The 144,179-nt window shown below is 38.5% G+C and overlaps 2 protein-coding genes across 4 annotated transcripts; one reads left to right on the top strand and one right to left on the bottom strand.

Annotated features, from left to right (window-relative positions):
* The first annotated feature begins 19,464 nt into the window (after window positions 1–19,464).
* On the top strand, window positions 19,465–22,514 carry CCN2 (cellular communication network factor 2). Its single transcript, XM_082668952.1, has 5 exons — window positions 19,465–19,587; window positions 19,696–19,918; window positions 20,177–20,428; window positions 20,560–20,771; window positions 21,169–22,514. Exons 1-5 carry the CDS (start codon window positions 19,522–19,524, stop codon window positions 21,463–21,465), a joined length of 1,050 nt encoding a protein of 349 aa, XP_082525078.1. The 5' UTR covers window positions 19,465–19,521; the 3' UTR covers window positions 21,466–22,514.
* Window positions 22,515–63,950: 41,436 nt separating this feature from the next.
* Window positions 63,951–132,205, bottom strand: ENPP1 (ectonucleotide pyrophosphatase/phosphodiesterase 1; the record flags this gene model as incomplete). 3 transcript variants are annotated; one of them, XM_082668541.1, is made up of 25 exons in its annotated part: window positions 63,951–68,011; window positions 69,601–69,763; window positions 71,365–71,497; window positions 72,334–72,414; window positions 73,487–73,616; window positions 75,159–75,313; window positions 76,680–76,731; window positions 77,568–77,737; window positions 79,207–79,294; window positions 80,163–80,232; window positions 81,482–81,609; window positions 82,367–82,398; window positions 84,519–84,650; window positions 85,630–85,738; window positions 86,890–86,962; window positions 87,270–87,335; window positions 88,709–88,818; window positions 90,352–90,471; window positions 91,373–91,452; window positions 93,332–93,429; window positions 95,567–95,627; window positions 96,532–96,657; window positions 97,389–97,505; window positions 99,737–99,809; window positions 132,145–132,205. In XM_082668541.1, 25 exons carry the CDS (start codon window positions 132,193–132,195, stop codon window positions 67,841–67,843), a joined length of 2,589 nt encoding a protein of 862 aa, XP_082524667.1. In that variant the 3' UTR covers window positions 63,951–67,840. The 3 variants fall into 3 exon arrangements, with proteins under 3 accessions (XP_082524667.1, XP_082524666.1, XP_082524668.1); XM_082668540.1 differs by lacking the exon at window positions 132,145–132,205 and adding an exon at window positions 131,625–131,864; XM_082668542.1 differs by lacking the exons at window positions 90,352–90,471; window positions 91,373–91,452; window positions 93,332–93,429; ... (3 more) ...; window positions 99,737–99,809; window positions 132,145–132,205 and having other exon boundaries at window positions 86,890–86,936; window positions 88,709–88,736.
* Between the last annotated feature and the right edge of the window lie 11,974 nt (window positions 132,206–144,179).

Here is a 144,179-nt window from a genome sequence, read left to right as displayed (position 1 = left end):
AGCATTACTAACTCTGAGTTTTGAGACCTCTCTTAATCATTCCTTATAAATCTGCAAGTGTATTCTTAACATTCTCTAAGCCCTAAAAACTATTATAAAGCAATATATATGTTCCAAAGACTAGAGGACTAAAACTAATATATTCAACATTAGAGTAAAAGAAAGAAATTAGGATTGCAGTTCCTGCACTGTAGCCCCTTCCTTAATCCTTCCAGTTTATCCCCATGTTGGCTTACGTCCAAACAGTCCGTCTATTCTCTTCCATATATGTCACAACATTCACAAAGTCAAGACTGTTCACACCATTCCTAAGGTCTGGAATGTCCTTGCTCATCCTTTAACCCAGCTTATATCCGTTAAAAGGTCACGCTGGGTTTTCCACATTGGTAACTTCTCCTTCCTCTTCACTTACAGAACACTTAATGCTATATCCTTCCATGACCACTTAATGACTCACCACTCACCCACTGACACTTGAGAAAGAGCTCTCAAGCCTCATAGCAAATGGTTCTATCATTATCTATACCTCAAAGTTCTTCAAAAGTTCTAATAAACTTTTGGGTCATGAAATATTACATCACACCAATCCTCCAGAGTTTTCAGTGTCGTGTGGTTACCATGTCAGAAAACTGTGAAGATCATGGGTTTACTGCTTAGTCCATGTGTAACTTGCTTCTGCAAATAGATCATAACCTCCTTGTAAGCAAGAACCAGATATCTTTTGATATCCCACTGTGTTTAAAACAATGTTGGAAATATATCAAATGCTCAAAATATTTGTGAATTATTTATTTCACTGAAAGGGAAACAATAACAAATGTCTGATTGAGTTTTAATTTAGAGCATTTGAACAAATTTATTAGCTTGGAAGAATTTTCCACTAATATCTTCTTATGCCTAAGGTTAGGCAATTTTGACAACTGCCTTAATTTTTAGAAAATGTGTCAGCCAGCCAACCAGCAACTTTTCCTACATACCTTGTATCCAATTTTTTAGAGAATTTTTTACTTCAATAAATTATGTCTTGAATGAAATAAACACTGTATTCCCTAGTATTCTGAAAACCACAAACTTACCAGATATGAATACATGAGCCTCAGATATTTTATTTATATGATCAATAAATAAATTGATAGAAGTACGCTATAATATAAATCACCATAGTTCCTAAAACCTTAGTAATTGTGAGTTTTATAGCTAAATATAGCATATTTATAGGCTATTTTAAAGTTCAAGCTAGTTCTCAAACTTTATATAAGGAATTCATTCAATGGCAGATTTGTTTGTACTCGATGCTGTGTGAGAGGTTATTCACAAATACTCAGAAATCAACTTCCAAGAAATACCTTAAATTACCTAAAAACTTTTTTTTTAAGTAGCAATTTTCCAGCAAGCTTCCCTATGATCTTTGATATCTTCAAACCAAAGGAATTTCTATACCTTTGCCATTCCAAAATTTTAGAACTTTTAGAAAGCCTTTGCCCAAAAATGCCATAAAAATATGATCATTTTCTATGTATTCCATTATGTCTTTTTTTTAAAAGGGGTGGGTTAGAAAGCATTGTTATATCCTAATACTATGAAAGAATTAGGAAATGTTATAAGTGATTACATTAGAAAATATAAATGTGAAAGTAAAACTATTCCCTCTCTCACATTAGTGAAGTCTGTATCAGCTAGGACATTTTGGAGTACAATACCCAGAACCCATTAAAAAAAACGGGGCTGGACATAATGGCTCATGAAACTGATAAAACTGATTAAGTACCGAGAACCCGGGTTTTCTCTGCATCTCTACTCTGTATTTCACTTGCACTCCACACATTGGTCTCCCAAAAACTACAGGTGCTCTTTTAATGCTTCCCAAATGTCTACAGCATCCCCAAACCTCACATCCTCACATGACCTTCCACTTCCCTCCAATGCTTATTCAGACAGGCTATCCTGATCAACTGGGATTGCAGCGCTATATCTATATATCTTATTTCTAATGTGTGGGTTCTTTTAGACAGTAAAATAAGCTTAGAGATTGCACGGGTTCTTAGACCCTATTCCAGTGAGTGTGTTGTATGTGTGTGTGTGTGTGTGTGTGTGTGTGTGTGTGTAGGCTTCCCCACATGAACAAACAATTCAGATTGAACAATGAAAGGGCTGTCTCATAAGACTGTCCTCCACTTCAGAGATCAGTTGCAAGGCCAGGCTGTTACCTGTCCTTTTGACTAACTGGTTATAAATCAAAGGTTCCCATGACCCCCTCCTTGCTTTCTATTAATTTGCTTGAACAGCTCTCAGAACTCAAGAGAAATACTTTACTTAACAGCCAGAAGGAAGAGACACATAGGGCAACGTACACGGGAAGGCACGCTGAGCTCCATGCCCTCTCCAGGCACACCACCCCACTCTCCCAAACCTCCATGTGTTCACTAACCCGGAAGCTCTCCGAACCCTGTCCTTTTGTGTTTTTATGGAGGCTTCATCACATAGGCATGGTTGATTAAATCATGGGCCATTAGTAATTGCTTCCACCTCCAGCCCCTCGCAGCTCCCCAGAGGTCTGGTATAATGGGGGCGTGAGGGGGGGAAGTGGACAGAAAGTTCCAACCCTCTAATCTCATGGTTGGTGCCAATGGCAACCAGCTCCATGCTTAGGTGCTTCCAAAAGTCACCTCATTTATATAACAAAAGACACCTTTATCACTCTCAACACTTAGGAAATTTCAAGTGTTCTGAAAGCCGTGAGCCAGAAATGGCACAAAGACTGAGTATATATAAGAAATACATTTTGGTCATCTGAAGGACCAAATGTATTTCTTATAAATCACAGTATCATGGAGGTCAAGATCAGCATTTTTTTTAATGGAATGTAATCGATTTTAAAATACCAAAGCTATCACATATAGTAACGATAAATATTGTTTCCATAAATTTTTTATTCCACTGTGTGTGTATCTGTAAGTATATATGTACTGGAACAAATATAAAACAAGCTCCTACTATAGTCAAAAGTTCATTTGGTGTAAACACACTTTACAGCTCCTCCAAGTGCAGGATATGCAAGATTAGTAAATTATAACGACATGATTAGCATGATGAAACTACTTTACTGAAACTGACTGGAACAAAATAGGAAATAAAAATTTATAAGGGTGGGGTGGTGGGTAGTGATAAATAAGAATGGGGAAGATAGGAACCAGACAAAGGGATTTATCTTGGAAGCAATGGAAACCATGTGAAGGTTTTAAGCAGGTGAGTAAATACTTTGCAGTGATAGATTCTTCATGCAGCAGTGCAGGGAATAAATTGGAAAGGGCAAATAAGGCAGGTCAAAGACCAGTTAATAACAGAAAGACTAATGCAGTAATTCAGACAAAAGATGCCAATGGCATGATATGTTGGGAAGATATCATGAGAAGGTAGAGTCTACAGGGCGTTGGGACTGATTAAATATAAGAGGTGAAAGAGAAAAAAGAATATCAAACAATATACAGGCTTCAATATGGTGGTATGGTGGTTCCAATCACTAAGACTGGGAAACATTAAAGGGAGCAGATTTGGGGGTGGGGGCAATGAGTGTAGCTTTGAGTATGCTTACTTTAAGGTCTGTGTAGGACATTCAGATTAATATCCTGTACATGGCACAAATGTTTCTGGTCGAGATCCAGAGAGCAGGGAACCATCAGCAATGTGGCAATGGAAAAACATGTAAGTAAAAAGAGGACCAGGGACAAAAGACTATGGGGCATCCTCATCAAAGGGGCAGGCAGAGGGAAATAAGACTTCAAGGGAGACCAAAGGAAATGGCCGAAGAGATGGAGAGAGGACAGAACTCAACTACAAAACCCACAGAGAAATCAAGTTATATAAGGACTGCAAAGAATCCATTGGGTTTGGCAATGAGTAGGTTGTTTGGTGGCAATTTGCAGTGCTAGAATCAGAAGCCTTACTGCAGTGGGCTGCCTGGTAAGTATATGGGGACAGTAAATACAGAGGATTTGTGTATGCGTGTGTGTTTGTCATCATGTGCTATGAGTATGTGTGTGTTTCAGGAGCTTCAGAGTATGAAAAAGCACTATATAAAGGGATGTGTAGGACAAAGGGAAGGTTGTTTTATTTTGTTTGGGGATTTTTCTTTTTTTTTTTTGGAGTATTCTTTTTTTTTTTTTACATCTTTATTAGAGTATAATTCCTTTACAATGGTGTGTTAGTTTCTGCTTTATAACAAAGTGAATCAGGGATTTTTCTTTTTTATGTGGGAGAAACTTACATGTCTTTATAGGCCGAGAAGAAGCTGCGAGAAAAAAAAAGAAATTGAAAGATGAGAAACAGTGAAAGCGTTCCACAGTAGACAGGAGAAGGACCAAAAGCACAAGCAGAAGTCTGTCTAAATCAGTACCGTCCAATCAAGCTTTCTGTACGACATTAAGGTTCGCCACTCCAACCAATTCAGTGGCCACTGGCCATATGAACACTTGAAATGCAACTAGAACAACTAACGAAATGGATTTTAAATTCTGATGAATTTAAATTTAAACGGTCATATGTAACCAGAATCTACAGAACTGAACACTGCAGCTTTAAGCTAGAGTGAATATGGGGCTGAGGACCCACCAGTCCTGGGGAGGAAGGCTTGAGTGGCTCATGCCTGATGGTCTCATGTAGGAAGGAGGACTGATGTGCTGGGAGGGAGAGGGCAGGGTAGGAACCTTGAGGGAAGCGGGGAGGTTTGGAAGCGACACCAAGGAGCGGATAGGAAAGGGCTGACCAGAAAGACTAAAAGCACAGCAGAGCAGAACTGAGGGCCTGGCTGAGACTGGAGACCACAAATATATGGCAGGCAGTGTAGGAGCAACTAAGGCAGGGCAGTTGGCTGGAAAAAAGATTGGGAGGCAGAACGCCAGAGGTGCTAGCAAGAGACTGTTGACCTAAAACGTGATGTCATAGAGAAGGAAGCCGTGTGTTTAGAAGAAAAGGAAGGGGGCAAGAGATCCCGGTCTCAATCAGGTCAAAGAATAGACATAAAGGGTAAGTGAGAGAGAGAGAGAGCAGGAGACAGCAGATGGTTTAGGGCCTGAGGGGATGGGGCACTTCTAGGTAATGGCAAGGTTTGGGGCGAGTCTTGGTTGGCTTTAAAGATGCTGGCAACAAGAACTTAGAAGTAAGTTCTGGTGGATACTGGGGTAAACCCATGATGGTGGCAGGAGTTAGGGTTCAATGGAAGAACAGAAGCCAGGTACAAAGCCTTCGACAGCTCAGAAAATCATTAAGTGTGCTAATAAGACACACAGGAAGATCGCTGATAAGAATAAGAATCTTTAGGACAGAGTTTCTTCAAAACTCTACACCAAACTGGAGAGGGGGAAAAGACAGGCAGTGTGGGAAAGGTGGTCTCATCTGTGGCATACCAGGGTCCTGAAGGAGGACTTTAGGGGAGAAGCAGAGAGATAGAAAGAAGGTTGACAAACCACCTGCCAAGGTGACTATTTCCCAACAGGCAAGGGTCACGCTGGTACCATTATCAACCCTACCCAACCTTTAAGTTTCTCTCTTCAGCTTCCCTAACACTTTCGCTGTGCCTCACTTTCTCCAAAGAGACAGAGGAAATACCACATTTCTGACTGTTAGTATCATAAAATTAGGTCACGTCTTTTGTAGCTATTAAATGCAATTGTATCATTCAAAGGGATATTTCATTTTCCACTTGCACAGTTCTCTTTATCTTGGAATTGTATTTTCTAGCAATTGAATTCCATAAAGTTAAATTTTCTCATATGTACAGGGTAGGTTCAGTATCATTCCTGATGTGAGGCTGTGTCATATTATCATAGCCACGCCATTCTCATCCTTGTGTTATACATATCAGCACTTCCTTTCTCTCTTTTCCTCTCTTTCATTTCATGATTTTAATGGCAAAAACTAGAAACTTAAATTTTCTTCCCTCTCTTGCAGTGCCAATATTGCCCATGTGTACACACACACACACACACACACACACACACACACACACATCTCTCCATGTCCTACAGAGACATTTTCCAGGCACTATTTTTGCAACTATCATAAAGTCATTAAATCCAAGATGGATTTAATGACTAATTTATTATTCAGCAGCCTAATTTATTATTCAGCAGCCTAATTTATTATTTTATCATAAATATTTCTACTTTCTCATGGATATTAATATAATCTGCTTAGATGTTTTAGATATGCACACTCAATAATAATTGGTATCAAATTCCTTAACGGTATTCTTTGCTTCTTTCAAGAACTTATACTCCCAACTGTGGCAATTTGATGGCAAAAAGAAAAAAAAAAGAAAATGATGGGATCCTAAGGACAGAATCACAAGTCATAAATCATTCACAAGTGACATAACAATAGTATGGGTTTTGCTAGAAAAAGTCTGTCAACAGAAACTGTTACCACATTCTTTTCTTTCCATGCAATCTGCATAGTGCATGACCCCGAAACCTACTGGGCTAAGGGGCTAATATTTGGTCAATGTGCTAATGTAAAAATATTTAGATATGAATGAAAAGGAAAATTTTACCTTAACGAACGTTTACTGAGGGCTTATTCTGTGACAAACATTGTGCTTGGCACTTTGCAAGATTTGAGGGATTTAATCCTCACAAATTGTCCCAACAGTCTTATAAGGTAGGGTAATATCTCCAAGTTAAGGGGAACCAGCTGAGGCTCAGATATATTAAGCAGTTTGCATGATGTCACACATTTAATAAAACAGCTGACTAATGAAGTAAAGAAGAAAAAGAAAAAAAGGTCTCTCCTGAAATAGTCAAAAAGAGAAATACTAAGTCCAGCAAATTCTATATTCATGTCACTTCTGTATTACCTCTATCAATAGCACATTTGAAATCAAGATAACAAAAGTTGCCCTGGTTAAATCCAAAATGGTGGCTAATCTTAGGAACTGCTTTTCCAATACAGAATTAACCTACTTTAGGTAATAAATGTTCCTACTAGAATACCAAACTAGAACTGTTGAAAATCATCTTTAATTAAATACGAATCAAGTTCACTTTGTAGGCTTTATTCTTGAGATCTTAAAACGTAAACACCAAGGTTTTTTAAAACATGATCTATTGGTTTCTTTGTTTTTTCCTTTGCTTTCCTAGGCTTGACTGAATACTGGGCTGCCTGAAATAGTAGAACAGTAGTATTTCCCTACGATCACCACTGCCAAGAAAAAGAAGGAGCCTAAGCAAATGACCTTCAGCTGTGCTTGTCTAAAGGACGCCAGGTGATGCACTGTCAATGCACTTGGTCACCTGCCCTCAACACACATGGAGTCTGAGAAATCCCCTAGTCTTTGGCAGTTGTAGACAGAAGTCTACAGATCACCATTTCTGCTCAATATAAGGTCATTTTCCCTTCTTGGAAAGTCGAATGTGAAGCGCGAGCAATACAGGAGTTTGGAGCTCCTGAGCCCTCTTTAGATTAAGGCCAGGCTTCCGTGATTAAGAAGAGAACATCAGAGAAGCAGAAGAGGTACCACCACGCTATGGGGGCCCCTCACAGGCAGCTCCTCCAGAAGCTGGCCAGGAGGAATCTGCTGGACTGGTGAGGAAGGGCCTGTGCAGATAGAGTCAAAGCCAACAGGGCTTTGTGCTCAGTTCTACTACAACAGTGCCCAGCCCAACAGCGCCCAGCACAGTACCTAGCACAGTGCCCAACAGAGTGCCCAACACAGCACCCACCACAGTGCCCAGCATAGCACCCAGCACAGCACCCAGCACAGTGCCCAACACAGCACCCAGCACAGCACCCAACACAGCACCCAGCACAGTACCCAGCAGAGCACCCAGCACAGTGCCCAACAGAGGGCCCAACATAGCACCCAGCACAGCACTCAACACAGCACCCAGCACAGTACCCAGCAGAGCACCCAGCACAGCACCCACCACAGTGCCCAACAGAGCACCCAGCACAGCACCCACCACAGTGCCCAACAGAGCACCCAGCACAGCACCCACCACAGTGCCCAGCACAATACCCAGCACAGTGCCCAACACAGTGCCCAAAACAGCACCCAGCACAGTACCCACAACAGTACCCAGCACAGCACCCACCACAGTACCCAGCACAGCACCCACCACAGTGCCCCACCGGGCACAGCACCTAGCAGTGCCTCATCCCACTGCAAAGTAAAGTTGGTTCAAAGTCTCTCTGAAGCTGGGCCAGAAGTTTGCCTGCTTACCTTCAGAGTTGAAAGCAAGCAGTGGGAGTCTCAGGAATCAGCCACATTTGGAAACAGCAGGGCAAAACACATGAGCAAGAAGAATCAACAGAGAGCAGTCAGAGATGATGAAAATGCCAGAAAAGATTCATTTGGACAAAATCAGCTTTCATCATCTATATGTGAGAAATGGCTTAATGGTGAAATATTTCCAGACATGAGCAAGTAAGTCCATGGTTCCGTGAAACTTTATCCTGTAGTTGTTCACTTCCACACACACACATGGGTCCGTACGAATATCCCCACATTACAAACCTGCTTCTCCTAGACAACAGCACTCTCAATCTCTGCCATGTGTAGTGACGACATAGACCTCATTCCGTTAACAACATGAAACTCATCAGGATTCAAATCAAATCATCCCATGGCAAAAGAAGGGGAAAGCTGTAAGCCTGAAATGCACACTGTATTCCGTATGAGGAAAGTGCTTTTTCACTGAAGATGAAGTTCATAAAATAAGCACTATGTTAATAACACACTGAGACATGCCTATTAAGGGATACTTGTGAAAAAATTCTGTCTGTGGTAGATACGGCTTCAATGCCAATGGCCTGTCTGAGAGTCTGCCATGGTATTTATGCACAAGGGTCGCTTATCAGTGAATGATGCAATTATTCAAGAAGACTTTTTTGATGCCTGTGGTTGGTCCGAGTCTCAGCCTAAACAAGACAGCACTGAGTTAGAGACTGCACATTTTCAGTGTGGGCTGCGGCTGATGTCATAGTAGTACACACCCTGATATTAAGCCTCCCAGAGCATACCCGTCATCTTGATTCATGTTTCCTTTTTTAGCTACATCAGTTTCTTAGCGGATAAGAAGCAACACATCTGCCTACACAGCAAAAATCACAAAAATCTTAATCGTGGGGGGGGGCAGAAATCTTTGTCTAAGCCCAAGAGTCTCTCCTAATACAGATCAGTAAACGTTATCTTTCTACTTCATGCTTATCTCAGACTGCAGCATAATACTGACTATACTAATTAGCCCACCGTGTTTTATATGCCTTCTAGGGTTTGTGCTTTAAGAGTTTTAAGAAGCTCTGAGATAACTATCTTAAGAACATATATTGTTCAGAGATCAGTGTATATAGAACGTGAAGAAAAGAAGCAGTGGGGTTTGAAAAGAAGTGTTCCCTTTAGAACCGAATTCAGACTCACATGTCCCTGCTCCACCTCTGCCCAAGCTTATGTAATATTACTTAGCCTTCTTGGACCTCAATTTCCTCACCTGCAAAATGGGGAGAATAATCTCTCACAGGACTGTTATGAAGCTGAAGTGAGATCGTGTATGTGAAAGGCCTTTTGTAAATTTAAAATTTCTACATAAACGGAAGGTGATACAGCCATATACAGTATCCATTTCAGGCACCCTGACAGAGCACTAAGAAGCATTCTTGTTAAATTGATCAGACAAAATTGGCATTGTGAGTTCTAACATCAGATTAAACAATGCATTAGTTCACATTTACTTCAAAACTGATGATGTCAAGAGTTTAAATAGAGTGGCTTTTCTTCCTTTATGGTGTTAAGCTCTGACCTAGAAGCCTGATGCCTTCACAAAAAGCCTTATCCATCTGTTCAGATTTTAATATATGATTCCCATAGGCATAGTTATTTAAAAATTCCCACATAGAGGAATATTTTCGAAAGTCTTTGGACAATTTGAACAACTTAGTTTTGTTTTTCTGGGTTTTTCTGTTTTTTTTTTTTTCTGTATGCGGGCTTCTCGCTGTTGTGGCCTCTCCCATTGCGGAGCACAGGCTCCGGACGCGCAGGCTCAGTGGCCATGGCTCATGGGTCCAGCCGCTCCGCGGCACGTGGAATTTTCCCGGACCGGGGCACGAACCCGTGTCCCCTGCATCGGCAGACGGACTCTCAACCACTGCGCCACCAGGGAAGCTCTGAACAACTTAGTTTTTAACACTTTAGCATGTAGTGGCTACCAGTTTCCATTCAATTTGAAAACTTGCTTGTCACTATCATGGTAGCATAGTTCACATTTAAAAGTAAATGAAGGGCTTCCCTGGTGGCGCAGTGGTTGAGAGACCGTCTGCCGATGCAGGGGACACGGGTTCGTGCTCCGGTCCGGGAAGATCCCACATGCCGCAGAGTGGCTGGGCCCGTGAGCCGTGGCCGCTGAGCCTGCGCATCCAGAGCTTGTGCTCCGCAACGGGAGAGGCCACAACAGTGAGAGGCCCGCGTACTGCAAAAAAAAAAAAAAAAAAAAAAAAAAAGGAAATGAAAGAAGAAAGTCTAATGTAAAGTGTAATATCTCTCTGGCATTATGTTAAGCAAAAAAATACCATCTTGGTTTCTGAGGAATAAATAACCTAAAGAAAACTTCACTGAAACAGGCAATAATAATAAATTTTTAGTTGTCTCTTGAATATTTCCACATGATATTTTTACCTAAAAGTTTCATTTGTTAAATGTCTCTACCAATTCTGAGCACCTAATCTAAAAAATGAAGAAGTCAGATTTGACGTTCTCTAAGCTCTCACGGAATTTTAACACTCAGAAATCCCTGCAAAGATGAATGGTGTTATCAAGTCAGACTGCGATGGGCTTTCTCAAATCAAGGCTTAGTTGGACTTAAGAGGAGGAAGAGCCACTGAAAGACAGAAGAGATGGGTACATTTAAAATCCTCAAAACCCCAAAGTTAGCAGAAGGAAAGAAATCATAAAGATCAGATCAGAAATAAATGAAAAAGAAATGAAGGAAACAATAGCAAAGATCAATAAAACTAAGAGCTGGTTCTTTGAGAAGATAAACAAAATTGATAAACCATTAGCCAGACTCATCAAGAAAAAAAGGGAGAAGACTCAGATCAATAAAATTAGAAATGAAAAAGGAGAAGTAAAAACTGACACTGCAGAAATACAAAAGATCATGAGAGATTACTACAAGCAACTCTATGCCAATAAAATGGACAACCTAGAAGAAATGGACAAATTCTCAGAAATGCACAACCTTCTGAGACTGAACCAGGAAGAAATAGAAAATATGAAAAGACCAATCACAAGCACTGAAATTGAAACTGTAATTTAAAATCTTGCAACAAACAAAAGCCCAGGACCAGATGGCTTCACAGGCGAATTCTATCAAACATTTAGAGAAGAGCTAACACCTATCCTTCTAAAACGCTTTCAAAATATAGCAGAGAGAGGAACACTCCCAAACTCATTCTACAAGGCCACCATCACCCTGATACCAAAACCAGACAAAGATTTCACAAAGAAAGAAAACTACAGGCCAATAACACTGATGAACATAGATGCAAAAATCCTCAACAAAATACTAGCAAACAGAATCCAACAGCACATTAAAAGGATCATACACCATGATCAAGTGGGGTTTATTCCAGGAATGCAAGGATTCTTCAATATATGCAAATCAATCAATGTGATACACCATATAAACAGATTGAAGGAGAAAAACCATATGATCATCTCAATAGATGCAGAGAAAGCTTTCAACAAAATTCAACACCAATTTATGATAAAAACTCTGCAGAAAGTAGGCACAGAGGGAACTTTCCTCAACATAATAAAGGCCATATATGACAAACCCACAGCCAACATCATCCTCAATGGTGAAAAACTGAAACCATTTCCTCTAAGATCAGGAACAAGACAAGGTTTCCCACTCTCACCACTCTTATTCAACATAGATTTGGAAGTTCTAGCCACAGCAATCAGAGAAGAAAAAGAAATGAAAGGAATCCAAACCGGAAAAGAAGAAGTAAAGCTGCCACTGTTTGCAGATGACATGATACTATACATAGAGAATCCTAAACATGCTACCAGAAAACTACTAGAGCTAATCAATGAATTTGGTAGAGTAGCAGGATACAGAATTAATGCACAGAAATCTCTGGCATTCTTATATACACTAAAGATGAAAAATCTGGAAGTGAAATTAAGAAAACACTCCCATTTACCACTGCAACAAAAAAAATAAAATATCTAGGAATAAACCTACCTAAGGAGACAAAAGACATATATGCAGAAAATTATAAGACACTGATGAAAGAAATTAAAGATGATACAAATAGGTGGAGAGATAAACTATGTTCTTGGATTGGAAGAATCAACATTGTGAAAATGACCCTACTACCCAAAGCAATCTACAGATTCAGTGCAATCCCTATCAAACTACCACTGGCATTTTTTACAGAACTAGAACAAAAGATTTCACAATTTGTATGGAAACATAAAAGACCCTGAATAGCCAAAGCAATCTTGAGAACGAGAAATGGAGCTGGAGGAATCAGGCTCCCTGACTTCAATCTATACTACAAATCTACAGTAATCCAGACAGTATGGTACTGGCACAAAAACAGAAATATAGATCAAAGGAACAGGATAGAAAGCCCAGAGATAAACCCACGCACATATGGTCACCTTATCTTTGATAAAGGAGGCAAGAATACACAGGGGAGAAAAGACAGCCTCTTCAATAAGTGGTGCTGGGAAAACTGGACAGCTACATGTAAAAGTATGAACTTAGAACACTCCCTAACACCATACACAAAACTAAACTCAAAATGGATTAAAGACCTAAATTAAGGCCAGACACTATCAAACTCTTAGAGGAAAACATAGGCAGAACACTCTATGACATAAATCACAGCAAGATCCTTTTTGACCCACCTCCTAGAGAAATGGAAATAAAAACAAAAATAAACAAATGGGACCTAATGAAACTTAAAAGCTTTTGCACAGCAAAGGAAACCATAAACAAGACCAAAAGACAACCCTCAGAATGGGAGAAAATATTTGCAAAGGAAGCAACTGACAAAGGATTAATTTCCAAAATTTACAAGCAGCTCATGCAGCTCAATAACAAAAAAACAAACAACCCAATCCAAAAATGGGCAGAAGACCTAAATAGACATTTCTCCAAAGAAGATATACAGATTGCCAACAAACACATGAAAGGATGCTCAACATCACTAATCATTAGAGAAATGCAAATCAAAACTACAATGGGATATTATCTCACACCGGTCAGAAAGGACATCATCAAAAAGTCTAGAAACAATAAATGCTGGAGAGGGTGTGGAGAAAAGGCAACCCTCTTGCACTGTTGGTGGGAATGCAAATTGATACAGCCACTATGGAGAACAACATGGAGGTTCCTTAAAAAACTACAAATAGGGCTTCCCTGGTGGCGCAGTGGTTGAGAGTCCACCTGCCGATGCAGGAGACGCGGGTTTGTGCCCCGGTCCGGGAAGATCCCACATGCCGTGGAGCGGCTAGGCCCGTGAGCCATGGCCGCTGAGCCTGCGCTTCCGGAGCCTGTGCTCTGCAACGGGAAAGGCCACAACAGTGAGAGGCCCGTGGACCGCCAAAAAAAAACAAAAACTGCAAATAGAACTACCATACGACCCAGCAATCCCACTACTGGGCATATACCCTGAGAAAACCAGAATTCAAAAAGAGTCATGTACCACAGTGTTCATTGCAGCACTATTTACAGTAGCCAGGACATGGAAGCAACCTAAGTGTCCATCAACAGATGAATGGATAAAGAAGATGTGGCACATATATATAATGGAATATTACTCAGCCATAAAAAGAAACGAAATTGAGTTATTTGTAATGAGGTGGATAGATCTAGAGTCTGTCATACAGAGTGAAGTATGCCAGAAAGAGAAAAACAAATACCATATGCTAACACATATATATGGAATCTAAGAAAAAAAAAAAAGGTCATGAAGAACCTAGGGGTAAGATGGGAATAAAGACACAGACCTACTAGAGCATGGACTTGCGGATGCGGGGAGTGGGAAGGGTAGGCTGTAACAAGGTGAGAGAGTGGCATGGACATATATACACTACGAAATGTGAAATAGCTAGCTAGTGGGAAGCAGCCGCGTAGCACAGGGAGATTAGCTCCGTGCTTTGTGACCACCTAGAGGGGTGGGATAGGACTGGGGGGAGGGAGGGAGACGCAGGAGGGAAGAGATATGGGAACATGTGTATATGTATAACTGATTCACTGTGTTATAAAGCAGAAACTAACACACCATTGTAAAGCAATTATACTCCAATAAAGATGTCAAAAAAAATCCTCATACATTATCTAAAAGTACTTTCATAAACATGGTCTCCTTGGGCTGGAAAATAACTATGAGCAGGTGGGAAATTGGGGGCTCAGGGAAGATTAGGTCTGACACTGAGCTCCCATGGCAGGTAAATGGCAGGTGTGGAACTCACACCTCCACCCTCCTAGCCGGTTCTCTGGGTCCTACCTAGTGATTTTCAAAAAGTATTCCAGGAAGCCCTGAAGTTGTGAGAAGGGGCTTTCAAAATATTTATCCTTTCATTTACTCCCATTCTTTGAAATAAATTCTCATCTCAATTCTGTCTTCCTCTTAAACCTTTTGATTTGCTTTCCCCAAATCACACATTTGAAAGAATGGTTACCTCCATTCTTTTCATACCTACTCACTTATCTCCGTAAGTATCACCGAGGGGACTCTACCTGTTTAGGTAGAGAAAACAAGGGGTTGTAAATACTCCTGGTTGCTGTGGTAATACGTTTGAGTTGCTAATCTGTCAGGAAAAGTGTTAGAGAGACGCCTCCACGTAGAAGCATCTGTATCCTCCAGCACCATCTCAGACTAATGCAAGCAGACTACAGGCAACACAGGATTCTAACTAAACGAACAGGATAAGTGAGACAAGTAGCAAACTGAAGGAAATAGCATATTTTTAAAAATTCTTTTCCTTCCTCACTCGTCTAAGCCTCAGTTCCATTTACCAGCAAGTAAATGAACAGGCAAACATGAAACAGACCACATGCAACAGTCTTGACTACCTTCTGACAAATAACTTTGCATCAGAAAATATCCTAAGAAAGTCAGAGAACTAATTATAAGGAGGGAAAAACATGAAGGAAATGAATGTAATTTAGATAGTAAACACCCGTGCTTCTTTCCCACCTCTGAACTCCCAGGGAGTACGCCCTCTCTTTAACCTTCGTTTTAAGCAAATACAAGGAAATGTAAGCCAAGCCAGGGTCCCTGAAGATTTTAGGATAATATTTATGACTATTTTTCAAAAAGCCTTCTGGCACACCATGTTTTTTGCTGGAATTCATTTACATGATTGGATTTGAGGCATGTCAGAAATATCGGAAGCCCACTCCCAACTGACCATCACGACAAATCGTTCCCCGTCCAGATGTCCTTATACGGCCAGACTTCCTATAAATCTGATGGCTTAGTGTATGCATTGCGTATGGGTCTTGGCTCTGAGTCACATTCCCTGGGAGCTTTGATTTCCGCTTTGAGGGCTGGCACAGACTCCTGCTTGCTCGTATAAGAAAATGTCTACGACTGAAAGCTGAAATGTGCAAGATTCCTTCTTCAAGTACACAAACACTCCAAGTCTGGCCACTTTCCTGTAGTCCTGCCAGGTTTTCTCTCTGTCTGATACCTGATCAAGTAACCTTTTTTTCAGGGAGAAAAAAAAACAACGAAAAACATAAGAGAAGGAATGTAGTACATTGCAGCTGAACATCTTACAAGCCTTAACCAAACGACCTGTACAAATGATGCCTGAGTAGACACACACGTACCTTATATAGCTCTGTAAATAGGACTCAGTGGCCAGCTCAGTGAATTCCTCATTCTACCAGGAAAAAGAAAAAATGCTCTCTAAAAAGCATTTGCTGGATAAACACTTGCTTACAAGACAAAATTAGTGCATCTTAACCATTTTACACACAAATTCAAAGGACTTTTTCTCCCAATTCTGACCTGCTGTCAATCAAAAGGGTTGGGATAAGTCAGAGCTGGAAGAAGTTATAAGAAGCCACGATCTCCACTTTACTGCCCAGGCACACACAAACATTTGCTGAGTCATTTATAATAGTGCAAGAATTCAAACCCCATGGCATGAGTGAAGGACAGAGTGTCAGCCTTTCCCTTTGAATTTCCTGGCATTTGATGGTCCATATCACAATATAAACATACTTTTGAGTCTATGAATGTCTTGGGTGTATTCATTCTTTCTCTCCCGCCCTCTTTCTGTCACTGTCTTAATAATCTTTCATTTTAAACCTTTCAAAAGAGTTTTGATCATAAAGTCCCAATCTAACCTTACATGCACGGCATATTTTTCTATTCTGAGATTCCATGTTCCGTATATTTCAATATGCTTATTTTCTCTTAGCCAATATTAAAACCATCCAACTGGAGCTAACTATGGACTTTTGAGACTTTGAGGGACCACGTGGATTTTATTAAAACCAAATTCTTTTTATAATACTTCCCGATATTTTTAACAACACAGCAGAATAGGAATACACTTGTTATGCTTGTGGAGAAAGAGAAAATCAAGAAAGATCAAAAAGATTAAATTAAATTAAATTTAAAAATAAACTAAAATAAAAAAGCACCAGTTCTCTGAGAACTGTAGTCTAATTAACTATCATTAAATCATCATTTTATAAACGGAAACTCGGGAATATGACTCCTACTTGTGACTTCCCAAAGATTTGTGAATGGCAGCTCCAAGAATACAACCCAGGTCACCCAGCTGTAACCCAGTCCAGCAATTTAGCCCCTCCATGAATGAGAGTCTCCACTCTGCTGGGCATGAAGTGGTGGCTCTTAGACTCTCCAGAGTATTCAAAAATTCCCAACCAGTTCTCCCATCTACCTCACCCTGCAAGCCACAAGAGCTCATGGCCCAGGCCACATGTCACTTTGGGTGAGGTCCCAGTTTCACATCCCTCCCCTTCTCCATCCACCACACCTTTCCAACCATTAGTGGTAGATATAATTGGGGGGTTAGGTCTTGAAAGATTTCACTGTGGCTTCCCACATATTTTGGACTTTTAAAATCATCCACAGGGGAAGAAAAAGTTGGGGGCCAAGTTGCCTTTAATACACATGTAGCTATTAACGTAACTCGGAATGTTCCTTCTTTAAATAGGAACTTTTAAGGCCTCTTCTCTTTGAGGAATGCTTGGAAAGAACATGAAATAACAATGATGAAAATTCTTCCTGAGCTTCAGAGACCCCCATCGTTGGCTGGCTAATCCCACTGTTGACATGCAACTACACTGTACAACATGTGGACTGCTTAACAAGGTAATTGTGCACAGATGATGTGGTCTGTGCTGAAGTTGGAGTAGTTTTTTTTTTCTTGGCTCTTTTTCAACAGAATGAAATGAAACTTGAAAAAATGTGGCCAGTTTAAACAGGCTATTTTCAAATTATAAATCTATAATGCTTCTGAAAGCTTGCCTTTGCATCTGAAACAGATAGGTTAATTTCAGCCTATACAAGGAAGCATCAGCAACTAAAATGAATCTACTCATGGGTAATACCAGCATCAAAGGATGTGGCATTACAATAGGAAAAAATGGCATAGCCCTGGAATCATTCTCTTTACATAAAGTGGAAACTGGAGTTATTAACAACAACAAAAAAAACTAAACTGGGCTTCCCTGGTGGCGCAGTGGTTGAGAGTCCGCCTGCCGATGCAGGGGACACGGGTTCGTGCCCCGGTCTGGGAAGATCCCGCATGCCGCGGAGCGGCTGGGCCCGTGAGCCATGGCCGCTGAGTCTGCGCGTGCGGAGCCTGTGCTCCGCAACGGGAGAGGCCACAAGAGTGAGAGGCCCGCATACCGCAAAAACAAACAAACAAACAAAAAACTAAACTATAGATTCTAGAGGGAAGCACAGTTAATTAACTGACTTCTTATTGAAGCTAAATAGCAATATTAGGAAAGGGACATATGTTTAGACTTTATTGGCCATATTTGACATCTGCACACAAGCAGAGGGAATAAAACCTATTCTTTCCTTGTCCTGATCTCCCTCCATTAGGCTACAGGCTCCTTGGGTAATAAGAAGTAACAATTACTATTCACAGATGTGTGGAGAGTCACTAAAATATATTACTTACTGACACTCTTAGTTTATAACCAAATATAATGGGGGTACAGTGTTCTCGTTATATAATCAGATTTTTTTTAACTGCAAGACAACTAAATCTTCACATTTGAAGATTATAGGTTTTAGCATAAGAAAAATCACTCATTTCTCAAAGACCCACCAATGTGTTTAAAACTCCCCGAGTGAACCCCAAGCTTCTTGCTGCTCCCCTCCTATATGGTTCCCCTGTCTTCCCACCCCTTTTTCCATCCCAACACCCAGGGCTTCTACCTACCCAACATTATTGCTCTGACATAACAATAGATGGATTTTTCTGGAAGTGTTGATGTCCACTCATCCCTTTTCCCTCTCTATAGCCCCAACGATAAAACTGCTACACATATTAAGAGAAAACAAAGCAAGAGTGGTGGAAATCCCTCCCAGAAAACTGCATCCATACTCAGACCCCTAGCTTTATTCTCCTTTTCGTCTGGCATGGGCATCCAAACCGTTATTCCAAGTGACAAATGATCAAATTCCTGCATCTCCAATGTGGGATTCAGGAATTTGCAGGTATGCTTCTGCTTCTAGGGGATTTCAAGCAGTTAAAAGCAACGAACTCCTTTTCTGCTCTCTGAAGAGTTTCAAAGGCAGACAGCCTCTAAAACTAAAAATCATTACCAAACCAATAAAAAAGGAAACCCTTTCGAATTTTTTAGGAATCCCTGCTATTAGCCTCTTCAGCTACCTACCTCCTACAAAGGATTTATGTCAGTGTGCAGAACAGGCACAGCTATTAGAAACAGAAGTGAGTGGCATAAAAATAATGATAATCACTGCCGATGTGTTTTTTAAATGATATAAATCAGGAGTGATGCGAAGAGGCAAGAGAAAAAAAAATCCTATTTGGTGGCTGGAAATACTGAGCCTTTTTTTTTTTTTTTTTTTTGGTGAGCTGGAGTGTGCCAGCTTTTTCAGACGGGAGGAATGCTGAGTGTCAAGGGGTCAGGATCAATCCGGTGTGAGTTGATGAGGCAGGAAGGTGGGGAGGAATGCGAGGAATGTCCCTGTTTGTGTAGGACTCCATTCAGCTCATTGGCGAGCCGGGGCCGCCCTGAGCGTATAAAAGCCTCGGGCCGCCCGTCCTGGCCTCACACAACAACTCTTCCCCGCCGAGAGGAGGCAGCCAGTACGACTCCCACCGCCGGCGACCCACTGCCTTCAGTTCGACGGCAGCCGCCCAGGCCGACAGCTCCCGAGACAGCAGCCCGGCGCGTCCCGACCCCGCCTCCGGCCCGAACCCGAGCCGCCAGCCCGGCCCGCCGCGCCACGCCCGCCCCGCCGCCTCCCGCCGCCCATAGCGCCCCGACCATGTCCGCCGCTGGCCTGGGCCCCGTCCGCTGCGCCTTCGTGCTCCTGCTCGCCCTCTGCAGCCGGGTAAGCACCGGAGACCCCCCGCGGCGGCCGGGGCCGGGCGGGAGACCGGGAGGGACCCCGGCGGCGCCGTAGGGCGTGCGCCCGGCTGACAGCCGCCTCCCTCCGCAGCCCACCTCCGGCCAGGACTGCGGCGGCCGGTGCCAGTGCGCTGCCGGCCCGGCGCCGCGCTGCCCCGCCGGCGTCAGCCTGGTACTGGACAGCTGCGGCTGCTGCCGCGTGTGCGCCAAGCAGCTGGGCGAGCTGTGCACCGAGCGCGACCCCTGCGACCCGCACAAGGGCCTCTTTTGCGACTTCGGCTCCCCGGCCAACCGCAAGATTGGCGTGTGCACCGGTAAGACCTGCAGCCCCCGTCCCCGCCCCGCGCCACCGCCACCGCCACCGGGGCGCCGGGGGACACTCGATGTCCCACCACCTCTTCCCTCACGCTCACCGTCCCTCCGGAAAAGAAAGCCGCTCGAATTGCGTCCTTTCCTCAGGCTGTTTCCCTGGAGCCCTGCTCCCAGCTCGCATCCCCGACGCGCTTCCTGTTCAGGCTCGAGAACCGATGCTTGACCCCTGCACGTCCCCTTTTTCCCTTCCGCTCCTTCAGCCAAAGATGGTGCCCCCTGCGTCTTCGGAGGGTCGGTGTACCGGAGCGGAGAGTCCTTCCAGAGCAGCTGCAAATACCAGTGCACTTGCCTGGACGGAGCGGTGGGCTGCGTGCCCCTGTGCAGCATGGATGTCCGCCTGCCCAGCCCCGACTGCCCCTTCCCACGAAGGGTCAAGCTGCCCGGGAAATGCTGCGAAGAGTGGGTGTGTGACGAGCCCAAGGACCACACCGTGGTCGGCCCTGCCCTCGCTGGTGAGCTGAGTCTTCCTCTAAGCCAGCCTCGTGATTCTCCCCCCTGGGGCTGAGTCCTGACTTTGCCAAGGGCAGGGGGAAATGTCTTAGCCTGGGGTCTTACCTCGTGTTTGTGTTCCCTGCTCTCACAGCTTACCGACTGGAAGACACGTTTGGCCCAGACCCAACCATGATTCGAGCCAACTGCCTGGTCCAGACCACAGAGTGGAGTGCCTGTTCCAAGACCTGCGGGATGGGCATCTCCACCCGGGTTACCAATGACAACGCCTTCTGCAGGCTGGAGAAGCAGAGCCGCCTCTGCATGGTCAGGCCTTGTGAAGCTGACCTGGAAGAGAACATTAAGGTACGTTTTCTCCTCCAATTAACTCATAATCATGGAACAAGAGTGGACAGGACCAAAGTTAGGACAGGACCAAAGTTAGGTCTCTTACCACCCTTGTTATTATAGGCCTGTCATCTCCAAAAATATCCAACCATTGAACTGTTTTGATGGAATGAAATGTTATGTAATAGGAGCCACCAATTTTCCACTCGGAAATCCTCCACAGTGTTAGTTCATTCAAGACATCCCAGAAGAGGCCATGTCTATTTTTGGAAAACTGGCAAATGAGACTCAACCTTCCCATCCTCAAAATATAAACAGAAGTCAGACAGCCCTAAGGCGAGAACACACAGAGGTTGAAGAAAGCCACACCCCTTGCAGAGTCATTGATTTTTCTCTCCTCCCTTGTCTTCCTCAGAAGGGCAAAAAGTGCATCCGGACCCCCAAAATCTCCAAGCCTGTCAAGTTTGAGCTTTCTGGCTGCACCAGCGTAAAGACATTCCGGGCTAAATTCTGCGGCGTGTGCACCGATGGGCGGTGCTGCACCCCACACAGAACCGCAACCCTTCCCGTGGAGTTCAAGTGTCCTGATGGCGAGGTCATGAAGAAAAGCATGATGTTCATCAAGACCTGTGCCTGCCATTACAACTGCCCCGGAGACAATGACATCTTTGAGTCACTGTACTACAGGAAGATGTATGGAGACATGGCCTAAAGCCAGAGAGAGTGTGAGACATGAACTCTTTAGGCTGTCACTTGAACTGATTCACATCTCATTTTTGTGTAAACATGATTTCAGTAGCACAGGTTATTTAAATTTGTTTTTCTAACTGGGGAAAAGAAAAATTCCCACCAAATTCAAAATCTTGTGCCTTATGACATTCAAACAGTCTGTCAACCCCAGACACTGGTTTGAAGGAAGTAAGACTTGACTGTGGGACTGCATTAGTGCATAGCACCAGCATGTATGCTAGGAGCAGTGGGAGGGGACCAATAGAAAGCCTTGTCATCTTACAGTAGTGATGTCCCTGCTATTTGGAGTGTCACTGGGAAGGAAGACTCACTGACCTGCCTGTAGCTCCAGTGACAGCTAGGATGTGCGTTCATGAGGATGAGTCAAGTTCTTCTCTAGGTCATAACAGCAGATTCAGCTCTGACCTTCTGATTCGGATGACAGTGTTCAGGAATCAGAATCCTGTCTATTAGACTGGACAGCTTGTGGCAAGCTAATTTGCCTGTAACAAGCCAGATTTTTTTTTATTGATATTGTAAATACTGTGTATATATATATAAATATATATATATTTGTACAGTTATCTAAGTTAATTTAAAGTTGTTTGTGCCTTTTTGTTTATGTTTTTAATGCTTTGATATTTCAAATGTTAGCCTCAATTCTGAACACCATAGGTAGGACGTAAAGCTTGTCTGATAACTCAAAGCATGAAATGGATATTCAAATGGAAATTCTGCTCAGTTAGAGCAGCAGTCCATCAAAACAGGATTTTTGCTGAAGGTGAGGCAGCAATGTCCTTGGAAGTCTGATTTGTAGGTTGGAAATGTGGTAGGCTCACTTTTAATGTACAAACGACCTTTATTAAAAAATGAATGGCTCTGTATAGCTGATTGGTTTTTCCACCTGGAAGCATTTGTTTCTACTTTGACTATGACTGTTTTTTTGGACAGTTTATTTGTTGAGAGTGTGACCAAAAGTTACATGTTTGCACCTTTCTAGTTGAAAATAAAGTATATATTTTTTCTACAAAAGGCTTGGTTATTCATTTATTCTCTAAACATTTCTGAGTTTTCTTGAGTAAAAATGGAAAGCTTTTGTTTGTCTTAAAACAATTCACTTATAATTTTCTAGATATCTTTAATCATCTAATCAATTGGTTAATCCCTTCAATAGAACTTTTACATGAATACACATCACACTGAATCAGGTGTCACAAATTTGCAGGCATATACACTGTATTGAGTACACAGGCATTTTTTTGTTATCTTCACAGTATTTTATAAACACTTCAATTCTCTCTAGATTATTTCAGTCTCCACTAACCCCTGTTGTACTACACTTGGTCCTGTTTACATTTAATACCTCTCTGGCCATTGTAGGCATCTAATTTCCAACCTGTCATCACACAATAGCCCATGTGCCTTGCACATAGAAAAATTTTTTGAATTTGTATGCTCTACTGTAGATCACACACTAGCCTATGTGCCTTGCACATAGAAAAATTTTAACTATTTTTTGAATTTGTATGCTCTACTGTAGATCTATTTCTGAACTTTAATATCTTACTGTTAAGTCTGGAAAAGTATAAAATCTCCACTAAAGTGGAACAACTTAATAAGTCTTATTTTGCATAGTTCTGCTTTCAGTTGCCAGAAAACAAATCACAAATACATGATGGCATAAGTAGAAAAAGAAGGATAAGCAAATCTTCCATTCATTTGTATCATAGAAATTTGCCTTAAGTTAAAAGCAACTCCTCCATTTCCCCAAGCTTTTCACTTTATCAGATCTCAAAATCAATAATTTAGCAAATGGTTTGACAAAATGAAATTGTTCAAGAAGCCCTGTGTAGAAATGATATTGGACCTCACCAGGTCTCCACTGAAAAATCAACTGACATAAGTGGCAAACAAAAGAAACACTCCAGGGACAACTAAAAGCCCATTTTTTTCTAGATCAGAATAGCTGTGGATTCTAGGGGAAAAAAAAATAGTTGGAGGCAGAAAAAGCCCTCACAGGGTAATTAGCAATGTTGTAGTGCCAGTGTCATTCTAAGAGACAAAAATACATCCGAAAATAAAGACTAGTTCTACAAACAGTACCCATGCCACAAACCAAAGGGAAAGCTTCCCATGTTCAAAATGTGAAAAGTATTTCTGGTCAAAACATTGGACTTTTAGAATACACCTACATACGTATACAGCAATGCCATCAGTAGCTGCACTCCACTTCCCCAAATAAACCCACATGCAAACACACACACACACAGAGCACACTGTTTGCTTTACATTTCCTTTCTGTCAGTTGACTCCTAGCTGCAAAGATGAAGGGCCATTGTAAATGAGCCTAACTCTTTAAAAAGGAATTTGAGAATTCTGGGAAGATAGTAGTAATAACAGAAGCATAGATTTTAGATTTTCCAAATCTCTACATAAAAACAGAGTAACTAGATTACAAAAGCAAAATACCATGAGACATATTTACAACAAAATTAGATGACAAAGCATCCCTTGCCCCAAGATAAGAGAGGGGGAAAATCATCAACCACCACAAGACCCACACTATGTCAGCATAAATGTGAGAAAAAGCAAAGGCATGCAGCAGAGTATCTGATGCTTCTGAGAAGGGGAGAGCTCCAAAATATCCAACAGTGAAATATAGGAGATCAATCTGAGGATAGCTTATGAAACTGGTAGGAGTTTTGCCCATTCCAACAAAACTTAGAAACCAAGGCTCTCTCCCAAGGGAGGACTCCACATTCTTGGGAGTAAAATAAAAATTAAGCAAGTCAGAGACAGCAAAAACATTGAGAGACAGGGTCCAGGTAAAAATGAGAATAGAAACAGATTCAAAATCTCAGGAAGCAAATGACCATATTTTTAATGCTGCATGAAAACAACCAAAGAGGGAGCTCTACGAAGTCAGAAAAGCTATTTAAACCAAGCCTCCTTCCTAAATAAAGTCCAGGAAAACTAACTTTACCTAAAAAATAGAAAAACAAAATTATCAAAGCCAAATCCATAATGATAAAAATCCTCCAGAAAGTAGGCATACAGAGCACTTACCTCAATATAATAAAGACCATATATGACAAACCCACAGCCAACATCATTCTCAAAGGTGAAAAACTGACACCATTTCCTTTAAGATCAGGAACAAGAAAAGATTGCCCACTCTCACCACTATTATTCAACATAGATTTGGAAGTTCTAGCCACAGCAATCAGAGAAGAAAAAGAAAGAAAAGGAATCCAAATCGGAAAAGAAGAAGTAAAGATGTCACGGTTTGCAGATGACATGATGCTATATATAGAGAATCCTAAAGATGCTACCAGAAAACTACTAGAGCTAATCAATGAATTTGGTAAAGTAGCAGGCTACAAAATTAATGCACAGAAATCTCTTGCATTCCTATACACTAATGATGAAAAATCTGAAAGAGAACTTAAGGAAACACTCCCCTTTACCATTGCAACAAAAAAAATAACATACCTAGGAATAAACCTACCTAAGGAGACAAAAGACCTGTATGCAGAAAACTATAAGATACTGACAAAAGAAGTTAAAGATGACACAAACAGATGGAGAGATATACCATGTTCTCGGATTGGAAGAATCAACATTGTGAAAATGACTATACTACCCAAAGCAATCTACAGATTCAATGCAGTCCCTATCAAACTACCAATGGCATTTTTCACAGAACTAGAACAAAAAATTTCACAATTTGTATGGAAACACAAAAGACCCTGAATAGCAAAAGCAATCTTGAGAAAGAAAACCAGAGCTGGAGGAAACAGGCTCTCAGACTTCAGACTATACTACAAACCTACAGTAATCAAGACGGTATGGTACTGGCACAAAAACATAAATAAAGATCAATGGAACAGGATAGAAAACCCAGAGATAAACCCACGCACATATGGTTACCTTATTTTTGATAAAGGAGGCAAGAATATACAGTGGAGAAAAGACAGCCTCTTCAATAAGTGGTGCTGGGAAAACTGGACAGCTACATGTAAAAGAATGAAATTAGAACACTCCCTAACACCATACACAAAAATAAACTCAAAATGGATTAAAGACCTAAATTAAGGCCAGACACTATCAAACTCTTAGAGGAAAACATAGGCAGGACACTCTGTGACATAAATCACAGCAAGATCCTTTTTGACCCACCTCCTAGAGAAATGGAAATAAAAACAAAAATACATGGGACCTAATGAAACTTCAAAACTTTTGCACAGCAAAGGAAACCATAAACAAGATGAAAAGACAACCCTCAGAATGGGAGAAAATATTTGCAAAGGAAGCAACTGACAAAAGATTAATTTCCAAAATTTACAAGCAGCTCATGCAGCTCAATAACAAAAAAACAAACAACCGAATCCAAAAATGGGCAGAAGACCTAAATAGACATTTCTCCAAAGAAGATATACAGATTGCCAACAAACACATGAAAGGATGCTCAACATCACTAATCATTAGAGAAATGCAAATCAAAACTACAATGAGGTATCACCTCACACCAGTCAGAATGGCCATCACCAAAAAATCTAGAAACAATAAATGCTGGAGAGGGTGTGGAGAAAAGGGAACCCTCTTGCACTGTTGGTGGAAATGTAAAGTGATACAGCCACTCTGGAGAACAGTATGGAGGTTCCTTAAAGAACTAAAAATAGAACTACCATACGACACAGCAATCTCACTACTGGGCATATACCCTGAGAAAACCAGAATTCAAAAAGAGTCATGTAACACAATGTTCATTGCAGCTCTATTTACAATAGCCAGGACATGGAAGCAACCTAAGTGTCCGTTGACAGATGAATGGATAAAGAAGATGTGGCCCATATATACAATGGAATATTACTCAGCCATAAAAAGAAATGAAATTGAGTTATTTGTAGTGAGGTGGTTGGACCTAGAGTTTGTCATACAGAGTGAAGTGAGTCAGAAAGAGAAAAACAAACACCATATGCTAACACATATATATGGAATCTAAAAAAAAGAAAAAAAGGTTCTGAAGAACCTAGGGGTAGGACAGGGATAAAGACACATAATATGTAGAGAATGGACTTGAGGACACAGGGAGTGGGAAGGGTAAGGTGGGATGAAGTGAGAGAGTGGCATGAACATATATACACTACCAAATGTAAAATAGATAGCTAGTGGGAAGCAGCCACATAGCACAGGGAGATCAGCTTGGTGCTTTGTGACCATCTAGAGGGGTGGGATAGGGAGGGTGTGAGGGAGATGCAAGAGGGAGGAGATATGGGAATATATGTATATGTATAGCTAATTCACTTTGTTATACAGCAGAAAGTAACACACCATTGTAAAGCAATTATACTCCAATAAAGATGTTTAAAAAAAAAAGCCAAATGCATACAATGCTTTATATGAAAAAAATAATAAAGGACAGAATAACATATCTACAGATAGTAAAAGCATGCCAGAAATACATGCCCAGAAAACATGTCAAAACTATAACCTACTATTTCAAAAGAACATTAAGAAAATAACACTGGACATAAATGATTAAAAGGTAATGATTAATGACATAAAATAACAACATAAATGAGTTAGTAAAACCTGGAAATATGATGATAAAAACTCAAGAAAGAATTAGAAATTAAAGAAATGTTAGAAAAATAGAAGGAACACAAGAGTGAACAAAGACAACAGTTAATTCCTTAAGAAGAAGAGATAATGGGGAGAGAAATTTTTTTAAATAAAAAAAGAATTAAATGGTTTCAAGAAAAAGTGGTAAATATTACTGATAGGCAAAGAAGGTCCAACATATGAATAGTAGGAGTTCCTGAAGAAGAACAAACCCAAAAACTATAAATCAAGAAAACTGAAATAAAAAGTGATTTGAAAGTGATACTGAAAAAAAGAGAGAAAGAAAGAAAGAAAAAAAGAAAGAGAGAAAGAAAGTGATACTGAAAAAGCATGCCATATACTTAATAAAATCAGCCAACACTAAGACATATTCTAGTAAAATTGCTTCACTATAAAGAAAAAGGAAAAACTTTTGGGACATCTAGGCAAAAGGAACATGAACATTATAAGTAAAAGAAAATTAATTCATTATTCTGATAATGACAGCAACACTTCAAATCAGAAAAATTACAATAACATGTTTAAGATACTGAAGGAAAGAAAATGTAAGCCAAAGAATTTTTACCCTTCAAAACTGATATTCAAGAATAAAGGACACAGCCAAATCATCAAAACCATGTAAGACCTCAGGGCATATTGTTCCTATGAACACTTTCTGAGGAGCCTACCTGAGAAGAAGCTCAAAAAACAAAAATGTCTAAGAGATGTTAACGTAAGGACTGGTGGTGAGCATTAAATATAGCTTATCTTTAGAACTAAGACTAAATAAAGGCTAAAGAGGAAAAAGTATAGTATACAGTGGCTATATACTCTGATAGTGTGGAGTGCAACCATAAAATGTTTGGGGAGAGAATGAAAGTAGCATATGCCACATGCACACACATTTAACTCCTTTTATTGGTGGTGGTGGTGGTGGTATTGTTATTCTTAGACTGTGGGGTGTGTAAGGTGAAATCAAGCAAATTAGCCATTATGGACTTTCTAACACTATCCCAAGTGGTGGTGAGTTCCTAGGATTCTTAGTGAGGAAGTCAGAAAATACAGATGTAATATAAAAGTGATTAAGTTAGATTCTGTAGTCCTGACTTTGAATTAGAAATATCAGTGTAAACTTATGATGTATTTTATCTTTTAAAACACACACATGTATGTACATTTCTTCCTACGTCTGCTCACTGAAAAAGCTTAGCTACAATGACAACTAAAAAGCAATGAGCATCCCTAAGTCCAGATTGTGCTCTTGTTATTTTCCACTAAAAGAACCTAAGGCTTCTTGGAGAATGGCTGACTCCAGAACTGGGGCAGTAAATGTGTAAGATAAATACTTTTATGCAGGGAACACCTTTATATATTGGATAATAGTGAAGCTAACAAGGACCATTAAGATCATACTGAAAGGATTCAGGAGGCAAATTGAAGAGACTCCTACTAAAGATGGGGCAATTTGAGCTTCTATGAGAATAAGAATTGCAGTGTATTAAGCCTATCATCTATCCTTAAATTGATTGGCTCATTATGATAGCTAAAGAAAAAGCCTAATTGACCACCTGAGAATATTAGGAAACCTATTCATTATACACTAAATGTAATACTTCCATGATGACTTTGGTTTCATATCTTTGTTCACATCTTTGTTATTCTACACAGCTCATGGTGCTTCAGAAGAGATTGGTTTAATCTGTACCAACTCCAGACATAATCCAGAGATGACTTTTAAGAGAAATAAATCTCTTAGTAGTATTCATCTCATGATATTCAATTTAAAGTAATTTTATATTCTTTAAAAATAATTTTCTATAATTTTCCAAAATGAACATGCATTATTTTATAATCAGAAAAAGTTTTAAAAAACATTCAGCACCACCAAACCAGCTCTACAACAACTGCTAAAGGAACTTCTCTAGGCAAGAAACACAAAAGAAGGAAAAGACCTACAATAACAAACCCAAAACAATTAAGAAAATGGGAGTGGGAACACACATATCGATAATTACCTTAAATGTAAATGGACTAAATGCTCCCACCAAAAGACACAGATTGGCTGAATGGATACAAAAACAAGACCCATATATTTGCTGTCTACAAGAGACCCGTATGCTAACACATATATATGGAATTTAAGAAAAAAAAAATGTCATGAAAAACCTAGGGGTGAAACAGGAATAAAGACACAGACTTACTAGAGAATGGACTTGAGGCTATGGGGAGGGGGAAGGGTAAACGGTGACAAAGCAATAAAGAGGCATGGACATGTATACAATACCAAACGTAAGGTAGATAGCTAGTGGGAAGCAGCCGCATAGCACAGGGAGATCAGCTCGGTGCTGTGTGACCGCCTGGAGGGGTGGGATAGGGAGGGTGGGAGGGAGGGTGACGCAAGCGGGAAGAGATATGGGAACATATGTATATATATAACTGATTCATTTTGTTGTGAAGCTGAAACTAACATACCATTGTAAAGCAATTATGCTCCAATAAAGATGTTTAAAAAAAAAAAAAAAAAAAAAAGAAAAAGTTTTAAAAAACAAATCTTTTAACTCCTCATTAAAAAAATAGCAAGAATATGCCCAAAAGTGTTAGAGTTTTTCATGATTTCAGATTTGGATAAACAGCTCACGATACATAAACAGATGGCTAAGCCATTCAAGTCACTATTCCTTAATGTGCCAGGTTCCCAGGAGCATGCGCAACACACATATAACCTCTAGGCTACATGTATTCATGTATGTTAAGTGTATTCTCTTACCTCATTTTCCAATTCCATAAATAAATTCATGGAAGATTTTCTTCTGTAAATTTACAATAACTATTCTTTATCTCATGAATCATACTGATTATATTTAGACTGTTGCTAGGACTAAGAATAAAGTAAGCAATGTAAAATGTATTCTTAAAATACTGTCACATTCCAAATCTAAATATAGAATCCAAAACAGTAGATATGGAGATCCTCTTCCATATTAGATATTTAAAAGACAAAGAATAGTAAGAAATGTAGAATGTCACTGATTAATTCAAATTTATGTCTCAAGAATATAAAACATATGTAAGATTTGCATTAGGTCAACAAATTCTAACACAGTTTTTGTCAGCACAGTTAACACAATTGGGTTAATTCAAACTGGGAAACTGAGATCAAAATTTAAATTTATACTTCTACGTTAACTGCTAACAATGTTTATATTCTCCATTTTTCAATCCAATATATATTGATTTATTCTATTTTTGAGATTGAAGTCCTTTAAAATTGAAACCCTTAGCATTAAAAAAAAGACAAACTATTATTATTTTATTCTTTTTTCAAATGTTCTTTTATATCATTCCAGAGGAATTTTTTTTTTAACTAAGCATAGGCTCAACTCTTTATTTTTCTCCCCAATTCTTCCCTTCCTGGATTCTTTCTGATCTGTGGTCAGTATTTGTTGTATCCTCTCTAGTGAGTTATTATGAAATACTGAAAATGACATTAAATCCAAGGGCTTAGGAAATATTTTCTACATGACTGTTTTTTGTTTGTTTGTTTGTTTTTGCATTTTGCTTATTTGCTGGTTTTTAAACTTTACCTATAATTTGGGCTGATGAATCTTAATATGAAAACTATTTCATGTCACTGATAATTTGTAACTCTAGGCAAGTTTCCATGTTTATATTAAGGAGCTCTGAGAAGTCTGAGAAATTCCCAGAACTCCATTTGCATAAACACCTTGAAATAGGGATGTGGTGAGAGACGGGACGTGTGTGGGGCATGAGCCAAACACTAAAATTGCCTAGATTTGAGGAGGGAGTTATGGGATTTATAATGTGACCATTGGGAGATACATTTTAAGGAAGACGGGAGCTTGGCTGGAAGTCTGGGGAAGTCAGTTCATGTGTTCTGCCTTGGTGAACAGCAAAAGAAAGTGGGAAAGACAACTGAAAATGGTGTCCTGTATACAGAATAGTATACATATTCTCAGTTCTCTCATTTCTGGTTTCTGGTGGCTTTCATCCTTTTGGGATTGAGTCTTTGTCAATTTTCTAACTATCTTTTCCAGGTAGTCTTTCTGTTTCTCTGCTCCAAACATGATTGTCTAGTGACCTCCTATACCCAGAGATTGCTCGGCTAACTGGAGTCCATAGAGGACCCCACAATGAGTAAACACCCATCAGTCCTTCAAGCCAGAAGCCCAGCATCTCTGTCTATGGGACTTTCCTACCAGGTATGTAGAGTAACCAATGGAGATATAAAGGACTTTGAAAGAACAGTGTGACATCTTAACTGCCCCTAAAGGGCTTAATAGACAGCCTATTGAGATATGGGCTTGAGGAGTGATGCTGGAAGTCTAATGCTCCCATTAGTCACTGAGGGAAACCAGAAGACCTTTGAGAAGATGTATGGGATTGAGATCCTTTACAATTAAATCTTTTAGAATTTAATGGGCTTCCAAAGATAAGCTGTAAAACTGTTGGCAATCTCTTGGAGGAAGGAAGGAAGACCTGCTGGGATGTGTTGCTGCTGGTTAGCATCTGTGACCATATGGGTGGCCACTGGAAGCTGCTGCTATGGAAATTCTGGCTGACCACTGTTGGAAGTAGTGGCCAAGAAGTGGTCATTGCCAAGAGCAACAGTCAAGAGGCTCTCCTGGGAGATGTTGACTGGAAGCACCCTTGGGTGTTTTTAATAGAGAGCTGGGTCCAGGGATCATCTGCTTGAAGAGCTTTTTGAGGGAGGATGTTGTTTGTTTTGTGTAAATATGCTTAGGTGAATCATCCTTGATGTTAGGGAAAAAAGAGGAATACTATTGGTCTTATTATGCTCCCCACTAAGAGAACATCATAATTTCTCTCAAAATCAACTTCTCCATGTGACTCTGCATTTCTATTAATAGCACTATTACTCTACTTGTTACCCTGGTGGGAACACTCCATTATCATGGAATCCTCCACTTTCCTTTTACTCACACTCAAATATTTTAACTTCAATTTAGAAATTTATTTATAGAGAAAGTAGTCCCAGACCCAGTCATAAGGGCAGTCCCATGCTTTTGTGAATCTTACCTCCAGGAGCTCTGTGAATATCGGAGGAAAATCCCCTCTTGCTTCATGCAGGGGAAAGGGAAAAGTAACCATTTAAAAATACACCAGAGCACTCTGTTCTTCTTAACAAGGCCAGGCCCAAGGAGAAATTATTTTACTAGAGCCTTACCTATTGGGATTTTGTTCGAATCTAACCTACATGGAGGAAGGAAAATACTTAACTTCAGCTCCCTCTAGCTATGTGATCACACCAAAGACAGGGGGGACTGAAAGTACTGTTGATGTTTACAGAGGCACAAGCTCACCAAAAGACTGAGGCCCAATCATAGGACTATAAAATGCTTCCCCTCCCCCAACACCTTACTACTACATTACTAAAGGCCTATTTACTGAAGTTCCTTTCACTCAGTACATCATGTCTACCTTTCAATAAAAAATTACAAAACATACTGAAAGACAAAAAAAAAAAAATAACACAAACAAACAAGGAAAAACAGTTTGAAGAGACTGAACAAACATCAGAACCAGAGTCAGATATGGTAGAAATATTGGAATTATCAGACTAGGAAATGTTTTTAAACTATAATTAATATGCTGAAGAATTTAATGAAAAAAGTAGACAACATGCAAAAACAGATGGACAATGTAAGCAGAGAGATGGAAATTCTAATAAAGAATCAAGATTAAATGTTAGAGATCAAAAAACACTGTAACAGAAATGAAGAATGCTCATCAGTAAACTTGACACAGCTAAAGAAAGAGTTTCTGAGCTTGATATGAAATAGATACATCCAAAACTGAAAGGCAAAGAGAAAAGAGACTGGAAAAAAACCCAGAATATCCAAGGATTGTAGGACAACTACAAAAGATGTAGCATACACATAATGGGAATACCAAAGAGAATAAAGAGAGAAAGGGACAGAATTGATATTTGAAGCAATAATGACTGAGAATTTCCCATAAATTAATGTCAGACGTTAAACCAGAGACCCAGGAAGCTCAGAAAATACCAAGCAGGATAAATACCAAAAGCAAGCAAACAAACAAACAAAAACCCAAAAACTATACTTAGGCATATAATCTTCAAACTTCAGACAATAAAAGATAAAGAAAAATTCTCGGGAGAAGCCAGAGGAAAAAAATACCTTACCTATAAAGGAGCAGGGTTAAGAATTACATCTGATTTCTCCCCAGAAACCATGCAAGCAAGAAGAGAGTAGAGTGAAACAATCGATGTGTTTCCAGCAAAAAGCCCACAAACCTAGACTTCTGTACTTTGTGAAGCTATCTATAAGAAAGAGCATCAAAGAAGAAGTAAGTAAAGTACAATTAAAACTTTTGCTTTTCTTTAGTTGATCTAAAAATAATAATTTGTCAACAATATACTTATGTATGCTTATGTTTATGAACTAAATAACATCAATGATACAAGAGACTGGAGGGAGGAGTTAGGATTATTTTATTATAAAGTACTACCCATGAAATAATATGGTGTTATTTGAAAATGCACTTGGATTATTTTAAATGTATAGTGTACTCTAGGGCAATTACGAAAAAAAGTTTAAAAAGAAGTATAACTGATGTGCTAAGAAAGGAGTGAAAATGGAATCATATAGATAATCACGTTAAAAGTCAGTGTTCCAACCTATTAAAAGACATAGATTATTAGAATGAATCAAAAAACAAGACCCAACTATAAGTTGTCTACAATTAACCTACTTTAACTGTAAACATATATGTAACTTAAAAGTTAAGAGGTGGAGAAAGACAAGCCATGCTAACACTAATCAAACGAAAGCAGGAGTAGGTATATTAATTTCAGACAGAGCAGACTTTAGAACTAGGAAAATAAGGAATACAGAGAGGCATTACATAATGATAAAGAGGTCAGTAGTCCAAGAAGACATAAAAATCTTTAATGTGTATGCACCTAACAACAGAGCATTGATATATGTGAGGCAAAAACTTAATAGAACTATGAAAAGCAATAGATGAATCCACTATTATACTTGGAGACTTTGATACCTCTTTATCAGAAATGGACAGATCCAGCAAGCAGAAGATCAGTAAGGACATAGTTGAACTCCACAGCACCATCAATCAACTGGATATAATTGACATCTATAGGCTACTTCATCCAACGACAGCATATTACACATTCTTCTCAAGCTCACGTGGAACATACACCAGTATAGACCATATTCAGGGCCATAAAATATTCTTTAACAAGTTTAAAAGAATTGAAATCATATCATGTCTGCTCTCAGACTACAATGGAATTAAACTAGAAATCAAGAACAGAAAGATTTTCAATAACACATGGGTCAAAGAAGGACTCTCAAGAGAAATTTTAAAATATTTTGAATTAAATGATTCTCTCAGTAGGGCTTCCTAATGGGGCCCAAGCAGTCACTGGGTAGTTCTACTATTTCTTCCGCTTCTCTAACCTCTCAGATGCTTCAGTGAACAGTGGAAACTACTAAGTCCTCTTTTCCTTCTCTCTGAAATCTTCATAAAACTGTTAATTGGGTTGCAGTTCCCTCCGTCTTATTCCCAGGTGTCAAAATCCCTTCTTACCTTAATGGTGGCAGCTATTACTGCATGCCTACCTTCACAAATCTCTATAGACAAATGGTAGGTACCAATTTCTATTCACATGCCTCCAAACTCAGAAAATTCTAAACCATCTCCAGCTTTCCATTTCTGTCATTCTTATTACAGATTTCACTACTTTTGCCAGCAATATTTGTATGAGTCTGCTAACTAGTTTTCCTGTTCCTCCACAATTCTTCTTAATTACTGCCATCAGATTATCATCTCTGGTCACATAAGTTTTGTGCTCTGAAAAAGATGCAAAAGTTATTATCAAGGTAAATACCATCTTTGCAGGATGGTATTCAAGATCTACAAAATAACATCAAAGCATCTACTCAGAATAAGTTCATATTACTTTGTTTTTTGCTTTTTTTTTTTTGATTGCATTGGGTCTTCCTTGCTGCATGAGGGCTTTCTCTAGTTGCGGCGAGCGTAGGCTACTCTTTGTTGTGGTACACAGGTTTCTCGTTGCGGTGGCTTCTCTTATTGCAGAGCACGGGCACTAGGCATGCGGGCTTCAGTAGTTGTGGCATGTGGGCTCAGTAGTTGTGGCTCGCAGGCTCTAGAGCTCAGGCTTAGTAGTTGTGGCACATGGGCTTAGTTGCTCTGCGGCATGTGGGATCTTCCCAGACCTGGGCTCGAACCCGTGTGCCCTGCATTGGCAGGCGGATTCTTAACCACTGTGCCACCAGGGAAGTCCAAGTTCATATTACTCTTGTACATACTTTTTATGCCAAAACCAAACTGGGCTTACCATATTTTCCAAATAGTTTCCACATTTTGCCTTCATTCAGTCTAGTCCCTCTGCCTGGAAAATTCTTCCCCTGATTCTTCCATAATGTGTATGTGTGTAAATGCATAAATACATTTATATATGTCAACCCTACACATCTTTTAAAACGCTTCCCAGAAGTCACTTGCACAAATCCTTTCCTGGTTCCCTTGACCTATCAGCAGCCATCTTTTCTTTAAAACTATCTAGCAAACATTCTGTTTATATCTGTACTGTGTCACTTATGTCAATTTTACCCATATTCTAGTTCTTTGCTGTCCAATAGACAAATGTGGCTATTAAACGTAAATGAATTAAAATTAAATAAAGTGTAAAATTCAGCTTCTCGCTCACATTAGCATTATTTCAAATGTTCAGAAGCCAGTGGCTTCCAGATCAGACAACGCAGATATCGCAAACATCTTCATCATCACAGAAAGTTATACTTGAAAGCACCATTCTAGTTGTTCATAGATTTACTTTCTCTATCAACTCCAAAGTTTTTGAGCTCAGAAACTCAGCTTCAACATGGAAGATTCTCAATAAACATGGGTTAAATTAAATGGGTTATTTAATTATGCGAGTACATAAATATATGGGTCATATCTTTAAATTAATCAGGTCTCATGTTTATTTGTGAATAATTTTAAAAATTTAAATATCTTTTTAAAGAGTTGATCATTTGCATTTAAATTCCAAAGCTAGAAATGCAAGACAAATCAGGCATAGTATATGTAAATAGCTTATTGAATGGATTGAATTCAGTAGAGTACACTTAGGAAATAGTTTAATTTCTCACCCACCCCCTAACCCCTAGACATTACACATTTTTTATAAGTATCCTGATCCTATTTCTTTATATTTTAGGTAGATCCCAGAGATTTGGTTTATTTTTAGCTATTATACAATTTTTATATTCAGATATTAAAAAAAATCTATTCCAATCTAAATCAAAACTATAATCTGCATCTAATTTAAATATCTTCTCCTTCCAAGTAGGGAGCAAAGTTTGCAGGGGTGGTGAGGAGGGAGGTGGCACTTGTTTTCTCTTTCACTCAACTTGTTCTACTTCATTTTGCCTCATCTTTAATTTGTAGCTTCAAATTAAACTGCTACCAAGGCGCACTCAGTGATTTGCTTACCCTCTTTTAAGTCCTTACTATGGTAGTGCTATGCGTTGTGTTAGGTTCTAGGGGAGATGCATAGGTGAGTAAGATGTGGTTTCTGCTCTCACAGACCTTAAAACCTATGTACAGAGTAGAAATATTTCTCAATTAATCACAAAGTAAGGTAGAACATGTTAAATTTCCCAAGTGTTGCACTGGAAAAAAATCCTATGGGAGACGAAAGGAATGAAAATTCACTTTCTGCTGAGACTTTATGACAAAGGAACCATTTGAGTTGGGTTTTCTAGGAAAGATAAAATGTCTAAGGCATACATTTCTTAATGTCATCTCAATATCAGACAAATCACATATATTATGACCCAGCATGATAACCATTTACATCTATTAGGTTTCTTTCAGTGGCAAATGACCAAAAACTCAGTCTACCCTGGCTTAAGCAAAAAGGGGATTTATTGAAAAAAAAGGGAGTTTAACAGAAAAGTCCTAGGTACACTGGTTTGAGACAGGACTGGATGAAAGAACTCAAAGTACATGACCAGGGTTTGGTTCTCTCTCCCTCTCTCTCTCTCCCCCCACCCCCCTCCTTCTGCACCTCCTCTTCCCCTCTCTCTCCAGAACTCTTATTTTCCATCTTGTATTCTTTTGTTGCCAACAAAAGAGGTACCAGCACTTCTAGACCTACAGCCTTCTGGATTCACAAAAAGCTGTAGTCTTTGACCCAGAATTCCAGGCAAAATTCTGAGTTCTCATAAATTAGACCAGCTGAGGTCAGCGCTCACTCCTGAACTGGTCACTCATGCCAGCGGAAGGGAATGTGGAGAGTGGTTTAACTCAGGCGGACCTTGGAGTCTATGAGTGGAATCAGCGTTACCCAAGGCACCTGGGTTGAAAGCTGGAGGATGATGATTCCACCAGTGCAGGGATCAGCAAACTTTTTCTGTAAAAAGCCCCATAATAAACATTTTAGTCTTTGAGGAACATACAGTCTCTGTCTATTCAACTTTGTCATTTGTAGCTCAGAAGCAGCCATGGACATTATGTCAACAAATGGGGATGGCCTCATACCAATAAAACTTTATTTACAAAATCAGGAGGCAGGCCCTGTACTAGAGAGAAATTGAATACAATTATCAGGATGGAAGTCAGGCAACAAAAAAACAAACAGCAGGTATCTACGACACGCATAGTACAATATAGGTACACCTGCTTCTCTGAGTCTTCAGCCCTGCCCCCTCTTTGTAATGAGAATCTTAACAGATGACTTTCAGGAGGCTGCTTTTCCTTTAAGTCCACTTGGCTTCATATTAAAATAGTCTACTGAGTGTCCAGGTGGCTCTTACAAATACTTGGAACCCAGGAAGAAAGGTGACAGCCTTCATGATAACAAGTACCAGTTCCAGCAACAGATAATATGCCTCTGGATACAACACTTTCATGTGCTAAGATATATAATCTCTCCCCACTGCTCCACACCCAAATAATTTGCTTCTTCCCCAGTCTTTTCCATGCCAGGTAATGCTACTGCCTTTTAGCCAATCATCCAGACCTAAAGCTGAGGTGTCGTCCTTGAATATTTTTCTGCTCACACCCCACAGTCAGCCAGTCAGCAAGATCTACATCCAAAATACATTCTGAATCTGACTCCTTCTTCCTACTGTCACTGCCACAACTCCAGTCCACGTCACATCATCACGGTCCCTCTACTGGATTTCTCTAACCACCTTCCCAGAGGTCTCCCTATGTCCTCTTGCCCTTCTACGCTCCTTTCTCTATTCAGCAGTGGGGTGATCTTTGGAAAATATAAATCCTCCCATGGCTTCCCATTACGCTTGGAAAAAAATCTGGATTTCTTAACATAGTTCACAAGGCTCCCATGATCTAGAGTTTGTCAACTTTCCCAGCCTCATCTCCTAACACTCTCCCCTTTTTAGCTCTATTTCAGCAACATTATCTTCTGGCTATGCCTTAAATGGTCTAAGCTCAACCATGCCTCATGGCTTTTTGACTTTCTATTCCCTCTACTGAGGCAGATCTTTTCCTACGAATTTTCTAACAATGTTAAGTCCAATGGAATAAGATATTGTTTCTCTTGTATATCGGTAGGGTATACAACAGTACTTGACATGTAGTCAATAAATATCTTCTGAATGAATGAATGAGGCAAATGTGGTGAGAAAAATAAGGGCAGACACAGAGACAATGGGATAACGCAGAAATGTTCAGATTAGTGCAAGAATTCCAAGGTTCCACAAGAAGACAGACCATCCCTCTGTATAAAGTTTTACTGTCTGGTCCGAGAGCTACACTAAGAAAAATTAAAAGTAGCATTCACTCAATAAATAAAAGTAAACCAGAAACAACAACCACAAAAAAATAATCTTAGCAGTTGCTACTTTAATTAATGAAAGGTTACGTTCTTCTGAGTCAAGGTACTTTATCTAGAGCTCAGAGAAGAAACAAGATTTTCACCATAAAGAAATAAGTAGTGTGCTAAATTAAGCCTTTGGGAAATGAGTTGATTTAATTAATGCTGATTTTCTAAGTACAGAAAGAACCTTGCAAAGAATTCCTAACACTAGCAAAATTGGCAACAAAAATACTTCACACTTATAATTGAAAAACCTAAAATGCCTACGTCAGTAAATCCCAGAAGATGTCATTAGGGACAAATAAGTAATTTTATTGGAGTTCAAATATCTCTATGACTCCATCCTGACATGGACCCTTGTGGCATGTGACAGGTGGCACAGGGATTATACCTTTAATGTTAATTTACTAATTCTGTTAAAGTGTTAATTACTATAAATTATGCGCAACACTATTCTGGGGAGAGTGAAACATGCTGGTGTTCTTTACTGCTTATTAATGCAAAAATCGTCTTCTTCAAATTAGATCGATAAAAGAACAAGGCGAATAATCCTCTTACTTGGAAGTGTCTACCTCCTAAATGCCTATATTAATCAGCTTTCCTGTGGCGACAAACAAGTCCCAAATCTCAGTGACTTGTAACAACAAATGTTTATTTCTCGCACAGTTCCATGTTAGTAGCTTTGCCTTGGCTGCTGTGGCTTTGCTCCATGTGCCTTATCATGCCAGGAACAGGGCTAAAAGAGCAGCCTCTCTTTGGGACACTACATCATTATTGAGTCCAAGGGGAAAGGGCAAGATGCAGAGCCAAACCACCCAACTGCCCTTAAAGCTATTACTTGGATGTGGCATTTGCATTTCCATTGGCTGAAACAAGCCACATGGCCAAGTTGACATGGGGGCCAAGTGTATTCAGCCCATAGGGTGGCTCTACAAGTCCTGTGGCAATGGGTGAGAATGCATAATTATCCTACAGGGAAGGGGACTGAGTCGTGGGTACAGTGATGCAACTACCACGAGAGTCAATTAACGTAGGTATCTTAAGTGTATCTTTCTCGCAGTAAATGATGCTGAATTTTGTAAAGTTTGTGGTTCTGAAACCTCCTGCAGTTTTTAACTCCTTAGTTAAGTCCTTGATGACGAGTTCAGTTGTATTCCTCTGTTTCTGTTCTGCCATGGGATACAAGGATTTAACCTATCCTCTCTCTTTCTAGACTGTCCTACCAACCTGCTAGATACTGAACTCAATTGTCATCTTATGTAATCCTCCCAGGAATCTCTGAATATTCAAATAAATGAAAGGTCTGAGAGGCTTATGAAGTTGCCAACTTTCTCACTGCTAGAAATTGATTTGTCCAGGATGTGAATTTCATGGACTTTCTAACACATCATGCTGTCTGCTATGTGGACTTGTCTTATCCAGGAACAGGAAAGGCCGGGTATGGGCTGGGTGGAGAGGGGTCTTCAGGGTCATTTTAAGGCCTTGGTAGGCCCTGAGTTCTTTTATTATGGAGGCTTCACACTGCATCACATAAAACATATCAAAACAAATCCGCATCCCACACTAAATATAATTTTCAGCTGTAAATTTTTTTAAAAGGATGCTTATAATTTTACCTTTGAAGTTATTTGGCTACAAATAGCATTTGATTGATGGTTGACTATGATTTGTCAGCTATCACCATGTATACTTAGGAAGTATTTCAAAGTAAGAAATTCCAAATACCAAAATTATATTCAAAGGTAATGAAATTGGTATAAATACTAAATTTGACAATTAATACAGTTGACATGGTGCTATATTTGTAGATTTTAGTTAAACACTTATTACTTTCAATTTTCCAGTCTTCTTATATTATTTGGAGCCATACGTGTTTTTTTCAGGACTCAAATATTTTGCAGGGTGTGGAGGAGAGGTCTCTAAAATGCTTATAGGCTCCAGGATTTGTGCATGCGCCGCCCAGTGGGTTAAATGCTTTATCCTAGAGCTATTCTGGGTGAGGAAAAACACATCCTCAAAACGTGGAGCCCAAAGACAGAGCTTCGAGAAGAAATTAAAAGTCAGATATCATCCAAAGATCAAAGAGTAGAATCTATGTGTGAGACAGCAGGACAAAAGTGAGAAGTTTGAGATTGAACCTGAGGAATATGAGTGAATGGGAGAAGCATGGAAAGAGATGCTATGCAGTGAGATGCTCCGTGGCCTCTGGGGAGGTGGGAGCTGCTGAAAAGCTGGCTTTTAAGTCCAGCACATTTTTGTGGTTGACCCAGGGCAAAAATGTGCCTTGAACTTTCTGGCCCCAAATGACTGCTCCCCCAGACTCCAGAACTCCTGCACTGACACCATTCTCACTCTCTCCATCTTTCCAAGAGATCTCTGTAGCTCCCCCTTCTGGGCTCCTCGCAGGAGGTACTTCTTTTCCTGAGTGGCCCCAAGGGTTTCTCCCTCGGGCATTTGGCTGTCCTGAACTTTCAATAAAGGGTCACTGACTCTGATCCCAGGAAAGCCTAGTTCCTCTTCCTGATTTAACTTGTCCAATGGCAACTGTTCAGTTGTTGAGGCAGATTCCTTCTGTAAGTAAAGCTGCATTTCTGCTCCCAAGATTCAAAGTGATTTCTACATCCCACTCTCACTTTATTACTCTACAGAACTAACTCTACTACTTTTAGAGTCATGGGACCTCAGTAATTAATGGATTTCTCTTACTGTGATGGAGCATCTCAGCCCTCTAGTTTTTTCCATTTCCCATTGAATTCACGTTTCCAGTCTGAAGAAAACACCACTAGGTTTCCTCTTGATTTTGAAGCAGAGCTGATTGATATACCATTAGTAAAACTGTTTCCATAGCTTCTCTTTAATGATAAAATCAGGTGACTCTTCACCTAATTCCAGCAAGAGAACTTCTGGAATCTAATTACTGTTTCACATTTTTTAAAAAATATTTTTTCACCTTGATTGATGAGGACCAAGATTATGAGTCTGACTCCCAGGTCTAATCTCATCCCTTCTTCATCATGGAACATAAGGACATTGTCTCAATCAATTTCTAATCACAGAGCTATTATGGAGGTGTCCGTTCATGTTAAAGAGATCTTCAGAGGAGACGCGGCTGCCTGCCTGGATTCTGGGCAGACTTGGAGGAAAGTTGAGGAGCTGGAGCAGAGCACATCACAAGAGAGATTTGATGGAGGGAAAACCTGGACCTGAGGGTGCTCTGGATGGCCCGCCCACCAGGACGGTCTTTAGGTGAGACTGACCTGCAGCAGCATCAAAGTCCACTAGCAGGGCACTACAGGGCGAGTGGTATCCCCTGGAATTATGCTGCATGCCATCTGTGTAACTGTATACTGTGGGCCTGACAAAGGGAACTGTGTCTGCTAAGAGAGAAATGGCATTGGGAGCAGGCCAAGCTAGCGGAGGGCAGAGCCTCAGCTGTCCTGGGCTTCAGAACAGGAAGACCATCCTCTGCGGTCTGGAAGTGATTATGCAGTCAGAGACTTCATGAAAATAATGTTATTACTGCACCATCCAGAAAGGCAGCCACTAGCCACATGTAGCCATTGAGCACTTGAAGTGTGTCTAGTGTAACTGAAGAACTAATTCTTAAATTTTAATTTTTTTTTTTTTTTTTTTTTGCGGTACGCGGGCCTCTCACTGTTGTGGCCTCTCCCGTTGCGGAGCACAGGCTCCGGACACTCAGGCTCAGCGGCCATGGCTCACGGGCCCAGCCGCTCCGCGGCATGCGGACTCTTCCCGGACCGGGGCACGAACCCGTGTCCCCTGCATCGGCAGGCGGACTCTCAACCACTGCGCCACCAGGGAAGCCCTAAAATTTAATTTTAATTAATTTAACTTTAAAATTGACATTCAACTCAGTTATTGGAAAACTTTTATGTATGACTTATGAAATGGAATAACTCAGTATATGAACCTATTTTTAGCTATAAATTTTATGAAATCTAAACACATCAAATTTAGTGTCCAAATTAAGATGGGTTGTAAATGTAAATATACACCCGATTTCAAAGACTAAGTATGAAAAAATGTAAAGTATATCTCTCTATATATAATTTTATATTGATTTCACATATAAATAAAATCAGTCAATATATCATTAATAATTTTATTATATAAATTAATATATTGTTAAAATATATTATTAATAGAATAAATTAACATATTTAAATATAACATTTATATATTGTGTAAAATATATAATTACATAAATACATACATGTAAAATTAATATAGTTTAGAACATTTAATACATCATTCCGATTAATTTCACCTATTTCTTTTTGCTTTTTAAATGTGACTTCTAGAAACTTTAAAATTATATATGCGACTCATATTTCTATTGAACAGTGCTGCTATATTATGTATTCATGTATATCCTCTAGATTGTTAAATAAACATAATTTTTAATGGCCAAGTACTATGCAAACTTTTTAATAACTTTTTTCCACTTCTCGACGTTAAGAACATTTTGTCATATGAATAGATATTCATCTACAACCTCATCAGGACTAAAATAAATGAGATCCTTGTTTGCTGGGTGAGCTTATTGCGGAGCAAATTATGAGTTGAATCTCCATTCCTTAATTAGACTTTTTCCTAAAATATTGATGGCAGAGAGCTAGTAGGTGGGGGAGTCCTGGACCATTCAGTGAGATGTGTTTTTAGGAAACAGAGTAGAGACTTGGATGAAAGGAGTGTTTGTAAGCTAAACCTTTCATATTACACTTGCCCTAGTTGCAGTAACAATAACAGACTATTGTCTGTCAGTAGTAGCTGTGGGCTATTCTCTTGTACAAGCTTATCATCAAGCAATAATACTATTTTTAGGAGATGACTCTGTAGAGTTGACAAAGCATAAATAGCTACAGACTGCCTCTAAGCAACCATTATAAAACAGATTGATGGGACGTGCTGCATTTAAAGTCTTATAAGAGAATGGGGAATAATAAAGTCTCAAAATAGATTTTCCTATAAGAAACTTTCCCCTTAAATGTCAACTTTTGAAGTTCAATTCAAATATAGCAAATCTGGACTTCTCATACATAAAGAATAATTATTTTGTACATATGCCTACATATACTGGCATAGAAAGGCTTAGTTACTGCACAAATTTCCAGATCCCAAAGCAATAGTAAATGGCAACAATATGCCTTGCACGGTAAAAACTGTCCAGAGACAACATTCACTGTTAATGCTACTTCTCAGAGAAGTAGCATGGTAGTGTGGAAAAATCATGAGTTTCTAGCGTCTAAGACATTTAACTCCTGGATCGACATTTATGGTTGTGTGGCCTTAGAATGTAATTTAACCTTTCTAAACTTCAGTTTTCCCATCCTTAAAAAGTAACAATAGTAAATGCCTCCTTCGTCAATGTGAATATCAAATTTAGTATTGCATTCAATGAATTCTCTCAATCGTCTATTAGGTAGCAGGCACATAGTAGCTGTTATAAGGTAAGAAATCAGTAAATATTCTTTCTTTTTCATCTTATGGTACTTAAACATCTAATGTCATTACATTAGAGAACGCACAGGAAAAAGAGCAGAGATAAGAAGAAAATAGAAATCAAGCATGATACTCTGTCAAAACAGACAAATAGGGCTATATAGTTTGGGTTTTTTTCTCGTTTCATTTGCCTGTAATTATTTAGTTTTGAAAGACATTTTAGTGGGAGTCTACTGCAGCATAGTCATTTGTTCTTTCCTTTAATTACACCAATATTTGTGGTCATCTGAACACATGTCTGGAAATTGACGATTGTCCGTCTGCATATTTAACCTTCATCTGCAGGGATGCCATACGAGGAGTTGAGTCTCTATGTTCAAGAAGTAAATAATGGAACAAGACCAAAGTTACACTTATTTTGACGGTGCACATCATATCAAACGTATTAAAATGCACCCACATTCCTAATTAAACATATAGATAATTATAAGAATTGAGGTTTGGTTGACTGACATATTGTTTTGTGTTGTAGATAGTGACCTATTTATGAATTTTGATTTACAGTTTGGCCTTTTCTTTTTGTGACTTGTAGATGAAACTTTGTTTTTCAAATTACAAACGTTTTTGTAGGCCTTCACAATCTTATGTACCTGGGCAAGCACTGTATCAGAGTATCTAACAGATAAAAGACTGTATGTGTTGTGAGGCGGGGTTTCTCATAAGTTAGTGGAAACAGACTGTTGGTCCCCGCACCTAGAGTTTTTGACTCAGCCCGTCTGGGTAGAATATGAGAATTTGTATTTCCAACAAGTTTCCTGGTGATGTTGATACTATTAGTGTAGCGACCACGCTTTGAGAATCATTAGTGTTGTGTTTGTAACTACTACAATGGAGACAATCTAGAGCAGACCGTTAGTGAGGGGACTGCGCTTAAATAAGCAAACATGTGTGAAGATATACAGGAGATGTTTGATTTGTACTCAAACAGCTTACTGCGTGGCAAGAGTTAGTGTCTGAAAGACGTGACATTGGTGCAGAGAACAGTGGAGTTTCAGTTTTAACAGTAATTGGTAGAATTCTCTTGGAAAAGTCACTTCTTTCTGGGTCCCAGTGCTGCCTGCATAGAGTGGGTTTTGAGTATCAGTAAATTACTAAATAGTAATCACTATATTAAAAAAGTTTTTTTTCTTTTTTAGTATAAGTGAGAAGTGAAAAGAATGGGAGCTTAATATCCTTGAGAAAAATATACAGTCTAAACACTACGGCAAAACAGGAGGGCAAGAATCTGAGTGAGCATAAGCCGGTTGGCACAGTGGTTGGCTGAGGCGAAAAGGCCCTAAGGACCAGCTACTCTGTCACAGCTTTAGAAAACAATTGCTGAAAATCTGAGAGTGAACTAAAAGAGCTGTAACCTTGCCGTCCAAATGAGGCTACCAGCAAGGAAGAAATTTGTAGCAGTAAACAACCGTCCCTGGACCCGGCGGGACTCACGCTCAACAGCGACACCATGTGGCAATGACTGACAATAGCTGTGTTGAGGTACAGGGCAGTTCTCTCCGCCTGGGGCTGGAAGAGGACTGACTCCCTTTGCATTAAATAATCCCTAGGAGTTCTTGAATAATTTGCTGAGAGGGTGAGGCCTCAAAAGAGAGATATTGGACTTTTTCAATAAAGGCAGTTGGATTTAAAGTGATTCCACAGAAAAATAAAGAAATGTGACTGTATTTGTACACTAAAAATTGGTGATTTGGTTCATGTCTGAACTATATTGTTTCTGCCATGAGGAGTAGAAGGCAGGACTCAGTCTTCTATATCTAAGCCTGTAGAGGTCCAAATAATCAGATAGGAAGACATTGTCACAGGTCCCATTCTGTTTTCATGTATGTCTATGCATGCTAAGGACGGCTTGAATGGTGTTAGGTTTTAAGTGTTTGCCAGATGGATTTCTGTTTCTGGGCAGTAGACAACTTGAACATTCTCCAACCATGTCTAAGCCTAGAAATTCTGGGTAAAATACAGCCAACAATCTTTAAAATGCATGGTTGAGCTCTCAAGAAAAGAAGGAATTCTATAGGGCCTTCAAATAATAAGATATTAAAAACTAAAGCTATGAGTGCAAAATAACACTGAGGTTATCCTGGGAGGGAAGAGGGTTCCAGCCCCGGGAACCGTAAGTCTGGGGTCTTAGCACTCACATGAACACAGCATATGAAGCTCTGATGCCAGGAGGTGGAGATGAAAATAAGACCACCACCCCAAGCTCTTCTCCCAGTAAAGCCAGAACACTTGAAAGGGTGGTCTAGAAAAAAAAAAAAAATCAAACTACTAGCACAAGAGAAACAGTTTTGTCTGACTGGATAGGAAAAAAAAGTCTCTTCTGGCATTAATAGTTGTGGGCTTTCCCATAAGTCGTTTGAGGTTTGAAGGAGCACTACTTATATAGTCTGGGAACCCTCAAGCTAGGAGATTAATATAAAGGTTAGTCCCAAAATGCTAATATCTTCAGTGTGCCTGACTAAAGCAAACTGGAAACCATTTTGGAGCGGCATATTCCCAAGTCAGGCTGTGGAGAATTTCCATGGAATATGTGTTCACAATTCAAAATTATAAAACCTTGATTAAATAATCTTTCATGAGGGAATGTTAGGGCACAAAAACAGAAATTTTAGACCCCTAAAAATTAATGTAATGGGGGAGTAGCATATCAGTTCGGGAGGGGTCCTGGGGTGAGAAATAGGTCTCTACTCTGTGCAAATGGCAATGGCTGTGAATGGCTCCCCTGAGCTCTTGAGTCGAGAGGATTCTGAGGCCGCGTCCAGGCTCAGTGGAAAAGCCTGATTGTCCTATGTAGTGTTCTCTTCTTATTGGAAAAGTTTGTTTGTCTATTTTATCTCTCTGGATCAGGGATTCGAGGGCCTAACAAGTAGTTTGAGATAATAAAGTATGTAACTAAAAGAGACAGAAATAGCAGTGAAGCATTCTCAGTCCTCCATAATGCCTCCCCCAACTTACTCCCTCCTACAAGTCTCCATTGCACTTTGTACATCCATTAATTATAACTTATCAGGGACTAATATTAGAAGTGTACAGATCTGCCTCCTGTACTAGGCAGTGAGCTTCTTAAAGGAAAAATAGATGATGTTTCATTCAAATGTGTATACCCAGGGCCTATCAAAGTACTTAGCACAGAGCATGGGTTTACTAAAAGTGTGCTGAATTGAACTGAGGGAGAGGAGTGAGCGATGGGGCATAAGCAACCACTTCATTCTTTATGCTGTCTTGCCAGACAAACGAAAACCATTCACTTTATCCAAAGCACCAAAGAGGAAAAAACAAACAAAATTTGAATCACATATTTGTTTTTGTATATCTCCCTCTAACAAACTCTTGATAAGTGATTGATAGATCAGCTTTTTCAAAACAAAGCTCTTTAACTCTTTGCTAATCTACCTGTCTTTCTGGAAACCCAGATTCTATGGCCATGGTAGTGATACCAAATGGTTAGATGCGCCGAAGGCAGCAATTAGCCTTCAGAGGACAGTCCCCTTGGGACACAGGAAGTCAGCTAATGGAAGGGTTAGCAGCCCAACTGCCTCATGTGCCACCTAAAAGCTACTATTTTTATTCCTCATAAGATATTTTCCACATCAAAATTGTTGCCTTTTTCCCCTTGATATATCTCTTACTTCCCAATTAAGTTTCAGGCTTTCTTTTTCTTTTCCAGTTTCAACCCCAAATTCCCTCCCCAGAGATATCTCTCCAAACATGGTTTTATGAGGAAGGCTAACAGTCCTGGCCTGGAGGGTGTTAACGGTACCTTTGATACGGGTGAGAGCACAAATGCCCGTCTCACCTCCAGGGAGGGCTGCCAAACAGACAACCAGTTTAAAGAGATAGAACTCAAGCCCTTCCCTCCTTCCCTTCATTATACCCCACATCCAAAATCTCTATCTATCACTCACACTCCTGTTTGGTCTGGACAAGGGAGTGACTTTGGCAAGGCTCTCAGAATATTCATGAACTCTGGCATTCCCCTTTGCGGTCCAGTCAACCACAGTGGATTAGTTCAGTTTCCCCTTTTCACGGAATTTTAGGAGTTAGTGGACAAATTTGAAGACGTGCTGTTGAGAGATCAGATTACTTAGAGTGGCAGAATCGAAAGAATAAGGAGAAAAAAAAAGCTCCACAGAAGATAAGGCATTTGAGCAGGACCTTGAGGGAAATGGATAAAGATACTCCATGGGGACAGGGCAGAGCACACACAAAGATGGAGACGATCGGAGGTGGCCATGGGGTACATCAAGGGTCATGGTTTGAGTAAAATGTAACAAATACAACAGGATAAATGAAGATGAGAAGTAAAAAGTGATGTTAATGATCTGGTTGGGGTCAGATGGTCAATGTAAAAGAATTGCAAAGTTATTCTGTGGCAACAACCAAAACCACAACCATTTGAGTAGCTACTATGTGCCAAGTTCTACCATAGCCACTGAGGTTACCATGATGTCTCAGGCATGGGCTCAAAGTCCCCTCTAGGAACCCACAGTCTAGTATCTACTTACTAGACTTTTGAGAAACACACATCATAAAATAAGGGTATTTTACCCTGTGACATAAACCAAGTGTCTTAGGAAGTCAGAGGCATGGGGGGAAGTGCAGGGGTCAGAGAAGCAAGTTCAGTATCACTACAGGAGGAGGTGAATTCGTTTTTTCTGTTTTTAGCTTTTGACCCTGTTCACCTATTTCCCCTAGTCTCCAACTCTGGCAACCACCTATCTGTTCTCTGTTTCTGTAAGTTCAGTTTTTTTAGATTCAACATATTAGTGAGAACATACAGTGTTTGTCTTTCTCTGACTTATTTCACTTAACAATATCCATCCATGTTGTTGTAAATGGTAAGATTTCCTTTTTTTTTGGTCAAATAACATTCTACATTTACACCACAATTTCTTTCTTTATCCATTGGAACACTTAAGGTTGTTTCAGTGTTTTGACTATTATAGATAATGCCGCAATAAACATGAGGGTGCAGATATCTCTTCCAGATAGTGAATTCATTTCCTTTGCATATATACCCAGAAGTGGAATATCTGGATCATGTGGTAGCTTTATTTTTAATTTTTTGAGGAACCTCCATACTGTTTTCCACAGTGGCTGTACCTTGTTAATTTTCTGAGGAACCTCCATACCTTTTCCACAGTGGCTGTACTCTCATCAAAAAGTGGCCTTTTTGATGAGAGTCATTCTCACTGTGCCTTTGATTTGCGTTTCCCTGATGATTAGTGATTTTGAGCACCTTCTCATGTACCTGTTGGTCATTGGAAAATATCTATTCAGGTCTTTTGCCCACTTTAAAATTGGATTTACTATTATTATTATTCATTATTATTGCTATTGAGTTGTATGCTTTCCTTATATATTTTGAGTATTTACCTCTTATCATATATGTGGTTTGCAAATATTTTCTCCCATTCTGTAGGTTATCTTTTTATTTTGTTGATCATTTCTCTTGCTGTGCAGAAGCTTTTTAGTTTTATATAGTCCCACTTGCTTATTTTTGCTTTTGTTGCTTTGTGCTTTGCTTTAGGTATCATATCCAAAAAAAAAAAAAATCATTGTGAAGACCAATGTCAAGAAGCTCTTTCCCTATATTTTCTTCTAGGAGTTTTATGATTTCAGGCCTTATATTTAAGTCTTTAATCCATATCGAGTTAATTTTTGTGAGTGGTGTAAGATAGGGGCCCAGTTTCAGTCTTTTGCGTGTGAATATCCAATTTTCCAAGCACCATATTGAAGAGACTGTCTTTTCGGCTCCCTTGTCAAATACTAGTTGACCATGGGAGGAAGGGAATTTAAATTGGGCTTTGGAGAGTGAGATAATCAGAGGTTTGGGGATTGATAGGATGTGTGAGCAAGACAAGAGGTATTGTTAAGGGACAAAGCAAGTGTGTTTGTATCAGCAGAATATTGGTAAATATTTAACAACTAGCTGGAAGAGATGGAAGGTACTGGTTTGTAGCAACAGAAAATTTCTATTGTAAATGCTTCTGTGATAGACAATTTCAAGTTACCAATGTAAAGTCAACCCACTTGCAAAATCTCTGACAAATTATCAATCAGCTTTTATGAGCCTACTGAGGCTGGACACAGCACAGAACAGCCTGGTTTGAACACGTTGAATTTGAGGTGACTGTCAGACATCTAGACGGAGGTTAGTCACCTAGTCGTAAGAATTACAGGTCAATTGTTCCAATGAGAAGCTAAGCCAACGCAGGGTCTTCAAAGTCCCACAGGTCTGCTGTATTGGGGGAGAGTGGCTTCATGCCCCTCTTCAACTAAAGCAGCTCAGCTCTAAATCTGTTTTATGCTTAAGCAGTAGGTACCACTTCACTAGAAGCACCAAATAAAACAGGGTTTCAGGTGATATTCAAGTTAAAAGATACCTTCAGATTAGCATTATGTCCCACATGCCCTTAGAATTACCCTTTCTAAGCAGCCTAAGTAAACTCCTAGGTCCTTCACGCGGATGCTTGTTACAGTACTTCCCATAATCACTTATCGCCACCTGCTGGATGAAGAGAAGCAGCGCTCAAGGACAAACTGTATCTCAAGGACAAACTGAACTCTTAAGTAGCTATATCTTCTGGGTTGTTTGTCCTCTGTCACTGTTGTTGTTAAAGCAAAAGCCAGCTGAATAAAGATAGTACAGACAGTTCAGAGAAATGGCACCTTCCACGGACATCTGCAGCCATCGTTGGCTGTTCTGAGAGCTTCTACATGCCTGCTGAAGGTCTCTGCTGATTGGCCCAGACTTCAGTGACTTGTGAGATACAAGGGGAGGTACTTCTCCTATATGACACTCTTCCAAACAGTTCCTCTCAGTGGTCAGTGCTCTAACGGATACTCAAAATGATAGGCAGTGCTTCCCAAGGAATTCCCATGGCATCTGTATATTTAGTTCATGAGCACCATAATATTTCCCAAACTGAAGGGATCCTATGGTGATATTTCACTGTGATCTAATAACATTTTAAAGGTTTTGATCAACAAAATGAGAGTCACCTCAATTTTTTGGCAAAGTGATTTCGGCTTATCAATTCTACATAAACATAATGGCAAGGGCCAACTATAGTTGCTGACTTTTTCTTTTCTTACTTTAATCTAATCATAATAATGAGGATTTTGTTATAAGAAGAAAAACAATAACCAAGAGAAAATACAAAAGATATCTTAAAGTAATTGGTCAAATAATTATTAATGTGATCACTGCTTTTCATATAATCACTGCAAGGTGAAAAATTCTACCAATGAGTTTTCTTTGTATTGAAGGGGTTCAGAACAAGTCTCCCCAAAATGTGCCACTGTGGTATGTGGATTATTTTGCACTAAAGACAATGGAGAACTTGTAGATTCAAGAGAAACTTTTGCCCCTCCTGTGAGTACCTGGAAGAATTTAAATTAGGAGTTTTTCCCAGATTTAGAGCTATTGCCAGAGATCAGTTTTATTTGAGTGGCCCATCTGTGTGGCAGGGCAAACATCTAATTACCCAACATCTGCTTTTCTTCTTATTGTCCTGGGAATGACCCCCCTAACCTTGGAAGGCTCAGGCCCCTAAGCCGTTCCTTAGCTCAGAATGGCATATAGACTTCATTTTACCTTTCTGTCTTTGAACCTCTCATGTATGTGGAGTCCTCATATGTTCAAAATTAAACTTTGTTTTTCTCCTGTTTATCTGTTTCGCATCAATTTGATTATTAGATGAGCTGAAAGAAACTTTGAAGAGTAGAGGAAAATTCTTTCTCCACACAGTATTATTTTTTCTAATTGTTTTATATAAACCTACTGTTTTTATAAACATAAAAAGTGGATGCTCATCAAAAACGTAGCAACTAACGTTCAGATTTAATCTGATTGAGAAAAATTAAATAAAATGGCATTTCTATCAACCAACGTTTGTCAAAAAACCTACAGTTAACATTACTGTTAAGGGTGAAAAATAATGTTTGCTTGCTAGGACTGGGAACAAGGTAAGGATGCCCATTCACCACCGCTATTCAACATAACACTGTATGTTCTAGCCAGTGATATAAAGCAAAAAAGGAAATAAAAGGAATACAGATTGGAAAGGAAGAAATATAACTGTTCTCATTTGCAGATGATATGATTATCTACATAAAAAATTCCAAGAAATCTATTCAAAAAAATCCTAGAGCTAGTAAAAGAGTTCAGCAAAATTGCATGATACAAGAGCAACATACAAAAACTAATTGTATTTCTATACACTAGCAATGAACACTTGGAGATCAAAATCTTAAATACAATACTATTTACAACTGCTGAAAAAAAGAAAAATGCTTAGGTGTAAATCTAATAAAAACATGATGAAAACTGTAAAATATAAATGAAAGAAATCAAAGATCTAAATAAATGAAGAGACATACTGCTGTCATGGACTGGAAAACAACATAGAAAAGATGTCAATTCTCTTCAAATTGATATACAGGTTTATTGCAATTTCTGTCAAAATTCCAGAAGATATTTTGTTGGCAAGGACAAGATTATTTTAAAATATATATGGAAAGGTAAAGTAACTAGAATAGTTAAAACAATTTTGAAGAAAAACAAAAAAAAGAATCACATGGGAAGACTCACTCTACCTGATTTCAACATTTACTGTATAGGTTCAGTAAACAACATAGATCAATGGAAAAACATAGAGAACCCAGAAATAGACCCACAAAAATATGCCTAATTAGTGTTTGACAAAGGTACAAAAGCAATGCAATGGAAGAAGGATAGATTTTTCAACATATAGTGTTAGAGAAATTGAATACTCACAGGCAAAAATATAAACTAAACACACATTTTGTACAAAAATTAATTCAAGGTTTTGGATCATAGATTTATATGTAAAACATAAAATGATAATGCTTTAGAAGAAATCACAGGAGAGAATCTTCAGGACCTAAGGCTTGGTGAAGTGTTCCTAGACCTGACACCAAAATCATGATTCATTTAAAAAAAAAAAAAAGGATAAATTAGACTTCATCAAAATTAAAAGCATTTTAATTTTGCTAAGTAAGTGCATCAAAAGTTCCTCACAAGGCCCGTTAAGAGGCTGAAAAGACAATCTACAGACCAAGAGAAAAATATTTCCAAGCCACATATCTGATAAAGAATTCATATACAGACTTTTAAAAGAATTCTCAAAACACAACAGTAAAAAAATTAATTAAATAAACCATCCAATTAAAAAATGGGCAAAAGACAGGAAGAGATATTGCACTAGAGGATATACAGATGGCAAATAGGACATGAAAACATTCAACATCATTAGCAAATAAAGAAAAGCACATTAAGATCTCTATGAGATATTGCACACCTCTCAAAATGGCAAAAATGAAATACTGACACCCAGATTGTGGGCAAGGATGAGGGAAAACTGGATCTTTCATACATGACACGTGGCGATGTAAAATGGTACAGTTGTTCTGGAAAATAGTTCGGCAGTTTCTCAGAGAAACTAAACATACACTCACTATACAACCCAGCAACTGTCCTGCTGGGCATCTACCCCAGAGAAATGAAGACTTATGTCTAAACAAAAACCTGCACGTGGTTGTTCATAGCAGTTTTACATGTAGTAGCTAAAAACTGGAAATAACCAAAATAGATGAATGTTTAAACAGACCATGTGCATCCATAACAAGAATGCTACTCTGCAATTTAAAAAAAAAAAAGAACAAACTAGTGATATATGTAACAGCTAGGATGGATCTCAAGGACATTGTGCTGTGTAGAGATAAAAGCCAGTATCAAAAAGCCACATACTATATGATTCCATTTATATAACATTCCTGAAATGACAAACTACCTTAATATATGTATATATCTCCTGAATTTGATTTACACGATTTACCTGTCTATATCCTTCTATTAGTTGTTATCTCTGGGGGCCAATGTCATCTTTTACAGATGAACTGTTGTTAGGAGTTAGGGATGATGGAGGGAGGAGGTGAGTGTGACTCTCCAGGGTTAGCTGTGGGAGGTCTGTGGTGATGGAATACTTCCGAATCTTGATTGCAGTGGCACTTACGAAATCTAAACATCTGATAAAATGACACAGAACTATGCACACACTTTATACCATTATCAACTTTCTGTTTTGAAGATGCAGTCTCTGGGAAAACAGGATGAGGTATACGTGGGACTATCTGTACTGCCTCTGCAACTTCCTGTGAATCTATAATTATTTCAAAATAAAGAGCCGTTCTTGAAAAATCCAACTAGAGAAAAAAGAATGTATTAATGTACAAATAATATATTAATATTTGTATGATCAGATTACTTCTTCTTAGTGAATTCTAAGGGCAGGGATCCCATTTACTAATTATACTTCTGCTGAGTCGCTTTATGCCCCAATTTTTATTCTCTAGTACACAGACAAATTCTATCACATTTATAACTCTTTACTGAATTTAATGATTTACGTGTCAATGTCACTCTGTTAGATGCCAAATTCAGTTCTACACCAGTGTCATCTTTGAAACCTGAGTATAGCACAGCTCCTGGCACCTATTAGGGGTTAAATAAAGGTTGGTGAATGAGTGAGCTATATCCAAATGAACTGTACGTTCATTTTTAAAAAATGGAAGAATGAATGAGTGAATAATTGCAGATAACAGCTATGGGAGTTTAGAGTCTCCACCGGAAATATTTTGGTAAATGAAAGCACCTAATCTTACAGGGAACATGCTTATTCCATCAGTCCTGGTTATTTCCTAAAATGGAACAATTCCAAGATGGCCAGCAGGAGGCGAACTGCTCCTTAGTTTAGTGCTGAAATCTACCAAGTACCGTGGCTACAGGAGTTTCCTATATTCAGTTTTATCCCATGTTTACATTTACAGAGCTAACAATGTTTCTAAAATGACAATTTTTTTTGTTATTTTTGCTCCTGCTATATTTATTTTTGCTGTGAAGCATAACTGTAAACTTGCAAATTCCCCATCTACAATCAGGATTTACCACCTATCTTGTCACCATGTCCTTCCCCACCCCTCGATTGAAAAAAAAAAAAAAATGTGGTCAAACAAACAAAAACCACCTTACTTAAAATATACTGTGTTGGGTTTCCCTGGTGGCGCAGTGGTTGAGAGTCCGCCTGCCAATGCAGGGGTCACGGGTTCGTGACCCGGTCCGGGAAGATCCCACATGCCGCGGAGCGGCTGGACCCGTGAGCCATGGCCGCTGGGCCTGCGCGTTCGGAGCCTGTGCTCCGCAACGGGAGAGACCACAACAGTGAGAGGCCCGCGTACCACAAAAAAAGGAAAAAATACCGTGTTAACTATTTTTAAGTGTACAGTTCAGTAGTGGTGAATATATTTGCACTGTTGTGCAACAGATCTCCAGAACTTTTTTGTCTTGCAAAACAGATGCCCATTTAACATTTCCCTATTTCCCCCACCTACACACCACTGGTAACCACTATTCTACTTTCTGTTTCTGTGAATTTGACACTTTAGAAGCCCCGTATAAGTGGAACCATACAATACTGTCTTTTGTTGACTGACTTATTCGCCTATGTCCTCCAGGTTCATATATGTTGGAGCATGTAACAGATTTTCTTTCCTTTTAAGGCTGAGTAATATTTTATTGTATGTATCGACAACATTTTGCTTATCTATTCATCTGTCCATGGACATTGGGGCTGCTCTCAGCTATCGTGAATAATGCTTCAATGAACACTGATGTGCAGCAATGTGTCCTTTCAAATATGGAATCAACACTCGCACACAAATGCCTTATGTCTCAATTTTCAACTCAGTCTTGTCCCCTTCAGAGTGTTTCACAAACAACTGGAGACAGATTTTGAAGAACAGCAACATCGTATAACACATAACACAAGTAGTCCTGTCTTCTACCTTCAACAGTCTCTACCATTTCCAGCCTCTGCCCACTGCCTGGTCCCAAAGCCAATGTCACATGTCTCAAGTTGGCCTTATGATACCATCCATGTTCAGGTATCAATTATATATTTTTGCATAAAAACCTCCCTAAGACATAGTAGCTTAAAATAATGATTTAATATTTCTCATGATTCTGTGACTGTGATCAGCTGGGTGGTTCTTCTGATGGTTTCCTTTGGGGCCACTCATACAGCTGCAGTCATCTGGCAGCTCCATTGGGGCTAGAGGCCATCCTCTCATTTGGGCCCTTGGAACAGGCTGTGAGCTGAGCCTCTTTCCTACATAGTTACTCATCATTCAGTAGTTAAGCACTGACTTCCTTACCTGGTAGTAGGAGCATTTTCAGAGCCAGAAGCATAAGTGGCAAGGTGACCTCATTGGTGGACAACCTCATCAGTGGAGAAGTGTCACTTCTGCCGCATTCTGTTGGTCAAAGTAAGTCACAAGGCTAACCCAAATTCAAGGGATGGAGCAGCAAAGTCACATAGCAAAGAGGCATTCGGAATGGAAAGAGCCAACCATCTATTATAATGGTTAAATAGGGACATAATGGGAGGAAAACCAGTGAAACAGAGAAAGAGAAAATACGGTTGACAGATATGTGAAATCTCTTTGGTATGCACTAAATTGGAGAAATAAGTCAAAGTCTAAAATTATCCAACATAGGATTATTTAACCTAAGGTGAATTGTACCTTTCTCTGAGACACAATCTCTGAAGAAGGAAAGATCTCAAATATCCTAGAAAGTCTAAGACAACCTCAGTCCATCTTTCCTCCCATCCCTACACTCCCCTTGGACTTCAGAAAATTGGATAGGACATAAAATATTCCTCCCTGACACAGTTTAAAGGAAAACACAAACAACTCTCAGATACCACTGGAAGATGATTGCTTCATCTCAGAACAAAATAGGATGAGTAATATGAAAAGAAATGGCATCAAGCTCAGCAAATTACTACAGGATATAAAAGGTGGAAGGCTGGAAGGGTGGGAGAGAGGAAGGAAAGAAGGGAGGGAGGGAGGAAGGAAGGAACAAAGGAAGGAAGGAGGGAAGAAAGGAAGAGCTCATTACATCAATCCCATCTAGAAGAAAAACACATAGGTCAAAAGAAATGTTTCCCATTACAGAACAGGTTAACAGAAATGTGAATCCAAAAAAAAAATAAACTTAAGGAAGGTATAATAAAACAATAGGAGGAGATTTTAAAAGAGGGATAGTAGGCTCAAAGAAGTAATAATATAGAAATCATAAATTACAAATAAGAAAGAAGAAAATAAACTTTACTGAAAAATGGAATCTGGGCCATGTAAGGAGGCTTAAGATAATCATAGTGTTTGAAAATATAAAACAAAAAGATTAATGCAATTATCAATAAGTTAATAAATTGGAAAGGATGTTAACAGTGGGTGGCTGCATTGGATGATTGTTATTTTCCTCCTTATACTTTACAATATATTTTTTAAATTGCCAAAATAAAAATAAAATCTGTCAATTAGGAAATTGTTATTTTTTTTAAGAGAGGTTATAAAAAGTAGTGAAGTTTGGAGAGGTGGTCTGAAACCAATTTATTGGAGTTTCCAAGAAAGGGGAGAGGTTGGTGAAGAAATAACATCAGGAAATAAAAACCAATCACTTATCTGTCCTTTCCTACAGTGAGAGAAGACTGAGGGAGCCAGAGGGAACAGATGCCACAGGGTAAATACTTTAGAAAAATAGAAGAAGGACATGTGCATAGTCAAAACAGAGATGTGGAATCAGTCCAGAGGCAGGAATCACAGATGTGTGTGTGAGAAAGAAGAATTAATCATTAAGAAAACAAAGCCCTGGAGGAAGTAAGGAGTCAGGTCTGGGGGAAAAAAAAAAAAAGAATCACACTTCTTCTATGATGGATTAGAAGGAAGTTGGACCAGGTGTGCACACAGAAAACAGGAAGGAAGATGATAAAAGACACATGTCTTGTGCAGTATGGCAGAATTCAAGTCAGAATGGGCCTTTTGCAATTGCGTTAGCATCGCCATGGCAGACAGCAATGTAATGAGGGAATGGCACATACACACTATTAATCTGTACCTAGTCAATATCCTTTGGTACTGGATCCTTTCTGCTGTTCAGACATTTATTACCACCTATATAGACATGGGTAAAGACACTTCAAATACTTTATGAATTTTCAAAATATTTTTTGCCTAAATGAATTTTACTGTTTTTTTCCAGATTATAAAATTAATGCATTATAGGGGAACAAGAAACTGATGATCACCCCAAATCCCACCACTCAGATACAAATATTGTTAATATTTTAGGGCATTAACTTCCAGAGGGAACAATGAGAGGGGTGACACTGAAGAGGAGAGAAAGAGAAGAAAAGGGAGAGAAGAAAGAAGAAGGGGAAAGAGGAGGAAAAGGGATTTTATTTTTCCTTTCACCAGAATCGATAAATTATCATATGCTATTTTAGAAGCTGTCATTTTGAATTCCTATGGTGTGAAGTTTTCCACTTTAGTAAATTTAGATAAGCATCACTTTTTAAGAGTTTATTCTATTATATGAATATACTACACCATTACTGTTTCTCTAGTAACAGTCAACCATTTAGACTGAGCATTACTTTGTATCTTCCAGCAGTTGAATCATGGCTTCTTCAGAACAAATTTGAAGAACTAAAAAGTTCTTCATACCGAAGACTGAAGTGTTTGTGGACAATTTTTAGACTTTCAGAACACAGTTATCAAATTGCCGTCAGAGATGTCATAGCATCTTATGTTGTGCTGCCCTCCTCAAGGTCTGACTGCCTATAACTTTGAAACACTGGAGATCTGCATCTTTTAAATCTTTTTCCCACGTGGTAAGCACAAAAATACATTAATTAATGAATTTATGTTTGCCCTTTTCATTTCTTTCCTGTGCATGTCTTAATCCAGACTTTTGCCCATTTTTCAATTGAGGGTTAACGTATCTTTGTTTTATTTTAAGTGCTTTTTAAAAAAATTGGTGATATGTCGTACTATTAATACACTATTAATAAATTTATTTCAAGAACTGTTTCAGAGTTCAATTACTGATGGAGTACAACTTGATGAACTTGAACATTTTCATTGTGTTTATTAAGAAGGCAATATGACATACTCCTTAAATGTATGAACTTTGCCAGGACCTGGGTTCAAATCCCTGCCAGGGATAACCCACTAGCTATGGTTAGGTGAGTATTTTCACATTACAGGATTGTTGAGAATATATATGTAAATCATTTAGCACAATGTCTGGAACAAAATAAGTACCCAGTAATGGGTATTTATTATAATTAACATCATATTTGATTGATCTCAAGATCTTTGTTATCATAATAATATTACTGATTCATTGGTTATTTGAATTTAAATTAAACTTAAATTTAAGTTTAATCATTTGTCAACCTTCCATCAGAGATGGATGGGATGATTTCACCCGCCTCTAACACTTCTTGGTTCACTACTATCTTAGCCAATGCTAGATTCCATTGCCCTAAATTTCAAAGATAGAAGGAAGGTGTGGGAAAGAGGAAAATCTCTCCTCTTTGGTAAAGGGACGTTGCCTGAAGTCTGTCTGTTCCAGAAGCTCTCGTGTGGTTGCTGCCACCTACCTATTTCTTCCAGGCTGATTTGCTTTCCCCCACAGCAGAAGGTGTTACCTGGAGTTGATGAACATGAGAACTAAGATATTCTCCTGTATGAGATGTGAGGCTCCCTCTTGGGGCCCTAGCTGAACCAAGGCCCCCCCCCCACCGCCACCCCCGAGCTCGGTCAGGGGCTTCTTTCCCACTCAGGTTCGCGCTGCCAATAATGAAACTGAGTTTGGTGCAAGCAAGACAGGCTTTTATTCAATGGCCAGAGAATGGAGAAGGGGAGCTCATGCTCTAAAGGCACCATCTCCTCTAAGGGAGGGGAGTAAGGCAATCTTAAGGGTCAGACAGGTCATCAGGGCACTAGGAAAGGGGTGGAGATTTCCAGGGGAACCCCAGGCATGCGCGGTCTTCCACACTCCTTTGCACACGGCACCAATTGTGCAAGCAGAGTACAAATGCCCCCGTTGGGCGAAGATCTTAGCATGGGGATGAAGCAAAGGTAACTCTTAGACTCCTCCAGGTTTCATCTGCACAGGTGCGGTCCTGTGGTCAAGTCAGGGCCAGGTCTGGAGCAGCTGACCACTGCGTATCTCTCAAAGCATGTATCTCTCCTAGTACAGCTGCAAAGCACCTCTGCCCAACACCAGGTACTTTTGAAACAAGCAGAGATGAGTCAGGGGAAGTGTCTTTCAGCTTTCAGGTGTTGGTATGGAAACACAGAGATAAATCAAGGCAAGGAAAGTGGTGACATTTAGCCTACTTTGTCCACCATCTTGGATCAAGCCAGTTCAGTCTGGTTTGCCCCAGGCCTTTGTGGCAGCCTGTTGATAAAACACAACTAGCCTGTATAGTTAAAAAAACAGTTTTTGCTCCTGGGGCCTGGGCTACATAGCATGGATGACACTCCCATGCACCTTCACCTTTGCCATTGAATGTTTATGACAGCAGCTTGTTACTGGAGAAATGCTGTGTGCTTTACGGAGAGGTTTTCGTTTGACATGTCAAAACTCTGAAGAGTTCCTTGTTTTGTTTTCAGTTCACCAGACATCATACTCTCCACAGGATGTAGTCAATGAAACAACTGTGAATGATCTCTGAAAGGCATTCTTGATCTTTTGTTTATTATTTTTTTAAAAAATCTGCGTTGTGCACTAGAAACGTATCTATAGATGAACTCTTTTTAAAAAATATCCTATTGAAAATTCCATCTGGTGCTTAAAAACTAGGGATGCAAAGAATAATTAATTTCAGTGTGATTGTCCTCCAGCTGCATTTCTGTAACCTGTGATTCCTTGGCTATCTTAAATGGATATTTTGCTAGGATCATCTCATTGGTTTTTATTCACCTGGGCATTCTTTAAATTGAGCAACTACTATGTGCCAGGCATTGTGCTAGAAACAGAGGATATAAAGATTATTTCTGTTCTCAGTGACAGATGACTTTGCAGACAAGACAATAAATACATGAAAGGAATATATCAATTTAAGAAACATGCTAAATACCAAATGAGAGTTATGTGAAATAAAATTCGTATTTATGGCAAGACAGGAAAAATTTAAACATAAAAATTCTTTTCTGCCCTTTGTCCTCCCCTCTCCCCCCACTGTGCATTGTGTATCAGCATTATGCATTTACCAAACCTTCCCCTTCAGCAGGAATACCTGCTCAACCATAAACAGCAACATTCTCCTAGCATCAACAAGACAAGTCCTTAGAAGATAACATTCCTTCTTAATCTTGTAAAGGATCACATGATCCACCATCATGGCACTTAAATCTGGATTATGTAAACTGTCAATAATACATCATTTAGTGTACAGCCATCTGTCTCAAAAAACTTATATAAACTGTGTCTTGACTTTTAACAGGCAGAAGAGTTCTCATAGCTTTCTGAGATGCTCTTCCCGGGTTATAATCCTCAAATTTGGCTCCAATAAAATTTTCCAATTCTTTCTTAGATTGACTGATTAATTTTCTTTGACGGTTACAACCACTGGGAGGAAAGAAATCTCACAGTATAGAGTTGCACTCCTGGCGAAAGAGCACATTCAACATCACTCAACATATATCTCATCAAAGTTATAGCTTTTGGAGATAAGCTCAAAGGATACAGTCTTAGCAAATTTAACAGAAGATCACAGGCTGGGAAAAGTATAGATGATGCAGCTTCTTGGGACTTCTCATTTTCCTTGTATGGTTTGTGGTAATGTGTTCTCTTTAGGAGACAATCCTGCCAGGTCCCTCCCTGGAAGGCCCAAGTAGAAGCCAACAATCCTCTTATACCTATAACCACATCACCTTAAAATCATTTTATTTTCTTTTATGGTTGCAGGTTGCCTTTAGCAAGCCATGTATTTAGACCTAGAATGGGGGGGGCAGGGTGGTGGGGGAAGAGAGGGGTTGGGGACAATCTCTTAGTAGGTCTCAATGCCATCTAGCAACACTGTGCCCAGGTTATGGAACATGGGCAGTTGGGTGCAACTACCTAAGAATGTCTAGACTTGAGGGCATGTGCTATTTATAATCTCCAAAGTCTAGGAGGGTATGATCCCATGATCGATCCCTTAGCGGGATAGAGACGAGGTTTCAAAAGGACATGTGCATTGGGCTAGAACTTAAGAGGTTGATAAGTAAGTACCAGGGGTGCAGGCATCCCATCTGTCCTATTCCCCAATTTATCTCTAATGCCTAATTCCTTGACACAGAGTAAGCACAGCTTTGAAATTTATTGTCAATCTTGATCTAATTGAATCTAATCTAGTTGCAGTGTCTTAAAGTGTGCTATTAAGTTAAAAAGTGGCGTTATCTTAAAAACAAACAAGTCCACAAATAAAAGCCCCATAGATCTACCAGCCTGTTTCTGTTTTGACCTTAATAAAAGTGAGTAACTCTTCAAAAGAGTGAAATTGTGTCAAGGTATAGAATAGTTTATGATTGAGAATTTTGAGATTTTTTAAATTGTGAAAATTTGAGCAATGAGATCTACTCATTGGACTGAGAAAATTTTGTTCTCATTTATTTAAAATTGTTTCGAGTTTTTATTAGCTTATAAACGTTCAGTTCTGAGACCCGTTTTGCTTCCTTTATTTAAACCCAGCGCAATGCCATCTAAGTGATTTTTGATAGTGAAAAATACCTGGACATCATGGGACAAAATTATCAAGAGATGTAAAAATCTCATTTCCTGGATGTTTATTGAATTGTTTTGTATCTCTATTCTGTGAAAGTCAAAGTCGATTCTGAGTTCTGAATTTCTGATATATAATGAAATTGGATATGAGTTTTTAAAGTAATGTGTTAGATATCTTTATTAAAATCCTCAAATAGTCCCTTGAATTGAGGATTTGAGTGAAAGTATGAAGTTAAATTTAAAACCACCACGTTGGGGTAGGATTACATTGCTTCCTTTTGCCATCCTATGGGTATAATACCTATTCCAGAGATTCTTTCATTTCTAGTACACTAAAACGTATTTCATACCTCTACTGTTTCTGGTACAGATATGATTTCTAGCAAATATCTTTTCTTTCACTCATTATTTATCTATCACAGAAAGGATAAATGCAAAAATTTTATGTAGAAAAAAAATCTATGGAAGTTACAAGTTGGAGACTTTCCTCCTGGTTTCAGACCATTTGAAATACTGGAAAGATATTTATATATGCCTGTCACTCGCTGTTACCTAGAAGTATGACTAAATGTAATTAAAATAACACAAACAAGGATATAGGTCACAAATCAGAAATGGTTAACTCTGTGAACCTGAAATGAACTTCAGATCTTTTTTCCTCCTCCTGACAACACAGCTGGAGTTATTTGTCTACAACCCAGCACCAATCCCTGGAGAAACACCACCACCCGCCCTTCCTGACCCCACCCTCCAAACACACACCCACATCCAGGCAGGAAAGCAGCCAAGATTCTGTATATACAGCTTTTATTTGTAAATTCACATTTCTTAGCTTAGAGACACTTATTCTATAGAAGTTTTTGGTTTTTGGTTTTTGGTTTTTTTTCCCTACCTTACAATATTTAGACTGGCCAAAAAATCAGGGAAAATGCCCTTGGACTACAGCCATGACAAAATTTAACTTGATGCTTATGAAAGCACCCACACACCAAATTCCTGTGACAGGCTTCAGCGTGAAGTATAATCACATTTAGTTTCCAAGTTCAAACAACAGTTTCAATTACAGATAAACACGTACCCACAGATCCGGGCTGGACAGTTATTGCAGCCAGTGGCAGAAAATAGTCAAGGGGGGGGGTGGCCGTAGCCTATCCTGGAGGACTCAGTGGTTCAGCTCTATCCCGGTGGGTCTTATCTCCTTAAACAGGACCAACCAGGCCAAGTGGCCTAACCATGCTCTGCATACCTCCTTACCCTGCTAGAACCTGAACATTCGCCTTCTTCCCCCTAAGGTTTGCCCTCTTTTCTCTGATTCTTGGAAATATCTTTAGGTTTCACCTGATTTTTTGCTCTGCCATGAATAAACTAACCAGCTAGAAAATTATGCATGAGAGTTACTTACCCTCATTTAAGAAGTACTGACTGGAGGCATGGCAGCAAAATTAGGGATAAATAAAGGTTTTGTTGTGCATTTGAAAAGGAAAGAATAGCCTTTATTGAAAAAAGTAGGATACATACATTTCCATATATGATCATGTGAATTTACCATTCAAACTGAGGACTAGTCACATGTCTTAAGTAGATGAAAGAGTGCAAGAAAGGGTCTCTTTCAAGACAAGAGGTAAAAAAAAAGCATATTGTATAAGAGCAACTGAAAGCTAAACAGGAACAGATGTGGATGCCTTTTCCTTTAAAGAATCAGCCCAGAATTTATAGTCTGACATTTCCTTTAAGAACGGGAGATTAACAAAGTGAGAAAAATGAAATAGTTGTATATTGTAAGTTGGTCACAGTGACACTTCTAGAAAGTATCGGAAGTAGCAGTCAAGGGAAAAATGCCCCAAATGTATCCACCCAAGGGAGGCTAGAATGCCGTTTTTTCACCTGTTCACCTGCAGAGCTCCAATTCGTCCTTCAAGTCCTAGCCCAATCGTTACCACCTCTGGGAAGCCACTGCTGATACTGCCAAGCAGGACCCAGTGCCTGCTCTGTACTCCCTGGCACCCTGCCCATGGCTCCACTGTAACATTTACCATCTTTTAGGGATCACTTACACTTCTGCTGCCTCCTCTCTCTCACCAAGACTGGAAGGATCGTAACTCGCTTTTCTCTGTATTCTTGCTGTCTGGCAACGGAGAAAGGCATCTATCCATTTGATTAAGATCTGCTAAGATGCTCTACGTAGAGGCAACTGTGTCTGCATGTGTTTTGAAAAATATATAAAAATCAATGAGACACTTCTATAAAGAAGTAGATATCCTTCTGCTAAGTGCAGATAAAAATCTTCGTTATTATATATAAAACAAACATAGGAAGATTCTGAAAGGTGGAGAGGAGAAGGCAGACAGGCTAGGGATCTCGGGACCCAAGGAACAACACTGTAATGAGTTCTGCTGGGTTTTCTTTTAGTTCATATATGCCAGACTTGTTGCTGAAGAAGTCAGCAACCTGGAAATGTCAATGAGTACAGACAAAAAGAAGTCCCAAGAAAGGCCTGCTATCTCACCAGCCAAAGGACCAGAAGAGGAGTGGCCTAGCAAGGGAGAAAACAGTAACTGCTCCACTCCAACTACACACCACATAAAAGACCATGATCCCACCCATGCCAGCAAAGACAGTGGTTTGCCAGGTTGTGAAAAGGTGCCCCAAGTCCTCTGCCAGGATAGCATCAGAGAAGACTGAGTAGGAAACTGGTAATTTCATTCCAACTTAGTGAAAATAAAGTTTTCCCTGCCACCCCTGTCCACAACATCAGTGGAGACCACATGGGGGCAGTAACAAGGTGCCCTGCACATCTCAGCCAGGGAAGCATCAACGGAGACCCAGTGGGAAGCTGAATTCTCACCCTGCCTAGTAACAAGGGTCCCCTCTTACCCCATGTCAATAGAGGCTGCGTAAGGAACCTGGCAATAATGAAACAGTGCCCCCAATTCCCCTGCTAGGGTGATGACAGAGAAAGTCAGCTAAAACAGAAGGTTTAAATAAGATCCCTAGTTTCATACATAATCCCTAAAATACCCAGGTTTCAGCTGAAAATCATTCACTACAACAAGAACCAGAAAAATCTTTTTGAATGAAAAAAGACAATAGATGCGAACACAAAGATGACACACGTAGAAATTATCTGACAAGGATTTTACAATAGCCATCATAAAAATCTTCAGGAAGCAATTATGAACATGTTTGAAACAAATGCAAAAATGGAAAGTCTCAGCAAAGAGATAAAATTTCTCAGCAAAGAAATAAAAGCTACAAAGAAGAATCAAATGGAAATTTTAGAAATAAAAAAACACAATAGCTGAAATATAAAAATCAGTGGGTGGGCTCAACAGCAGAATGGATTAGACAGAGGAAAGAATCCGTGAACTTGTAGATAGAAAAATAGAAATTACCCAATATGAACAACAAAGAAAAAAACAGACTGGGGAAAAAAAATATACAGAACCTCAGGGATCTGTGGGACTAAAACAAAACCAATGAGACTTTCTAAATTAGTAAATAATTTTCAGATGCAAATTGTATTATCTAAATTAGGTCTTTGTGGCCCCTATGCTTTTGAAGAACAAGTATCATATGAAGGACAAATACAGATCTTTGTTGAATTAATATAGCACTTATATCAGACCCAAGTAGCCTAAAAGTGAATGTAGCTTTTGAAAGTCCACAGGTTGGTACTAAAGGGTATAGTCTACGAAGCAGAGAAATCAAGTTCATTTATCATGACTACCGAGAAGATATAAAATGATGGTAACACATTCTCTTCAAATCAATGGAACTTCAAAATGAACAGCTCAGAACAGTATAGCTCTGCTGCTGGTAGCATCGTTTTTTGTGCACAGAGGAAAACATTCCTACTATCTGGATGAAAAATGCCACCTTGCATGAGTTGACAAGCTCTGTGAAGCTTCACTAAGACAAGACACACTTTTAACAGTCTAAAACCACCATTTGGGGAGTTATTTTCAACCTATGTTAAATACCAGTGAGAAGGATGGGAATATTTTTCTTCTTTGGTACACATGTTGAGTAAAATTTTATAAAAAAGATGCACTCAATACAGGTCTTCCCTCAAAGTTTAACTTGAAAGAATCATTAAATCTGAAGAAGCCCAGTCACAGTTAAAAAACAACACAGGATTACATACTTTGGCTTTTGAGGGGCTGTACAGAAAAGATAGAAATGGGGCCTCAAATATTGTTGCTTCCATTAACTTTTATGATTAAAATTAAAATAAACTCCAAGTTAAAAAGAATCCAGAATCACTTTTCAATTCTTATGAAGAAACGAATGAAACATGGCCTATTCCAATCCTACTCATTAGTGTAGTGTTTGCCAGCAACATAGAAGTTTATTAATGATAGTAAGATTCAAACATCTGGTGTCCAGAGAATGTTCACAGCTACTTCTGCCCTTAAGAGAAGTAGAAGAGCAGTTTTAGGTATGGTCTGTCTTTATTCCCAAATCTGAACAATTCTTACACATTCAGACACGTGCGTGACTCAATAGGAACACTTTCCTACTGTTATGTGGAGGCCACAAGTTTCCCTGAGATGGTTGTGTATCACAAGAGGATTCCCAGTTCTAACTCTGGTCAACAGTCTCCAAACAATGCAATAGTGTAAATAGAGGATGTATAAAATAGAAGGTTCTTTCAAAAAGATTTACGGCGTGGTTTTGGAATAAAAAACATCAGCCTTCTTGGTTAAAGGTTGGCAAATGTGTTTTCAACTTTAAAATGTCTGAAATTGGCTCTTTTCTTTCTTGATAGAAGCTGAGTCCAGTGATGTGTTCAACATCTGTGATTCGAGCTCTGTGTCGCCTCAACAACTCTTCAACCCATGAGGATTCATGCTTCCCATGCTATGAGCGTGGGAAAGGAAGAAAAGTCACTGGAGAGCAGTCAATTAACCTTCCCTATGAACTTTCCATCTCCCCCATTTTAATCAGCCGTGACACCTTGGCTTTTAAATGGCATATACCACGACAGTTGTTAGGCACAATCCCCTCTTGAGTAGCTCGCTATCTAATACGTACCATGCATGCTTGTTTAATAGATGTATCAAATCTGGGAAAAGTATATGCGGAACAGATGTTCCTCTATTACTTTGGTGCAAGAAACGTCAACAGTATGGGGTTAAAAAATGTTAGAAAACAGAAGCAACATGCCATGTAGAAAGAATATGGAAATTAGCATAAAGAAACTTGGATTCAAGTCCTGTTTCTACCATTATCCTACCAGGTAAACTGAGGCAAGTTATTTAACATCTGAATCCTAATTCTCTTACCTGCACCCTCCTTACTGGGTTACTCTGAAGATCAAATGTAATGATGTGTGCAAACGCACTGTACAAACGCTAGTTCTTATCCGAATCAGTTATCTATGTGGTTGCGATGAAGAAAGGATTAGGGGAAGTGGTAAAACGCACTTTCATTTCTGGTGAGGTGGTGAAGTTTTAGCTAATACGAGATCGAAAAAGAATTAAAGCCTTAGGCTCTGGCACATGGAAGCAGAGATGGTAGCTAAGGCAGGTAATAGGGATGGAAATCATACATCCATGTGCTGGTATACATTTTTCTGAAAATGGCTACTGGAGAAAGTCAGATGAAGAATATATCCACTGGTTGGTGTGCTATGATTATACTTTAAAGGCATACTTCAATAAAGGTTCATGTACCCTTAAGATATTGTTAGTTGGAAATGGCAAATATTAGACGTTTCACATAAAAAGGAACAGACCAATAATTTCCACTTTCCCATTAGCCTCCAATCATCCACTACCCAAAACTGCTGCTCCACTCGGTCTCCTCCTCGGCAGCAGTCCTCACTCTCTGACTCAATAGACTACTTGGCCAGTAGATATCTGCCATCTGTTCCAATATTTACAGGAATAAATAAAAAGTACACACAAGGGATCTGTTCTCTCAGGCCAATATCCAGCTAATCCTTAGTCACCATTTCTGTGAGTATGTGTGATACACCTTCAAATAATCCTCTTTCTGGATCACGTTCAATACTTAGTGTCTTCTAATTACACTGCCATTATAGAATTTGTTGAACGCTTGTATTTAAGGTATCGGTACCATAGCTTTTGGAATGTACAGATGGAAAAGGAACTCAATGCCTAATTCATGGCACTTAACATCACTGTGGTCAGTGAAATGTAAGCATAAGTCTATTGCTGCCTTTTTTTGCAGGGAAGGGCCCAGAATTCATACATGGATTTAATGGCTAAGCCATACGAAGTCACTAAGTTTTGACATTTTGATCTTACTGTTAGTGCTTTTAACAGACAAGAATGATCTTCTCTGAAGATATGTCATCTTAGAGGGTCAAATTTAAAACCACCCTATAATTTCGAAGTACATGTAGGTACCAGTTATGTTAGATATGACACACACAAACATATTTATGTATCAATGTTTAAGGTAAATTTAAAAAAGTTACTTACAGCACAGCTCTCACTGTTATCAGTCCTGTGAGGCAAAATGAAAGCCAAGGTATCTAGATTTTCACACTGTGAGGGAGTCTGAGATGTATCTTTACAGCTTGTTAGCACAATGAAGAAGTGAGTTGGAATCAGAATTTCTTGATTACGGATGATTCTGCTGTTTCTGTAAAATATGGTAATATTCACTTTAAGAAAGAAATAACTATCTTCCTCTTATTGAATATTTCACTCAAGTATATTGTTAATACAACACATCCCAAAATAAAATTCAGTCAAATAATTAAACATACTGTAAGAAGCTAGTTATCATAATACCTCAACATTTTCTGCCAGATGGAGAAAGAATAAGAATTAGAAGACAGCTAAACACAATCCAAATAATGTGATTTTCTATAGAAATTTATTAAACTTTGGATTTTGGGGGGTAATTCTACATTAACAAACTGAAATTGAGACACTAAAGAGAAAAATATCAATTTTGAATTTGTACAACCAAGACTGTAAAGCATTACTGATAGTCTCTTATATTCTAGGCAGTTATGAACAGAGAGTGAAAGAGAACTGGTCTGGGACTTTTTTATTCTAGATCCTTCAGAGAACCTATGAACTCTCCTATGTTTTACCTGGATCTTCTTTCCTATCCCATAACTTTTTTTTTTTTTAATTGAAGCATATTCTCAAAGATGTCCCAAGTGACACTTTTACCTCACCTTAATTCTGCCATTTCCTTTGGTCTCAAAACTAGATTTGTTTGAAATTTTAAAAAAAGACAACCTAGGTTTGTTTGGGTGGTATTTTAGCATCTTTCAAAATTTAAGGTAGTGGTATCATTGTTTTTAAACATAATCGTATGTGGAACCATGATACATAAAATAGATGGAAACAGCGCTCTGGTTGAAGCTGTGAATGGGAAAGGTATAAGTTCTCTTCTTTACCCGCTCTACTGCTGTCATCTCTGAGGCATTTACATGGGACCCTTATGCCTCAAGGGATATAGTAAAAACAACAAAAAGAAAAATGTAATTTTACAAACTAAAGTGGTCACAGGTGTATGTGTGTAAACAGTAATCCCTAAATCTGCCTGAGAGAGTGGTTCTCAGAAAGGGGCTGAACCTCAGTGGATGTTTCACTCTCTTTTTCTTACAGTCTGAATAGCAACAAAATTGCTCCCCAAAATATTGTTAATTATTGTTTTAATAAAGATTAACTAGTCTCTAAAATGTTCTTCCCCTCTCCTTTATAAAAACAGCACCACTGATGGTTTCTCAAGAAGGTCACTGTATCATTCCCCTCCCGGCAGAGTTGGGTAAAAGCTGTGACATTAGACCAGGGGCAACCCTGGGGCACTACCGCTTTATAAGCCTTCTGCTTCCTTGACTCGGGGTGCCTCCAGCCACACTATATCATTCTTCATCTTCTAATTGGCAGTATGCAAGTTGAGACAGTATCTTAACAACAGCCACACAGAGAGATTTTTCAACACTGATGTTATCTTCTTAACAAAGGCAGAGTTCAGTATTTAATAGGAACTACAGAATTATTCATCTGAGCTGAGTGGGTGATAAACACTACTTTCATCTAAAAAATATTTAACACTGAGCAAAACATCAAAATTAATCAGATATTTCAAGGGGCTTCCAGCGTAATCAGAAATGTCATGTACATAAATATGAACAGTATCAGATAGAAAAGGTTCTGCTGACTCAGCTGGATGGTAATCTCACTTGAGAGCTGTTTTCAAGAGGAAATGAAATACGTTCTTACTGTTTCAGAGTCTCCAGGGAATCATAATGTCCGTCATAATCAAAATCAAAGACGGGACCACTGACAACATTGAGACCATTTCTTTCTTCAGCATACCTTTGCAGTAGGGTGCCGTGAAAGTAGTGCCATGTAACTGAAACAAGGAGGAGGACAGTATAGTTTCAAAAGAACAAGGCGCCATGTTGTCATGTGAAATAAATCAACACCATGATTCCAAATTAGCATCTGTCATAATTAGGGATAAAGTCAAGTTTGGCCAAAAATACACTGTTCAGCTTTGGCCCTTGGAAGGACTAACCAGCAAATGCTGAATTCAACTCTATTTCAGCCATCCTTAAACATGGGCATTATCATGAAGCTGTGATCACACATCATCATTAAGCATAAAAAAAAAATCATGAACACAAACAAGGCAGGTTATTCAAATTTATTGTTAATATCTGAATTTTTCTGAAATATTCAAAAGCATTCTAGATGTAAATTAGAGTAAAAATTTCCTTGTATGCTCTGTATTTTGAAATTCTATGTCACAAAGTATAAATGTGTATTTATTCTTATAAGAGTCAAGTACTGCAATAATTAATAATGATGTAAAATCTATTTCTTTTAAAATAAAAAACAATTATCAAGAACTTCCAAATAGTTAAATAGTACAACAGACTGAAATTTAATATATGCTAGTAGACCGTATTAGCTATATAACTTAGGAAGAACATTACATACTTTTTCCACCAGAAATGCTTGTAAACACTTAAGTACAAAGCATAATAATAACTATAGGAATATACCATAATTCTAATACTTGTAGAATTTTTTATGTAGTGGTATTCTCAAAGTTAAACAAACCTATAAGAACATATCTGATGTTTAGTCATTTAATTTAGAGCATCAGTCTTAGTACATATAAATCATACCTATAATTTAGGGAAATTCATTGAAATTATGAGATATAAGATTAAAATTTTTTACCTTGAAAACTCTGGTACATGGGCACTATATTAGTAGTAAGCAATGCTTCAGAATATACTTGACTTGAACCTTTATTTAATTCTACAAAGAAAATAACAAGGTCAACTATTTCATTCTTCACAAATAACACCAGGAATTATACTTTCTCATGGGAGGCATTTAAAAACATCAGCTGAGTATCATCTTAAACTTGTAAAACTTTCCCAGGTACTGGGTCAAGGGGAAATGCAATGTGTTTGGTCAAGTTCCTTAAAAAAACAAAATATTTGGATCTTTTCTTCTTCAAGATGAATTTATCAATGAAACAGAATCTTTAACATGAAGGTCCCAAATTAAACATATTCAAATTTTACCTCATTTGCCTTATTTCAACTAAAGTATATAGTGTTAACAATCTTCTTTCCTTAAACTCTCTCAGAGTGAAAAGAAAAAAAGAGAATATCTGGCTTCAGAACAACACCTACTAACTAGAAAAAACATCACAGGATGTCTGCCCCAAAATGCTGTACAAGGCTTCTTTGTATGGACTTCTGGCTTAGACCTGTCTATTTTTATAATGCAATAGCCAAGTTCTGACTTCAGAAGCTCGCTCTGGGGACTCGATTGGATATTGAGTGTATTTGAGCACCTGGAGGCTTCTGAGTTTTGCCTTTTTAGGACAGATTCAAATTGTCTTCTCATTCACATACAAGTCTGCCACTTGAAAACACAGAACACTTAACTTCCAAAAAAGCCATTCCCTGAGGGCCTTGTATCAGTGAAAGAACAAGCACACTTAGGCTCTCCCTTTACCTAATTCTTTGACAAGTCACATTCTTCTTTTCAAACAACAAAATGATACCTCCTTCCTAAGAACCCTGATGCATCCTTCTGACCTGAGTTTTCCCAAATTCTGTTGAAAAGAAATGCAGAAAAGTGAAGAATGTTCTACCTACAGGGCCTGCACTAAATCCATCACCCTCCAAACAAAAGTAAAAAGGTTTCCAAAACTCAAGTTTTTAGACACTTGACAATTTTCCCTAATAGTTCTATCTCCCATTCACAGTTTTCACCAATAAATAAACAAGACGTACACTGCCCCATAAGAAAGAAAAGGAAATGCAAGAGAGAGAGAAGATAAGGGAAAGGGAAGGCCAAAGAGGAAGAGACTTACGTGGTGGGGAAAGGAACCCATAACTCAGTTTAGTGTTATTTTTATAAAACGAACATTTATGGACAGGTCTAAGAGGAATTCGGAGATCCTGGTAAAGACAATTGGAAAAGTCTTCTGTAGAGAAACTATCCTGAAGAACAAAATGAAAAGGACCATCAGGGATCAGGCATACGGAAGAAAAAGAGAGAGTTTTATAAATAGTTAAAGGTGAACCACAACATAAAATCATGGAGTTCTGGCTGTCAGTTCATGTCCTTCACCATCTTCCATTTTTCTGCGAGAGTATTCATCTTGCTTCTAACCGAAGTGTAAGAACTCTTTAAAATATTAGGGTATTAATCATATATGTGCAAATATTTTCCTACTATGTTGTGCTAATTTTGTTTATAATGTTTTTGTCTACTCAGTTTCAAACTTTTGTGTAGTGAATTGCTGATTTTTAGAGATCAGACTCTTTCATATCCAACACAGCCACAACAACAAAAGTAGTGGGGCTTAGGGGTGGAGAAAAGCCACTGAACAGCAATTCAATATGAAAATCTCAGGAGTAGTGATGACTCTGAATTTTTGCAGCTTTCATTATATAAGAAGACTGAAAATTCAGAGTCCAAGAACACCATAATTAAGGTATTAAACAATAATAAATAGGATGGGGACCTACAAAACACTGGGTAAACTGCTATATACTACAAAGTCAAGTAAAATGTGTTTAAAGTGTTTGAAGATGCTCTTTAAAAATTAAAAATCAAATTAAGGTAAAAACATGTTAATATGTGAAATGTCTGTGTGTATTCAATATACCGAAATTACATATATATACACGTCTCCCTATCTTTTTATTTAGCAGTCTTAGTGAGTAGTAACAAAAGCTCTGTTTTTAAAATCTAACTGCTACAGTCAACTAAGCTCTCTCAAATCCCCTTTCCATCCCTTAAGGGCATCCTATAGCTTGCCAGACATTTTCAGTTTTTGAAAATCTGGTCAGCCTAGTTTAAAACTTCACTTCCGGATAAGATCTAAATCTCATCTCCTCCCCCCATTCTCTTTCTCAAGGCCTATTTCCTTCATCATTTATCTTTCTACCACTGCACCCAAGGGATGAGAGTGAGGGGGAATGGTGGTCTTATTCTGGGATATTTTCCCCTACTTCTTTCAAAGTCAAACTCTTCTAGCCTGGGTGGTAGACAGGATCCCTGACCTCTCCCTGGTTTGGTGTGGATGTCTTCCTATAGGTGGTACACACAGTGAGGTAAGTGAACTTTAATGGCCTTCTCCATCACTGAGGACCCCCTACGATTTGGGCAGCCAAGGGAGATCCTTGTACTTACACAGCTATGTATTTTGAGATAAATTGATTGTAAAACTGAGTTCATTAAATTAGAAATTAGAATCATCAAATATTAAAACTGAGAAAAAACAAAAGCAAGGGAGAAATCTTCACTGCACACCCTCATTTCACAAAAGAAGTTTGCTCTGAGTGTCAAAGTCACATAGCTAGTTAGCAGCAGAGCTAGAACCAGAATCTAATTTTTCTGACTCTCAGTTCAGTGATCTTCTAATTTGGGAACTGATTACAGAGCCAAGATTGACAGTGAGAAACTATGCTTTCAATGTTTTGCTTAATGATAATATAAAATAACCACACAGAGATAAAGAGGTGACAAATACTTGCATTTCTGTCGACAGTGTAGGCTGTCCAAAGGGGCATCAGGATGTCATGGCTGTAACCACTCACAAACTGGTGCTGGTAAAGCAGACAGACAGTGCTGTTCTTCCAGAGAACTCTGGGTCTTCCATAAGGTAGAGTGCCACGCTTAATGGCCTTCTCTTGGGTCATAGGGGGAAAATGAAACCACCATTCAAATATACTTAGTGTGCATGATATGATAATACATAATGATACACTGATCTAATTCTTTCCTCTACTTAACCCTATTGAAAAATTATTTGTAACTATAAAATTAAACTAATTACAAAGAGCAGAACTATAAACAATTTACAATAAAAGGAGTTCACTGCAGTTTTTGCCTATAAAGATTCTGAAAGATCAATGTAATACTAAGATATCACAAGACACTACATGAAATTGCTAGGAATTTCAGCAATTAGGACTTAAATTATATTACTAAAATACTTTAACATTGTCTTTATTACTTATTTTCCAGGATACACTACAGAAGGAAAATTTTCTGGATGATGTGTGTACCTGGAAAGCAAAAGTTCAAAACTGAAATGATGAGACTACACTGAATGAAACAACAATAGTATGTATACCGTTTACTGCCCCTTTTTCCAAGCATCAGATGCTTTTTTAGTTCTTTGTATACATCATTGAATTTAATTCTTATAGAGCCCTAAGAATTAAGGTTATATGCCCATTTTATAGATGAGAAAACAGCAATTTATAGGGAGTAAATGCTTTTTCAATGGACATACGGTTCCTAAGCTCATATTCAAACCCATATCTGCTCAGTTCCAAGGTGTCACTTTTCACCACAAAACTTTGCCACCATGGGGCCATCAGAGATTTCTCTAATCTGAACATTTACAGAGATTTTATATAGAGAAGTTCTATATGAACAGAACTTCATTCATATAAATGAATGCAGAACTTCATTCATTCTGCATATATGAATGCACAATTCACCTTTTTATTCCAGCAAGAAAAAGCTGTGAGCCAAGTAACTTAAGGGTCAGAGACTGTGTCAAAGTGATACTTAATATCCACATTTCATCAGCTGCCTGCATATTCTTAACTTTCATTCAAAAGTTATAAAGAAATAACTTTAGATAAATAAATCAATTTATACTCCCTTATAATTAACTAAGAATTAGGTAAGATAGAAAGCTAATGGGTATTTTAAATGGAAATCTGAGGCTCTATTATTATAATAGTGTATAAACCTATAAATATCTTCAAAATCTCAAAACACTCCACTAAGTTCATAAAGAGTGATTCAGCTTCCACTAATTATATTACATGCTGTTTCCACTGTAAACACGCCTTCTTTCCTTATGACTAATAGTCTAGACTATCAAGCAAAGAAATCTCTCCGGTTCATCAGGTGGTCCTCCATTACCACCTTATTTTGTTGGTTATTCCCAAACAATGACCCAAAACTAATTCTGTGGTTCACATTGTTGAGAAAAAGCTTGCTTCCACATCCCAGGCTCAAGACTAAGCATGCCTTACCTTCTGCCATTGTCAGATTCAACTGTGTGTGAAAATCCACAATTGGCAAAATCTAAAAAATTAATGATACAATTTTTAAGGACTGAGAAACATGCTTTCATTTTGTAATAAATGGATTTTACAGTATTCCTCCATAGAACAAAGATAAATTTAAAATCATTCTGTGCAAGTGAAAGTTATTTTTTTTGAAGAAGAGATAAAAGAATAGGGATAACAGTTGCAAAAAGACAAAATTGTTAGCATAGCATAACACAAGTCATCGAAAACAAGAATGTACTTGCTGCTTTATAATTCTTATCTCTACTCTAACAGTCTTTATACAAGTCTAAATTAAACCTAAAACAAAATGGAAAGCATAAGATGAACTACTCAAATGTCTATTTTTATGGACACTATCAATTTTGTTCATAACTTGTCATATATTTTCATCTCCTTACAACAACTGTATATTATGATAGGAGTAAAAAAGGAAAAGTGTCATAAATCCATTTCATGCCAAAAACTGATATTTTCCCTCTAAATTTAAAATAGGTTGGGATGTATTTTAGAAAAGGAATATTGTGATTGGTTCATAAAAGACCTCACTGCTAGGATATCAGCACGGATTCTGGGATTCAGGACATTTCAGGACTCGGCTAGACCTCTCCCAGCCTGCAGCCAATTCAAGTCTCGACACAGGGGGATAAAAATAGAGCGAGAGTGCAAACACCCGGAGCAGCAAAAATAAATAATAAGACGGTCGGCACGTGTCACTGGAATTGAAAATAAATATATGTTTACTCCCACTCATAAATTTTAATTTAATCATTATGTATTTCTACAACATATGCTATGCAGAGGGTGTTAAAAAATCATACCCACTGGGCTAAACTTCTTGGGACTACTTACCGAGGGATCACACGAGCAACCAAGGCTCTCCCTGGGGGCTCTTGTGAAGGGGCACTGGACCAAGGAGCGGAATTCTTTGGGATGCTTTGGGGTATAAACAGGATTCTTTAGAAGGTGGTTAAGGCTTCCATGAGTTCCATTATTAGGAGCTGGTGTCAAATTCAGTAAATCTGCATAATTTCAAGAATGGTAAATAAAGATTTACTTAGAAATTTCAAAACTAAACAAATAGTAGACTTGCACTATGAATTTTATCTTTTAAAGCCGAATCTATTTAAGAGTCCTTAACTCTGTACCTAAAATAAAACTATAACTCTCTCTCTCTTAGGTTGTAGAGTATTTATGACCATGCTATTCTCAATGGAAATACTGATACGCATGCTGTACTTCGCTATAAAAATTTCTAAATTTTAATGTATACAATAAATATAGTTATCTCCCGTTGAATGCTTACTATATGCCGATCAGTATGCTAATATATTTTTCTTACTTAATCCTCAAAACAATTGAATAAGTTATTGTCAATACCTGGTAGATGAGTACAGGCAGAGTCGTTTCACTGTACTTCATTTTACTGCACTTCAGAGACACTGCATTTTTTACAAATTGGTTTGTGGCAACCCCACATTGTCAGATGACGGTTAGCATGTTTTAATAATAAAGTACTTTCTAATTAAGGTATGTACATTGTTTCTTTAGACAGAAGCTATTGCACACTTAATAGACTACAGTATAATATAAATGTAACTTTTATATGCACTGGGAAGCAAAAAAAATCACGTGACTTGCTTTATTACAGTATTCACTTTACTGCGGTGGTGTAGAACTGAACCTGCGATTTCTCTAAGGCGTGCCTGTAACCAGAGTGCTTAGCTCAAGATTTCAAGCTACTAATGTAGTAGACCTAGGATTCAAAACCAGCTCTGTCCAAGTCTAAGACTCACGCTCTTGAAAATAATGATGGCAAACACTTATACACTAAAGCACTTATTATATGCCAGGCACTGTTTAAGTGCTTTAGGATATACTAACTCATTTAAGTATACAGGCTCTCACTAAAATAATTATACTTAGAACGTATTTAAGGTTTTACAAATGCCCAGTATTGTTATCAGAAAAAGGAAGTAATATTTAAAATGCAATACTCAACCATAGAAGTACTAATTTGGAAGGTACAGAGTCAACTAAGAACATATTCAATATGTCCTCCTCCATTTCTATAACCTTGACATTGCCATCCATTCAACTATTATTGCTACCAGAGGATCCACCTGTTTTGTCTACCTTTCACAACCCCAAACTCTTTTCTCTGGCTTCCACCCTGATCTGGTTCAACTGTCATTTAATGAAGTCCAGGGCCTGGCAAAGTACTGGGCGCTTGGGATGTACAGACCTCCCTACTCTGAGTGCTGTACTTTACCACTGTGCAGTCTAGTGGAAGGAACAGGTCAGTCATCAGATGATTATGTTCTGCACATTTTTTCAATGACTCTAGGTCAGGAAGAAGAAAGGTGGAAATATAAGGGTCTGTCTTGCCATATCATCACTTCCAGAAAGGTGCCCAACATGTGACCTACTTTTGATAATCTTATCCCAGCTCTGTGTTCAGAAGGGAGAAAAGATGCCTGTTCACACTTACCACACATTAAGTTATAGACTTCAATATTTTCAAAGGAGTCAACTTCAATGCCATGCTTGAATCCAGGTCCGTAGCCAATAAAGAGGGCCTACGTTGGCCAGAAAAGAAACAGTTTATCTACTCATTTCAGTTATGTATGGAGTTGGTCACCAAAGAGGTATTTTATATCTTCCCCATTGTACATATATAAACTGGTTATATTAAGGTAAGTGGAAAAATACTGTGCCCAGTGGACTTTCTAGGATATTATTTTAACCCCTGTTGCACTTTTAATCCAAGGACATCTAGGTTATTTTTCTTAACTGCATTATAATTCCTAACGTGACAATCAGAACAGAATGATGATGAAATCTTTTTTCAACTGTGAAATGGGATCTAAATCTCATTCTTCCCACCACACACAGTGCCGTAGGGATCAAATCAGAAAATTATTATGAGTATATTTTGAAATTTTTAAAGTGCCAGGTAAATGGAGGGCATTATTATTTTTGGGGGCGGCCGCGCTGCGTAGCTTGTGGGATTTTACTTCCCTGACCAGAGATTGAACCCAGGCCCTCAACAGTGAGAGCACGGAGTCCTAACCACTGGACCACCAGGGAATTCCCGGCATTATCTTTATTTGAAACATAACTATGATATCTTTTCACCTATTGAATTACTGGCTTTCATTTACTGTGGAGCAACATTCTTAATGAAGCACAAATACATACAAAATAATTACTAGAAATTTAGTATGAGGTATAAGTCACATTCATAAAACATGAATATAAATATTTAACGAAATTCTATTAAGTTATTTAATGTCCAAAGTAAAACAGCTACATGAAATTATAAGCTTCATTAATTCTCATTCAAGACATATAATGACAGTCTATGATTTTAAGTCTAAAACTTTATATATCAGTTTTTTCTTCAGATATAAACTATAATTTTTACTGTATAATAGGGTTACTCACTTGCATATTTGAAAATGCATTGTCAGAGCCGTGAAATCCACCTCCACAATATTTGCTTTCTGAAGGATTCCTAATTTTCACATAATATAAATTAACAATGTAAAGTCCATTCATAAAGCAAAACTGACAATCATGACATTATTTCCATTAATAGAGTAACTATTCTTTAATATTTTTCTTTAATAATTTTGTACATTTTTAATATTCTTTGATAAAAAATAAGTAACTATTGTTAAGCGAATCAAAAAAAAGTAAATAAAACACTTGTCTTTGAAAAGCATTAAGGGGCAGCCACCTTTACCTTTCATTTTGTAGACGAATCAATTATAAGCAATATGGTATAAAGGAGAAAACCGTTAGCATGGTTTTGAACCCTAACCGTACTATTTACTCAGCTGTGACTTTGGCGATTTAATTATCTTCTCGTGGTTTCAATTTGTCATGCTGGGTTTATAAAAATTAAACGGTTTGTACTAAAGAAGTGCTTAGAACACAGTAGATGCTCACTAATATTAGTTCTCCCATGAAGGTAAGGACCTCCTCTTCTTTCATATTCTTTTTCTAAACACTGAAAGCACAGCTCTCTAATAAAGCAGAGACAGTGCAGTTCTGTTGACTGAATTCTGGTTCCCTGCTTAGGTTTTGCTGGACAGGGGTATTTATCATCCCTGGCTTCCTGGCAACCATACAGAGTTAATGATCAAGTTTTGAGATATTAACAATACGAACCATCCAAATAATTTGCTGAACACACCAATAAACCGAGGTTTATTAATGGACTAGTATAACAAGAATGAAAAAACAGCTTTGTCTAATGAAGAAGGTAATGGCTCATTATTATAAAGAGTTTTGCCAATTATTTGTCAGACTCTGAAGGTATTATTAGGCACAACTGTAACATGCAGAAGAGATACAATGGCAAGTGGTTACACAAATGTGGAGCATAAGAAATAATCAAGACGGATGTGACGGGACAGAGCAGTGGTTCTCAGCTGGAGGTGACTCCCCTCCCCAGGGGACTTCAGGCAATGTCTGCAGATATTTTTGGTTGTCACAACTACAGAAAAGGTGTTTTTTCATCTAGTGAGTAGAAGCCAGGGATGTTTTCAAATATCCCACAACAGACAGGACAACTCCCCAACCACAAAGAATTATCTGATCCAAAATGTCAATAGGCCAAGGTTGAGAGACCCTGGGATAGAGTGAAGAGAATCATATTTGTAGTTTTCATATAACGACATCATTGGAAAGGGCCCAGTGGTTACCTTGAATTACTACAAGATCAAGCTAAGTTTACCTGGGAGATTGTCAGAACTTACAATGCAAGTTGCCACTGAGGGTCCAAATAGAATGTCAAGGGCTCAATCCTGTCACTTTTGGCAAAGTGCAAACGCTTGGGTAAGAAATGTTTCAGGTAAGGTTTGAAGTGCTGGTTTGGTTCCTGGCACTGAAATTGTAGAAGGCAAAGAAAAACCATTATTTCCATATTTTCGTAAGTGTAAACTTCCCTTGAAATTGCTTCCTAACCCCATATGAATTTTTTCTCACAAACATTTAATCAGTATGCCCAACAAGTCACAGATGCAAATAACCTGAGTTCTTACTAGCGATATAAAGTACAAGTTGAATATTCCCAACTATTGAATATTCTTATTTTTCTAGAAAAATCATAATTATTACATAAGAGTCCCAGGATGCTTAGATTGAGTCACTCATTTACCTTTGTGTTATTACTGATGATCATATTTTCAAACACTCTTATAACAATTTTAAGAATTTTCTTTAAAATCTTAAGAATTTTCTATCAAGTAAAAACATGTAGTATAGATAAATCAGCACTAGGACAAAAGCTTATTTTAAAAAATAGGCATAAGAAAGACTGGTAGAAAATACCTCATAATGCTAACAGTGTTTATGGTAGTACAGCTCTAGGGTTTTCCCTTCTATTGTTTTCAGTTATTTCTTGTACTGTCATATAAATTTAACAATGTCAATAAATAAATGCGTAAAATTTTAGAAACCTACATTATTGGGGTGTGTCCTTAAAGATCTTTAAAAACTACAGAGCATTTAAATGTTGGCCCAGATACTCAAAAAATTAGATTAAATTCTACAATCCCAAGAACAAATACTGAAACTTTCTTCTAAATATATTTTATACAAAACTAGTAATAACAAAGTAATGGGGGAAAAAAGATACTCACAGAAAGGTTTTTGGCAATGCCTTCATAATTAACTGAAGGGGGGCAAAGATAAGAATTAATAGTTGAATGGTATGCTATCATTAGAAATAAAAATAATACAAAAAATATATAATGTCAGACTCAAACCCTATATTTAAATACCAAAGCTGGTTTCAAACCCATCATTTAAATCAGGGGTCCCCAACCTCCAGGCCACGTACCGGTACCGGTCTGCGGTCTGTTAGAAACTGGGCCACACAGCAAGAGGTGAGCAGCGGACTAGTGAACAAAGCTTCATCTGCCGCTCCCCATCGCTCCCCACTGCTCGCATTACTGCCTGAACTATCCCCCCTCCCCATCCGTGGAAAAATTTTCTTCCACGAAACCAGTCCCTGGTGCCAAAAAGGTTGGGGACCACTGATTTCAATTATTATATATTAGCCATTGACAGGAATAAGACAGATCTTTAGGAACCACCCAACCTCCACTACCACCATGCCTGTGAAATTATGTCCTATTGTTAAGTGAAAAGGCAAGTTATAGAACATCAGTTCACCCATCTGTCATTCATATGTGTGTCCATTCATCCATCTGCCTGTCTATCTGCCTATCCATCCATCCATCTATCTATCTGTCCATGCATCCAAATATCTATCCATCCTTCCATCCACCCATCTAGATCCTGTATAATGTCACTTTGTAAAAATTAAAATGAATGTGTTTTACATATACATAGCAAATACCTGGGAAGATACATCCCAAATCTAAGTATTTGTCTCTAGAGAGAGGAACTGAGCTGTGAATTAGGGGGATCTAGGGTGGAAAACTGTTACTTTTTACATACCTTGATATTCAAGGATAATTCCAGAATTTCCAAATAAGGACATAGGGGGATTTAGAAGTGAGGGCAGGTAGAAGAGCTCTGAAACTGAATTTTCACAGCAAGCCCACAGTGTACTTACTTAGTGTACTCTGTGATGTAAACAGTAACTGCCCAGCTCCCTACGATTCTTTTAGCTATACTTTACATAAGTTTGAGAAAATTATCCAGATAAAAGAATATGTACTGTATATATATTTTAATGTGTGAATGTAGATACAGAGATATGTAATTTTTACTTGAAATTGGGAAACTTAGGGGCCTAATTGAGATAAGGGTGTGGCTAAGCTTAGCCATTCTATCCTAAACATCTCTGGGGACTGCCATTGCCCGTATAGTTTTATAACAGGTTTTCTAACAATCATGTACTACTTTAATAAATTTTTTAAACACTAATTAAAACTTGTTATTGTACAAGTTAGTGTCTGTGCTTTGGGTTACTATGTTAATATATTTGCATAACTATTTTCCTGCAGGGAAATCTACTTCTTCTCATGAATATTCAACAGTATCTACTGAAACATATAGCACTGCATATACCCAAACCTAATCCAATGCTGACGACTGCCAGAAAAGCTCTTTTCTCTTTCCATTTCAAAGGTAATTGTAACAAAAAGATAAACAAAACTGCCCTTAGTATTTGCGAATTACCAAGGATGGTAATCAAAAAGAGGGGTATAATAGAGGTGCAATCAGTTCTGAAATAGGCTTGACTTTCAAAAGAATGAATATTTAAAATTTCTTGGTAGTTTAGTTTGAGTACAACATGGGGTCAAGAGAGAATGTGAAATTTCTTCTTCTCTATTCAAAAAATACATTCTCATTGTTTTTTGGAACACTTTAAGAAAGTCATTTCTGAGAATAAAAATTAGTTGCTTATAGAATTAATCATCTCTGCCAGCATTCCTCCTCATAATGGAATATTATCCTATAACATCGGTAAATTATTTTAATGAAATGACATTAATTAAAGTTGAATAAATGTAGTCGAACTTTTCTCTTAAGTTTTTATTTTTCTAGTACAAGTAATCTTGAACCCAACACAAGCAAAAGATACAACGATAACATAAAATTGTACCAAGTTCATCAAATAATATTCTTAGCCATGAATAACAGATAAGCGGTTAGACTTGTGCCCTCACATCTAGTTCCATAAAATCCCAGAAGATCAGCCCTGGAGATTTAATCATGAAAAGGAAATTAACTGATCCTCTTTAATTTAGAGACATAATGATTCTGAGGAATGTATTGTGAATATAATCATATTCAAAATTAGCATAGAGATATACTTACATGAATAGTATTTATCTGGTACATCAGAGGGTCTCAATCGAGCTGCAGGTCCATATATAACTTTAACATTTTTAATATCCCCCAGATATTTACTCAGATACACATATTTCTTACAACTGCCTTGTTCCATGCCTAGGAGAAAAAAAATCCCCAAACATGTTACAACTTTAATAAAAAACATTTAACATGTAGGACAGAATTTCTTTCCCTTCCAGAATTTAAATCAATAAACATGAGGTTAGCACTCATGACAGCTGAACATCTAATAGGTAAGACACAGAATTTCATGTATATCTACCACGTCACTTAAAAAAAAAATTTTCCCTTTCCTTCATCCAAAATTAGTGTTTCTTCTTATTTATATATTACAGTATCTTTATGTGAGTGATGAGGAATATCACAGTTTTAGACTGAATATGAAAGCGTAGTTACTTTCTCAGAATCACCTAGCATATTAACTATGAGTATAAAACTCTCAACCTCATTCCAGGACTGGGGGCTTCTTTAGGATACAGCTTCTTAGGACTGTTTCTAGAAATAGTTTTCAGTAATTATTTCTGAAGTAAACAATAATAACAACAAAAACAAACAAACAAAAAGAACGTCTTTCCTATTTTCTTGTATATACATTGCTTTTACAGTCCCAAGGCTATACACATACATGTTCTAAAGGTCACAGTAAGTAAAAGTTAACTTAAAATATTGCCAAAATTAATACATACTGCTTTTAAAAGTCAGCTTTATCATGCTAGAGAAAACAGAAGCAGCACATAATAATCTATTCAAATTACACCTAAAATTTTTAGAGTAGATTTACCAAAATTTAATATTAAAAAAATTGTTTTAACTCTCCAAGTTCCTGGTGTAATCCCACCCCAAATCAGGAGATGAGTGCATTGTGGTTAATAGGCTCTTAGGTTTCTGTGAATTCTACGTTTCACTTGTGATTTATATTTAATGTAGTATTTTCTAAAGGCTTTCTACAAGAAATCACATTTAAAAGAAAGTATTAACTACAAAAGTCAGAGGAAATAATAAAACAATAATCAATCAAGTAAACTTCTGGGGGCACCATTTAACCTGAAGGAAAAATGATGCAAATTCAGGTTACCGTGATCTGAGATAAGGATGAGGTTCAAACATCTATGCAAGTTCAACTCTTTTAGACCATCCATCAGCATGCCAACCATGTTGTCAACCCTCTGCAAAGCTCTGATGACCTAAGAAAGGGAAATAACCTCATGTCATGCAGTTAAAAGTATTCATGAAATGCTTCTTATAGTTCTATGTACTTAATTTTTTAAAATTAAAATTAAAATTCTAGGAATACAGCCCATTGTTTCCATACAAACTGTATTATTTTGCATATGAATATCACAAGGACACAGAATGGTGTATGATTTTGGCAAATTACCTCTGGCTCTTCTCTCCTCCTCTCTCCGGGCAAAACCACGGGAGGCAAATTCTTGTGCAGTTTTGCCTGTGTCTTCGGTACTGTATCAAAACAGTCTAACCTTTATCTATAGTCTGTGTATTTCACTGTATTATGAAACAACCTCTTTCAACATGGTCTTTCTTTCACTCAAAGATATCCAAGCAACATGGACTGGAATTTTTAAGTATGAAGATAAAGTGGGTTTCGATGAGCAAATAATACTAGCGTTTAACTGAGTTTATAAATTGATGAATATGATTTGAAAAGCGATGGGCTCGACCTTGACTGAAGATGAAACAGAAAAGCAGGTACTTTGGGAAATCTTTAGTGAATAGAAAAAATAGCACTGGTCTTAAAACTTATGTGATCTGATAATCAATTACAAAATGATCCTTAGACTTCTTGTAGCCAAACTGACCTAGACACAGGTCTTAATAGTGAAAGAATAAAAATTATACTAGCATCTGGCCAATTGTTCGAACCAAGATAAGAACTACAGGAAACTTCCATTTGTCTAATTATGACATGGCCGCACTGACGGCCACACATCTCCCACCCCTAAGAAGGAGCATTTCTACTTAGCTGAAGGACAGAATCAAAGCAAGGGCATGTGGGTTGTTAACTACACTGAAATTACTGGAGATAGGTTTTGATGGAAAGAGTACAAAGGGTGGAGTGTGACAAGTCTCATTTGAAATTGAAAATATAGAATTTAACTCATCACTGGTTCAATTTAACACTGTAGATAGCGTAAAACAATGCTCCCAACTCTTTTTGATTAAAGTGCATCTTTTGGTTTAATAAAAACATGCTTAATACTCACTCTTTCCAGAAATCATGGATTCTTATAGAATGGTCTAGAAACCTGCTTCAAAGCAAGGTTCAGTTAGATATTACCAGGTTTAATGAAGTAATCACTGATAAAAATGTACTTACTTCACTGCTGACTGGTCCATAAGAGTGACCTGAAGAATCTGGTTCTTCTAAATACAGAGTGTAAAAGTGTGGTCTAAATCAAACAGTATCAAAATGTAATATTTTACGAACACATTGTAAAACAGAATAGAAAGAATAATTCAACAACTGATAGTGAATAAAAGTTAATACAACACTGGGGTAACATTTCTAAAATTGCTGAGAAATGATTTACATGTTTAGAGTTCTTCAAAATGTGGCTGTAATAGGACACTAAAGAGTTAATTTGGATATAAAACATCATAGCCAATAGCAAAGTTTTCCTGTCATCTATTTAAAATATTCTGACGTTTTTATAAAACAAAGGAGTATTTTATGACAGAAATTAATCGTCTACATACCTTTCATCTTTAGGAAGCTGCAGCCACTTAAGAACAGCTAAAATTCTTTCTTCAAATGGTACTGAACTAATATGAAAGATAAACAAAATGAAAACAAATCTGTGACAACTGTTTGGGTTTAAGGTATAAATGTGTGTCTCATTGAAAATTGCAGAGAGACTAAAACAATTCAAGGCATCAAATGTGTTCCAAGCAATGTAAGAGTTTCATCTGAAAACTTAAAATTGTTTTCTCGACAAAGAAACGAACATTAAATTTTACACATATGGAAGTTGTAGCCGGGTTTAAAAGATTTGCTTCCTATACTCTACCTCAGGATCTTACTCCTGGACCTGAGAATAGCAATTGCTATGGCATGAATAACCCATGTGTCAATACACTCTTCAAAGAGGACCTCACGAAGAACTCACTCATTGATGACTCTTAGTAAAATTGGGAAGTGGACACCTAATGAGCAGACAGTTCTCCAGGCAACAATTTCTGGGCAGAATTAACGACACCTTCCTGTGGGCACAGGATTTTGCTTACATGTCTCCATCAGAGTGCTTGCCCAACCTCAAGTACACTTAGTTGTACCTTGAGAAGGTCTCTATCAGACCTTGAGAAGCCAGAGAACATATATCACTACTCTTCAAATCCCCCAGGCCTAGGACAGTGCCTGTCACATAGAATCTCAATAACCATCTATGGAATGAAACTAACGGCAAATAACAAGGTGCCCGTGTGTACCCTAAGGAATAAACAACAGCATAAGGTCACCATAGAAAATCATTATGCATTTCTTGTTTGGAATTTATGAACTTTTCCTTTCGTCCCTCAAATACATTATCGTATTGATTTTATGACATAATTTCCCAAGTGAGAGACGAAACTATTTTGCTAGTCTCCCTAAAATGATCCAAAGAGAGTTTTCCAGAAAAGAAGTTTCTGTTTTTTTCGTGGTACCTCATGGATTTTGAATATCACAGGGAGGTTACTTCAATCACTTCTCACATTAAATGGAACGTTTAACAAAGTAATTTGAAAATGCAAATCCAGGGGTACCATTAATATCTTCTTTTAAATAATATTTCCAGATACCAGAGAGTCACTCCTACCTGTGTCCCTTTAATACTTTCACCTCCTTCTCCTCGTTCTTTCTCCCTAGAGTGAAAATGTGCAGGACCTCTACTTTCACCAGGACTTATCTTATTCCTGCCCAAAGATCTGAATGCAAACTCTAACATGTTACCAGTGCTTTCTAGAAAACCTCCAGGAAAAAATTCATCATAGTTTTACTGTCTATCTATCGTCCATCTAAAACTCTTTGAGACAGAGTTCTTATTCTGACAGGTCTCATTTTTCAAACAACATATCATTCAAATGCGAGAACTCAGGCTATGATAAGAAAATAAAAAATTCTATGTTATAGGTCCTAGAAAAAGTACAGCTATACATACCCATTATACACCTTATAGATGTCTGGGAAAATTCCATTAATTTTCACATCTGATCCTGGCCAAAAAAATGTGCCCGTCTTCAGGCCTTGATATTTAGCTGTAAGCCAAATCTGGGGAAGCCAGTGAAGGAAAGTTAGGAAATTATGCAAGCATTCATTTCTTAGGAAAACATCTGTTCACGCAACCCCAATGCTTTCCTCCCAAATGCTAGAGTGTTTTTGACGTTAATAAGCTCCAGCAGTTAGACTACAAAATAACAATGTAATATGACTGTGAACAGCAGCAAAGAGAAATTAAATAATCAGAAATTAACCTAAAAAATATGAACAGTTGATAACTCCTGCAACTTTTATAGTCTTACTTCTACTTAATAGGTTCCTTCTTTTTTTTTTTTTTTTTTTTTTTTGGTACGCGGGCCGCTCACTGCTGTGGCCCCTCCCGTTGCGGAGCACAGGCTCCGGACGCGCAGGCTCAGCGGCCACGGCTCACGGGCCCAGCCGCTCCGCGGCACGCAGGATCTTCCCGGACCGGGGCACGAACCCGTGTCGCCTGCATCGGCAGGCGGACTCTCAACCACTGCGCCACCAGGGAAGCCCCCTTTTTTTTTTAGCATCTTTATTGGGGTGTAATTGCTTTACAATGGTGTGTTAGTTTCTGCTTTATAACAAAGTGAATCAATTAAACATATACATATGTTCCCATATCTCTTCCCTCTTGCATCTCCCTCCCTCCCACCCTCCCGGTGGTCACAAAGCACCGAGCTGATATCCCTGTGCTATGCGGCTGCTTCCCACTAGAATAGGTTCCTTCTTAAAAGAAGAAAAATTCATGAAAGGAAAAAGAAAAGAAAAATTTACAAATATACATATCTTTAACTTATTGACATTTTTGCTTATGTAACTAACATTTATTAAGCACTTATTATTGCCAATTACAGTTCTAAATAGTATTCTAGATTATTAATTCAACTAATCAATGAATTAATTCAACTAATAGCATCCTAGATTATCAATTCAACTAATCATCACAATAACTCTATGAGGTAGTTAACAGTATTTACAGTATTATTTACAGTACAGATATGAGAAAATTGAGGCACAGGAAGAATAATTTACCCACAGTCACACAGCTTTAAATGTCAGAGCTAAAAACTGAATTTATAACTTGCAAATGTTCTTCTCCTTCCAAGAGGAATAGCAAGACTATCCAAATAGACCTTATAGAATTGTCATGGCAATTTATAAAAACTCAAAAGGAGAGCACATCTAAATCACAATCAGAGAGAATCTTCTAAGTTAGCAAATGCAAACAAAGTCAAAGTTTACACCTGTAGAAACAGTTAGCTTTGTGTAGATCAAAATATTACCCCCAGACTACTGCTCTTCGCTACTAGGACAAAAAGGTAAGATCAAGCAGAAAAGAGAACTGGCTCAGCATAACCCAAACCCCACTCTGGAATAAACTACATAATGATACAAGCTATATTTAGAGTTACCTGAATTCATCTCTGTTTGCATAAGGATGGCAAAAAACATAGTAAATGAAATGAGTTATTAAAAGCTCCAGGGAATCTGGGATTTTACTCTGATAGAAACAGATGAGAATAATAAAAATAATTTTAATAGATAAAACAAACAACTCACTGGTTCTCCTTTGTACCACTCAGGATTAAATTTCTCTTTACTTTTAAGTGCAAAGTAAGCATTCCTTTGGGGATCATACATTTTATTGTCAATGAGGCCATGGGATTCTGGATAAAGTCCCTAAAAAATATAAAATAGAAGTTTTATGCAAGTTTTAAGTTTTTAAAGTTACAGAACAAAATCATCAAAGAGAAATAGACAACTTTAGCTACACAGAACTTAATCCAGCTTAAGGAGAGGAGAAAAAAACAATGGTTATTGTTAAAACACAACCAACCACTCGAGATATTATGGAGTATTTGTGTTTTAATTTATGTAATAGGAGAAAATAAATTAGGAATGATATGGATGAAGTTCTATATAAAGAAGCAGCCTAATTTTGAAAAATGTACTGTGTTGTCCTTTTGCATTGCTCAGTGAAACATTTCTTCAGAACAAACTCCTTTTTGGTTGGGTCCAAGAATAGCTTGTACCAACACAAGCTAAAGTATTAATTCTCTGGCTTCAACCCTAAGGCCTAATGAATTCTACTTTTTTTTTTCTGGATTCAAATTAAATCTCCAAACTTTGAGTGAAACAAAAATAGAGCTGTAATCCTACCTAAAGTCAGGCAAAGTGGCTTGCTTAGAACTCATACATCAAGATGACTGGAAAGACAGCTGAGAACATGTGAGTGCAGACAGTCTGGGGCTCAAATAAAGTAAGATAAAAACTAATGAGAAAAAACAGGACCCAAGAATCAGAGACTCTTAAATTGAAAGGGAACCAAGAAATCATTTCTTGGAGTCTTTAGTCACCTCTTTTCACAGATGGGAAATGGAGACCCAGAAAGTAAAGTGACCTGCCCAAGGCCACAACTAGTTAGTAGAAAAGCTAAGACCAGATCCTAGGTTTCCTTGCTTAACTACACAATGAAAAAGAAGTTATTTTTTTCTGATCTGAAATCTACTTATTCTCTTGAAAAATATTACATTTACATCTCACTTCTGTGAACATATAACAGTTGAAATGCAGAGCTTACTGTGACAATGCTGTAGTGATTGGGGAAAGTTTTTGTTGGATATACTGGTCTCAGGTTTTTAGCATATGTTCCACAGGTTTCTACAAGGGAAAAAAATTAAATATTGTTATTAAATACAACTAACAATCTGTTTCCCTCATTTAGCTTTGATACCACAGACTTCTAAATAGTACTAAAAAGTGAACCTAGAAGGGATTTACAACCATATAAAAATTCAGGGTGAATTACAAAGCAACATTTTGGATTCGAATTCAATGTTAAGAATTAGTTTTTCTCTTACTTAGAAAATCATTAAACAAAATAGTTAAGCCAATGAAATAATTATCCCATACTTATCAATAACATTAAGTTCCAGATGGACCATAATGATTCTTGCTAGATCTTTGTCTGCTACTACTTGGTGGTAACATACTAAATTATAGGAAGTAGTTATATTTTAACAACAAAAAACTGCACTAGTAGCTAAATCTGCAAAATTAAAACAAGAATGAAGCAGTAGCTGGGATGACAGTGTCCCATCCCAAAAATCCAATCTAGCTAACTCTAGACAAGTTCAACACTGCTCTAAAGATAAAAAGCATCTTCTGGCTTCAAGTACAAGAAAGGACAGAAGTCAAACTGTTGCTGATTTAGCCCTAGTGTCACATTCGTCTTCTGCCTCTACTACTGAAGAGGGAATACATAACTAATGATTCTAGCATATCAATACCCCATTGCCTGAAAATATTCCTCAGATTGGCATGTGTCTGTCTATCTCACTGCCTTCCAAATAGTTCAGAATTACAAGCTACATTCCCCAACTACCCAAAGAGAGAACTTAGTCTAACTGTGTATTGATTTCCTTTCAACTTCATGTATAGGTACCTACAGCTCCTTAATTCTGAACTCAGGTTCTGAACTCATATTTGGTGCTATGGAAACAAACTTTCCTCCTGATGATAACAAAGGGCCATATTCAAACCTCAAAGCTCATGAGCCTGGCTGGTAAGAACAGAGCCTTCCTTGCCCAAGCAAGCTCTCTGCTAAAGACTTTTTTATGTCAAATGATTATTTATAAAAACTATTTTCTTCCCAGGAGAAATTAGAAACTGAAGTTTTTAAAAGTTCTCCAAATATTATTTTGGTTTGTCACAAAAGAAGTACAATAAACGTACCTATGTATTTACTGAGAGTGACTTTGATGTTTAAACCAACCTCATATACTCAAGTCTAGTAAATAATGTTTCAGAACTCCAGAAGAACACCAAAACAGTGTATTTACTTACTTCTAGTTCAGTCCAGCATTACACTGTGGCTACTTAAATACTGATCACTGATAAGCAATGTTCTATGGTTTTTATACCCATATTTAATTTTTTCTTTTCTCAGTAACCATGATGATACAAGTGATGCTCATATTACTGGTGGTTAATGTGATTTAAAACTTTGGCATTAATACTGAGAAAAGACAATTTTACTATTGCATTAGTAACTTATACAATAATCATTCAATTAAGGCTTTATTGAGATAAAGAAGTTGGAAGGATGCTACATGATACTATAAGATAAATAACAAATATTCTATATCTACCCTACTAGAAACGTAGCAGAAATATCTTCAGTTTTTGAAATGCTATTTTAAGATGTAATACATATCAGATAAATATATAAATAATTTGTCCATAAAAGGAATCCAAGTCTAAAAAAAAAAAAGTATATCTTATCTCATCCTTATATCTACATCTATCACCAAGGCATAAAAATCCTAAAATAACTACTATTATCTCAGAATTATTTAAAAGGCAGTTTCAGAACAATTACAATATTAAACACTAGTTCCTTATCATTAGGTTTAACTCTTTTTCAATAGAGGAGTTTAGTAAAACAGATTCTGCCAGTATTTTTCGAAAAAAAGACTCCTTCCTTAGTCTATCTCACTGAAACTGTGGCACTCCAATAGTAAACTCTGAAGTTACTCACTCAGCTTGCTAATAACAGGAAGAAGTCCACCCCAAGTGTGTAAATATTCTGCCCTGAAACCATCCAAAGAAAATAAGAGGGTAGGAGGCATTTCAAACCTGGATAATGAGAAAGAAAGAAAAAAAATTGTTTAAAGAAGAAGAAAGAAGACACAGATTCAGTGAAGATTTTCCACTGAGGTTGGTATGTAATCTTAGGTAAGCTAACAAGCTCAGCAAACATCCTCATAAAGAATATTTTGTAAGCATCTATATTCACATATATGCTTTTATATTTTATCATATATATCATCAAATAGTACTGATTAAGCACTCATACCATTCTGAGCCACCACACAGAGACCATCATTTATGATTCCTGCTATTCCAAAAGCTAGACCAAAGCCAACTAAAATGTAATCATATTTTCCCAACTTGCAAGAGAATAAATGTTAACAAATAGCATGTTCTAAATTATGTTTCTTGTTTCCACTATTTTTTTTCTGTAAAAGCATTTTCTGATATTGTCTCTACTTGAAACTAGTAGATAGTATCTCATATCACATAAATTATATACAATATTTAGCTTTTAAGTTTACCATATTTAAAAGATATTAATATTTAATAGAGAAGTTGGTGAGGTATTTACTACATTTAAATATATAAACAACAAAGAAATGAACCAAAGCTAGAAATGAACAAACAATGAAGGTACACACACACACACACACACACACACACACACACACACAGATTTACATGTGTGGTATGGAAATCCAAAGAGGGAAGCAAAAAAAAAATGTATAATGATATTCCCAACAAAAGAGAATAACTATGGACAACCATTCCATGGCTACAGCAAAACAGGCATGGTTCAGAAATTTTGCAGCTTCTAATGACATCTGATAGACAGACAGTAGGAAAGTCGTATATCATTGGATAACCATGAAAAAACTTTCTACTGAAAGTTTACTCAGTAATTTAAAAATCTGAGCACAAAGATTTACCTTACCTTGCCTTTTCCAACCCTACTGCCTCCCCAGCTTACTCTCATACCCAAACACAAATGGAAAAAGGAGGAAATTTGTGTATAATTTCCACTAACTAGTATTTGTACCAGAGTTCTGTTGGGAGACTGCAGAATCAGCTGCATATAGTCTCAATGGTCCATGTCTGTATAAAATTATTTCTATTCAATCAACAGAAAACATAAAAACAGTTTGCTGGGCCTCCAGGTAAATATACGGGTATAATAATTTCCTGTATAATAAAATGTGTCCTAAATTATGGTCTTCTTGTAAAGAAAGAAGGACTTATATTTTCCACTAACAGAGTCAACATTACAATTGGAAAATAATAGTCAATGTTTAGAAGGAAAAGGAAGATTCAAAATTCATTAAGTGTAAAATTTCCAATATACCTTGGACTTAACAGACATCTTAGGATATATGAGAAGTCCTCTTTGAAAAAAGTCTCTTCTGTTGGAATTTTTTGGGTTTAGTTTTTGCTGCTATTACTGTTGTTTTAAACAGAAAAGAACTCTTCCATCCAACAGAAAACAAAAATACATATTTAAAAAACAAAAATAAATTATATACATAAGTAAGCTAAAATACAGCTTTAAAATGTTTAACAGTCTGGAAAAATCATTATTTTAAAGACATAAAAATATATTTCTGAAGATTAATAATTCAAATTATATGAATTTGAATTCATATATCTTTGTTCAAGTGAAGCAAAGATGATTATGTTTAATACTGTCACCAAATTTCTACCTTCTGAATTCCACACAAATTTTTTTTGATGACCTTGTAAACATAAGGTATTATAAAAATACTCTAAATACAAAAATAACAAGTATAAATTATAAAAATTATGTAACATCTTCTCACAGACATGTTATCCCAAAAATATATAAATGAACCAAAACACACAAAAAAAATAAGAAGAAGCTGTAATTTGCTGTAAGTTCAACTTGAAAAACTTCAAATGAATGTAAAGATCCTTCCTTCCTAAGAAGGAAAACACAAATACTTTCACCCAACACTCATGAATACGAAATATTTATGACCTCTCTTTTTTCCACTAGCTTCCACAGTGGGGAGTCATGCCATAATCATCTCTATACCACCAGTGCCAAAAGAAGGCTTAACTAAAAATAATATTTACTGAAGCAATGAATAATTATTATTTTTATTTGGAAAGAGAAAAAAATGGTACTCCTAAAAAAAATTAGTATCTCAGAATATAATCTTACCCTGCTGGACACTGTGGACCATTAATGCTCTCACATGTTTCTTCTGCCCAACTTTTCTCACCTAAAACATTTTCAAGAAGTACAATGAGTTAAACATACTCAATAGAAACAATGATTGTGATGCCTGTGAGACACATTAGGACAGATTCCAAAAACAAAATATGTTAACAGATACATAGATAATATCGGATGTGATTCTAGGGAAACAAAACAAATAAAGGGAGTTATTCTGTTTCAAAATAAAAGTTAGCTGATATCAGGAATTAAAAAATGAATGTATAATTGCAAGACGAAAACATACTACTGTATTTGGGAGAACTTGAAGGCACCTTTTCCATTTTCAAATTGTTAATATTTTCAGCCAAAATTTACAACCCTCCTTCTATCCACCCAACAAAATCTTCTGGTATTAAATCCTTGATGTCTTAGTTCCTCTCATACAGAGCCAGGTTCTGTCAAAGAATTTCAAGGAACCCTGTAACACCTAGACGAGACATCATCATAACATCAGTTTACACAGAATCTTATGCCCTAACTTCACGTCCATTCTCTCAATGCACAGCAGACATCGCCTTCACTTACTATAAAGGAACCTGTTATATAGTCAGCCAGGACCGCAAAAGTGATCTTTCCACAAGTACAGCGTTAAATATGCAGCTAATATCAAAATAACATGAGGGGGTTGTAGCAGAAGAGTGAGTGACTACAGATAAAACAACACTGGCCATGTTAGATAATGGTAATTATTAAGCTGGGTGATGCAAGCTTCATCACATATTCTCTCTATTCAGGTACATATCTTTGAAATTTTCCTTAATACAATGTTTTTTAAATATTTTTTCAGCTAATATGGTGGGTCAATAACTATGACTTCTAATGTAAAAAATACATCTGTGCTAAACCCCACTAGGACCTAGGAAGATGTAAGCCTGCCTCTGAACCCGGCGAGGGCATGACCTCCTGACCTCGGCACACGGAGCCATGGTTGATGCAGCAGTCGCCCTTGTCCTTGCAGTCATCCGAACAGGAGCAGAGGCTTCGGGACAACCTTTTCTCACCACACCTGAATTTGCTGCAAGTCCATATCCGTTCTAGAAACAAATATCAACATAATACATTTCATGGTCCAAATTCAACATGTCCAAAGTGAATACAGAAATGTCTCTGGAACATCATCCATGAAGAGACAATGGACCATTTTCTAACCCTTAGTCAGTCACAGAACCTGCCACCACAGTGGTCAATCTGAACTGAGAGAAAATATTCAGGCAGTAATTATTATTCACTAAAAAGCCAGAATCTCATCATTTTAAAATGTAAACAAACATAATTCTTATTATACAACTCCCATGTCCATCTTGGCTTCCTCCACCAGTCATTGTCAGAGTTCTCAAAATTTAATCTAAACCTGGCTCGCTCTCATTTAAATGTTATTCCATGTCATATGTAGAGAAGACCAAATCAGACAGAAAATTTCCATAGTCTGATGGTTTTACTTTGAAGTTTAAGTGGACATCTTCAGAACTCTTGCTTTAATAAGCCCATAGAAATATTCATATATTTTAAGCAGCCTTTCTGAACTTAGGTGAAATGCAAATTAGACTACATAGGCTGTCAGCATACATTAAAAACAGGCAGTTTTGCTATCCATAAAACTTTTAACAAGGCAAAATATGTAAATTTTTTCTCTCAGAAAATATAAAGGCCAAATTTTTAAAAATCTCAAATGGGTTAGGTAAATCACATACCTAAAAGATGCAGAACTTTTCTTTGCTCTTTTACCAAGGCCCATGACTCCATCTTTTCCCCTGCATATTTTTACCTGGTTCTATACACGTCTCCTGGTAATCTAGACAGCAGTTTCCAAGGTCAACGCAGGCAACGTCACAGCGACAGTTCCCAAATGTTCTCTCAAAACAGCGACCTTTGCAACTTTTAACTGAAAATATTGAAGGAGTTAGATGTTTCTAATCATTATATAATTACAAAGCAAACATCAATTAATACACCTAAGTTAGTTATAGTCAGGTTCAAATATTGTTTTAGAAAACACAGATGGGGTGGGCAATAAAGTTAACCAAGAATCTTTTCACAAATACATGTAGAAAGTGACACAGTAAGGCAGTATATAAGGCAGTAACCTTACAGAGTTTGCAATTTTATCTCTTGCCATAGGAAAAAAAGATGACTTTTTTTCTTTTATATGTTATAAACCCTACTGGGGGTAATAAAACTTAAATACTTTTGAATAATAAAGAAAAGAAAAATAAGAAGAGCTTGTTCTGAAGATTTTATGCAGAGTTCTCTAAAAAGTGATAATCTATGAATATTTCAGAAAGACAGAGAATACCTGACTTACATCACTCTCAGTCTGGTGTAAAGGAGAAGTAATGTGTTTGTACAGAACATGTTCTGTGGGACCCATCTCCCACCATCACCTAAAACATCCATTGCACCTTCAGATCCAGCCTGCTCCCTTTGAGAAACTTTCCCAAACTCCCAGTCTAGGTCCTTTTTCCTTTTCTTAAGTTTGTATAAAACCTTACCCTTCATCTCAGTCACTTACTTCCATTTGTAACTAGATCATTTGGTTAATATCCCAGTGTCACCCTAGAGCACAAACTTCTTAAGAACAAAGACCACATCTGGAAGTTAGCCAGTACACTGTATCCCTGGTGCCTAGCAAGAGCCTTGACTATAGCTGGTACTAATAAGTTTTTGTTAAATGGATAAATGGCAGATATGGAAGGAAAATACTTTTCATTAGAAACAATTTTACATTGTAACTCTTTACTAGTTACCTAGAATAAGCTAGGTTTTTATTGGATTACTAAAAATTCAGGGTGGTAAGAAAAAAAAAACCACTTATAAAATAATGGAAGTCCAAAAGAAAAAAATGAATAATCCTAGCTCTTGACTGCAATGGTCTCCTGACCCAAGAAGTCACTGCCACAGAGTGTAACTCTCATTTAACACCGGGAAACTAGGCAATTTTAAGGAGATGAAATGACAATAATAATTTCTAGGGTCAAAAATATTAACTTTCCTGACCCAAGGGGAAAAAGCTATTATAATAATAGCTATTACTTGGAGCTCACTAATATGTTCCTAGTCATTTAAAAAATAATATGCATTCCATGTTGAGTTTAGATTAAAATTACTGTTTTCAATCATTCGGTTTTATTTTTACATGCCAAACTGAACTCAAGGGGAATTACTTTGTGTCTAAAGGCTACACAGGTGAACACTAAAGTCTATAGCTTTTTAATTTTATTAAACATTGACAGTTTGCTCTGAATAGTTGCTGACTAAATATATAAAATTACATTTCATTCATTTCAACAATAAATGACAGCTTAACAATCACTAAAATTTTTTAAATGACTAATATTACAATTACAGAACAGTTGAACAGAAGGATTTGTTCAATTTTCAAAACCAAATTCCCTAGGAAGACCATCAGTGATTTTAACGGGGAAAAAATAAAAACTACCTCAGAGCCAAAATAATGACTGCTACAGTGTACTGTGATTCAGAGTTTTATTATTCATAGTAATCTTGTCAGTGTTGGCTAGATTTCTGCACTCAATAAAATATATATATATATATATATATATATATATATTAGCTTAAAAATATCACTGTTGCTTTGAAATGTCTGCAATTTTAAAAGACTTAAAAGCATGTAAGGATAAGTTTCTGGTTGCCCAGGGATGCTAACTGGTTACCTAGTAACCTCCAGGGCTAACTCCTTAGGGAGAAAAAGTGTTTGGGAGTCACTGGAGGAAGTCAGGGAGACAGGCTCCAGGAGCACAGCACCAGAACCTGTCAGCCAGCTGCTTGTTTGTGTCTTTGTTCTTTATTTTTTGCTGTTTTGAGGTTTTTCTGTTTGTTTGATTGGTTGGTTGGTTTTTTGGTCATAGCCCCTCTTCATCATTATGGGATGAAGTTCTGCAAGTAAATAAAATAGTATATGGCTAAAATAATAAAAGAGCTTCAAGAAAAAGGCTCAAACCAGCATCAAATTTGCACTATCTATGGAGTACTCAAGGGATTAGGACATAACGCTTATCTCAATCATATTCTGAAAAAGGCTGACTAGTACCCCTACACACACACACACACACACACACACACACACACACACACACAAATTACTGTACTAATTACCTTCTTTGGCACAGCTTGGTTTCAACCCAAATATACAACCAAGGATTGTCGTTAACACACAGACTGACAATACCTGTGGAGAGAAAAAAAAAAAAAGATGTAGTTTCCAAGCCCTTTTATTTCTTCAAATGTTTTATTTCTTTAAATACTTCTAAACTTGTTGGTGCTGCTCTGTTTCCTGATCTGGTGCTGGTCACGTGATGTGTGCACCTTGGAAAAATTCAAACCACATTTTTGCTTCAGGTACTTTTCTGTATGTACGTCATACTTCAACAAAGTTTACTTAAATATTAGCAAACAAATCTATGCCTTCCTAGGTTAATGTTGCCAGAAATTTCCCAGTTGATGTAAATGAATCCAGTCCAAAAACTTATAATAATTAAGGTAGGGAGAAAAGAAAACCTAACAATTTTCTATTGTTAATCCATAAAAGGCAATATGAGAATATCAGATGCCTCTTTTAACAGTTTAATTACACAAACCTAAACACTATTCTCATATTCACTGTGACAGCTTGTGGGAATGAGCAACAGACAGGGTTGGACGACTACATCCCGGACCCAAATGTTACCACAAACTGGTTGTGTAGAGATTTGGAGCAGGTCACTTTAACATTCCAGACATCAATTTACTCACTTATAAAATTAAAGGGCTGGACTCCTTGGATCCCTAAAAATCTTTCCAGCTCTAACATTTTGCAACTTCCTCATTCTCCACTATTCTGGACTTTGACATTTGACTTTAACTAGATCATTTGGTGAATATGGTGTAAGCGATTACACCATATAACTCCCAAGAACAATGACAGAAGTTTATTTATGAGTTAGAAAAAAAAAAAGCAGAATAATCTACAAAATAGTCCTCAATATTTTTCAGTGGAATGGAGCGGCTCTCTGGAATGTCACATTTCAGGACAATTCAATAAAATATTCATTGAGCACCAACTATGTGTAAAGACTATATTATGCATTGAAGGAAAGAATAAGAGACCCCCCAAGGAGCTTCTACTTTTGGGAAAAGGCAAAAGCAACAGCACAAATGGTTCATATTTGGTAGACTCTAGTTGCAGAGTTCTATCGCTGTTTAAAGAAGAAAGGCTGCGGTGGCCGGTGAGAAAGAGATCAGAAAAGACTTCATAGAGGAAGCCTCTGGGCTGGACTCTGAAGAGGGGAAATGATGGCATGATATTGCCAGGCAGAGCTGATGGAAGGGAAGAGAGGGCAGAGCAGAGAAAAGCCGGTATAAGGAAAGGCTTGCAGGAAGGAAGGCATACGGGAGGTGGCAGATGAATGATGAACAGCCTACTTTGGCTGGAACCCAGAATATGAAAAAGGGGAATGGACACAGTACGGAAAGGTGGCGTGGCATTTCCCCAAAGCCAAGATGAAGAGATACTAAAGACAGGAGGGATGGGTGAATGGGACAGGGTGGGTGGTGGGTAGAGGCGTTTTTATGTTTTCTGAACTCATTCCCTCCAATAAAACATACTGAGTATTGACTGTATGCTGATCTGTAGTTTAGGTACTGGGTACTCAGTAATAAAAGAGACATGACCTCTGTCCTCAGCATGCCTACTGTCAAGGGACTGCAGAACTAAAGAGGAAGTGAATGGCAAATAAACTGAGGAAGCAGGTCTAACTCATTTCAAAAGAAAACGAAGGTAAAGGAAAAAAGAGTGAAAGTACAGTGGGTCTAAAATACAACAGGGTCTAGGTCAGGTTCTTTTTTTAGGAAATCAAAAACCCAAATGTATATATGTCCATTAAAATAAAGAGGCATCAGAAGAAGAGCTTGAACAAATAAGTAAAGAATGGCAAATAGAACAATGTCGTAAGAGTACTAATGGATTCTCCTAAGCCTTTAATGGTGGTGTAAACTAACACAAACTTATGGAAGAGTAATTCTAAAGAATCTATCAAAAACAATAAAAACTCTCTTACTGTCAATTATAAATATATAGGGAAATGAAAAAATAGTAAAACTAATCTGTATTTAGTATCCTGTAATTTAAACCATGGAAAATTAAAGTTTTATTTCTTTGTAATAAACCTATCAAGAATAGTTTGAACAGTGTTTTATCCACTTCTCACAATACAGAGTGAGAATCTTTTATATGCCTTGGCAAATTGTCACATTCCTTTCTAAGTTTAGATAAGTTTCCAACGTTTTAACCTTTGTACTTTTAATATCATGAAATAGCTCCAAAAATTCCATTAATATGAACCTTTGTATCACTGTCGCTTCCTCTGGGACATCTTCATCCTTTCCATCACAACCATGCTTCTCATGTCAATAAATTCGCTGTCACTACGTTCCTTTGGCTGCATATGTAGAGTCTGTTGAACAGTGGCAGTGTTAGCCTACCCACAGTCAGCTATCTCTTCCGTAACCCCATCCACATTTGATCTGAATTTCATTTCCAGCATTATCACTTTTCTTTTCTTTTTTTTTTTTTTTTGTGGTGTGTGGGCCTCTCTGCTGTGGCCTCTCCCGTTGCGGAGCACAGGCTCCGGACGCGCAGGCTCAGCAGCCATGGCTCACGGGCCCAGTCACTCCGCGGCATGTGGGATCTTCCTGGACCGGGGCACGAACCTGTGTCCCCCGCATCGGCAGGCAGACTCTCAACCACTGCACCACCAGGGAAGCCCATCACTTTTCTTTTTTTAACTGCACTTTATCAGCCAATTCCCTCTTTCAATTACTCATTTCTATAAAATGTGATGTAGGTCTACCACTGGCAGATAAAAAAGCAACACAAGTACTTGTTTTTCTGTCTGTGCTGAACTGACCAACAGATGCATAGAAACCAATCACTGACACACTTTAAAAGAAGTGACATTGGTCACTGACCATGATATGCATCTGCTATTTGCATAGTGTTTTGTGGACTGAAAAAGCTAGTAGCAAAGATTGTACTTTGCAATTACTCATGGTCAATAAATCTTAGTTACTGAAATTTGAACCATGTTGTTGGGAGACTGGTGTTATTTAATTAAACTGTGGGAACTGAAATTGTACATGTCAGAGAACCATGCAAAGCTAGCACTGCCTGTACTCTCATAAGTGGGCAGTAATATAGTATGTAACATAATAATATATATATCCAAGGATGTTTAATTCAGAACTGTTTGTATTTGGAAAAAAAACAACCAGAAACAACCTAAGTTCATTATAAGAAACTGCTTTAAACAGTCAGGTTAATCATACAATAAAATACTCTCAGGGGATTAGCCTCAGAGATAGGTGGGTGAGAAGAAGGCTTAAAGATACAAAAACCAAAAAAAGCTGAGGGGTAGCCATAGGAAGTTGGAAGCAGCCCTTCAATCCTTCTCTGTAAGTAAGAAGCATCTGTGGAGAGTGAGGAAGCCAAGGTGGGGCTCTGAAGTGATGAAGGGGGCTTAGGAGACCCCACGTGAAGGATGGCAGCAAATCAGTAGGGACAACAGAGATGGAGTCAATAATGGAAGAGTGAACAGACCCTCCAGCTCTGGGGGCCCAGCTTAACTGAGATTATGAATTGTTTGTAATAAGACCCAGAGGCCTGGAATTCCAGGAGTGGGAGTGGGGGAGTGGGGTAAAAAGATAACATGGCATGGGGAGATAGGAAGGGAGGGGAAACAGAAAAGGGAACAAGAGAGTCAAGGTGTGACTGCAACAGCTGAACAGGGAGGGTTATGACCATGTGAACATGGGTATTTGCCTGGAGAACCGTGAGAAGTGAAGGATCGAGCGAATGAAGGAGTGGGAATGAGGGAGGGAGTGAGGAAGGAAGAAGAACAGAAGTTATGGACTCTGAAGAGAATTTCAGAGTCTGAGTTCTCAGAAGTGGGACGGTTTGGAGTGGAGGTGAACCCAAAAGTACAAACCTGAAATTGGCGTAAGGTACTTGCTGGAAGTAAGAAGACGAAAAAGTTCTACTACTTTTACTAGTAATCGGAGTTAACCTTTTGACAATGAATGAAAATCATGATAAGAGAAGTTATTTATATTCTCAAATTTATTGACTTACAATACATATTCCCTCACTGCTGAAGAAATTCAGTCATGAAGATGTATTACCAATAACCTTACTGTTCTAACTAAATATAAAACAAAACTTGTGAACAGTTCTGCTACAAATAAGTCTCATCTTGAAAAAAACTATGAAAAGATTTAGTGGTAAGCAAGCATTTAAATTGCAACCATGAGTTTAAAGCATACATGATATATGAAAATCTTTGCCCTCTTGTTAAGCTACAGAAGAGGCATGCTGATTTTTTTAATCACCTCTTTGTTACTAAAATATATTATTTAGATTTCCTTTTAGATAATGCATAGCATGAAACTGAAACTGAAGTATGACCATAGAAACAATCATTTCACCTCTGTAAAAGATGAAATTTAGGGCTTCTCTGGTGGCACAGTGGTTGAGAGTCCGCCTGCCGATGCAGGGGACACGGGTTCGTGCCCCGGTCCGGGAGGATCCCACATGCCGCGGAGCGGCTGGGCCCGTGGGCCATGGCCGCTGAGCCTGCGCGTCCGGAGCCTGTGCTCCGCAGCGGGAGAGGCCACAGCGGTGAGAGGCCCACGTACCGCAAAAAAAAAAAAAAAAAAAAAAAAAGATGAAATTTAAATTACCTACTACTTTGTTACACAACACCCAATCAGAATAGTTTTTAGTAGGAAATTTCTCTCCAACGATTATCAGAGCTGTGAAATCTAATTCAATTTGAATTTTCTTCTCAAAGTAGTTTAATCCAACAATGTCAAAATCCACCATCCTTTCATATCTCTATAACAATTTAGGTAGTTTTCAAGTTTTGATATTTTCTTAGAAGCTATAGACAAAATATTTTATCTTAGAAAACATGAAGCTTGGAGACATATAAGCAAAAGTAAAGTTGTTGGAATGTTTTGCCTCTATGTTAGAACAATATTTATTTGGAGTTTCCTGCTTGTTTAGTTAGAGTCCCTGAATCATTTCTTGGACATTTAGTGAACCAAAACAGATATAAAGAAATCACTCAATTTTTTTTCTCACAAATTCCGTCAAACACAGTGGCGTTAACATAATATTATTCTTTCTTTATCAAGTATTCATACAAATGTGTCTACTGGCCTTTGCTAAAGGCCAGAGATGCAAATGAAAGCAATTCCTCCCCTGACAGAGAAAGCGTGTGGACATTAAAATGAATGATTACAATGGAACTGGAAAAGAGCTACAGTTGAAATATGTAAAAAATGTTAACATGCTACCAGCACAGTGGAGAGAAGAAAAGGAGAGAATGGTTACAAAAGGCTTCACAAAGAGAAAGGGGGAAAAAAGGAATTTCCCCTTCAATCAATAAACAAATGTTGGAGTGCCTGCAATATGCACTGGACTTCGACTCTGTGGAGAAGCACAAAATTAAAACAAAAAGAATTTGTGGTGAAATCCCTAATCTGAGTTGATAATCTACTCAGGGCAACAACTCTAGAATTTGTTGATGATAAAGACATGAGACAGTGAGAAGTAACCTAAGAATTAAACTACATAGTGACAATGTGTTACCCGTGCACCCATGCATAGGTACAGAAACTATTTTTTAACTGTACAGGCTAGCTGTGTTTTATCAACAAGATGCCACAAAGGCCCGCGGCAAAACCAGACTGAACCAGCTAGATCCAAGATGGCAGACAAAGTATGCTAATGGTCACCATTTTCCTTGAGTTGATTTATCTCTGTGTTTCCATATCAACACCTGAGAGCTGAAGGACACTTGCCCTGATTTATCTCTGTGTTTGTTTCAAAAGTACCTGGTGTTGGGCCGATGGTTTGCAGCTCTACTGGGAGAGATACATGCTTTGAGAGATACACAGTGGTCAACCGTTCAGAACCCGGCCCTGACTTGACCACAGGACCGCATCTGTGCAGATGAAACCTGGAGGAGTCCAAGAGTTACCTTTGCTTCATCACCATGCTAAGATCTTTGCCCAATAGGGGGGATTGGTACTCTGCTCGCACAACTGGTGCCGTGTGCAAAGGAGTGTGGAAGACCGCACATGCCCGGGCTGCCCCTGAAAATCTCCACCCCTTTCCTAGTGCCCTGATGACCTGTCTGCCTCCTGACCCTTAAGATTCCCTCACTCCCCTCCCTTAGAGGAGATGGTGCCTTTAGAGCATGAACTCCCCTTCTCCATTCTCTGGCCATTGAATAAAAGCCTGTCTTGCTTGCACCAAACTCAGTTTCGTTATTGGCAGCGTGAACCTGAGCGCGGGAAAGAACTCCCTGATCCAGCCAGGGGGCCTCAGTTCAGCTAGCGCCCCAAGAGAGGGGCCTGGTGTCTAATTCAGTAACAAATCTATGCAGTGGTGCTTTGTGCAAAGCCAGGGAAGTACAGAAAATAACACCAGTCTGGGAAAGACAGAATAACAGTGATTAGAGTAGTAGCCATCACTTCTACAGAACAACAGCAACCATCCCTTCTGTAGTACTTCCTATGTGCTAGGCACTTTTCTAAGAGTTTTCTATCAAATCATTTAATCCTCACAATAACACTGTGACACAGATTATTGTATTTACCCAGTTTAAGGAAACTTAGCCGCAGAGAGGTTAGCAGCTTGCCAAGGATCACAGAGTTGATAAGCGACATGGGCAAGATTAGGACTTAAGCAGTCAGATTGTAAAGGGAGTGGGGCAGGAGGGTGGACACGGGAGTGGCTGAAAGGTGGCTGTGGCCTTCGGGGCAGTCAGTGTGGAGCTGCTGCGGATTTAAACATGAAAGTGACATGACTGGATTTATAAATTCTAGAAAGATCCTTTGGTGACACTGTGAAAGGCTGTGCCGTAAGCCACTCACCTGCCTGTCTTCTCTCAGGAGATGCTCTGTCCTCCTCTGGGTCTTTCCAATTACTGCAGCCCTGACCATGCTCTGGGAGATTTGTTTATCTGTCTGTCTTTGACTGGACTGTGAGCTCCAGGGAGGCGTGGATTTATTGACTCATCTCTGTATTTTCTAGGTCTAGCAGAGCGCCTAGCGCATAGACATTCAAAATAACTGTTGGCCTGAAAAATCAGTAAACTGATTTAATTAGACAACTTGGGGGGAAACTATAAATCTCCCCCTTTTCTTCATCTGAATTGACAAAGTCAATCAGTTTGTTAAGTGCCTTTATATAAAGGGTGCCTATAATAAATAGAGGGGAAAAGCATTTTTTTAGGAAATGGACAACTGCAGGATTTGGTATTCAAATGTGACAGATGCCTCTCCGATCTGAAGATGAATTAGCTGACCACATGGCCTATCAGTCAGTCCTCTGACCTTTTACTCAAGCAGCATGCTTTCTGGAAACGACTCTTGGGAACTCAGACCTGTGCGTTGCTGGAGTCTTCGGGGGATTTCCTTTCCTAGAGGATAAGGATTAGATCCTAATGCAAGAGCCCAGGGCCAAGAAACTCCCACCGGCGGCTCAGAGGGATGTCACGCTCAAAGATAATGTCTTGTTTTTGAAGAACTTGGAAGTGTTACAAAGTTCAGTGTAGAAGTTAGAACAACTGCTTGAGTGTATTGAGAAGTTTTTTAAAGACAAGGTTCTAACTTTTGCTTGGCCTCTTATATACTCAGTATCGTTTTAGTTACATTTGACTTAACTGAAGATTCTCCCAAACGGCAGTGAAATTTTATGTGAAGCAATTTATATAACTGGTCAAATGAAAAGGGGGAAGGAGATACTATGCACTGGACAAGGACATCACTTAAAGGCAAACCTCACGCTCAACCTCTCAGTGAAACCTGAACACGCTGAAGAAGTTGACATCTACCTGGCAGAAAGGGGTTCTGTCTCAAAATGGTGAGGGTTCAAAACCCACCTCTGTTCATTCCTTTTTTTCAGCATTCAACAAATATTTCCTGAGAGGCTACCACGTGTTAAGAAGAGTCTCGTGGGCTTCCCTGGTGGCGCAGTGGTTGGGAGTCCGCCTGCCGATGCAGGGGTCACGGGTTCGTGCCCCGGTCCGGGAGGATCCCGCATGCCGTGGAGCGGCTGGGCCCGTGAGCCATGGCCGCTGGGACTGCGCGTCCGGAGCCTGTGCTCCGCGACGGGAGAGGCCACAGCAGTGAGAGGCCCACGTACCAAAAAAAAAAAAAAAGAAGAAGAGTCTCGTGCTGGGTATACACCAGGAAATGGAAACATTTCAGTGTTTTCATGGAGCTTACCTTCTTGTGACTTATAGACAACCACCAACTATGTGACTTAGAAATGTTTCATATCCTTGCTAAACATTATTTTTTATCTATGAAGCGGTGATAATACACACCTCAAAAAATTGGCACAAGCCTTGGACATAATTTACAGAAAGTACCCAGATTGGTGACTGGGGCACTGAGGTACTCCATAAATGACAGTTCCTACTAAGAATATCCAACTCACTTAGAGCACTGAGACATTACAGATTCTTCCACAGGAACAATATAACCTTATCAATGTTTAATCAAACTTCAGGGCATTCTTTCTTATTTGCTGTTAAAAGAAATGCCATAAACTAGTATACTAATATTTCCCTTTTTCTTGGGGGGGTGGTTAATTCTGCAGTAATCTGTTTAACAGTGGTTGAAGACCATGCACTGGTAAAGAAAATATGTCAAAAAGGTGTAATAGAGAAGAAAAGCAAATTATTATTTTGCACGGAATGGCTGTACTGGTAACTTTAGTTGTACCTATACAGCAGCTCTCCAACCCCTGCCACTGAAAAAGGGATCCGTGTAAACACCAGTTTGTGTACTAGAGATTACTACAGATTCATATCTGCACACTTAACAAAGATTAGCTGTGGATTGATCCAAGCACTGTGCATATAAAAATCTCTAGAAAAAGTCTGAAACAAACACCTTAAAGTATACATACTTCTCAAAAACTACACTTCCTACACTTCACCCTAAGGCAAAAAAATTATGTACAAATATTTAGATACAAATATATACATGCAGTACTATTTATAACAAAAATAGACATATGTACAATGTCTAATAATAGGAAAATGGCTAAAGAAAATATGGACTATGTATATGAGTATTATACAGCCATTAACAGTTATGATTTAGAAGAATATTTAATGACCTGGGGAAAGACACCGTTGAGTATGAACTGCAAACTATAAAACAGAATAGGCAATATGGTGCTAATTTTATGTTATACATAATACATAGTTTACAAATAGTCTTATCTCTGGCTGATGGGCTCACAGTGATTCTTGGTACTTACCCTTATTTTCCAGTTTCCACAATGAACCCATATACTTTTAGAATCAGTATACTGGAGAACCCAGGGGGCTAGCATGGATACTAGTGACCCAGAGTAAAGTTTACCTCATTCTGGCATTTTAGTGATCTTCAGCATAACAAGAAGTCCTCCCTGCCCACTTACTCTAAGCAAACTCTAATCAACAAATTCTGCCTCCATTTAACCTACCTAATCCCTCATTCTTAAATATCAATGAATCACCATGATTCACCAGTCATTTGAGGTAAGCCTACAATATGAGATCAACAAAAAGGAAAGGTCTAAGATCAACACAAAGGAAAAACAGGAAGGAGAAGAGAGAAAAACATTTAAAACAAACCCATCTAAATAGTATTCTCAATAGGATTCAAGAAGTTACATACAAATCTTGAAATCAAAAGGCTCATACTACTAATATCAAGTAACCAGAATAATAGATCAAAGGCTCATACTTATTCACATCACTATAAAATACCAGAACACTAACAATAAAAAGATCTTCAAGTGAAAGGCTATGCCAACTTCACTTCACAACAAGCAGTAAAGAAGTATAAGATCAGAGTTAGTTTTTCCTTGAAGGACAGAACTAACTGTGGAAGCTCTCTGGGCCTAGAAAGGTCTGTGCAAGAAGTTTATTGACTTCTGGTTCAATCTCTTGATTGATTATAGAATTACTTAGATTCTCTCATTTTTCTTGACTCAGTTTTTCTTGGAATTTTTCACTTCATCTGCATTTTCAACTACATTGGTATAAAGTGATTTACAATAATCACTTGTTATTTTTTCAGTGTCTGTAGCACTGAATTTGTGTTCCTTTTTTTCATTCCTGATGTAATTTGTGCCTTCTCTCTTTTTCGGGGTAATCAGGCTCACCATGGGGGATCATACCTTTTCAAAGAATCTGCTTTTTACTTTGTCAGTCTCTTTTTTATTTTACTGATTTCTGGTCTCATCTTTATTTTTTTTCTTTCCTTCCATATCCCAGGTCTAATCTTCTGGGTTTTCTTTTATTAAGTTGTTGATATGGACGCTTAGGTTTTAGCTTTTTCAGACTTTATTCTCTTTTAATATTACTTTTATTCTAACTTTTAAACCCCTAAGACATTGTTGTTTTATAAGTACATTTAGGTTTACCCAAATATTTACAAGTTTATGCATTTTAATGCATTTTTTCCTTTATACTTTTCATCTGGAAACATCTGGAATCAGTTTCCTTCTACATAAAGAAATCTTTATAAATTTTCCTCATGGCAGATTCTGTCAGTGTTTGTTAGTATATACATGTCTTTATTTTACTCTCGTTCTTGAACGGTATTTCTGCAGGGGATACAATTCCAGTCCGGCAATTGTTTTCTTTCGGCACAGTGAAGATCTCATTATACTATGAGAATTCAGCTGTCAGTCCGTCACACTTGAAGAAAATTTGCCATTTTTCTCCTATGCCTCCAATGATTTTTATTTTTACCTTTGTATTCTGCAATGTTATTCTGTTGTTTTTTGACATATATTTCTTTTATTTATTCTGCTTACGATTCAATGAGCTACTTGAATCTAAGGACTGATGTCTTTCATCAGTTCTAGAAAATTGTCATCTCTTCAAATAGTGTCCAAAATAAAAGGTAAAAGGGATAATACTATCAGTAATCAGGAAACCTAGACAGTTTTTTAAAGAACCAAATAAAATTTTTAGAAATAAAATGAAAAATAAAATGAACAAAATTAATTAAGGGATTAGGCTTCACATCAGAAGAGATGTAGAGTAGTGGAAGACAGAATTTGTGAGCTGAAAAATAGATCGGAAGACATCATCTAGCACGTATCACAAAGAAAGGTCACAAGAAATTATCCTTCTAATTCAATTCACTATTATTTCTTCCATATTTTCTTTAAAAAGGACAAGAATTTTATAATCTGTGTCTGATAACACTACCATCTGAAGCCACTGTTTGTTTGCTTCTGCTGTGTGATACTTCTGCTGGGTTTTGCTCATGTTGCCATTTTCCTTTGTGTGCTTAGTTGTTTTTAACTGTGTTCTGTTCATCGATGTTAAAAATTTTCAGGATTCTTTGACGCTGAGGATGATGGTGTTTTCCTCCAAAAAGGATTTATGTTTTGCTTCTGCCAAAAACATTGGGGAAATTTCAAGTTTGAGAGCACCTTCACAACTTGAGGTAGATAAAGTGAGATCAGCTTGCATATATCTTTATATATGGAGGATACGCCATAAATTACACAATACCTATGTCCTCCACAGGATGTTCCAACTTCATACAACATATTACATATATAAGATAATTCACTTATAATATAATACATAGCTTATAAGGTATATAAGCGTGCACAATTTCTTCATAAAATGAAATTATGACTTCAAAACCATATCTCAATTTCTGATTTCTGATAGTTTCCAAAAATATATATTTTATATCTCTGTCTCTCTGGCCCATGCTCAACCTCTTCAATTTCAATTTAAGAAATATTAGTCCCTGCCAGTACTATTCCAGGAAATATCTCATACGACAACTGTATTAAGCTGAATGTCCTTTACCCTCACAATTACATCAGCATTGGCAATTAAGAAAATAATGATAGTATTTATTCTCTTATTGACAGGTCTCAATTAGGAGTCACAGAAATCATTATCACAATACCAGCTTATGACTAGCATAGGTTGAAGATTACAATGACAGAGGGGAAGAAGAGGTGCTAAAATAAAAGTGTAATGGGGGAGTCATTTTATGAAGTTTCAAGCAATAACTAGCAATTTCTTAAACTATAATACACACACACACACACACACACAAAGAATGACAACAAAACCCCAAAAACATCCAGGGTCTTGGTGATCAAGGCCATTTATCAAACCACTGCTTCTAAGAGTAACTAGAAGGACCAGTCACAAGGCTAATGACAACATAACAGAGAGGAACACCATGGTGGGTTCCTTTGACTCTGGACAGATCCATACATGTGGGGAAGAACGTGTCACTACGTGCGCAAGGCCAGCTGCTAAAGCACTTCTAGGACCTCTGTATGAGTTATAAGCAAGCTAAGATCACAAGTCGTAGCACTCCCCCTCAGAGAGACTCTTACTTCTACGGATAGAAGGAACCTCTGCTCTGAGGAGACTATATTTTCCACAAACTTTATAAAAGGGAAAATATTACCTTTAAAACGAGAGATGCTAAGACAGGAGTCCACAAAAACAAGCTTCAAAGACGTATCACAGAAAATTTGGTTGACTTTCTAAGAATTCATCATTGACACAATTTTTTACAATAATGATTAACAGAATTGCTGGATGTATATCATCATTTCCAACAGTACTTCTTCCAATTTATGTCAGAAATATTGCCATGAAATCTGGCACATTTCTTAAGATACAAACTACTTCTCATATTTAGTGAATGGGGGAAATCAGTAGCAGGCTGAGTTTAATAGACTTTACCAAAGTGAATTCTAGTCATGAGTAAAAAGAAATATATTCACATTGAGAAACTACACACTCTTGCTTGGTATTCTCTTTTCTCATATCCTTTTAAAAAAGAACACAGGAGAAATAAACTTAGAAGGCAGTAGAGCAGTTTTATGAGGTACAAAATATCATTAAATTAATATTTAAATATTTAATGTAATATTTATATTATTATTATTTTTAACACTGGCTCTTAAAGGCTCCCCCCATCTGTCACTGAGCAGCTCTGAGCTTTTAACCCTTTCCTAAGTGAGAAAGAAAGATAATGGCAGACATATTTTTTACCATTCAGATATGACACTATGTACATGAAAGATAGAGAAGATAATGCCCTCAATCAAACATAAATCTGTTAGGAGTCGCTGATAATAGAAAGTGCAGTTCAAAACAATTATCTTGAATAAGCACAGTGCTGTACACACTTGGTTGAACCAGTCTCCCGGGCAGATAAAACTATGAGGGTCTTGTCTAAACTCTTAATAGTCCAGAGAAGGGTTTTGGCACTTCTAATATTCAAGCAAATAGTCATGTCATCATTTCCCTAATTTTCAATGAATTATCCTGGTAAAATAAGCATCTGAAGAAAAGTCTCAAAGAAAGCTCAAATTAGTGGCCCATGGGTGCTAGTAATGATAATTGGAAAATATTTTTTTAGGAGAACAGGTTAAAATGGAATATCAAATTAAAACTCTAGCTTAAGAAAACAGAAACAATGTTAGAACTTTACCATAAACTGTAAGTAAATTATTTAAATTCTATCCATTTTTGATTAAAAATAGAAGTCTGGCAGAATTGTAGCCCTAATCTCAAAGAGACCAATAACGCTCATGCCTTTACGTCCAAATTAAGATGTGAGTTACTTCTGGAGCTTTGTGATACTGAGAAAAGCACGTTATCTGTAGCCCCTTTATTGGGTTGGACTGGGTATTTTCTCTTCTCCCTAATAAATCTAAAATATCTATGAATCTACTTTCCCCTGACATTTGATCTTACCTTTATTTGGATCACCCCTAGCCCCACATTCCTCTCTTAAGGAATATTACCCCAAATATATACATGTATTAAGATTTCTTGTTGACACAGGCCATTGGAATAAACTATTAGGCCTGTCATGAGAAGTACCTGAAACACTAGCCTGCAAGCCTTACTTTCCCAGGTGAAGCAGAAAGGGGGTCAGAAACTCACCTGAGCCATATCCTCCGTATCAGAACTTTTCCTGGGGACCCTGCAAGGCCTCCAGAGAACTGCTTTATCTAGGCCAGTAATTCTCCTTTCCTATAGTGTTCATTTTTCCCCCCAGTTTTATTAAGAAATAATTAACATATATCACTGTATAAGTTTCAGGCGCACAGTATGATGGTTTGATTTAAATATATAGTGAAATGATTACCAAAACAGGCTCAGCTAACATTCATCATCTCATACAGGTACAATAAAAAGAAAAACATGATCATTTATTTTTGTTTCCAAAAGTACCAAACGTTTTCAAAGGAAAAAACATCCAGTACTTATAACTTCTGCTTGAGTGAGCAAATCACTTCTCCCAGATCGCAGTGACTGCTTTCACAGACATTTCCCTCTGAAGACTTTCCTTCACAGACTTTTCCCTCTGTTTCCCTCTGAAGTTAAAGGTCAAAGGATAAAAGTCCATTTGGTAGTTTAAAGCAATGGTCTCAGCAGAGAGTCAGCTTTGATGGCAAGCTTCCTTCCATGACTCCCACACCCTCACTGAATCTTGAGATGCAAGCACCTAATCAACAAGATCAGTAACAGCAAACACCTCAACACAAAGCAGGATCCTCTTAAAAAGCTGGTGGGTAACTCCTCAGATATAGCCTCCTGCCCCTAGAATTTCTATTTACATCCACCAATGGGTAATGCCCACAAGGGATCACAGAATTATTAAATATCAACACTGTTCTTAGTCTGCTGGCTTATTTAACCGTCTTCTGTCTTCAACAGGACTGTTAGTATTGAAAAATACATTTTTGTGGCCTCTCTTTATCTAATCTTCAGAATTACCTTAGCTTTTTAAGAAAAGCAATCTATTGAGAAAAGAGATCTTGAGGGAAGTATATAGTAAACTGGATTTCTATCTCTTGCCTTACAACAAAATAACATCTGAAATAAATATTTAAAGGTATAACATGAAATCACTAGAAGAAAATATAGGCAAATATTTTTATTTTTTAGGGTGATAAATACCTTTACAAGCATGGCACAAAATCCAAAAATTATAATGGAAAAGCTGATATATTTGATTTCATAAAAATTAGGAATTTCTGTAAAAATTCCAAAAAAAAAGAACCCCTAACACAAGAAGAATCAGGGTGGGAGAAACTAAGGTAAAACTTTCCAACATATGACAAAAAGTTAATTTCCATGATAGATTATGAGTGTATAAAAGTTAAGTAGAAAAAGATAACTCACAATTTTAAAATACCAAAAGTAATAAACCAGATATTTCAGGAAATAAAACAGCTAATAAAAATATGTCATATGCCTTCATTAAAAATCAAAGAAGTATAAATCAAAGAGTCTCTTTTTTACCCAATGAAATTGACAAATATTAAAAAGATTGATAATTACAAGTGCTGGCAAGGATATAAGGAGAGACAGGCACTTTCACACTGTCTTCATAGAAGCATAAGTGTCTTTCTCAAAGGTCATTTAGATGAATCTATCTAAATTCAAAATGTACATATCCTCCACTCTTGCAATTCCAAATCTCTTACCTGATAGAAAGGTTCACATAAGCAGATGAGGATATGCATAGAGATATTTATTTATTGCAGCATTATTTGTAATACCAAAGACAGGCAAATAACCTAAATTTCTGTTAATAAACAACTGAGTTAATATAATGCATTATGGTAAACGCAAACAATATAAAATACTATCCAATTACTTTAAAATTATGTAAATCCATACTGAAATACTTACTCTTAAAGCCTTCAGCCCCCTTGCTGGCAGTCTACTCTGAGGCCATCATGTTGTGAGTAAGCCCAGACTATCCCAGGCACAGAGACCAGTGGGGAAGTCCTGAAACTACATGAAGTGGGAGAGAGATGCCTGGCCAGCATCTAGATGCTCCATTCCCTGTTGCAGCTCCAGCCACCATGTGACTGCAACTGCATGACAGACCCTGAGCCACACCTGCCCAGCCAAGCCTTTCCTGAATCCCTGACCCATCAAAAACCACTAGGGGCTTTTGAGTCTACAGAGCTGATGACCAGATGCTGAACAGAGATGAATTTATCAAGCTGGTAGTACTAACCAACATGGCTTCCTGACCACATGAGAGAACATGCTTGCTTTTCTTTCTCCAAGACTTTATGCCTAAACCGTTTCCACAGCAAAATGGTAAATGAAGGAATCTAATAGCTGATTCTGCTGAAAGTGCACAGCTGGCCAGCTTCATTCAGAGGTAACCACCTGGTTCTTCATCACTTCACAGAGAAGGGAAACGTCTGGAAACTATTCCACAGAGTGATAAAGGGATGTGAGTGGTGTGATGTGTACTTTTCTCCCTTTGGTAAATGCACAGAGAGTTTAGGCATATATGTTTACATAAGTCCACTTCTAATTTTCAGGTGGAGAAGTGGACTTTTGGTTACACTCACTAGCTTTATAGCAGCAAGAATGTTAGTAAACATTTAGGGGAGAAAAAATAGGACAAGAGGAGCCTAAAAATCCTATCCCAGAAAATAAGGGGAGGCACACATACACTCACATACAGACACACACACAGGCCCACACAATGATGGGGTATGTCAAAAGGTATAAACTCCCAGTTATATAATAAATAAGTGATAAAGTGCTGGAGATGTAATATACAGTATCGTGACTATAATTACTAATACTGTAGTGTATATTTGAAAGTTGCTAAGAGAGTAGAACTTAAAATTTTTCATCACAAGACAAAAAACTGTAACCATGTGTGACGACGTTTTAGACTTTCAGATTCATCTTCTAGCACCAGAAAGTAAGGGAGTACTAAACACATATACACAATGATGGGGGTATGTCAAAGGGACACAGGAGCCAACTCCCAATGGCCAAAGCTGGAATAATTTTGAGCAAAAATATGAACAACATGTTATTAGGTTATAATCCAAAGTGTAAAATAAATATCAATGAGTTAATACTGATATAAATAAATGATTGAATAAATTAATAAGAGTAGAAAACTCTCCAGTACAGAAGAATTCCAAACAATCTATGTAGATAGCCCACTCTCAAGGTGAAACAGAACTCTCTCCTCTTTAAGTGTGGGCTGAACAGTGACTTCCTGCCAAAGAGTACAGAAGGGAAAGGCACAAAAGACAATATCTTTGAGGTGGAGAATCCTGATAAACACTACCTCAGCCAGGTAATTAAAGTTAACATCATCGATGATTAAGTCACCTTAATAGCATAGACTCTTGATATGGTATGTTGAGAACGACACTTTACCTCTGTGGTCTGTCTCCCAAAAGCACATGATACCCGTCTCAGCATGGGGAAAACATCAGACATTCCACAAATATACATGACCAGGCCTCCTCAAAACTGTCCAGGTCACCAAAAACAAGGAAAGTCTGAGAATGTCTGAGAAAGTCAGCCAAGAGGAACCTAACGAGACGTGACATTGAAATGTAACATGGTATTCCTGGGTTGGATACCAGAACAACAAACAAAAAGGACCTCGGGAAAAAATTAAGGAAATATGAATGAAGTTTGGACGTTAGTTAATAAGGCTGTACCAACACTGGTTCACTAGCTGTGACAAATGTACTATACTAATATAAGATGTTAGTGACAGGGAAACTGGGTGTGTGGTATATCGACACTCTCTGTACTAGCTTTGCAACTTTTCAGTAAATCTAAAACCATTCTATAAATAAAGTTTATTTAAAAAGGGAAGGAAAAAAAGAAATAGGCATGAATCCATATTATTCCACCACAAAATTTCCACTATTTAAAAACGTTGGCTACTTTTAATTTTTAAAAAAATGCATACACGTAAATGTACACAAGTTTTTCTATATGCATTTTGTAATCAAGAAATTATTCTATACATAATTTTGTTTCTTTTTTGTATGTAATATTATTTCATAAGCATTTCTTATTTTATCAATAAATTCTTTAAAATATATATATTATTAAATTTAGGTAGAGCCATAGGTTGGGATATGGACCCATTTAAACAATACATGGTATTGTTAAGTGAAAAAGCTGAACCTCCGCTTTATATATTTCAGTGCTACATGATTTTTAAAACTAAACAATGTGCAGATGCTGCTTTCACATCTGCCGCCGTCAGTGATGGAGACTGTGATAAGCTGCCTGGATTTGCCTTCGGGAAGGAAGGAATTACTCCCCTGGCTGCTGGGGGTGCCAGCCGGCAGGGCCTGCCTCAAACTGAAGAGCGCACTTGCCCAATGCCACACCCCTTCCCAGGAAAGCCAGCTCCCTCCTGGACAGCTCTAAATGGTCATGCTAGGAGGAAGAGTTCACGGAGTCGGGGGGAGGCCTCCACTGAGAGACTGCCTCACAGCTCACCTCACCCTCCCCGCAGTCCTTTTCCTTCCATAGGAGCTGATCTCAAGGGCACACCTGATAAAACCCCTGGGATGCCAGTCTCCATCTCAGAGTCAGTTTCCTGAGAAACCCAAACTCTGACACTGTCTTTCTCCTGAGCTTCTATCTCAGAGAAAGGACCTCTTAGTAAATATCAGTATATTGCCCAGGCTCCCTGGTTCCAGCATCAGACCAGGATAAGCCAATGGGAAACACTGACAGAAGATCGGAGGGTGGGAGGACGGGAGAAGTCAGAATACATCTTCCCTGTTCTAGCCTCAGACAGGACCCCTGGCAGGGGCTGCATCTCTCCAGAGTCCCAGCTCCTACAGGGAAGTCCTGGCTGCCAGCTCTGGGTTTCATCAGCTTTTCCCTTTGCCTTTCCTGCCCTCAAGGTAGCACAAGCTTCTTTCTGGTACCATTCCCTGGGTTGCCACATTGCCATACCATCCCGTTTGGCTTTCGGCTCTTCCAATATTTGACTTTCAGCTCTTCCAACACCTTTGTAACTGGTTTCTTATATTAAATTCTCTTGATTAAATTACCAGGTATAGACTTTTCTTTTTCTAATTGGCCATACAGCAAATGATCAGACATCAGATATACACATACACATACCCCAAGGCATAAACGAAGCTAAATTAAATATAGGCAAAGAACTTTTCATTCTGAGAGTTTACTTGTTTTTAATTCTCAGTCTCCTAGATGCAAAACATATTTTAATTAGATCTTGCTTCAGTTGGATCTCAAGGGGAAACAACAAAAGCACTGCCAAAATAATCCTGAAAACAGTTTGTTTCATTAGAAGCTACAATCAAGAAAGACATGACTCACTAAATAAAAGGAGTATTAAGTCATTTTAGGAAAAAATGTTTTAAGTTTTGTTTTAGCTCATAAGACAGGAAAGAGAGAAAACCAGTTTATTAATGGTACAGGACAGCCCTTGCCACCCTCACGCGGAGGGTGAAACAGATGGACTAAGAGGTAAAGGGCTATGGGCTTTGTCTAAACGACATTGTTTTTCTTGCTTAGGCAGGTTTCCTGCCTATGCAGGTGGTACGTCAGAGACGAAGAAACACAAAAAGAGAAAGAACATCATATTCATTTAAGTTTATGTGATTGATTTCTAGTTTTTTCTGAAACAATTTCTGGAACATAATGACTAGAGCACCTTGCATTTATTCTTGAAAAATGAGCTCAGTGGAAATAGACAACAAAAAGATAAATTCCAGGGGCTTCCCTGGTGGCGCAGTGGTTGAGAGTCCGCCTGCCGATGCAGGGGACACAGGTTCGAGCCCTGGTCTGGGAGGATCCCACATGCTGCGGAGCAACTGGGTCCGTGAGCCACAACTACTGAGCCTGCGCGTCCGGAGCCTGTGCTCCGCAACAAGAGAGGCCGCGATGGTGAGAGGCCCACGCACCGTGATGAAGAGTGGCCCCCGCTTGCCACAACTAGAGAAAGCCCTCGCACAGAAACGAAGACCCAACACAGCAAAAATAAATAAATAAATAAACTCCTACCCCCAACATCTTCTTAAAAACAAACAAACAAAACCCTGCTGTGTCCATACAGCATGATTCACTTTAAAAAAAAAAAAAAAAAACTTCCAGAGGATTTTTGGTATTCTCCCTGAGGACAGAATGGGATTAACAGGGAGATTAAAATGACCATTTACTTTCTTCAAAGATCCAGTGGTTAGGTACTCAATCACAATTACACTCAATCACAATTACAGTCACAACTTAAAGACAGAACTTAAAATCTGGTAATGGATACAGAGGTTTATAATTTAGGAGGGAACCATAATTTTAGAAAAGTGTCACCATTTAATGTGTATATTTAGGCTTAAGTCAACAAAATTACATGCATTCATTTGGATAAGGAATCTTAAAATTATATTTGTAAAAGCATTCACAACTTAGCTCTCTTAAGCAACTTCTTTTCTTCTAACAAATGTTTCTTCAACAAACAACATTTGTTTTACGTACATTTTCATTATTACTTGCTGGAAAAAAACATAAAAGTAAAAAACCCTATGATATCACCATCTTTGGCATGATTCAATTCAAGTTTTTAAGATGATAAAATGTTCCCTCTGTCTGTGCTGCCCTACAGGGTGGTACCAGCACATCACTGCTGAGCACTTGAAAAGTGGCCAGCATGATGACGAACTGAATTCCTTTTTACGCTTTTGAACTTTAATTCATGCAAATTTTAATTTGCATAGTCACATGTGAAACTTAAAAATCTAGTAGAAAAGAGAAAGTAGTTATGAAATAGCCAAGTAAAAAAATAAGACGGTGCTCTTTCTACACCCAACATGCTCTCTTTAATTTGTTCTTGCCGCTAAAGCTAAAATGACCTTTCCAAAATGTAAATGAGACTTTGTCACTATGAACAAAAGTGGAAACAAAACCAAGCAAACAGAAAAATATGTCAGTGATTTTCAGTTGCTCTTAAAACAAAACCCAAAAGCCCTAAGATGGTCTGCAAGGCCCTGCCTGGACCTGGCCCCTGACTACCTTTCCTGCCTCATCACCCATCACACATCTCTCTGCCTACCAGCTACCTGGTCATCTCCCAATTCTGGGTCACACCATGCTAACTGCTACCCCAGGCCCTTTGTATGTGCTGCTGCCTCCCTTCAGAATCCTCTTCTGCTCGCCTGTCACTTCCTCCTGGACACCTTCTTAGACCTCTCTGACTAGGCCAACTCCCCGTCACTACCCTCTCTCACAGCCCTGCGTATAATTTCTAGGCAACACCAATCACAGCTGCAGTGAGAGACACTCTTGCAGGATTTTTTGATAAACATCCAGTCCTGTGGGGATGGACCATGAGAACGTGGAGTAAGTCTTTCCTCTCCCCTCACCACCATTTAGCCCCCAGCCTCTTAACCATTACTGCCCACACAATAGGAACTCTAAATATTTGTTGAAAAAGTTACTAACCATAACCATAATAATAACAATAACCCCTAATCTAGCCTCTACTATCTTTCAGGCACTTTTCTAATTAGTTTACATAGATTAATTCATATAACCCTCAAAACAAACCTGTGAGGGCTTCCCTGGTGGCGCAGTTGTTGAGAGTCCGCCTGCCGATGCAGGGGACACGGGTTCGTGCCCCAGTCCGGGAAGATCCCACATGCCGCGGAGCGGCTGGGCCCGTGAGCCATGGCCGCTGAGCCTGCGCGTCCGGAGCCTGTGCTCCGCAACGGGAGAGGCCACAACAGTGAGAGGCCCACGTACCGCAAAAAAAAAACCCCAAAAAACCACAAACCTGTGAGGTAGCTACTATTATTATCTCCATTTCATAGGTGAGGAGACAGAGGCATAGAGAAGTTAAGGGACTTGCCCAAAGACACACAACAGTTATGGGCAGAGACAGGATTCAACTCCAGCAGTCTGGCCCTTAACCTCTAAGCTCTACGGCCTTTATATGATTAAGTGGCAACTGCGGTTAAGTGATCCAGGGACAGGGGATACAAGCCAAAGAGCAGTAAAGGAGCGTTTCCTTTGGGAGGATAAATTCAGTTGGATTCCAGGGGGTACCTGGTGTTGGGTGAGAAAAAAGGAGGTGAAAGACCACTTCTGGGGTAGAGAAAAGAAATGGTCCCTGTAAAGTGTATCTGGGGAACAGTAAAAATCTGAGCTGTAATGGAAGGTGTGTTTCAACACAGCTGGAACTTTTGTGAGATAGGCATCTTGAGACCCTTTCTGACCCTCTAAATTGGAAAGTACCACCAGAGCAGAAGCTGAAAAATAACCTGAACCCTTTGAACTTCTAAATCCAAGTTACGCATATAACATGTGTGAGTCCCCTATAACATATGGGACATAGAGTCCCCTGAGGTGTGAGCTCCATACCAGACTCACTCACCAGCCAACACGTTTGCTCCCTTCTGCCTCACACAACTGTGCCAATTAAGCAGATAAAGGGCTTAACATAGGGTCTGACATGTAGTAAACTCAACAGAGGCCTATGGGAATTCAACAAACACACAGCACTTACTATGTGATGGGTCTGCTCTGAGTGCTTAACAAATATGGACTAATAAATAGCTACACATATATGTCCCAGGCCTGCAGGATTGCTATGAATGGATGAAGCTGTAAGTGTTAAGCCCTCAGTGGTAACACTGTTACCTGAGTGACGAGAAATAAGGCTGAAAAGAAGAGTGCATTTAGGAGTACACAATTTCCCACATGTGTTGTGGCAGTCTCTGAGAAATTCTGAGCGGAAACAAAGTGCAAGGAAGTAATTATTTTCAGAAAACTAATAATTGAACCATAAGAAGAGACATAGGCAATGGAGATGGAGTTGAGGGATGAATAAAACAAAAACTGTGTCCTAAAAAATATTTAAATTCTTGGGGAATGATTATGTCTGAGGTATGAGTAGAGATGCTTTCAAAGATTACCCCATGAACTAAAGTTGATAAAAGTCTCAAAATCCCATTCATGAAAGGTGCATTAAAAAGCTGTCTAGCAGGACTTCCCTGGTGGTCCAGTGGTAAAGAATCCGCCTTCCAATGCAGGGGACGCGGGTTCAATCCCTGATCGGGGAACTAAGATCCCCCATGCCGCAGGACAACTAAGCCCGAGTGCCACAAATACTGAACCCATGCGCCTCAACTAGAGAAACTGCATGCCACAAACTACAGAGCTCAGGCACTCTGGAGCCACGCGCCACAAATAGAGAAGAGAAAACCTGCACGCCACAACTAGAGAAGCCTGCGCACCGCAAGGAAGAGCACGCACGCTGCAATGAAAGATCCCACGAGCATCAACGAAGATCCTGCGTGCCACAACTAAGATCCGACACAGCCAAAAATTAAAAAAAAAAAAAAGCCATCTAGCAATGGGAAAATCTCATAATGGAAATATAAGTTAAAAAAGAAAATAGAACAGTATATGCAGCATGATCCCATTTTTGTTAAAAAAAAAAAAGTGATACATGCACATAGAAAAGTCCTGAGAGAAAAAACCAAATTATTAATAACAAGTACACAATCTTTATTTTCTCCTTTACACTTTCTGAAATTTCTGCAATACGTAGTATCTTTATAACAAGGGGGAAATATTATAAGCTCTCTATACAAAGATTTAAAACCTAGAAGAAATCCACCTAATCCAAAACTCTCATATTATGGTCACAGAAAGTGAAACAACTGCTCAAAGGTCACACAGCAAATAATTCTTGTGACTCCAGGTTTAGTACCCTTCACATGACCCGTCTCTCAAGATCTCTGAAGCTTCCCAGAAAAATCAATGTTCTCTTTTCCTTTGAAAGTTTCCAAGAAATGACAAAGGCATAAATACTTTCCTATGTCAACGTTCTTCACATTTACTTCCTGTGAGCTGATCAGTAAGGTATTTAATTAGTGTACAAGCAGAGCTGTTCTGTACTGTTTCTCTGGTTAATCCGAAAGGAGATAAGATCAACAGTCTATTCACAGTGCTCCTAACCTACACCCTTCCCACCTGATATACTGCATTCACCTATTTCTCCTGGTCTCGGAAGTTTCTAATCTAAAGGGTGCGGGGTGGCACTTTACAGGAAGCCAGTGTGTTTGGACGATGAAGTATTATGGAGTAAACTCTGTGCCAAACACAGCAAACCTGACTCAATACATCAACACCACTGGAAAAAGCCCTGGTCTAAGACTCCTTTGTTTTGGTATTATGTCAAGCATATTGTAGATTGTTGAGAATGTACTGAAGTGGAAACTTTGAATTGAAGAGTTCTATTGATGGAGCAACGTAAAGTGAAATCTACTTGATGTTCTGACAGATGGATGGTTGAATTGGAAAGAACATTGGAGTGTTATCAGATAACAGCAAAGGCAGAAGACTGGCACAGTGGACAGCAATAAAGAGCAATTAAAGGACAAGCCAAGGCAGGGTAAGGAAAGGCAATTAAAGAAACAAACAGACTGTGTATGAAATGTCCTGTAGACACAAAAGCGGTGGGGCTACTTTAATCAATGTGCCTCTTAAGTTCAAGGTAGGAAAGGGGCAAATGCAATTATATTAAAATTCATTAGTCTATCTTGCAGTTTGATTGGAACTTACACCCATGCATAATTTTGTGAATCATCCATTGGTCCTTTGGAAAATATTGGTTCACTGAGCTACGTATTTCTTTCAAATGTTGACACATGTCATTGTACCAGATGAAAAAAATCACATTCCTTACTATCTCCATCTATTTCGTCCAAAAAATCTTTAAGGATTGGGACGCTGTCAAGCTTACAGTGGCAGAAACAAGTTCTCCAAAATTTCAATTTTTACCTAAAAGATCGAATTTTATCACAGGCAGCAGGTACCTCATTTTGTTTTCCTGGAAGTGACAAGCTAATGCTTTTCATTTTTGCGAAAGTATGTGCCGAATACCCAAGTCTGAATCACTGGTTTGTCAGTTGCTCTTTCCAATAAAAATGGTGTTCCATGAAAAAGGCAGCTAGCTCAGCTCACAACTCAAACAGCAGCTCGACTGCTTTCCCTCCAGAAAACGACAGTACTTCAGGCTGCAGCAGACGTGCTAAAGGCAGACTTCCAATGTCGTCGCACAGAATATTAAAAAGGAAGGTAATTTAGGTTCAAATTTAATAAAATCTGCTTCATTGAGGACATTTTCACTTCTTCATTAAGTGAAACTGGCTTTTTTGGTTTTAACTGCAGATGCATGAGGACCTGTACAATTGGTGCCACTGCCCTGATTCCTGCTGAGGGGCAAGCAGTTTTCCGGCACTGTAAACGGCAGCACAGTGAGAAGGGTGAATAATGTCTATCAATGTTCAAATGGTTTAGACTTCACAGTCCCCTTGGAAGGCTCTTAGGGACCCCTCAGGGATTTACAGACCACACTTTGAGAACTGTTGCTTGAAATACTCTGGCTGAAGCTTTGTTCTACCTGTCTTGCCTTTTGCTTCTAAACATATTTATCCAAAATCACTTACAGGTACTCTGGAGTAATATGAAACTCTATTTGGAAAAAAAAAAAATCACATAATAATAGCTAAATTTATTTTATTGTATAATAGCATCATAAAAAAACTGTTGAGTTTTTCAGTTCTCTCTCTCCATGAGAGACCAAAGGCTCCAGATGCTTGCTAATGCCAAAAAACTTATCAAGGGAAAGAAGTCAGCTCTAGGAATAAACTATTGGGTTGGCCCAAAAGTTCCTTCGGTTTTAAGTAAACATAAAAGACATTTTTCATTTTCACCAAGAACTTTATTGAACAACATATTCATTAACCGAACAAACTTTCTGGCCAGCCCAATACTTTCTCAGGACTATTCCCTGAAAACCAAGATAGAGTGATCTTTAAGGGTCTCAAACCACATCAGTGACAGGATATTTGCCACCTAAATCTGTGTAAAGTCCTAAGGTATGGTGAGAAAATGACTGACCCACAAATGAGACATGCTTGCGAAAATTCACTCACTCCAAAACGACTATCATGACTCTATTTTCCTGTTGTAGTACACCTAAAGATATATTAAGAAGGAAACTCAGATTAAGAAGGAAGTCACTTTTCCCCAAATCTGTATACTTTGGAAGCTCATGATAACATGATTATTGACTTCACACTGATAAAAGGGAAATAAATGGGGGACGGGGGGTTAGCCATTAGTCCAGAATAAAACTCTGTAGTTAAAAGTCCTTCCAGTTATCACAGTTCACTACTTACAAATGATGTGACTTATGCCTATAATTTTAACCCACTGTTTCTAGAAGTGGAATAACTGAACCAACTACATCTGAACAACTTGAGGTACTTGTTTAAAAAATACAGATTCTTTAGATCCATTCCTACCTTAGTCTGCTCAAGTTGCTATAACAAAACGCCATAGACTGTGTGGCTTAAATAACAGAAATGTATTTCTCACAGTTCTAGAGGCTCAGAAGTCCAAGATGAAGGAATTGACCAATTTGCTTCCTGGTGAGGGCTCTTTCCCTGGCTGGCAGATGGCTGCCTTCTCACTATGTCTTCACATGGTCTTTCCTCTGTGGGTGGGTGTGTGTGCTCAGATCTCCTCTCTCTCTTCCCCTTTTTACAAGGCCACAAATTCCATCATGAGAGTTCCATCCTCATGACCTCATCTAAATCTAATTACCTCTGAAAGGCCCCACTGCCATATATCATCACATTGGTGGGTTGGGACTTCAACATATGAATTTGGGAGGGACACAACCCTTCAGTCCATAAGAATTTCAGATCTTCTAAATCACAATCTCTGGGATTGGAGCCCTGGAATCTATGGTCTTTTAACAGTTCCCAGCTGGTTCCTATGCGCCCTAATGTTTAAGAAACACCTCTGCGAGCCTCAGTTTCCTTATCTGTAAACTAGGATTGACTGTCACCATACTTTCCTATTTCAGAGTTGCTGATATGCCAAGGATCAATTAAAAATATATGAGAAAATGCTTCTGAAAGTGCAAAGTGCTATGTAATAATCATCTGAACTTTTACCGCCTACTTTTCCACCAAACGTTATTCTAAAAACCAAAAGTGGGAGGATAAAATGAAAAATACTATCAATAATATATTTTTGTTTGTTTGTTTGTTTGTTAATGAAGACTCTCAGGGAGGTGGGAGGGGGCCCAGCACAAGATAGACTGACTTAGATGGAACTAGAAAGGATTTTCAGAACTGATTTCTACGTCACTGACCTTATACTTGCTTAAAGATGAGACGGTTACATCTTCCCATGCTCCCCTACCTACGGATGCGCAGCTTGATAATATTTTTCTCATCTCTGAATTTGCTCAAGATCAAGGTAAAATTAGTATCTCACCTTATGAGATGAAATTTAAAAAAAGAGAAATGTTAGATTTTAATAGTGGTATTCTTTCACTAACTATTAAGTTATTTCTTCTAGTATACTTCATAGTTTAGACAAATGTCACATTATTTGATTTCTATAATGATAGCGATAATATCTTAATTCTTGTAATCAAACCTCATACAATTAAAACACTCAGGAAACAGAATGTTCCAGTTAATATTTAGCTGAACATTCGGGTCATTCTTTTGAGAAGCCCTTTTAAATATATTATTATACTTTCTTTCCTTGGTAAATACATAACTTAGCTCTCGTTTGATGCCAAAGGGTTTTCATATTGGGTCAGCACTCTGAGTATCAGTTCTTGTTGCACACAACTTAGAAGAGTAACCTATGTTCTGCCTTGGGCTCATCTGCTAAAAGGTTTCTTGTTTATTTTTGTTGTTTGGGGGATATTTCATGGTTGGTGGAGGCATGTTTATTTTAACCAGAGGCAGATCTCTAATTACAAGTTGTATTCCAAAAGGTTTTTGTTCCTATGTTATTTGAAACTTGAAGTGGCTTTCCCCCTACCTACCCTCCCCCAAAGTTATGAATCATGATTAAGTTCTTTGGCTTGTCTAAAATGTCCATAATATAGATGAAATACATTTGCTATGTCTTAAGAGTAACACAGATATTTTGCAATGGAAATGATCAAACTCAAAAACAAAACTGAATTTAAAACTACTTTCATTTGCCTTTAATACTGATATCTGAGAAAAAGAGTTGCCTGGAGGAAGATAAGAAGCTGATAAAAAAATTCCTATAAATATTCTAAAAAGGCTAATGGTCCCAAGATCTTTATTATACAAAATGCATAAGGTCTCTCAACATGGCTCTAGCGAGAGTCATGAGTCACAGTCATGATTAGGATATGATGGGGCAGGAGACAGCAAAACTGAGTGCCCAGAGGTAACTGAAAAAGTGGAATAGAATGGAAAAAAAAAAAGGGTTGAAAGGGTGCCTGTGTATTCCTAAGAGGCTGCATGAAGTAGAAACCGCTGAAATATAAATGGTGAGAGAGAGAAACACCAGAATATGACTCAAAGCAGAAGAAAGGAAGTCACAGAAAGCAATGCTGAAGAAAACAGTCCCCCACAAGAGCCACAAGGACTGCATTTGGGGTGTGACAGCAAAGTCACCAAAACAGAAGATGCCTTGGTATAAGCAAGGGAGACCCATTTGTACCTGAAGGATGGCCTTGTTTGTACCTGCCAAACGGCTGCACCTGCCTTGTTTCTTTCTGAGGGCGTGCCCAGTAGCTAGATCTTGATTCTGAATCCAAGTTATCGTGGAGGCCCTGCTGGCCTCTCCGATATGCTGGCCTTAGTTGGGAACTTTTGTTTATCATTCATTCACTGCCTCTTCCGTCTCCCTATGTGCTAAACAAATGATATTTCAGGTTGATCTTATCCCTGAATTGATACCCAATGTCATCTCTATTAATGCATCTGTATTTGGATTCCTGACTTTCAACTGGCCATATGGGTATGTGGTTGTGTATTTAGTCTTCCCATCTTGTCCTTTTCCAAGTCAAAGTGTTACTCAGTCTAAGTAAAAGTGCACTTCATTCATTCGACCAAAAGCTGACACTGAGTGTGAGGTACCATCTTTGGCCCAGAAGTAAACACAACAGTCTTGCTGGGTTCCTAAAAACCTTGGGTACATTTTATTAGAACATGTGCAACAAACATCATAAGGGAAAACAGGAGATGTCTCTGGCCCCTAAGATGTTCTGGTCATTTTTGAAATAAAATGCTCAACTATAGCTGGACAGATATAAAATTTTACAAACCAAAAAGCAATGTCAATTCTGAGTCAGATTAAGAGCAGAGGACTGTCTTGAATATTCTCCATGCTGTATTCTAGAAATAAGATGATATGATGCAAGAGGGAGAGAAAAGCTAACAGAATTAATAACTTTCACACTCAAATTTCTAATAAACAAGGCAACTTCTGCCACTTACAAAGAACTGTTTCATCAAAAGGTGAAAGTTGTCTTCACTCACAGCCACCCACACACAAGGCCCCTTATGAACACACACACAGGTATATGTATTCATAAGGACAGCAGAAGGTCACAAACACAAAATTATGCCGTGGAAGAGCTTACTGTACAGTGGAGAAGTGTACTGCAACGTGGTTGAAAATACCTGCCAGGGAACAGGAAAGTTATTTCAAATAAATGTCCGTGGCCAACCTCAGTGGAAGCTGACATTTCAGTTCAAAACTTAACTTGGAACCAGTAAAGGCATCCAGATCTAACATATCTACTGAAGCATGTACTTATTTGCCCTTCTGGGGTTTTCCACAGTCTGGCTTAGTGCCTAGGCATGAGTACTTCCAGAGCCCAGGGCCAAAGCCTCCAGAGCAGATCCACAGATCCCTGTGGTCTTCCTAGGGATCAAATGGGGAGAAGCCAGCGTAGGGCGGGATCGTCCCTTCTGCATCTACTCTCACATACCTCCGGCATTTAAGTTTATCCGAAACATTTTCAGAAAAATGCAACAGTCGTGTCACCACTGCCTATCTCTCCAGAAGGCAACTCTTGTGTTTATCCTACTAGATAACAACCGTGTGGCTGAGGACCACCTCAGTGGTTGGGCTCTTGTAATCCCAATCCCAGATGCAACTAGTCAACCCATTTCTTCAGGTTTATGAAAAGTGTGCTGATGTTTCACCTGAAAAAGGAATCCCATAATTACAGCTTCTCTCTAGAAGACATGTCCCAGAGCTCTTTGATGACAACTGTCAGGCTCCTCTTAGAGACTTTTCCCTTTAGAAATGCATCATTTGGGAAAGTCTAGAGGGAAGAAGGGTATTGAAGTAGGGAAGGGAAAGAAGAATGGGTAAGAGGTTTCACTTTCACCTGAAACCATTAATTAAGAGTTTCAAAAATACAGCAATGAGTTTTGGTGTACATTAATGGCCCACTGTATTTCATCAAAAGTCATGAAGTAAGAATTCTGTCCAACTCAACGTGTGTTACAGCAAGAGACCCCCTCCTAATGGCATAAAAAATATTCATGATTGTCCTACTTGTAAAAGTACTAAAGACACTTCCATGTCAAAGCCCAGAGTTGCATCATCAGAGCATAAAGAAATGCTTTTTGACCAGCTGATTGCAGGTGTCAAAGACTGAAATGCATGTTCCAAAGGCAGATCTCTGCTGATATCTATTGTGGATTTATGGGTAAATGAATAGGAAAGATTTTAAAATGGAATTTAGCAACTGGCAATTTACCAAACTTTCAAGACTGTAGATTGGCACGTTGAAGTGATTTCACACCGGAGTTACAGATTCGACGTACAATTATTGAATGCCTGCCAAACACTGAAAAGTACTGATACTAAGTTAAGTGATAGTGTTGCAAAAGCTAAGGTCTTCCATTGACAAAAACAAAAAAGGTGACTCAAAAGACTAAAACTAAGTTCTCATCAATATCAGGTGTTCTTAAACAGTGATATATGATGCAGAAATGTACCTTGAGATACAAACAGTATGTGTTTTCGGACACTTACCCTTTGAATCTTAGGCTTATTTTTAAGTACTAATTATATGACACCATCTCTTTAGTCTAGGAATGTTGGTTCCTCAGAGCACTGTATCATCTCCACGATATCCAAGACGTAGTGAAAATGGAAATGCTTATGAAAGGAAAGATTTCAAAAATCAGAAAAGATATCCTCTACACTGCATTGTTTAATCATAATATGTAAGTGATTATATGCTTTAAGGTACACTATACATAGAACTGTCACTTGCATATAATACAGTAAAATGATTGTATCTCCTTGTAGTTTTCGAATTTACTCCTCCACATGCAATGTTGCACAGTGACCCTCACAATAATCTTATCTGATGCACATAGAAGTGATGTTGTCCTCATTTTAACATAGAAGAAATTGAGGTTTGGGGAGAGTTATAGGAGGCCCCAGCAATTAATAGCGGCCATGAAAGCAAGAACCCAGGCTTCTGACTCTCAGCCCAGCACTTCCTACCATACATGTAGAATGAAAAGCCACTCCACACTTCATAAAATTGACTGTGGATCCTGCAACTGTCACGACAAAATAGCAGAGAGAGAGTGAGTACTTCTTTTAGCAACGAAAACCGTGTAACCTATGATTGAAAGAGTAGACGAAGAATCATTAACTTTTCTTCACATTCACATAACATGAATATTGACGGAATTTCTGAACAGCTGCATGGAAATTCCTACACAGAGCCAAGAGAAAAAGTATTTTCTAGAGTTCCTGATACAACTTAAAGAGCTCTGTTAAATCTTTTCAAGTGGAATCGGTTAATGCAAGGAAAGTCATCAATACTGCACCCAGATTCCCCCAAAAGAGGTAAAAAATTAAATTAAAAAATAAAATTAAAAAAACAAAACGAAACAAAAACACCTTGTCCGTCCTTCCTAAGACCAACAATTTTCGGGCTGGTCAGTTTTCCCCACGAAAAACCTTGTGCTCTCTTGGGGCGGGGGAGAGATGGGATTTCTAAAGATCTCGATTTTTAACAGCCTGGTTTCATAAACAGGCCCTTCTGAGCATCAGTAATACAAGTGAGAGTGAACTATTCCCCCGGGGGGAAGAGAAGGCTCGGCGGTGATGAGCACCGATAAAGCCGGTAGAGGAGAGCGAGAAGGCGAAGAGGAGCGGCACAAAAGCTGTCTCTCTCCGGGCCCCGGGTGCTGACCGCGCCCGCTCGGAGCGCTGGAGCGGGTGCCGCCCTCCCCGCCCTCCCGCGCGCCGGGCCGGCCGGGACCTACCAGCGAGAGCACTTTATAGGTGTTGGGGTCCTTGGCCGTGCGGGCGCGCGCCGCCTTCTCCAGCGGCTCCTCCCCCAGGTCCATGGGGGCCAGCAGGGACGAGGCCGCCGGCGGCTCCCCGGGCGCCTCGGCTGTAGAGCCACGGCCCGGGTGGCGGCCGTTCCCCGCAGGGCCCTCCCGGGAGCCGCGCCCGCCCTCGCCGCCGCGGTTCCCAACCCCAACGCAGCCGTCACGCTCCATCGTAGCGCTGGGCACTCGGCTATCACTGCCCCGCCGCTCCTTTAATAGGCTCCGCACGAGCCCCGCCTCACCCCGCCCCGCCCCGACCGCCGCGCCCGCCCCTCGCCGCCAGACCCTTGGCTCGGCCCCCGCGGCCCGGCGCTGCGAATGAGGGGAAAGCAGCTCAACGCCCCGGATTATTTGGCTTCCTGTCTGATGGCGGTCGCTCTGCGTGTGGGTTATTTTGGGTCCTTTACGTGGGCGCGTCTTTAACTCCCCACCTCCCACTCCCCAGCCTTACCCGCCTCGCGCCCCGGCCACCAGCCGAACACTTGGAGGAATCGCCCTGCATGGTCTCGCGGCGCGGGCTGGACTGGAACTGCAGAGCGTGGTCTGCAGAGGGCATGAGATCATGGGGCCTCAAAATAGAGCGTAGGAGAGGAAGGATCCGGCCTCCGGGCCAGTGCAGCTTCTCAAAGGCGGGAGAGTGCAGTCAGGACAGACCTGTGTGTTTCTGGATGGACAAGCAGAGAGGCTATGGGGTCAAGCGTTGGGGGAAGCGACCTTTGTCTCCTACGTAGAAACAGACAAGAATTCGCTCAAAGCCCTGCTATCCACTACCTACGCTACTCAGGACTATCCAACCTTAAAATACCTGAATTTACAAATGCACACATAAAAGAGATATAATTTTCTGTGGTTTCTGTGCTGGGGGCGAGGGCTGCTCTTGCTTTATTTGTTTATTAGTTCTTTTAGACCTTATACATCGAAAGCTTCAAAGTGTCCGCGCTGCACTCTCCTGAGATTGCCGCCAATACTTGTTAGCAACGTCAAAAATTTCAACAGTCTGGAATACTTTGATACTTTGTTTTTGAACTAGGACACGAACAGTAGGCTATAATTCTTGGTGGGTTTTGCTTCACCTTTGATTCTACAACTTTTACATTTCCTTGCTCATCAATTAGAAAAACCACAAGTGTGTAGTGACGTGAGTCTTGGTTGTCAAGCGGAAAACAATGACTTTCCATACCCGGAACTGACTTTAGTGACCAAGGAAAGTTATACCATCCAATATCAATTAATTTTCAATTCATTTTGATTTCAGGAATATATACAAATATTTTTTTAAATGAGAATGGATGCTTAACATATAAGGTGTGTGTTGTCCCCTTTAAAATAGTTAACTTGGGATGCTTTCCATTTATACTGCTTGATTGATTCATTCATTCTAATAATGAATCCTTCAGTTCAATCTCTTGGCTTCCAACAATGTCAGTGGTCTCCAACAATATCAAAGATGCACAGAAGTATATCTTTCCCAAGTGGCTCTCAGTCTGATCAAACAGGGTGAAGGCAGTAAACAAAAAACTAAAACCCAAATTATATATGCATAATAGAATCACACATAGTATATTACGAGAGCTTAGTGGAGAGGGTAACTGACATCTGGAAGAAGTAAAGGCCATCCCTCAAAGCACTATTGAGCTCTTTTTTTTTTTTAATTACCTTTGAGTCAGCTTTCAAACCAAACCACCCAAGAGAAACAGCTTTTCACTACCACATAGTCACACAATTTTTTACCCCAAACGTGGCTCTAAATTTTCCTTTGTTTCCAAAAATCAGAGTCAAGGACAAAGATTTACGGAGACTGGTCAAATGAGTGTAAAAACTTCTAAAAGCAACTCAACAGAGTCATTCCAAAGTGGCTTTGAACTTGAGAAAACAAATGAAATAAGTGTATTGTCTGCATCCCAAGTCAAAAAATCATTTTTTTGCGGTACGCGGGCCTCTCACTGTTGTGGTCTCTCCCGTTGCCGAGCACAGGCTCCGGACGCGCAGGCTCAGCGGCCATGGCTCACGGGCCCAGCCGCTCTGCGGCCTGTGGGATCTTCCCAGACGGAGGCACGAACCCGTGTCCCCTGCATTGGCAGGTGGACTCTCAACCGCTGCGCCACCAAGGAAGCACCCAACTGGGACTTTTATGGGTAACTATAAAAATCCAGTTGAAACCCTAAAATTAGAATAAAAGTGGATCAAGTGGGCCACGCATGTTGTTTAGCCACACGCTGAGCTATAGACAAGTCTTGTCTCCATCTTGTTTATGTTCAAAATGATCTGAGGGACAGCTTCACACTCCAAAGCACAATAAGGTCAAGAGACAGAAATTGCAACAAAACTTCTCCGGTTAGTGTAAAGGTGAACAATGAATGTGTCATTCAATGATTGAGAACTGTAATCTAGTACAGCAGAAAAGATGAGGGTGGAAGATTTTATGATTCCTTAAGTTGTACTGTACAAAAATATGTAAACACTTGCCCCTTGGTGCCTGAAACTTTGGATATGAGTAAGGCCAAAACAGCAAACACAACCAACTTGTTATCTATGTTTGAACTATGACTTCTCGAAATTGAGAAACAACTCTCTTCTCAGCTTTTAAAAAATGAAATATACTATAGAGTAATTATTTTAGCACCGGCTCCAGAGCTTCTCCAGTTGAAATCCCTCCAATTCTCCAGTGGAACATGGAAGACATCTAGCCCAGTCTAAAATGAAAAAACAAGTTTCTTTCATTTTTATGAGATCTAGAAAAAAAAGTTTTTTTCCATGGCATTAATTTATTTTTAAGACTTTGCCTGACTTCCTGATTTCTCTTTCTTTTTTGTAAGTGCAAAAATACTTCTCCTGGAAGAAGCTTGGATTGCAATTTGACCATGTACAGAGTTCGAGAACTCTCTGAGCCTTGGTTGCCTCATTTATAAACTGGTGTTACAAATAATAACATAAAATTACACTAGTATCTCTAAATGTCAACAAAATGTTTTACATTTTCCCAACTTTACATAAAAATTTAAATAGATCCGTTCCACATTTAAATCACTCAATCCCTACCCCTAAGAAAGAGAATAAAATGATTTAATTTTTACATAAATTATGCATGATTTAAATATTTAAATATAAGTATAAATGATTTAAATATAACTTCTGGGAAGGTTTGAGAGCTCCCATTGGATATATGCATCTGCAAAGGGAGAGCCCATGGGATCAGGAAGGGATACTGACCCCTCTGTGATGGAGAAAACACACCTCGTTGTCAAGTAACAAAGTCAGTGAAGTGAGCGCAGAAAGTGAATGCAATTGAGTCATAGAAACTGTGGGAAAATGGCAAATGCAGACCCCATCTAAAGGGAACTGCTGTCCAGTCTTCACTTTTTGGTTGTCCACGGCCTCTGCCACCCCACATTGTCTCTTTTATACCTCATGTCAAGCAAAACCTGGGGTTACCAAGTAATCTGAATTCATGCCTGCCATTTTGCTATTTGTTTTCTCTATGCCTCATGGGTTTTTTTTTGTCCTTCTGTTTCTCCTTCACTTCTTTAAAATTGTATTTCAAATATGTTTTATTATACCATGTTAATTCCTCTGTTGAATTTTACCTTTTCTAAAGAGTTCCTTTCTTAGTAGTTGCTCTAGAGGTTATAATATGCATCTTTAATTTACCATCTACTTCAGATTAATACTGACTTCATTCTGGTAAAATATAACATTGTTTTCTGTAATAGATCTCCATGTTCTGATTCCTCATTTCTGCCATTATTATCATATGTATTAATCTATATGTTATAAAGCCAATGATGCAGTGTTATAATCATTGTTTTAAACCTTAGGTTTTTTTAAAGAAATTAAGAAAACACAGTATGCATACAGACACACACACACACACACACACATACACACACACACTGATTTTTTTTCCATGAATCTGAGTCAGACTTTCTTGGTTCCTTGCAAGTACTGTAATTTTTGGTTGAAAACTGGACTTGTAGGTAATATGTTATAGCTACTCTGGATTCTGATTATTTTTCTGAGAATTTTTTCTTTCAGTACTCTCCTGGACTTAAAACTTCAGATTCTTCCTGCTGTTTTCTATAGATTTTGCCATTTTCACACTCCACCATCACCTCACGAAATCAAGTCTGCCCCTCTGATGGCTAAAGGCTACAAACTCCCACTGTTCTTATCCAACCCTAGCAGTTTTTCAAGAATAAATGCTTTCTCAACTTGTCTGCCTTTGGTCAGTTTACGGAACCCTGAGATGATTGTTAGGGTCATCTTATCTTTGACTATAAGGCCCACTGGGTAACTCCACTGGCTCTCAATTCAGGTAACTTCCACATCCCCAAAAGCATGCGAGAAATTCAGTATTGCTCCCTTCCTACAGTAGAGCCAGCTTTCATCCGCTACATCAGATTCTGCCTAGCCACACGGTGTAAACATTTTTCATTTGGACGAAGGCCCTCCATATCGATGAGGGGAACGTTCTGCCCACAGAGGCCCAATCAGGAAGTAGGGTAGAAGCATCTCTGCTTCAGCCTTTCTATTCAACCTGCCGAACACCTACCTTCCCATCCAGGATTTCAGCTCACAAAAGGTAAAGCCATCAGAAAGGTGTCTAACTGAGCACTTCCCTCTCACCTTTCTCCTTTCCACACTCCACAGAAACCAAGAGTCAACTTTCTCTCATTGCAGTGTAGCAGGGACTTTTCATGCATCATCTCCTGAGTTCTGTTTATAGCGGTTTATAGTCCGCTGAACATTCAAGTCTTTCAGGCTTCACACTTAATTTGTTTGTGAGAGCTTAAAAAATTTAGAAATTGTTTTGTCTCTTAACGACACCTGGCTTTGAAGTGGGTGTTACGTATCCTTGAAGTAGGTATTACAATTATATTTTTGCAGTTGAAAACTGGTAGCAATTCCTTTATCTTTGTATATTGGGCATAATAAAGCCAAGGCTGCCCACCTTATCTTCCTCTCCCAGCTCTGAGGCAAGTGGATAATTCTAGTTGGTCAGGTATCAGATCCCTCACACAGAAAAAAAAAATTTAACTCACCATTCTCTTCAAAATTATTATCCATATTTACCCCACAAGTATATAATCACATGTAACACGTATATAGGAAAGATGCTGACATTTTTTTGACTCATCAATATGGGGAATCCCATTTTTTCTGTTGATGTGGTCATCAAAGCTGGTTAGGTATGAACATGGGACACACAGGACCAAGCCTGAGACAAGCACATGGCTTTCCTTCTCACTCATCTGAGAGAACATGTGCTACAAAGATGCCATAGTTGCAGCATAGTCTAAAATCTTGGGAGACAAGGAGGAATACTGCAGCTGTGAACCCCAAAGAGTAAGAATTTCCTCTTCCTCACTGCTGGTGACATCATCCAGAATGTCAGATGCTTAAGTCTGGCCCAGTGTAAGACAGATTTGTTCATTCTCGTAATATGGAGAATAGTGGGGGGAAACGCTTTCTACTTCTTTATACCTTAAGCCACCTAAAGCCAAAATATTGGAAAAACAGTATAAAAAAAGATATCTCATATGTTATTCCAGTATAAACTTCTAAAAGATAAAAACGTGAACATAAACACATCCACAAAAACCCCTCAAATGCATATGAAAAAAAATATAGGTGATTATCAAAAATTACCTCATAGCTCCTGGTTTTTCAAACAAACGTTTTTTAAAAGAATGAATAAATGAGAGAGATGAAGTATGATCTTTCTTAATATACAAGGGAGTTTATAATCATTTAAAGTTAATGATATTTTGAAAAACTTAAGTATTTAAAAAAATGACAAAAAACCCAACTCTTTTTATTAAAAAAGAAAGGCACTTACCAGAAATAGAAAAGCATATGGCCAAGAAAACATTCAAAGCAATGCCCTAACTAATAATAGGGAACTGCCAATCAAAGGAATACTATATTACCAATAAAATAAAATTAGACAAAACATATTAAAAATGTCTTTTCATCATATTAATAATGGGTAGCTAAGGACTGTTATATTTTATATAAAAGAAACAAACATAGTGAAGGATAGAAATTAATGAAATCAAAACCAGAAAGAAATGGAGAAACTCAATGACACCAAAAGATATTTATTTGCAAAGCTTAATAAAATTGATAAGCCTCTAATTAGACTTGTTGGGAAAGAAACAAATTCCTAATATTGTGAAACAAGTGGCACAAACACTACAGATTCTACAAACATTAGGAGGATAAGGGAATATTATAAACAATTTTATGTGAAATTCTAGAAGGACAAAACTGTAGTGACAGAAAGCAGGCTTGTGTTTGCTAGGATCAGGGTGAGAGGAGGAAATTGACTATAAATGGGCACAAGGGGACTTTTTGGAGTAATAGAAATGCTCTACATTATGATATTGGTGGTTATACGACTGCATATATCTGTCAAAACTCATTGAATCGTAGACCTAAAATCAAAGAATTTTAGTATGTATCAAATGTACCTCAATAAAAGTGATTTTTAAAAATTAAAAAAAGGAAATCATGCAAACAGGGACGTCTGGAAAAAGATGATGGATCAAATGGGTACATTTGCTTTCACTTTCTCCCCAGACCATACTAAGACAAAAGAATGCCTTTTTTAAAGGCATAAATCCTCGGGGACAAAGAGAATTGGCAAGACATGACGAGAATAACACAATAGTGGATGGAAAAACAGGTGGACACTTGATAAATGCTTTAACAGACCAAAGAAAGCCTAATCCTAAACCAAAAGTGAAGAAAACCAAGATGTAACCAGACATATGCAAAATGGGCTACACCAGGTACTTCTGTTAGAGGCTGTGAAGGTAGGACTAAAAAACGGGCAAATTGGTTCAAAGTCTGTTTAAGAAGCAGTTAGAGGGCCAGATCTTCTCCCCAGTTCCATGCAGCTGGTGACTATTCTTCCCCCTTGTCAGCAGAAAACTGGAGGTTTATTTTGTGGAGAAAATAAAACAGAGCCTTTGGACTCTAGGGCTCTAGAACTGAAAGGCGAGAAATTACCATATCAACATATTTGGCTAATTACCATATATTTACCCAAAATATATATTTAGTGTGAAAAATAGGTTGCAAATATGCATACTGAATGCTAATCTGCCTGCGCTCTGGAACACACATTTATTGATTACTTACTGTATACCAAGGACTGTACCAGAAACATGGGATAAAGAAAGAAAAACAAGAATGGTCCAACCTCACGAGAAGCTCCTAGCCCAGTGTGGAAGCCAGAAATATTCACAGTTAATTGTAATACCGTATGTTGAGAACTATGAAAGGGCAGCACAATGTATTGGGAGCCCATAGAAAGGTACAAATCCCAAACTGGAGGGCTAGAGTCCTTATGAATATCATTGCTTATACCTCCTGTCGTCTACTTTAGAAAACCTATTCTCCTGAGAGCCACTAGAAAGGACAGCCTTACATATCCTGGGACATGGCCCTGCTCTTGCGGTCACGAATGATTTGATCAGATGCCTCACAGAAATCCAGCCCATCCATTCACTCTGCTGTGACCGGGGTTTTCTCTGGCTTGAGCTCTAAGGTTTGCTGTGGCTTGAGAATTTTGCAATCAGACAGAGCCGAAAGTCACAATGTAGAAAGAGCAGCTGACAGAGACCACGCTGGACTCACCGTGCAAGCTGAGTCAGCAGAGGATTCTGGTAGATACAGACAGGGAAGTATGGAGTGGGCACTTGGAGAGAAGCAGAGTCAGGAGAAAACGTGAAATGACCTCCTGATTTTCAACACCCTAACCCACTACCGGTGTGGCTCAGCTCTACCTTACTTACTGTCTTTGGATCTTACCTGTTGTTGTATTCTCAAAAGAATGCCCCTCCTTTTGGCCATGATCTGATTTTAGTAGGTTTATTTTTCTTTTTGTTTTGGCAGTACGCGGGCCTCTCAGTGTTTTGGCCTCCCCCGTTGCAGAGCACAGGCTCCGGACGCGCAGGCTCAGCGGCCGTGGCTCACGGGCCCAGCCACTCCACAGCATGTGGGATCTTCCCGGACCAGGACACGAACCCGTGTCCCCTGCATCAGCAGGCGGACTCTCAACCACTGCGCCACCACGGAAGCCCTGATTTATTCCTTATTAACACAGTCACGTGTACACATACACACACGTGTCTCTTTCTATCTCTATCTACATATTTGTCTATTGCATAACTACAGAAAAGAATTCAACTGTAAGAAAGTTATTTGAAAGAGCACATAACTTTGTTTCTGAAGCCACCATCAAGACTTCAACAAACTAAAATACTCAGCAAATTGATTTGATCTGGAATGGAGACCAGCAATAATCATATCAACTATCATTTTATTGAATGCCACCATATACTGGTCACAGTTCTGGGGACTTTAGTCATGCCTTCATTTTTTTCATCTCTATTTATTCATTTATTCACTAAATATTTGTTGAATCCCTACTATGAGCCAAGCGTTATTCTAGATAATAATCTAGATATTCAGGATACATGAGTAAGAGAATATCAGTCTCCTCAAGGAATTAAAGAGTCTAGTGAAGGGAGATCGATAATAATCAAATAAATGCTGAGAACTATAATAAAAAATGGTAATAAACATTTTGGTGAAGTATAAGAGGGCAGAATATATAACTGGAATGTCTGAACCAATCTGTGGTAGGAGTAGGATGTGTGGTCAGTGAAGGGGTCCTTGAGGATGGAATGCTTTCACTGAGATTTGAAAAATAAGGAAGAAGTAGGAATAAGACCACAGACCTAGATGATTTTGAAATATGGCTTTTGCTAGTTGTGTAAGATCTGTGTATAGGAAGAAATGAGACATATGGACTATGAGTCATAAACTGGAAACTATTCGGACATCAGTTCTTAATCCACCAGTTTTATGGGTTCCCTTTTTTAAATGAGAATAAGTCAAGATCCCCCACCACCACCCCGACAATGCCAGAAACAGTTTGGTAATTCAGAGAACAGGGAAGCACTGGAATTGACAAGTTAAAAAAAAAAAAAAAACTTGAAAGGGATGATAACAATAATATACATTTGAAATGTGATTCAGGTATGTACATTTTGAACATAGGAAACAGTAAATTAGAAAATCTATTCAAATATCTATTTGAAAATAAGGTTTTATCCCAGTAAATGAGGTGTTGTACCTCTGAAAGGAGATTTGAAAAGAAAGCAAATGACTGAATGATGTTGAGGAAGGAAATCAATAAAAATATTTCTTGTTTTAACTTGAGTTCTAAGACACTCTAAGTAACAGGTGATCTATAATAGGTTATAAGGAAATTGAAAGTTGTGCCTTTTCTCCTCAATCTTACACAGTTAAACTTGCAAAAACATTTCAGAGGAATGCGTGCTTGACAAAATGAAAAAATACAACATAAAGATTCATCCTGGTTATTTTTACACTTTCTTCAGACTAGAAGTATTTGAACCTCCTCACAGATTGTAAAATGTATCAAAATTTTATTTCCGTAAATTATTATGTGTCTTTCCGACCGGGGTTGGGGGATGCGGACTCTGTGGGTCACAATGTTAGGCCTTTGTCCTCAGGGAAGCGATTGGCCTCCCAGCTGGGAGCAGAGGTTACCGCGTGAGCAGAACGGGCAGCCCTGCTCTCTAGCAGTTGCTGTACTGTAAACAAGAGTGAAGCAATCCTAAGCAGAGATGAAAAGAACTTTAAGGGTTCACTCAAGCATGCTCTCCAGCTCCCTGGCTGTAAGCCATGACTGGGACTGGCTGGGAAACAGCTGCTTGTGACAGACCTGTCTGGCAAGCAGCTGAGAGATGCTTTTTTTTTTTTTGAGCAAAGGCTTAAAGCCAATGATATCTCTAATAGACATTGATACAACTCCAGGTGGCCCGTGGAGCCCGTGGCAATGTGGCTCTATTATATGGAGAAAATAAATGATGACAAATAATAAAACAATGCCAGTTACCACTTTGGGGGCCTTTACAATACGCTAAGCACTGAGCTGTGCAATTTGCAGACTGCTTTTGCTCCCTTCCCTTCACTGTTTACAAGACAGTGACAGCTAGAGAGCTGTGCCCTCACCCTCCCTCCCTACTCATGAGGCAGTTCTCATTATCTGTTTACTCTGAGGAGACTGAAAGGTTTTCAGTAGTTTCACAAGATTTTATTGTACCAAGGAACCACATTTTTAAACCAATTCCCTGTGGATGGAGTGCGATATTAGGCTGTTTCTAGTCTCGCCACTACAAACAATGTTACAATGAATATACCTCTGCATACACCTTATTTCCCAAATGTGGACCACATTTGTAGAATATACTTAAATACATGGAAATGCTGGATTGTCACTTCTTTTCGTTTCTAAAGATCCTGGCACATGGCCCTTACATGGAGTAAATGAATTTACTCTCCCACAAGCAATGCATGTGTGCCAGTCCCCACCCCCAGCCTCTCAATTTAGCAGTAATAAATGCAGTCCCTTATTGATGCCTATTATAATGCTGGACACTGTTTTAAATGGCTTACATACATTAAGTCACTTAATCCTCACAAAACCCTAAGAGATAAATACTATTGTTATCATCGCCATTTTACAGATGAGGAAACTGAGGCAGGCAAAGATTAACAAATTTGCCGAAGGTCAGCCAGGCAGCTTTGGATTCCAGGGCCCATACTTTTAATTCCCACATTCTATGGTTCAAGTTTTATTTTTGTCAGTCTGTTGGCTGAAAAGGGGTACCTCACTGTAGTGTTTGCATTTCTCAGATGAGTAAGATTGACATTCTTTATATAAGAATTTGCTGTTCTTTTTTCTGTGAGTTGGCTGTTTACTCCTTTTGTTAGTCCACTTTTCTGCTGGGTTGTCAGTTTTCTTCTTACTGACCCATAATATAGTCAAGATCTTTTGACTTTACTTATGACTCTTGCTTATGATTTTTTCCCAAGCAACTATGATTTTTGTATGTAGTCATATTTATTGATCTTTTATAATTTCAGGGCTTTATATCACACTTAGAAAAATCTTCCTTCTAAGCTTTTTTTTTTTAATTCTCCAATGTTATCCTAGTAACATTTTTGTTTACGTTTTTGCATTTCACTCTTTGACCCATCTGAAATTTATTTTGGTATGAGATATGGGTTTTATTTTTAAAATGGCCACCTATCTTTTTTCCAGAACCATTTAATGAATACTCTATTTTTCCCCTACCCGTTCTAGTCACCATTGCTGCTTAATAAACCACCCCAATATTAGTGATGTAAATAAAAAAACATTATATTGTGCTCACAGGTTCTCTAGGTCAGGAATTCAGAAATGTCACAGGAAGAAAGCTTATTTTGCTCCACAGTGTTTGGGGCCTCAGTTGTAAAGAAGTGAGGGCTGGGGTCACTGGACAGCTGGAGACTGGAATCATCTGAAGGTACTCTCACTCATCAGTTGATACTGGCTCTTAGTTGGGACCTCAGCTGGGGCTATTGGCCAAAATGCCTCTTTGTGCTCTCTCATTTGTCTACGTGGGCTTCCTCAGACTATGGTGGCTGAATTCTGAGAGCAAACTTCCCAGGAGAGCCAGGGGGCAGTTACTGAATTTTATGACCTAGCTGGTAAGTCATGTAGTGTCACTGCCACATTAGGCAAGAAGCCCACCCCATGTACTGCCTAAGAAGTCAGTACAAACTTACCCCTTTGACTAATACAAAAGGAATATACCTGGAGGAAATAACCCCCGAATGAGACAGGGAGTGGCAAAAACAGAACATAGTAAAAATGTGTTAGTGTTCAAAAGCAGAATGAAGAATAAAATCTAATGGACAATAAAAGAAAAATAAAACAGATTCAAGGAAAGGAAACACAGAATCCACCTCTAGAAGTGAGGTGTCAAAACCACATTATATATATTTATCTGCCCCCAGTTCCTAGTGTAGAAACACTAGGAGTATCTCTTGTTCTAATGAGTTGACTCTGGCTGGGCTCCTGGATGGGGGCTGGTCACCAAAAGGACCAAGCCACGACTAGAAGCTTAGAATTTTCAGTCCCGCCCTCCTCACTTCTCTAGGAGGGGAGAGGGGCTGGAAATGAAGTTAATAATTGATCATGCCCGTGAGGAAGCCTCCATAAAAATCCCACGAGTGTAAGGTTTAGGGAGCTTCCAGATTAGTGTATCAGATGTATCAGATGTATCCATGTATCCATGTATCATGTATCAGATGTATCCATGTATCCATGTATCAGATGGCACCCCACCTCCACGAGGACAGAAGCTTCTATGGTCAAGACCCTCTCAGACCTCACTTTATGTATCTCTTCATCTGGCTGGTCATCTGTATCCTTTATCCTATTTTTGATTAACTGGTAAACCTAAGTAAGTGTTTTCTTGAGTTCTGTGAGCCTATGTAGCAAATTAATCTAACCGGAGGAGGAGGTCACAGGAAACTCCAATTCATAGCTAAGTCGGACAGAGTTTTGGGGTAACCTGGGAACCTATTACTTGCAATTGCCATCTCAAGTGGGGTTGATTG

This window comes from Grampus griseus (assembly GCF_964374135.1).
Source record: "Grampus griseus genome assembly, chromosome: 13".
Taxonomy (NCBI): Eukaryota; Metazoa; Chordata; class Mammalia; order Artiodactyla; family Delphinidae; genus Grampus; species Grampus griseus.
Note: the sequence above shows the minus strand (reverse complement) of the source record. Positions and strands in the feature narration are given on the sequence as shown.

What these genes read in the sequence shown, in the direction of transcription:
- CCN2 (XM_082668952.1), top strand. Translation starts at nt 19,522, where the DNA reads ATGTCCGCCGCTGGCCTGGGCCCCGTCCGCTGCGCCTTCGTGCTCCTG. An exon ending in GGTCGGCCCTGCCCTCGCTG is followed by an intron (nt 20,429 to 20,559) that starts GTGAGCTGAGTC and finishes CTGCTCTCACAG; the next exon opens with CTTACCGACTGGAAGACACG. An exon ending in ACCTGGAAGAGAACATTAAG is followed by an intron (nt 20,772 to 21,168) that starts GTACGTTTTCTC and finishes TGTCTTCCTCAG; the next exon opens with AAGGGCAAAAAGTGCATCCG.